This window comes from Jatropha curcas, chromosome 5 (assembly GCF_041381405.1).
Source record: "Jatropha curcas cultivar XTBG-Jc1 chromosome 5, XTBG_Jcur_1.0, whole genome shotgun sequence".
NCBI lineage: Eukaryota > Viridiplantae > Streptophyta > Magnoliopsida > Malpighiales > Euphorbiaceae > Jatropha > Jatropha curcas.
The window spans coordinates 19,789,864-19,902,871 of NC_143155.1; the positions used below are offsets into that span (position 1 = coordinate 19,789,864).

General features: G+C 30.3%; 8 protein-coding genes and 4 long non-coding RNA genes across 16 annotated transcripts; 6 read left to right on the top strand and 6 right to left on the bottom strand.

Moving 5' to 3' along the window:
* Nucleotides 1-2,522: 2,522 nt before the first annotated feature.
* Nucleotides 2,523-4,682, bottom strand: LOC149496345 (uncharacterized). Its single transcript, XR_016320783.1, has 3 exons — nucleotides 4,559-4,682; nucleotides 4,419-4,479; nucleotides 2,523-2,685 (listed from the first exon to the last, which is right to left on the bottom strand). It is a non-coding gene; the product is annotated as an uncharacterized LOC149496345 (long non-coding RNA).
* Nucleotides 4,683-26,584: 21,902 nt separating this feature from the next.
* On the top strand, nucleotides 26,585-28,743 carry LOC149496346 (uncharacterized). Its single transcript, XR_016320798.1, has 3 exons — nucleotides 26,585-26,901; nucleotides 27,683-27,767; nucleotides 28,572-28,743. It is a non-coding gene; the product is annotated as an uncharacterized LOC149496346 (long non-coding RNA).
* A 4,972-nt stretch (nucleotides 28,744-33,715) lies between these two features.
* Nucleotides 33,716-35,880, top strand: LOC149496347 (uncharacterized). Its single transcript, XR_016320793.1, has 3 exons — nucleotides 33,716-34,038; nucleotides 34,820-34,904; nucleotides 35,709-35,880. It is a non-coding gene; the product is annotated as an uncharacterized LOC149496347 (long non-coding RNA).
* A 6,178-nt stretch (nucleotides 35,881-42,058) lies between these two features.
* Nucleotides 42,059-48,508, top strand: LOC105635686 (Sec14p-like phosphatidylinositol transfer family protein). Of its 4 annotated transcripts, none has more exons than XM_012218759.4 (15): nucleotides 42,059-42,404; nucleotides 43,152-43,244; nucleotides 43,372-43,675; nucleotides 43,810-43,909; nucleotides 44,217-44,483; nucleotides 45,002-45,079; nucleotides 45,154-45,258; nucleotides 45,339-45,388; nucleotides 45,471-45,570; nucleotides 45,952-46,050; nucleotides 46,127-46,234; nucleotides 46,338-46,500; nucleotides 46,709-47,091; nucleotides 47,191-47,265; nucleotides 48,098-48,508. In XM_012218759.4, the coding sequence occupies exons 2-15, from the start codon at nucleotides 43,238-43,240 to the stop codon at nucleotides 48,116-48,118; spliced, it is 1,860 nt and encodes a 619-aa protein (XP_012074149.1). In that variant the 5' UTR covers nucleotides 42,059-42,404; nucleotides 43,152-43,237; the 3' UTR covers nucleotides 48,119-48,508. The 4 variants fall into 4 exon arrangements, with proteins under 4 accessions (XP_012074149.1, XP_012074150.1, XP_012074151.1 ...); XM_012218760.4 differs by having other exon boundaries at nucleotides 42,059-42,358; XM_012218761.4 differs by lacking the exon at nucleotides 42,059-42,404 and adding an exon at nucleotides 42,591-42,794.
* A 992-nt stretch (nucleotides 48,509-49,500) lies between these two features.
* LLG1 (LORELEI-LIKE-GPI-ANCHORED PROTEIN 1) lies at nucleotides 49,501-52,747 on the bottom strand. Its single transcript, NM_001308735.1, has 3 exons — nucleotides 52,657-52,747; nucleotides 52,471-52,527; nucleotides 49,501-49,862 (listed from the first exon to the last, which is right to left on the bottom strand). Exons 1-3 carry the CDS (start codon nucleotides 52,745-52,747, stop codon nucleotides 49,501-49,503), a joined length of 510 nt encoding a protein of 169 aa, NP_001295664.1.
* A 1,780-nt stretch (nucleotides 52,748-54,527) lies between these two features.
* ARP8 (actin-related protein 8) lies at nucleotides 54,528-61,883 on the bottom strand. Of its 2 annotated transcripts, XM_012218757.4 has the most exons (12): nucleotides 61,412-61,883; nucleotides 61,002-61,090; nucleotides 60,722-60,792; nucleotides 60,473-60,540; nucleotides 60,119-60,180; nucleotides 59,385-59,482; nucleotides 58,546-58,627; nucleotides 58,027-58,169; nucleotides 56,197-56,345; nucleotides 55,843-55,976; nucleotides 55,611-55,729; nucleotides 54,528-54,869 (listed from the first exon to the last, which is right to left on the bottom strand). In XM_012218757.4, exons 1-12 carry the CDS (start codon nucleotides 61,729-61,731, stop codon nucleotides 54,792-54,794), a joined length of 1,413 nt encoding a protein of 470 aa, XP_012074147.1. In that variant the 5' UTR covers nucleotides 61,732-61,883; the 3' UTR covers nucleotides 54,528-54,791. The 2 variants fall into 2 exon arrangements, with proteins under 2 accessions (XP_012074147.1, XP_089578039.1); XM_089721913.1 differs by lacking the exons at nucleotides 60,722-60,792; nucleotides 61,002-61,090; nucleotides 61,412-61,883 and adding an exon at nucleotides 60,690-60,713.
* A 13,410-nt stretch (nucleotides 61,884-75,293) lies between these two features.
* Nucleotides 75,294-76,032, top strand: PSAG (photosystem I subunit G). Its single transcript, XM_012218756.4, has one exon. The coding sequence runs from the start codon at nucleotides 75,399-75,401 to the stop codon at nucleotides 75,870-75,872; it is 474 nt and encodes a 157-aa protein (XP_012074146.1). The 5' UTR covers nucleotides 75,294-75,398; the 3' UTR covers nucleotides 75,873-76,032.
* Nucleotides 76,033-76,707: 675 nt separating this feature from the next.
* On the bottom strand, nucleotides 76,708-79,984 carry LOC105635682 (glutathione S-transferase T1). The gene is made up of 7 exons (XM_012218754.4): nucleotides 79,681-79,984; nucleotides 79,478-79,551; nucleotides 78,025-78,085; nucleotides 77,791-77,844; nucleotides 77,587-77,666; nucleotides 77,221-77,426; nucleotides 76,708-77,106 (listed from the first exon to the last, which is right to left on the bottom strand). Exons 1-7 carry the CDS (start codon nucleotides 79,743-79,745, stop codon nucleotides 76,894-76,896), a joined length of 753 nt encoding a protein of 250 aa, XP_012074144.1. The 5' UTR covers nucleotides 79,746-79,984; the 3' UTR covers nucleotides 76,708-76,893.
* Nucleotides 79,985-84,843: 4,859 nt separating this feature from the next.
* Nucleotides 84,844-89,151, top strand: LOC105635681 (high mobility group B protein 10). The gene is made up of 6 exons (XM_012218753.4): nucleotides 84,844-85,093; nucleotides 86,650-86,728; nucleotides 86,995-87,157; nucleotides 87,255-87,326; nucleotides 88,127-88,488; nucleotides 88,848-89,151. The coding sequence occupies exons 1-6, from the start codon at nucleotides 84,906-84,908 to the stop codon at nucleotides 88,932-88,934; spliced, it is 951 nt and encodes a 316-aa protein (XP_012074143.1). The 5' UTR covers nucleotides 84,844-84,905; the 3' UTR covers nucleotides 88,935-89,151.
* Nucleotides 89,152-91,212: 2,061 nt separating this feature from the next.
* Nucleotides 91,213-92,341, top strand: LOC105635680 (uncharacterized). The gene has a single exon (XM_012218752.4). The coding sequence runs from the start codon at nucleotides 91,301-91,303 to the stop codon at nucleotides 92,105-92,107; it is 807 nt and encodes a 268-aa protein (XP_012074142.1). The 5' UTR covers nucleotides 91,213-91,300; the 3' UTR covers nucleotides 92,108-92,341.
* Nucleotides 92,342-94,286: 1,945 nt separating this feature from the next.
* Nucleotides 94,287-98,778, bottom strand: WIP2 (WPP domain interacting protein 2). The gene is made up of 3 exons (XM_012218751.4): nucleotides 98,586-98,778; nucleotides 97,145-98,366; nucleotides 94,287-95,226 (listed from the first exon to the last, which is right to left on the bottom strand). The coding sequence occupies exons 2-3, from the start codon at nucleotides 98,289-98,291 to the stop codon at nucleotides 94,517-94,519; spliced, it is 1,857 nt and encodes a 618-aa protein (XP_012074141.1). The 5' UTR covers nucleotides 98,292-98,366; nucleotides 98,586-98,778; the 3' UTR covers nucleotides 94,287-94,516.
* A 10,325-nt stretch (nucleotides 98,779-109,103) lies between these two features.
* On the bottom strand, nucleotides 109,104-111,730 carry LOC149496348 (uncharacterized). Its single transcript, XR_016321041.1, has 2 exons — nucleotides 111,152-111,730; nucleotides 109,104-109,381 (listed from the first exon to the last, which is right to left on the bottom strand). It is a non-coding gene; the product is annotated as an uncharacterized LOC149496348 (long non-coding RNA).
* Between the last annotated feature and the right edge of the window lie 1,278 nt (nucleotides 111,731-113,008).

The window sequence follows — 113,008 nt, forward strand, 5'->3', positions numbered from 1 at the left end:
TCTTCTCAAAAAAAAAAAAAAAAAGAAAAAAAAACCTTTTTTGCACCTTTCCAATTTGATTTTCTAGTAAAAAGTTATAATTTATATAAAAAATTTTCAGCTTCCTTTTTCTCAGATAGTGCTCTTAAATACCTTTCTTTACTTATTTTTGTTTTCTCGCGAGACTCTTAACTATTTTTCTAAATTTGAAAATTAAGGGTGGAAAATTAGAAAACAGAGTTTTATATTTAAATAAATCAGTTTTTTATTTAGAGAACTATACAAAAGTTTTCAGTTTTCCAAATTTTAATTAAGGTTTAGAAAACAGCTTTAAATTGTTTTTCATAGTTTTTCTTTATAATAAAAGACATGTTTTCCAACTGTTTTCCATTTTTATAAAATGTCATTTTCATAATTGAAGTTATAGTATCTATAAATAAATTTTCTATAAAAATATTTAAATAACATAAAAAAAATTATATTATTCTTTAATATATAATTAATTTTATTATAACAAATATATTATATCTTTTATTTTTAAAAAATTTTGCAAAATGATAAAAATTGATGTTATTATTATAAATAATCCATAATAAAAATTAAAAAATTTTAAAAAATTGTAATTTTAATTATGAATAATGTTTATGAAGTTTTTAAATTAAAAAATATATTTTTTATTGTTACAAAGTGAATGCATTTTCCGTTTTCTACTTTCTAATTTTTATTTTCTAAGAAAACAGTTTTTATAGAAATAGAAAATTATTTTTTGTAAATAAACACACCCTGAGACCCTAAGGTCCTTAATGGAACTTATTAATATTTTCTTAAATTTCTATCAAATTTTCATTTGCATAAAAGAATACTTGTAACAACTTAATTATATAATCCAAACCGTAACTTGTCCAAAATGTAATTCAAGGGCGCATTAATATTCTTCCTTAGAAAGAAGGAGAATACTAATCGGATACATAGCTCTAACTCCATACCAAACTAATAAAAATAAAAAATTTTAAATATTATTTCTACTTTATTCTTTCAGAAATACCCCGTTCCAATAAAAATTTCAAGTTTGATCAACCAGAATCGTGATTCACTTAACCGAGCATCCCTATAAAAATATATTTCCTCTTTTCACATATTTAAGCCATTTTAAAATACTTTTTCCATTCCAAACTATAAGTCATTTTGAGTATTTTTAAGAATTAATAAATGATGTCTATTCAATATTCTTTATTTATATTGAATACAATAAGTATTTTTATAAGTTACCATTGATTTTGAAATAAAAGATAATTTAGTCAAATTACCTTTGGTTTTATTATAATTTGGAGAATTAATTATTTCTTTAATCTCCTTGTAGTATTTTGAGACAGAGAAAGTAATATTTTTGTCTACAAAATATAAGTCTTTTTGAGAAATTTAAGGAATAATTAAAGAATTTTTTCTACTTTTATCCTTATATATATATTATTAGTGATCAGAGATAAAGAGTAAATTAGTTAAATTAATGATCTTTTTATTACTCCTTTCGTCACAAAATATAAGTTTTTTTGCATGAGATTAAGAGAACAATTAATTCTCCTAAATTATAATAAAATCACCAAATTATCCTTCATTGCAAAACTAACGGTAATTTGACCAAAATACTCTATCTCAAAACCAATGGTAACTTATGAAAATAGTTATTATATCTAGACTTGATCATCCAAAAAAGCCTAAACATTTAAGTTTGTTTCAAATTTGGCAAACACTTTTAATTTTGTCAATCAATACCCTGTATTTATTTTTTATTGTCAATTCTAGTTGTCTCAATTGAGTGCAGTCGAGTGATGTAGCTATGGAAGCAAATAAAGCTACTTGGCGAACCTTGAGGTTGCTAAAGGTATGAGTTACTCGTTGATGGTCCATCAAGAGTCAGTTAGTTATAAAGTCATACCAAATTCTTTCAAGCTTTGTGGTGAGATGAGAATAAAATTGTCTTAACAACATAGTATTTCAACTTAGAAATTCTAAAAGTAAGGATGGTCAGCTAAAGAATATTCACATGGATGTAAATTCGCGTGTTGTGGGGCCAACTAACGGCCAAATAAGCAATAAATTAAAGGACTTTGGATGAAATCCATAATTGACAAGGAAAAATAGTCTAAGGTTGTAATTGATAAAATTAAAAGTATTGGCTAAATTTGTAATATCCCTTCTCGGTCCACCCGTTAACCCGAATGAACCGAGTCGAGACGCTACAATCTGGTTGAACCTATGTCCTGTCATGCTGATATCATCCTGTATGCTAAATATGAATACAAAACACTCCCGATTAAACTCCAAACTTCCAACATCTCCAAATAATCATCATAACACGATAGCACTTTATATATTTTTATAACTGTATAAATCCTCAAGAGCAGTTAATATCCAGCAATTAATTGCATTCATTACATATATTAAGTCTTCATGAACTAATCATACCAACTATTTTAAAATATTTCATATTCAATCATTTCATAAGTATTATTCTTATCTTCAAATACTTACGCCAAAACAATTACATGCATCAATTATATTTCCAATTACATAAGCTCCAACAATGTAATAATTATACATGCCATAAGTCTTAATTATATAACTCTCAATCTACTACTCCCAAATTAGTCACTTCTGCTTTGATAGTACTCTTCAAGTCTTCAAGTAGCAACCACGATCTTCAACCTACGCATGATAAAATCGACGCGCTAAGTATAAAACTCAGTGGTGCTCATAATTCATATACTTAACAAAGTGCGATGACAACTCACTTAAAATAAAATTTCATAAAAGCATTGATAATCATAGAATCAGTAAATTTCAACATAAATGTATCTTTATAGCAAAGAATAAACTTCTAATTCATAACATAAATAATTGAGTTCTAATTATCTCATAACTCCTTTACATGAATCTTTAATCACACATATCAAGATACTATCATGATCTTACCTGCTATTCATTATGCTGTATGAATTAAATAAATAAACATGTAAGAACACATAATATTATATTTTCATTGTCTTACTTGCTGTTCATTATGATGTATGACTTATGCACTTTTTAGTCATATCATATAAGTTATGATTAATAAAATCTCATAACTGTATGGCTCCTTAAGAATTAAATAAATAAACTTGTAAGCATACATAGCATTATACTTTCATGATTTTACCTGATGTTCTTTATGCTGTATGAATTCTGCAACTGTTATTAAAACTCAGTGAATATCGCAACGAATAAAGAACCATATAAGCACATACATACGTAGACATGAACATGTACTCACATATGGAATGTAAGCACACATATCATGATACTTTCATTATCATTCTTGCTGCTCATTATACTGTATGATAATGCAATTTGTAGTCAATATAACTGTATAGCTCCATAAGGTTATAGTGAAACCAAAGTGATAAGAAAAACTGTATGAAACTGGATGAATACTGTATGACTGGGCTGCTATAGCCATTATATAATCATATCCACTCAACGGCCTGTAGCCGGAGTACCAAACTATATGGGGCGCAGATCTGCTATCTTATGTCGCGACATAGCCTTATCTACGTGGTTTCTACCTAACCTTAATGGAGCATAATATGGGTATGTCAATATATAAAACAAAAGCATATTAACTGCTTCATAATTTCATAACCCATACTGCTTACCTGTATGCTGATAGCCTCGCCAAGCGGGCAACTTGTGTCATGTTAGTTTCACATCAATTGCATCATGTTAGTTTCACATCATTTGCATGCTTGCATTTTGTGTTTATACATGTGTTCATGTTGTCTTTTTGTTTTAAAATGATTGGAGGCATACAAGTTGAGCAAAGGAATACAATTGCATAGAAAAGGAGGTCCAAATGAGCATCAAAACACATGTCGTGAGCGCGCCATGAAAAGTCGCGAGCGCGAGAAGCACACATGAGGGTCAGTGAGTTTACAGGTGAGATTCGCGAGCGCGCAATGAAATTCGCGAGCGTGAGAAGCACAAAATGAGTCAGAGAGTTTACAGGCACAATTCGCGAGCTCGACATGAAATTCGCGAGCGCGCATCGTGTTTTCCAGCCTGCGCAGTCTGTACTATTTTGGTCATATCTCTCAATTTATAACTCCGATTTGGGTGATTCAAAAATGGAAAGCTAACACATAGAGGAACAAATAACTCTTCTATGCCACTTCCTAATTTCATCATTAAATAGGGTCAAAATCATGGTGAAGTTACTGGTTACTTTTCCAGCAAAACCTGTTTCAGCATGAGCTCAATATCTACTTCATTTATTCACTTCATCTCATGCTTTTTCACCATTTTCAGTCTTTTTACTCAACATTAAGCAACATATCTTCTCATTATCAACACACCACACAAGTGCTCATGCAAGGAAATTAGTTAAACTGAAAGAGAGAGCAAACCTTCAATTAACAAGCTTGGAATCTTCTTCTTAGCTTCCTTTTACCTTTGAGCTCACTTCACCTATAAATAAGAATTCTTATGAATACTCTAAAAATATCACCAAAGAATTCAATTATGAAATTCAAGAAGGTTTACTTACGTGGATAGAATAAAAGTTGAAGTTAAGGCTTAACTACCATTAAAATCTTCACTACCATTAAAATTGATGGAGAAAGGAAGGTGGAAGAGGAAAGTAGATGAAGGAGATGAAGATAAGGATGAAGAAAGGAAAATGAAATGGAACTCACGGGTACATCTCCAAAATATCATTGATTTTTATGTGAAAATTACCAAATGGTATCTCAAGTGTCAATATGTTACAACTTAATACCTAAGCTTGATCTTTTAGTGCAACTAAATCCTAATCCTTATACTTTGATCTTTTTGTTTTATTCAAGTAAGTCCACTTCTTTTCCTTATTTCAGTTACATCCCATTCTACCCCACTCTGGACTCTAATAGCTCAAACCGGATTTTGGGTCAGCCCGACTTGACTCTAAGCAACGACTCGATTTAGTAGGATGTCACAACTTACTATGTCAGACATAGAAAAATGGGACGTTACAAAATTTATCAAAAATGTAAAATTTCATGCTTTTTTTTTGTGATTTAGCCTTATATCTAATCTAAATAAGGTTGAAATTAAAAAAGAATCTTCTATTACCTCTTAAAATATTCAACGTGTTCTTATATATTGAGACAAAACAATGAAACTAAATTGATTTATCCTTTGAGATGGAAAGAGTATAATTTAACCCATTGTTTGAAACCAATGAATTCCACAAAATTTTTATTGTAAAATGTGAAATTTTGTAGAATTCATTTATAATTCAAAATTTTTATGTTTGGTATGAAAAAAAAATGAAAAGATAAATTTTACGAATAACAATTCTATTGATTAGAATATAACTAAACCAAATTCTATAAATAAAATGTGAAATTTTCAAATAAATTCTACAAACTTAAATATTTTAAAATTTTATGACAAAACTTTCCACCTCCTAATTTTTTAAAATTATTACGCCAATAATATTTTAGTAATGAAAATAAATAAATTTTCAATTCTTAAATTTATTTCAAATATAAAAAATTCATTTATATTGAATTCTATCAAAAATTTATATATAAAAACATTTTGAATTCATTGAACATTGAAAGAATTATTCAATCATGAAGTAAAAACCTTACACGATGATTATTGTAAAAGGAAGAGAAGCATTAATGGTGCTGCCTTACCTAACACAGAGGGAGTTTGTGCCGTAGAGAGTCAAATGATTTTCGTTCCTTTGTCCATTGTATTAATTGTGACCGCAAAACGACATTTCATAGTTATTTGGAGCCATACGTCCATTCTCATCCGGTACAGTACAAAATGAATTTAATGTAATCTTTTACTATCTCCGTCCGTAATACTTATTATCTATGTTTTATAATATTTATCACATTTAAAAAAATAATTTATTTTAAAATATTTATCACATTTGTAGTTTTAGGAGTAATAAATGTTTTTTTTCATCTTTACCTTTTGTATATGATCAATTATTATTACTTCAATTTAATGGTATTTTTAGAAAATTGATATTAAATTAAGGGTAATATAGTCAATTTACTAAAGTATTTATTATTACTTAAATAAATTTAATGATTTTCTTAATGAACGTGAAATTTCAAATATGATACTAACTCTATTCTATAATACTTGTCACGTCACTTAAGAAAAGGATGGATCAACAAATGGAGTAACAGTAACATGTTTTAATTTCCTCCATGATTTTGGCCATTTTGCTTGTGTAATGTATTCATCTCCTTCAAATGGCCAAACTTTGTGGGGTCCAACCTCTTTATGTATAATTCATAGCCAAGAGAAGAGAGAAAGAAGATGATAAGAGGAGCAGAAAGAACTTTCTTGACATGTCTCTATTTCACTTAGTTGTTTTTCAGTAAAATCCAAACAATAAATTTTGTGGCTCTTGTGTTCGTATCTTACCACTTCTTGTTTCTTATTCTTTTTATTAGAAGGATGGACTGAGTTTTTTTATTTACAATGGTAATTTTGTCTTTTCATTTACTCTCATCACAATATGCATTAATATATATATATCTTAGTTAATATTGACATACTTATATTTTATTTTTTATAGTTGTTTTGTCCATCTTTTTTAAGTAAAGTCAAATTTATAGATTATAAAACTTGAGATTCAAAACCTAATTCCAATTTAATTAATTTTTGTTTTTTAAATTTTATTTAGATTGAACTTAATAAAACAATCAAAACTTAATAAATGTAATCCATGCAAGCATGTTTCCTTTTTTCTGGTTGAGTTCTGACTAAGTACATTCCTATTTCAAAATAAAACAAAACACAATCACTAGTAACTCATTAAATTCATAGATATTTGTTGTGTACTTTAAGATTTTGGATTTTGGCTCCTTCCATCACAACAAATTTACAAGTCCTCTTATTCATTATTATCATATTGTGTCTGAACAAATCGGGTTAATGCATATATTTACTCGCGACTGGTCGTAAAGAAATTGTGATATTTTCGACTTTTATTTTTGCTAATAAATACTTCAATTTAAGAAATTGTGATGAGGTTATGATGGAATTAAGGTACTTATACCCTTCTAAAGATGAAAAAATAAGAACAAAATTTGATTTTGAAATCTCATTATACTAATTAGCATTAATTATACAAGCATAATATTTGAGTATTTCAGTGTTTGTAAAATATGTATTTGGTCGAAGCATTCTTGTAAAATTAATAATATTTATAGATATAACGGATCAATTTCGGAGGAGCATGTCTTTAAGCTACAAACCGAAAAGTAAATTTAATTTTGGTGCACAAAAACTGATTTAACAATATCACAAGCGCCATTTTGCGATGATCAGCTGAAGCACCCCATATAAATTTCCTGCATAAGTTTTCGATTTCCTGGCAAGCACCGATCGGAAGTTTAGTAATTTGCATGGCTACTACAACAGATTGGGCGAGAGTAATGTGGCCTGTTAAGGACAGCTGTGAAGCATTCCAACTAGCTAGCCGCGAAGTCACTGAATCAAGGATGTGCTGATACGTTGGTGGGGTAATCCTTCCATGGACCATGGGCATTCCCAAATGTTTACCAAAGTTATCCAGTCTCCTTAAAAACTAAGAGCGCATTTATCAATTGTCTCTAGGCTGGAAGGACATTTTTGGAGTAATAGATTGTTGTCTTCGCAACACTAATCTTTTGCTCTGAACAAGCACAAAAGTCAGATAAAATCCCTTTTATGACATCCGCTTGATTACCAGACGCCTCTGCAAAGAGAAATAGATCATCTGCAAAAAATAAATGGGTCAGAGGGAGACCATTCTTTCTCAAACAAATAGGCTTTCACAAAACTTGATCAACCGCTTTGCTAATAGCATGAGCTAATCGTTCCTTGCATATCACAAAAAAGTATGGGGGGAGAGGGTCTCCCTGGAGGACACTTAGGGGAGGGTCAAAGGTCTCAGTCTATTCTCAATTCCACAAAATTTGCATAGAGGCAGTGGACACGCAAGACATGATAATAGAGACAAGTAGCGTAAGCAACTGCAGGTCTAGAAGCGAATCAGCCAAGAACTCCCAACGAATTCTATCATAAGCTTTTTCAAGGTGTAGTTTTATAGCCATGAATCGTTTTTTTCCAGTTTTCTGGTGCATGGTGTGAATTACTTCCTGAGCAATTACTATGTTATCTGTGATTTTCCGTCTAGGGATGAAGCTAGTTTGGGTAGGTCCTTTAACAGAAGGAAGAATAGGCTTATTTCGATTCACTATTACTTGGTGGCCACTTTGTATACCATATAACACAAGCTTATGGGTCTAATTGGGAGATAGTAGTGGGATTGCTCAGTTTCGAGATAAGGACCAAGAAGGTAGCATTCAAGTTCGGATCTACTGGGTACCCATTAAAAATACGAACACAAACAGATGGGCATACAGTCGACTAATTTTTCTGAAAAAAGCCAGCGTGGAGACCGTCCCGCCTCGAAGCTTTCCACGGCTTCATATCAAAAAGTGCTTTGTGAATCTCCTCGTCCCAAACCAGTCTTGTTAGACTATGCAACACCTCTGGGTTAATCACAGGAAACATGTTAGTAACAGGAAAAATAGGAGGCGTCAGTGCCTCTTCAGCTAAATCTTGGAAAAGAAATCTCTTGCCATATGTACAAATAATTAAAAAAAAATTTATCATTTTATTTATAATTATTTCAATATAATAAATTTTTGTTAAATATTATTTTAAAAATAATTAGTGTGTTTTATTTTTATAATACATGAGAATAAAATAATATATTCACATTAAAAATTAAAAATATACATTTTACAATATAATATATAAAAACAATTATATTTTCAATGGTCATTTTACATTAAATGATTTGCTATCAACCACCGGTACAAACAACTAAATTAAGTTCATATCATATAATGCAAATTCAAACACATATCTTACTATAACTCTTTGACAATATATTTTGCGCTCATTTAAATTGATAAAATTGTGAAATTCATAAAATTTTGCATTTCTTTATTTGATGGAAAAATAAAATCTATAGATTTGAAAGATGTTTTTTTGAAATAAAATCAAATACTTTAAATTCTATGGATAATAAAAAAAATATGGAATTGAGAAAATTCCTTATACAAGGTAGGATTATTTTTCAAAATGGTGCAATTAGGTCAATCAGGTGTGATTTGATAGGTATTTCTATCTCCCATAGAAAATGTAGGGAGTGAGAGTCAAGTTCGAGTCCTCTCCATCACATAGGTTATCATTAATTTGGAGATTATTCTTCAAAAGGGAGGACTAACCTCCGCAGTGTAGTCCATAGAGTTATTTCGTTTCATTGAGCCTCATATGTATTAAAAAAAGGATAGAATTAGAATCATAACGGGGTTTATTAATTTTATAGATTTTAGCTTATTTTTATCGATCAAATAAATGAAACCTGATAAATACATAAAATTTTTAAATTCCATCAATCTAAATTGCTCATTTATTGTAAAGTTAATTCTTTAAAATCAAGTAATTATAAGGATAATTTTTTGAAAATTACGTTTATATACTACTCCATAACTTTCAAAATGAAAGCCAGTATTTAACTTTTCTTTCCATCATTGAAGATATTATTAAAAAAAAAAAAAAAAAAAAGACAATTTGGCTTAATGCTAAAGAGTTTGACTTGTTTTAAGGTAGCTTGTCCAATGTCAATTCTCATTATAATAAAACTTGTTCCTTGAATATGGTGTCGGCAGATGCAACATGTCGCTCATGCATACTTTGAGGCGGGGGCCTACTCTTCATTTAATTTTTAAAATTATTATTGCTTGCTAGTGGTCGGGTGCGAAATTATTATTCAAAGCAAAGTTCAGAAGGCCATCAATTTTGAAATTAAAAATAGTTCAAGTAGAGAGATAAATAAGTGAAGCCGAGCTCTAATTTGCCATGCTCAAATATAGATTCAAATATATTTTGAGAAAATTATTATTTTTAGAAAATATTTTTTCAAAAGTAAGTTATTTTCTAAAAATAAATAAAATTTAATAGATTTTTTTTATTAGAATGAGATGGCTAAAAATTGATAATAATGTTAAAAATAAAAATAAAATTAAAAGAATTAGCTAAAATTAATGATTTACACAAGGTTATGACTTTTTTTTTTGTCAGTGATTCAGTTTCTTTGTAAAACTTTTATCTGTACGAGAACTTAAATCCTTCACACTTTTGATATACTATTTTTGTTTTAGAATTCAAAATACATTCATCCATTTTAATTGAATTTGAATATTATTTTATCGTTTTAAATATATATTTTTCTTTGAATACGTAGAAAGATATTAACCCATTAAAAAATATATATATATAGTCAAATCATAAAATAATCAAAAGTCAATTATCCTGCTCGTCACTTTACATTTATCCTTCAAACAAAAAAGATACATCCTGAGAAGTTAATCTCTCGAGCCAACTTATAAAACCTTTTTTATGCATAATGTACATGTCGTTTTGCATGCAATAGAAAGAGAGGAGGTCATGGGGCTTTGATTTGAGTGACATAGGTAAATGAATTTCTATTTTATTTTAATTAAAAAAAAAAAAGTCATAGATAGAGTAGTAGTAATCGTTAATTAATGGTGAGATATTTTGTTTTGTCGTTTTGTCTAACGAAGGAATGTGAATGTTTACACGAAACGCCGACACTCGTTGAGACAAATATGTCGCTGGCGCTGGTGCTGGCAATAGAATACAAACCAATGGAGTACGGAGAGAGAATGGGCGAAAGGGACTACTAACTGAACCATTTTTCCATTGGGGATGGTGCGAGTATGTGTCTATGTCGTTTTGAAAATGACTTCTCTTCCCTCTTTTTGCTTCAGCTTCTTCTTCTTCTCTGCTTTTAATTTTTTTTGGTACCTCGAGGCTCGAGAGAAGGTATATGTGTGGTGATAGTGATATCTATTTCAGGTATTTCATTCCTCTTTTTGTAATTTTAACTATATTGCAAAATTTAACCAAGCAAATCACTAGTATAAAACCTGAGAGGTATATACTTACAATTATATATCTCTTTTTGTTTGGTATAAATGAATATAAACATAGATTTTTTTATTTATAAATATTTAATTTGATTATTTATATTAATTTTTTTAAAAAATTAGTTTACTGAATGAATAGTTTTATTTGTATTAAATATGAAATTCCAAATGCACTCCGGTAAAATTTATAAATTCATTCATGCTAAATGGAATTTAAAAGTTTGTTTGATATAAATGAATTGCATAAAATTTTACTATAAGCTCTGTGTATAAATCTAAATTTTCATATTTGGTATAAATAAAAGTTTATTGGGAGTTTTGCATTTTTAATTCTACTAGTCTTTTTTATGACGTGCGTTGCATGTTGACAATACTTGTTTTATTTTCATTTTTTATACAATTTTAATTTTTTTTATCTATATAATATTAAAGCATAAGTTTTTGTTTCAATTGAAATAAATACAATTGATTAATTTATAGTAGATTTTGCCGTATAAGCTATTTGCAATGCTATTTCTTATGCACTTGATTCTATTTTTATATAATGAGGTGGTATCAAAATAAAGTTCAATCCAATCCTTTTATCTAATTCTTTAGTCCCTTATTTATAAATACAGATTCTTAAAACATTGATATGTGCTCAAAAAGAAAATTAAATTATCACTCAATTCCTAACCCTTGCCTTCAATCTCAAATCAATATCTATATATAGCTATATGAAAAATAATAATAATTTTTTTTTTACTGGTAGGTAAGAGAAAAGAAATGAGAAGATGATCTGAATTAATAATAGTAATCATTTTGGCTATAGTGATAGTATTACTTATCCAGTGCTTAGAGAAAGGATATATAAACATATACACAAACTCTTGAAATCCCAAAAAATGATCCAAAACAGAAACATATAGTTCTAATTTTTTTTTTTTTTATGTTATAAACACTATTTTCTTTCAAGTCAAACATATTTAGGATATAAAAAAAAAATATTAAAAAAATTAAAATTGCTTAATTAGGAGATCATCTATTTATTGCAAGGGAGATATAAATTTCTTACTAAATTAAAGTAATAATGGTTACAAATTAATTCAATAACGAAAAAAAATGACAAATAATAAATTTTTATTAAGAATAAAACTCTTTTAAGAACTCAATATATAACAATAAATAAATTATATTAATAAAATACCAATTTGAATTTCAAAAGTAACCCTGAAAATGATATAATTTGATTAAATTTCATTTTGATGGACAAAAAAAAATTAAAGCTAAATCAATAAATAAAAATTACAAAGCAAATCATGCTAAGATCAAATATTGATCAGTTAATGAGTTTATTCAAGCATTTTGTTTCTCTATTGTTCTAAGTTGCAAATTTAAAATGAATAAATAAGTTAATTAAGTAATAAAAAAAAGATTACATAAAAGAAGAGTATTTTTTTTTCTTTTATATAGTATAGAATTTATTTATTTAAAAAATAATTTTTAGAATTATATCCAATCAAATAATAAAATGTAATTTTTTTTTTTTTTTGTCTCAACCATAGGTATCTTGAGCCACTAGGCTAGAACCAAATCCTGCTCGCACCAGGTTGCCCAAAAACGGATAAAGTATCCCCAGTGAATATTTGCTTCATCAATGAAGATCGAACCCTTGACCTCACATAAAGAAGAAGAGTGTTGAATCACTCATCCAAACACTTGTTGGTATAAAATGTAATTTCTGAATTGCTATGATTAAGGTTTTTTTAGGATATTTTAAATTTATTGAGGGCAATATCAAAAATCTCATTCCCACATTTATATATTGTAAGTATAAGTATTGATAGATAGAATTCATTATATTTCAATCAAATTCTACTAAATTCATAAAACTAGTCACATGCGATACACGAATTGTAATATTTTTATTATTTTTTTTATTATTCTCCAATACTCACCTAAGTAATTAATAAAAAAAAAAAAAAAAATAAAGTGTCTAAATTTCATTATGTTTTTTTATCTTGAATTTAGAAAAAAATTTCATATTTATTTGTAACTATAGGTCTAGCACACCCCATAATAAAGTAAAAGGAAAACTTGCTAATTTTTTTGTTCTATTATTTCCTCCAGCGTGTTGTTAAATGTTTTCGGTGGCCTCCTTTTCCAGAGAAGGAAAGAGAGAGACGAAATGGAGGAATTATTTATTTTTATCTTCAATCTTTATGTTACACTATTTTTGTCTGCAGTATTCATGAACTATATATTTACATTTGAGGTAAAGGCTACAGTGAATTGATTGCCGCCATTACAAAATATAAAATTCCCTACTTTGTATTGATAAATGATAATAATTAATAGTTATATAATAAAACAATAAATAAAAAATGCAAAAAGAAAAAAAAATTAGCATTTCAAAGCTTTAGTTTTGTGCCATATCAATTTTGAAGGTTCTGTATTTATAAATTTATATAGATAGATAGATATAGATTTGTCACTAAACTATAAAGTTAAAAGAGATATAAACCATGAAAGCTAATGAATAATAAGTATGAATCAGTAAAGTTATATATTTATAATGAAATTTATAGGTGATTCAAATATTAATGTTATAAAATAATATAAAATTAGAGAGAAGAAATAGAAGAAATAGAGAGCAAAATATGGGAGAATATTAGAGTGTTCTTATTATTGATAAGAAGCCACACACACACACACACATATATATATATATATATATATATAGTTACATAAGTGGAACCCTAATAGAATCCTACACAAATCAAAGAGATAGAGTTCGCAATAATTAAGAATACAGACTTATGGCCCGTATAGGACATCCACTTATTTCATAACACTCCGATTAGATGTCCATACTTCAAAATGCGTTACTAAAAAAAACCATGTGAGAAAAAAAATCTTAGTGAAGGAAAAAGAGTACATTATTCTTTTCTTCAAGACGCGTTGAAATATTGCCTCATTAAAAACCTTTACCAGAAAAATCCAGTGGGAAAAAACCTTGATTAAAGGGAAAAAGAGTACAGTGCGTATTTACTCTCCCTCATGAAGATAAATCTCAAGAACTTCGAGTTTATGCATTTCAATTTTGTACATCAGTCCTTCAAAAACTTGTGGTAGAAAGCTTATAATAAAAAATTGCAGTAGAAAGTGCTTTAATAAGAATATCAATAATATTGTCACTTGAGTAGTTGAACTTCAAATCATCATTCTTTTGTAGATCATGAGCAAAAAGCAATTTTTTGTAAAATATGATATTTTTGTTTTCTTTAATATATCATTCCTCCAAAAATAATTTCTTCATATTCAAAAAGAACTGCATCTTGCAAATAAAATTCATAAACATGCTTATATCAAGTCATATGACTAACAAGATACATTAGCGTCTTTATTACGCTAGGAAATGGTACTTCAGGACCAATAAGTTCTTCATAATTTTCTCAAAGTGGATAATGATCATCTTCTCATCAAGTGACCTCACAGCCATTGACATCTACATAACATTATTTTAATAACTTAGCCATATATATGGATTCAAAGATAAAATTTTATATATAAAATGCTCGATCTTCATGCCAAGATAAAACTTTATATTTCCAATGTCTTTCATATCAAACTCTTCCCTTGAAGAATCTATAATATTTGGAACCTTTTCAGGAGTTCCAATAATGTTTGTGATCAAATAATGATAAATTCACATTCAAATGGCTTTATAAAAATTTATGAACATAAAATACTATCATTGTAATATTCTTTCAACAAATATTCATTAATCAAGAGATTATCCTTCTCTTGATAGCATATAAAATACATATCAAAATATGAAAGTATGTGACTTTCAACAAAAGAATATTATAAATATAATATAATTATAACATAATATAATATTTTCTAAGTCATACATATCATTAAGGTAATTATATTGTATTTATTGTGATTTCTTTAATCCATGTAGAAATCTTGAATATATTTCGCGGGTGTCGATTTGCTTGCTTCAAGTATCTTTTAATATTTAATGGATATCATTATCCACCAATTCATATAGAGCTCTATACAATTTGATTGAATAAATTTCTCAAGAATTTAACTTCATTTTCCAAGCAACAAAAATCCTTCAGGGATTTTCATATAGATATCTACATCAAGTTAACATATAATAGACAGTCATTAACTTATTTCGAATTTTCATAAATTGCTAGACTAATAAAATATCAAATTATATTGCATCCACCATATAAAGTTATTTATCCCCATAATCAATGTTAGTTCTTCGTTGCTTTATATCTCATGCCACATTTTAATTTCGCACAATTACATATTTGTATTCTACTTGCTTGATATCTCTTGATGTCTACATTAAAATTTCAAATTTTACTTTTCAAGTAAATTAAATACCATATGCGTCACTCTATTTTGACCAATCAATTAAATGTCTATGTTCTCCAATAGACTATATGCTCAAAATCCTCATCATTTTTCACAATTTCAAGCTCTATATTATATAAATATTGTCGATTATTCTTTTTTATTGATTCCATCTTGTCCTGACATGATATATTTTATAAAGATCTTATGATTTTCATTCACTTCAGGTACCTGAGTTTCTTCGGAAAACTTATTAGTCATGTCTAGGATCTCTTCTAGATTTTACTTTTCTAGGACTTGACCATCTTAAATATTTGCTCCTTTTCTTTCACCTTTGAAACCAATCTATCATGCTTTAGGCATACCGTAGATTCATTAATAGAGGCAGTTTGTCCTTCAGAAATTTCAATTATAATAGGAGCAATTTGCAGTTAGTATGTGAGATTTAATTATCTTCTTTTGGATCAGTAAATATATCTAGCAACTAATTTGTAATATTTTGCAAATGAATTATCTTTTAAAATTTTAAATTCACATTGTTTTGTATGAGGATCAAAATATAATAACGATAATTTTTTTTAATCAATTATTTTTCTAGCTGTTTATTTTCTCTCCCTAATGTCTAGATCTATAACAATTAGCAAATTTGGCATATATTAATTTCTTATTTGAAAGTTCTATATATTTAATCATAGATTATACCCGACATATTATCAACCTCATTTTGAAAATCATCTTAGTATGTTGTGGTAGAGCAATTAGAACATACGCCGCACATTTCAAAAATTCCTGGATCGATAATATTTGGTTCCTGATCCAAAAATCAGTTATAAAAGGGAGAACTTATAATAACTTATTTGCTTGATGCGAGTAAGTGCTATTAAATTTAATAGCATATCCCTCTAAAAAATAGGAATGCTCATTCTCATAATAATCCTCGCAATTAATTAATTATTTAACGAATGATTATATTAAATCATTTTGAGCATAAATAAAAGCAACAACGAGTTGCCTATAATTATTTCAATTAACACATACTATAATCATTAAAGGTCGATGTGTAAATGTACCATCATTCTCCAAATAAATTATCTTAATAACATAATCTAAAAATTATATTCTTCATCAAATTATTTGCGCAAATAATCATGCAAACTTCTAGTTGCCTGTTGATAATAATCTTCGCAAACTTCAGGTTTCAAGTTAATAGGAATCATATAACTATGTATTTGATGCATCCATAAAATATATAAATAATCCACATCATGGATGAATTGAACAATAATTTTACTTTATATATCCAGAAAATGCAAGCAGTTTTTTTGAATTCTACTCGGTGATTACTCAATAATTAATTTGCTTTGAGAACAAATTAAACATGAAAAATTCATTACGGTTGAAGAAACTTCTAGTTCTTCAATAAATATACATATAAGGATTTAAATTTTCTTCTCGCATCATTATTGATCGAGATGGTTCAACCGATCATGCTAAATAATAAAGTACTTGGATTTGTAAACTTCTAGTTTACAACCATATTTATTTAAATGATTATCTACACAGATTTTAATGAATATATTTGGAATTTTGCATTGTGTATAAAATTTATTTCTTTAGGTAGTAATACTTGCTCTTTTGGAGCCTCTAAATATTCTTTAACTACCAAAACCAAATTTATTTTCCCATATTTTGGTGTATAACAAGTATATAACTAATATCCATATATGCCACATTATTTGTACCACTTATGGTGGTAAAATTTACACTTAATTATGTGTCACTATAATTATGAAGATCATTACTTGAACTGTGACCTTATTAATATTCTCAATGACAAGTATATATTTGTCATTATTCACGCCCATGTCCATTTATTGCATTCGGTTCAGGAAATGTTTCATGTCTAGTTAGGCAGATTTCACTATCCCCGCGCCCATTATTATATGTGGTTCCATTCACTTTAAGGAATGGAGCAGATCCAGTTGGATGGGCTTCATGATTAAGATCTCTTTATTTTGCTCAATGATAAAAGATATGAAATAAATCCAAAGTTTATCTTAAATTTTTCTCTCGATATTGCTACTTCATGAACATATTCGAGATATAAATATCATCGGCAATTCTCACAAGAGATAATATAGCTTCAAATATAATAACAACAATATCTTAATTATATTTAAGAAATAAATCAATTAATTCTCAAAATTTGTAGCACATGAATATGTATAAGATCATAACAAAGAATTTAAAAATAATTATAATAATAGATCATAACAAATAATTATAATTAAATAAATTTAAAAGCGAATAAAACTTAAAATCTAAGTATAACAAGAACAATATTGTTTTTGTAATTGACAAATAAATTATCACGATTTATTCCAATATAAATATACATATCAAATAATATAAACCAGTCAACATCAGTTATACATATATTCTTAAGAAAATTAGTGAATAATTGGTGGCCAATGATCATTGCGATTGGGCCTCAAAACAAGAAAACCAAAATTCGTAAGTTTGAGCAATGTTTCTACAGCTCATGAATCGCAGCAACTTGTCCTTCCTTTTCTTGTCCATAAACAAGTATGCATCAACAATTAGATTCTTAAATCACTCTACAAAATTATTTTAAACATAAATAATGGTGTCCATAGTTCATTAAAATATCGATATCTACGTGAAATTCTAAATGTGACAAGTATTATGGGGAACATAGTTAGTATAAGAGATGCCAAACAGAGGTAGTATAAAAGATGCCAGATGTCAAAATTTAAACCCTCTAACTTCTCATTTTATGAGATATGTACGTATTCTATTATTACGCTATTCCTAAGTTACTGGCCAATATTACACTCATCACTAAAGTTACATATATATAATATTTCCATAATTTGATTAGATAAAATACATGTAGATAATTAAGCATTTGAAAATTTAAAATTTTACTATTATTATCTCATTATATCTAATTATTTTTTATTTCATTATATTATTATATAAATATTAATAATAATTTAATAATTTATTGTTATTATTTATTATTTTTATTTTCTATTATCGTAATTTATCTTCAACATTATTATTTTAAATGAATATGTGAAAATATGAGACATTTGAAATTTTTTATTTTTTTGAATTTATTTTAAATAAATATATCTAGACAATTAAGATTTTGATTTAAAAAGTGTATGGTTAAATTTCTTTTACAAATTGCACCTAATTTAGTTAGCCAAAAAAAGATTAAAAAAAATTTATTTTTAAAATATTTTGAATTTAATTAATTAAATTGATATCTTATTTAATTCAAATCATATTCTCCATATTCTTTCTATCTATCGAGGAATATAATTTTATTAATAAATTTTTTAAATGATTAATTTTTTATTGTTAGTAATTAGTATAAATATTTATACTAAAAAAATAAAAATAAAATAATTATTATTTATAAATATTTAATTTGATTCATTCGATTAGTTTCTTATTTTATTGTTAAATTATATTTATTTACTAAAAGAGATTATAGTGAAAGTTATTAACAAAACATGTAAGTTAATTATAAAACGTAAAATAAAAGCTATATGACAATTTTTATAGATTAATTTGGTACTTAAACAAAAAACAAAGCAACTACCGTATATATGAACTAGGATGTTAAAGAGAATATAAATTACATATTTCATATTTAAATTGATATTTTAAAAAGAGAAACAAATATATCAATTTTTTTAAATGAGATATTACAGTGCAAGACATATAATTAAAAAAATATTTTACTGTATATATAAAAATCACTATTTATGTTTCAATCTAAATAAGAATTTATGCTTTAATTATATAAATAAAAAAATCTAAATGAGTATAAAATATAAGCACATAATCAATAAGTCAACGTGTATCGCACCTTATAAAAAGAACTAGTAAAATTTAAATATATCAATTAGGTGGTGATTTGCTTGTCCTTCTCACTTATGTGAGAAATGGAAGATCTCCATAGTTATTTTCACCAATTTGGTAAGTCAAAGAAAGGGCAACTCCCTATTGTGTAACCTGCTATGTTATTTTTTGCTCATTTTTATTATTTCATGTAATTATATTTTCCTACCAACTTTAAACTCAAAAGTTTACAAATGTGAAAATTAAAAAAAGAAATTGAACTGATGCCCAAAAAATTATATTTTATGAATTTATTTATTTTGTATTCTACAAATCCTTAATTTGATCCTTCAGTCTAATAAAAAAACAAGATTAAATTTTCTATATATTAAAGTTGACATCTCAAGTTTCAATTATTTGAAATTTTCAAATGTGGGAAATTGATGTTTGACGGAAAGTGCCCACTACGCAAAAACACACTACAATAATGGAGTTCACACTTGTGAAAAAAAAAATAATAATGTACACATGCCATAAAAAAAAAAGGAAAATTAGGTATAATCTCATTTCATATTTTGGTGGAAAGCTGCATCCAACCGCAATATTTTCTTTCTAAACAAAAATATATATGAATTTAATATTTTAATTTTCTATATCATTTCTTTTTATTTACCAATAAATCATTAAGAATTATATAAATAGCAAAAAAATTTTCTTTTGTAACATTTTTTTATAATTTTGAAATTTAGCAATAAAATTAACAATTAACTCGTTTGATAATTAAAACTTAAATACGTATTTTTTGTATTTTGATTTATTTTACGAGTGATTATATTATTAATATATTTTTATAATTTAAATTTCATCATTAAAATAAATAATTAACTCATTTGATAATTAAGTTAATGGCTCTATTAGGTAATATTAATTACTATAGTTGTTGCACTTCCCTAGTTAAATGCAATAAATTTACTAATTTATCCTATTACTAATTTATATTATGAATATCATTGTAATTTGTAGTTTGAGAACAATTTACTTCTCAGGAAGTTAATTTTCATACCAAACACTTATAAATTATACTTTTTAGAAAATAATTTCCTTGGAAGTATACTTTCTAAGATTTATACTTTACGGGAAGTTAGCCATTTTGAACCAAATGAGATTTAAGAAAAACATCATTTGTTACTCTTAAAATATTCAAAACGACTAATATTTTGGGATAAAAAAATAAATTAGAATTCAGATATTTAACCTTTCAAGATATTTACTTTATTTGGTTTGTTTATTTAAATATTTAAAATAATTTGTGTTATAGATGTTGAAAAGTAAAAACAGAAGTATAATAATTGGCTTATAGATGATGTAGATGGATCTTACAAAGAATCCATTATGATCCAGAGACATTAAATGCAAACATCACATATGGTGTCTTTAGCATTTGGAATTTTAGATAGGAAAGAAAAGGAAAAAAAATTGTATTTTATTTATTTATTTTCCCAAAAGTCTACATCTTAGAATATTTGGCTTTTTGACTGTAGTCAGTACTAGACTACTATAGTAGAGCCTAAAATCATATTGAATTGAAGGCAATTAAGAAGGCAGAGGCAATCATAGCACTATCATCCATGGAATCTTTTTTGTTTTTGTGTCATTATTTATTTTTACCATCTCTTTTCCCAACAGTCAAACAATTTCTTTTCTTTGGCCTTTGGACAAGTAAAACTATAATTAGGTAATCAACAAATCTACCACTCCTTTCATGGTTAGGTTAGCCAACTGTAAATAGTAATTCACAGAAATAGTAAAAAATAAATTCAGAAAATTCATATTGGCTTGGGATTCTCTTAAAATAGCAATTCACAGAAATAGTAAAAAGAAAATTCATATTGGGTTGGAATTCTCTCAAAATGCTAATGGCACGACAAAATTATCTGTTTTAGTAGTGTTTAATCGACTGAATAATTTTTTATAAAATACTAACAGTTAAACGTTATAAGAGTTAACCTTTGATAAATTGTTATTTTAACATCAATTATCTAGTTAAAACTTTAGGTTACAAAATACTATAATATAATATTTTGACTAATTGAAATACTAAAAATTACTTAAAAGCTATTGTCAAACATGACTTAAAATATTTTTTTTAATTTGAAATTTTAATTACTGATTCTCATATATGTACACGCATGTAACAATGTATTTTATGCCAATTAAATGTGGTCTATTGGTCTTTTCACGTTTATTTGATGGAATAGTTATATTTATGGTGTCTGAAATTTTAATTTTTATATAGTGGTATTCAAATGAAAATAAATTTATAATTAAGTGTCTGAACCATTAAAAAATTTATAATTAAGTACATTTGGCTAAATTAGTTTGTCGAAAAATTAAATAGACCATTTTACTCAATAAATGATACAAGCATAAATATTCTTCTAATTTATCTTTTTTTAAAATTTTTTTTTATTATCTTATATCTCTTCTCAATTCTCTCCAATAAAAAGTCTTAAAAGTTCCTTTTAATTTCAAAACAATACTAAAAAGAGAGAGACAAATGAAAAAGACAGGTAGTAATCCCAAAAAGAAAAGTTACAGCAATTGAGCATTGTTCATTTTGTTTATGTAAAATTCCAATAAATGCACTTAATGATATCAAATTATTAAATTCAGAGACTTAAATGCAAATTTTTACCATTGTTGTGATTTTGTCTAGTATCTTTTGTTATTTTAATAGTTAAGGGGTAGTTTGTTACCATTTTTTATTTTTTTGTTTTTCATTTGTTTTTGATTTTTGATTTTTAATTTTTGAAAACTGCTTTTTTTTTTTTTCTCTATGAGATTCTTTTTTTTGTATAAATATTTTGTATATGTAAAATGAAATATCTCTCAATATATAAGAGATAGAGAAGAGGATACAATAATAAAATATTTAAAAGCATATCATTTTTTATTTAAATACAAAAAATATGTCTAAAAGAAGAGACATGTAGGAGAGGGAGACTTGTAGGAGAAATAGACTCGTAGGAGAAACATGTAAGAGAGAGAAGAGGAAAGCGTATAAACCACCATTTGTAGTTTCATAAAACAAGTTTTTTGTTTTTTAAACGGTTTTGAAAAAAAGTTAAAAAGTAAACTTAAACACTTTTAAAACAAACAAGTTTCATTTTTTCTTTTTTACCAAAATTAAACAGAAAACTAAAAACCACAATAGTAACAAACGCTACCTAAAATGTTCAAACGACAAATTTATCCATATTTGAAAGTGGGATATTTCAGATTTGAGTAATTGTTGATACAATATGTTTTCTATATAGGTACATGTTTATTCATAATTGTAATTTTTATAAGTTGGATCCTCATATATGTAAATTGAAACAAATCAATATGAATATTAAATTAAACCATACAAATTTATAATTTTTTTTATTATATGAAATCCGTAATATTAGTAATGGATTGTGATCCACTTGGTAAAACCTATGGTTTCTGTTTGATTTTGATAACTATGCAAATTGATAAATACATAGAAATTGTAATATTTTTAATGATAAAATATTCATTTGATTTAAAATAATTTTAATGAAATTATAATAGTTCATTTTGAATTAAAAATTAAAACTACAATATAGAACGTGACTTATTATACTCTTTATATTTACTTGTATTTAATATTTTTTTAATAATAAATTTAAATTTAAATATTTATCCTTTGTAATATTTCTCTTTTTTATTTTGACATTGAGATGTACTTTTTCTTAATTTTTAATATTAGATATAAATAATTAAATATTAATCATAATTATGATAATTGATTTCAACCATTTGTTACTTAATATCATTATTTAATTTAACTTTAGGATAATAACTAAGTTCAAATATACTTATTTTAATATCATTATAAAATATTAATATTAATATTTTTAATTGAATTTATAAATTCAAATATTAATTTTTTTAATAACGTAATTAATTATGAGATATGTTTTTCCTAACTCAAAATAATCTTTAAATAGAAAAATAAAATCTTATGTTGAAATCATATCTTACATGTACCCAATATAAATATTTTTTTAAAAAGATCAAAATCCATTTAAAACCAATATAAACGAATCAAATTCAATTGGATAGCGTCGTCGTGTACTCGGACTATTGCTTCCTAGCTCTTTTACGAACTAGTCGAAGTGATGACTTAGACTTAACCGGAGCTAAGGTAATTTCTCCCTTTTGTTAGCTTATTTAATATAAATAAGAATCGAGAGAAAGACTGACTTCTTTCGCGGATCCGTGCCGCTCCCGTCCCCGATTCGACTTCAACTATATCCGAAATCAGAAAATCAGACCTTGAAAGGAGCATTGTTAGGCATTCTATTTTAGTGAATGCGGCCGAGTCAAGCCAATTTCTCACCTACAAGCGCATACGACTTACTGTATGTAGCAAAGACAAAGACATAGATCCCGCTATGGAAGTTCCAATAGTAATTGGTCTGTTCCGATTCTGATAGGTGACTCGAAGATGAGAATAAGTATTTAGCTTGGCTTTGGGTGACATTTGAGGATACTTCGGGCCAACAGTTGCTTTAATCAATTTTAAGTCTGACTACGAGCCTGCAGCTGACTACTTAACATAAATATATAAATATATATTAAACTAAGTGAAGGTCCGCGCACTGCGCGAATTGTTTTGTTGCTATACATTCTACTTTATAATAATTTATAATTTATAAATCATTTTTAAGGCATTTATATTATTTCATAATCTACAAAAATTTTAAAAATTAATGTTTTGAATTACAAAAATTTCAATTTATTTCCACGTTTAAAACGTTTATTAACTTTAAATATTAAAATATCAATAAATTAAAGAAGTAGTTATTTGAATTTCAACGATAATTCTAAAAATTAAATGTACAAATGTTATATTTTATTGGTCAGTTTTATATTATTGTTATCGCGAGAATTTATATTAGGATTTAACTACCCTATTAGGTATTGATATGGATAATATATCATACAATGGAAAAATTTTAAATTTTATTCTAAACTAAAACATAATCGTGTCTGAAAAATAAAATATACAATTAAATAATAATTCTACCAATTGTAGAAATAAATATCATAAGAGAAAAAATAAAAAATCGAGAATAGTGTCTAAAAAGTAAAATATACAATTCAACAACAATTCTACTTGTAGAAATAAATATTGTAAGAGATAAAAATAAATAAAAAACTAATGGTTATTAATCAATATGGAGTCCCTCTTTTATGAAATCCTGGTACAATGATTTTTAGAATCACCAGTTGAATTAAATATTCACTCAAAAGCCGAAATTTCCTTTTGCAGATTTAGTTGATTCATCAATGGCTTAAAAAAGCAAGAAAGAAGTAAAAGAGTACAAGCACATGAATACAAAGAATTAAACATACATAGTCTATAAATTTTCAATAAAATTCCACTCCTCTTATAGGAGAAACAAAAATGAAAAGGAGAATAGTTAATCGATAATAAGGGATAAGATTAGATTTCAAAATTGAATTTAACTTAGATTTCAAAATTGAGTGAATTTAGTTTTATCTGCTTAATAAATATTAGATTAGATTAAATTTGAAAAAGAAAAAAGAAAATATTGAAAAAGTTATTAAAAAAATTAGAAAATTTATTAAAAAAAGATAAAAAGGAAAGCTCAAAGGATAGAATGTCAAGTCAACTTTGTAGAGTTTTTTTTCTTCAAGATTATATATGTATATATAGATAGATAGATAGAAAAATTGTCATGTCCAGCTCCAACCATCAGAGAAATTGTCCGCTTTGGATCAAGTCAGTTCTCTCCTGCACTGTTTTGTCCCGTACGTGAAATGAGGAACTTCTCGGGAGGTCACCCATCCTAGGATTTCTGTTAAGCAAGCATGCTTAACCCTGGAGTTCTTCCAACTCTCCAAGAGAGTTCCACCAAAAGGCACCTCTGATGATTAGTTTTTCCATTTTCGATATATGATTCGATTCATTCATATGTCCCGCATTCCTCTATCCATTGTTAGCTACCAGCCTAAAAGCTAGTCAAGAGTTTTGCTCTACCCGTCCTCTTAGGATTGCTTTGTCGGATCGGGATGCTACAGGCCCACCGGCTTGGCATGGTTCATACTCGAACCATACATCTATTAGAAGGGTCTGGCTCTGATACTAATTTTCACGCCCGACTCCAACCACCAGAGGAATTGTCCGCTTTGGATCAAGCTAGTTCTATCCATACTGGATTGACAAAACTGATAAAGTTTTGTCCCGTAGGTGAAATGAGGAACTTCCTAGGAGGTCAGCCATCCTAAGATTTCCATTAAGCGAGCACGCTTGACCCTGGTGTTCTTCTAACTCTCCAAGTTGTTCTACCAAAAGGTGCCTCTGATGATTAGTTTCTCCCTTTTCGATATCTGATTTGATTCATTCATGTGTCCTGCATTCCTTTATCCATAGCTAGTCTGTCATCCTAGAAGCTAGCCAGGAGTTTTGCTCTACCCATCCTCTTAAGATCGATTTGCCGAGTCGGGATGTCACAAAAATAAATAACTAGTTAATACTAAGAAATCTTTAATATATCATTATAGTGTTCTTAAGAATTGATTATAGTCAAATTCAAATAAATTCTTAATAGCTAAAAAAAAATATTTTCTCTGTTCCACTTTGATAGCAACATTTAATCTTTTCACAAAGAAATTATTAGTGCACATTTATTTTTTAAAAATACATGATGCAGTGTCTAAATTGCCCTTCTTAAAATTAAAATTTCTCATTTAATTTTCTACAAAACACCTAATAAATATGGATAAAATTGAAAAAAAATAGTTAATATGCTCTCAAAATCCTAAATGAGACTTAAAGTGGAACAATGTAAAATACCTATTTGTTGCTATTAAAGTGAAACGGAGGGAGTAAAATTTATTTGACAAAGCAAACAAGTATTATGGTTATTTTTTCTCTATAAAAAGCAAACATATATGTAGTAGTATGGTAAGACAAAATTTCCATAATAGGATTTAAATCCTGAGTAGATTAGACACAACTTCCTAATTAGAATGACTAATTTTGAAATACCCCGAATTTTTATTTTCAAAACATTTTCCAATTTAATTTAACGAACCGACAGCCTGGAAATTGCTATTAATATTTTAGTGCGAATACTATGAGAAATCGAATCGAAAACCGATTGAAAAAGCCGAAACCGGTTGAAAATCGAAGATTTGGGCCGAATCGAACCGAATCGAACCGATTCGACCCAAACCATCTAGAAACATCCTTTTCCCTTTATCTTCAACGCCTATCTCCTTCACTCTCACCATTTCTATGCCACCTCCAGCCCACCACCGCACCACCACACCTCCCTCTCTTCTTCTTTTTCTTCTTCTTTTTTCTTCTTCTTTCTTTCTTTCCTTTTTCTTTCTTTCTTTCCCTTTTCTTCTTCCCTGCAACTGGGTCTGCGTCACTGCCAGCGACTGCAGCAGCTCCAGCAAGCCTCTGACCACCGGATTGCGCCTCTGCCGCCGCTCCAGCGTGCCTCCGACCACCGACAGCCACTGCTCTCCGATCCGGCACACGTGGCAATTTCCGATCTAGCAGAAATTCAACAAAAAAAATTATATTGGGGTATAAATTAATTTAAATATATTTTAGTTAATGAATTTAATTTTATTAATGATAGTTACTTAAATTTAGTTAGTTTACTTTTAATAATTTTAGTTGACTTAGTTAATGTTAGTAAAATTAGTTAATTAAATTAATTTTATTATTTGAAGTTAATTAATTTAGTAATATTAGTTAATGAAATTAATTTTATTACTTGTAGTCAATTAGTTTAGTTAAGTTCATGTTAGTAACGCTAGTTAATTAAATTAATTTTATTATTTGTAGTTAATTAATTTGGTTAATTTAATTTGATAATTGTGAGTAGTTAACAGTGTTATAATTTTAGTGTTGATTTAATTAAGGTAGTTTAAATATAATGTTATTGTAATGTATAATTTGGATTGTGTGGTGATGTTGAGATTAAAGGAGGATGGGAAAATGTTGTTTGATTAATTGCCCGATGGATGGGCCGTATGGATTGAATAATTGTGAAATTGTTGATATTTTAGCAGGTAGATAGTCTAAATTTTAGGGGAGATGCTGCCGAAATTTCGGTAGAAAATAAATTAATTATAGAAATTAAATTACTTAATAGAGATTAAATTATTTATAGAAATTAAAAATATAGAATAAGATTATTAGAGTGATAAATAAATAAGGAAACCCAATATCTGTATCTATAAATATATATATATAGTTTAAATTAATAAATGAATTAAATGACTGCCAAAACTAGAAAACGAATATAAAATAGAATCTTCAAATTTAAAATTCTTACTTAGAATTCTATTGTTTATTATAGAGGTTTATAAAATTTCGAAATGCGAGGACGAAAGCTGGAAGCATGGAGTGATAAAGACAGTCCTTTTAAAGGACAATAAAGAAATGTGAGTAGTGTTAGATAATTCGCTTCATCCGCCTGCATGCATGCATTCACGGCTAAATGTTATCATGCATTATTCTATTGAAGTGCCATATTATGATGCACTATTTGTTGATAGTAAAAATTGTTTGATTACTTGTGCTATGAATATACTGTGCCTTGTTTGTGTGGAATTGGGATGAAGTGGACCACCATGGGTTTGTGAGGACGGTCTGTGATATGGATCCTGAATATGATATGATATTGACCGTCGGCCGGGAAAATGGGAGATCGGCGCCCCCGTGTGCACCTGATGATATGGATTGTATGGAAAACCACAGGATGGCTTCTTGTTGTTGCGCACCTGATAATCTAGATTTGATTGTAGCCCGCAGGGTGGCCTCCTGTTGTGAGCACTTGATGATCTAGATTGGATGGAGACCACCGGGTTGCCTCCTGTGGGTATGGAAAAGAAAAGAGAGAATAGAAAAACAATGAGAGGACTGGTCAGTGAGGATTAGACCAGTTGGCCGTATGGGGGATCGGCTCCCCGGTGCACATGTATGAGAGGGCGAGCCATGTGTGAGGACGGCTCGTTGGGGTTTCAGGTGGTGCCACTGACTAATTTCCACGTGATGTGATTATATGAAGGTGATGATACTTGTGATTGCTGCTGTATTGCCATTTGTGTGACAAACTGCATGATCATATAATTAAACGGTAACTAGATAAAAATATTTAGCTTCTGTGTGATTGTGTGGGGTGAGAGGGTTATCTAACCCTACTCATTGAGTTTGGCGCTCACCCCTGCCTACTATTTTTTTTTCAGGTAATAGAAAGAAATAAAAGCCTTGTGGAGTTGAGACACTTATTGTAGAAGACTTTTAATGATAGAAATAACGATGTAAATATAAAGGTAGAGTTCCGCAATTGTATTCCAGTTGGGTTGTAAATAAATAGTAAAAGTCCATATTAAATATATGAACTGCATTTTGAGTTAATGGGCCTGAATCTATAATTATGAATAGAAGGTGAGATTTAAATAAGTTAGGCTTACTACGGGCTTCGGGGGCCTTAAGCCCACCCAGGTCCTAGGGCCGGTCCGGTCCATGGAAATGGGTCGTGACAAAGGTGGTATCAGAGCCCGGGATTGAATTGCGGAACATAGGAAATTAAATAGAGAACTCCTATGTTGGGATCGGCCGTAACCAACAAAGGAGCTGTAGTCGGGATTGAATTCCATTTTAGTGCCGGTGGACGCATCGTGCACGAGGATGGAAGGAAATCTGTATGAAACTTAGGACGAGAATTAAAAGTACAGAAATAATAGGGAATTATAAAAAGAGTCCGGGTAACTGACGTTTCTAAAATAAATACTTCGAGTTTTGCTAAATCCCCTCCATCTATTTTGAAGCAGAGGATCAGTTGGAAATTGGTGTAATGGTCTGATCACCCAGTACACCATGATTCGACAGGAGACACTGCTTCGAAAATTATTTGAAATTATTTAGAAAAGAAGTCGGAGTTTTAAAGATAATAAGAAAGTAAATTTATTTGAACTACGATTTGAGAAACATGTTTTATTATTTGCTTACTGGAAATGTTTTGAAGTTGCAATTAATTGTTTGGTTTTCTTATTTTGTCGGCATGTCAAAAATTTATCTGATTTTAGAATTTTAATTATTTACAATGATTGCATGTTTGATTAAATTTTTATCATATTGTCTATCCCGAGGACTAAATTAGGCCTATAGAAATTAATACTGATAAGTTAATAATAAATAGTATAGAATATGAATCTGACTGAAAATGTCAATTAAGATATAGATTAAATTCTAGAAATGTTACTGTTAGGGATTAAAAAGTGAAAATGGTAATTTAAATTAAATCAAGGGTTAGAAAAGGAGGATCTAAGACAAATAATCATAATAGACAAGAAATCCTCAATTATTCAAGGTGAAACTTAAGAATATAAAAGAAAATGTTAAATGAATTATGTGCTTGAATGTGAAGAACATAATGTTAACTGAATAGGTTAAATTAATTATAGCAATATAAAATAATGTAAACATGATAAAGAAGCAGGTAAAACTTCCTCTGAACAATTAGTATGAAGGGTAAAATTTTGGGTGTTTTAATATAGAATTAAAGTCGTTAGTGAATAATTGGGCAAAAGTTGTGAAGTTAAAATTTGATTAATATGGAAAAGATTGACTAATAGTTAATAGAAATAATTACAAGCCATGAAATAATTATGAATCTATTATAATAAAATGAGCAATTAGATTGAATCGATAATAGACTTATGGAACTAATGTGTAACTAAGGGATAGTTGGTATAATCTAAAAAAATTAGTAAGGTGAAAGTTTAGTTTGTAATAAATTTATTAGACATTATATAATTAAGATCCTAGCACATGTAGGATACTTAAAGGGCTAGACTAAGTTCATAAATCTATTATAATAAAATGAATGTAGAAGATGGTGAATAACTTTAAATCACAAATGGGGAATGAATGGGGAAAGGAACGTGGATGCTGTAGGAAAGCTTAATAAATTAAGGAAATTAGATCGAGGTGCTAAATAAAATAAAATAAAAGTTAATAAATTTGGAAGAGAATAAAGGTCAAAGATAACTCATAATAATGAAATAGAGATTGAAAAATTAGAATAAAGAAATCTGAGAAGCAATGACCTTAGGATGGAATTAAATTTTGTGTAAAATAATGGTTTTACGCCTTAGATTCATGTACCCATCCTTAAAACTCTTTTACGGATAAGACTTAAATGAGGTTGGGTACACTAAGGAGATATGAAGGATAAAAGAAAGATTAAAATGAATCAAAAGGCTAAAGAATTTGGATAAGACTAGGGGATGTTAAATCGTAGAAAAGCCGATGATGATAATATGGTCAATTAATTTATCTACTGTGGAATACTAGAATAAATAATTAGAAACAAATTGGGAAAGAAGAAAAATTCAGATGTAAGAAATACACATATAAAAAAAAAATAAAAAAAAATATAATGATGATGATAAAATAAATAACTAAATAAATAAAGATAAAATAATAATATAAATATAAATCACTACTGAAAATAACTTTTGGGAAAATTTAAGGTGTGGACCAATCTACTTGAGAGGCTAGTAATAGTGAAAGGAATAGTAATGATGGAGATTAGAATATTCTTGGTTTAAAAGGATCATTTAGGGATGAAATATGTAACATTAGACTGGAACTAGATGATTTCAGGATTGTCCTCGTGGAGATAGACAATTCATTTTTGTTAAATACCAAAAGGTTGTAGAAAATACAATGAGTATTGATTTTCAAACTTCATGAAAATATTTTTATACCACGATTGAGATTGGTTTAAAATAAAAGTAAATGCAAATTTCTATTAAAAGAATTTCAAGGTTTTGTGTGAGTGACATGCCGATGTTTTTAAAAGTGGAAAAGGAAAATTATTTTAAAAGTTTTTAAATAGTCAGTTACCCATAGGATGGTCCACCTAGGCTGTAGTTGTTAACTCATTCGTCGAATTTTTGAATAAACGATTAATCTACCAATTTATATCAGTGAATATTAGTAAATAAAGACTTAAATTGCTCAAAAATCCTTAGTAGACACATTTGATGAAAGGTTTGATATGAGATAACTAGTGTTGTAGACCATTATTATAAATGAACCCACTGAAATAAATTCTTTCTTAAGAAAAAGAGATATGACATCAATAAAAGAAATGAATTTATTAAGGTAGAAATTAACTTGGTATAAGAGATACAAATTAGTGAAACTTTGAAAGAGGTATATTAAGAATTGAAATTTTAATACTATGCCTTTTAGACTACAAGGAATTGTGACAAATCAGAACTAGAGGAAAATTACTATTTAAATCTGAACCTTCGGATAGTTTACTTGATCAAAAGAGAATTATTTAAATTTTAAGAAATCCTTTGGAGTTAATAATAAGGTAAGACTTAACTTGTGACTTGAATTGAAAAATTGGAACTAATGAATTCCTTGTATCTGGTATGACTAATTGGTATTGTGATTATGTATAACTGATGAAAGGAAAATTTCATGAAGAAATTTCCAAGGAAAACTGAACCTATGTGGCTATGGTGATGATTGTTTTGCATTGAATAATATAAATATAATTAGATTCGATTGTGGGATTGGAATATAATTGTGATTTGAGGGGGCTACTGGATTAAGATATGATCTTTGGTTGGAATTGGTTTTAATGATGTCATAATGTGTAATCGCATGAATTTGATAAAGAGAAGAATAAATCTAATGAAAAGAAACTAGTGAAATGAACCGTGAGGTGATTGATAAGAATTTTGACATGTCAGCGGAAGGAGGAAAGACCTGAACTAAGTCAAATCTAGACAATCACATCATGTGGCCTTGTGCTAACCTGAGAAACTAGAGTTGATAAGGTTAAAGGAATAAATTAAAGGAAGTTATAGATACCTTGCTAGACTTAAATAAGAGAGATTAACGAACTAAAGACAGGTGAGATAGATAAGTTGATATTATATTTTAAAACTTTGATGAAAAGCGAAATAATTTGTTTATGTATTATAGATACTAATTAGAGATTTGTTATTAATTCATAATTAAGGCATGAACTGAAGTCTCATATAGAAATGAATAAATTATTTAGTTGACATAGAATTTGACGCCTATTTATTTGATGTACCATTTGGATGGTAAGGTAACATAAAGTTGGAACATAAGAAATTTCATTTAAGACTTTTATATATTGATAGGTATTAGGTAAAATGTAAATAGTTGGGGTAAGTAATAAATGTTAGGATGAAATATTGTTAATGAGATAAATTACTATTAATGATTAATAGTAGATGGAATAATTAAAAAGTATGCTTCAATATTCTTGGGAAGAATTAGTAAGCAACATACGTGAAATAGAGGATTGAAAAGCAAAAGATGTAGTATAGAAGGCAACTTTTAATGATACATGTTAAGATAATTTAAGGAATAAGTGGTAGATGTAAGTAAGGCGATTAAATAGAAAATGTGGGAATCCATATAGAGTAAGAAAACTAATAGTGCAGGGATGTCCTTAGTAAATGAGCTATTTAAATAATTGCGCTAGTGTACCATAAAAATATTATAAGAATACAACTTGTATAAAAAGAACCGATAGAGTGAGTTCGAATAACCCTGCGATATTATAGACAACGAAAATTACAAGAGAATTTTTTTGAAAATTTTGGATTAAAATAACAGTTTTGCAACCTTGATTAGTAAACGATTTAGTCGTAACATATATAAATTAAATGAATCAATTCTTATTATACATAAATTGAATTTTACATTGTTTTGCTTTTGTAAATATTATTACTATTACGCATTTATTGCACAACTCAGTTAATTAAAAGATATTGAATTAAAGACCGATTTTCTAAAGATTTCAGTAACTGTTCGATGATAGTATTGGAGATTTCGGAAATAAAGTTTCTTATAAGCTTCAACTAGGTGGTACTATATAAATTGAATGAAATTTTATTCTAAATATAATAATTGGCGGTAGAAGTACAATCAGAATACCCCACTCGCTGCCTTTCTTCGATCTGTATTTTCGCTTTTGAGCTGTCTCCTTGGTATTGGAAGCCATTTCTTGTAACTTTAAACTTTCCCGTGCGTCCTTTCATATTCTTTCCCACTAGATTCAATTCGAGGACGAATTGTCTTAAGGGGGGGAGATTGAAATACCCCGAATTTTTATTTTCAAAACATTTTCCAATTTAATTTAACGAACCGACAGCCTGGAAATTGCTATTAATATTTTAGTGCGAATACTATGAGAAATCGAATCGAAAACCGATTGAAAAAGCCGAAACCGGTTGAAAATCGAAGATTTGGGCCGAATCGAACCGAATCGAACCGGTTCGACCCAAACCATCTAGAAACATCCTTTTCCCTTTATCTTCAACGCCTATCTCCTTCACTCTCACCATTTCTATGCCACCTCCAGCCCACCACCGCACCACCACACCTCCCTCTCTTCTTCTTTTTCTTCTTCTTTTTTCTTCTTCTTTCTTTCTTTCCTTTTTCTTTCTTTCTTTCCCTTTTCTTCTTCCCTGCAACTGGGTCTGCGTCACTGCCAGCGACTGCAGCAGCTCCAGCAAGCCTCTGACCACCGGATTGCGCCTCTGCCGCCGCTCCAGCGTGCCTCCGACCACCGACAGCCACTGCTCTCCGATCCGGCACACGTGGCAATTTCCGATCTAGCAGAAATTCAACAAAAAAAATTATATTGGGGTATAAATTAATTTAAATATATTTTAGTTAATGAATTTAATTTTATTAATGATAGTTACTTAAATTTAGTTAGTTTACTTTTAATAATTTTAGTTGACTTAGTTAATGTTAGTAAAATTAGTTAATTAAATTAATTTTATTATTTGAAGTTAATTAATTTAGTAATATTAGTTAATGAAATTAATTTTATTACTTGTAGTCAATTAGTTTAGTTAAGTTCATGTTAGTAACGCTAGTTAATTAAATTAATTTTATTATTTGTAGTTAATTAATTTGGTTAATTTAATTTGATAATTGTGAGTAGTTAACAGTGTTATAATTTTAGTGTTGATTTAATTAAGGTAGTTTAAATATAATGTTATTGTAATGTATAATTTGGATTGTGTGGTGATGTTGAGATTAAAGGAGGATGGGAAAATGTTGTTTGATTAATTGCCCGATGGATGGGCCGTATGGATTGAATAATTGTGAAATTGTTGATATTTTAGCAGGTAGATAGTCTAAATTTTAGGGGAGATGCTGCCGAAATTTCGGTAGAAAATAAATTAATTATAGAAATTAAATTACTTAATAGAGATTAAATTATTTATAGAAATTAAAAATATAGAATAAGATTATTAGAGTGATAAATAAATAAGGAAACCCAATATCTGTATCTATAAATATATATATATAGTTTAAATTAATAAATGAATTAAATGACTGCCAAAACTAGTAAACGAATATAAAATAGAATCTTCAAATTTAAAATTCTTACTTAGAATTCTATTGTTTATTATAGAGGTTTATAAAATTTCGAAATGCGAGGACGAAAGCTGGAAGCATGGAGTGATAAAGACAGTCCTTTTAAAGGACAATAAAGAAATGTGAGTAGTGTTAGATAATTCGCTTCATCCGCCTGCATGCATGCATTCACGGCTAAATGTTATCATGCATTATTCTATTGAAGTGCCATATTATGATGCACTATTTGTTGATAGTAAAAATTGTTTGATTACTTGTGCTATGAATATACTGTGCCTTGTTTGTGTGGAATTGGGATGAAGTGGACCACCATGGGTTTGTGAGGACGGTCTGTGATATGGATCCTGAATATGATATGATATTGACCGTCGGCCGGGAAAATGGGAGATCGGCGCCCCCGTGTGCACCTGATGATATGGATTGTATGGAAAACCACAGGATGGCTTCTTGTTGTTGCGCACCTGATAATCTAGATTTGATTGTAGCCCGCAGGGTGGCCTCCTGTTGTGAGCACTTGATGATCTAGATTGGATGGAGACCACCGGGTTGCCTCCTGTGGGTATGGAAAAGAAAAGAGAGAATAGAAAAACAATGAGAGGACTGGTCAGTGAGGATTAGACCAGTTGGCCGTATGGGGGATCGGCTCCCCGGTGCACATGTATGAGAGGGCGAGCCATGTGTGAGGACGGCTCGTTGGGGTTTCAGGTGGTGCCACTGACTAATTTCCACGTGATGTGATTATATGAAGGTGATGATACTTGTGATTGCTGCTGTATTGCCATTTGTGTGACAAACTGCATGATCATATAATTAAACGGTAACTAGATAAAAATATTTAGCTTCTGTGTGATTGTGTGGGGTGAGAGGGTTATCTAACCCTACTCATTGAGTTTGGCGCTCACCCCTGCCTACTATTTTTTTTTCAGGTAATAGAAAGAAATAAAAGCCTTGTGGAGTTGAGACACTTATTGTAGAAGACTTTTAATGATAGAAATAACGATGTAAATATAAAGGTAGAGTTCCGCAATTGTATTCCAGTTGGGTTGTAAATAAATAGTAAAAGTCCATATTAAATATATGAACTGCATTTTGAGTTAATGGGCCTGAATCTATAATTATGAATAGAAGGTGAGATTTAAATAAGTTAGGCTTACTACGGGCTTCGGGGGCCTTAAGCCCACCCAGGTCCTAGGGCCGGTCCGGTCCATGGAAATGGGTCGTGACAAATTTATACTTGATTTAATGTGGATGAAACGTAATTTAAAATTTTTTTAAACATAAAGAATATAAGTAAAATATATTTTTGTAATAATAAAATTAATTATATAATAAAAGATAATATATAATTAAAAAAATAAAAATATTTAATTAAGTTATTTAAATATTTTTATTTTTTCATAAAAATATTTTGTAGAAAAGTTATAGATATTATAACTTTAATTATGAAAACATCATTTTTTAAATGGAAAATAGTAAGGAAACATGATTTTGTTACACAAGAAAACTATGAAAAATAATTTAAAAATTATTGTTCAAATCTTAGTTAAGTTTTGAAAAATTGTAAAACTATTTTTCAATTTCATAACTAATTTGAATACAGAACTCTATTTTTCAAATTTTTAGAAAATTTTTTATAAACAAGTACTCCAACGAACTTTTACAAGTAAACAACTTTTAATATTTTCCTTCTCCTTCCCAATCATAAATATAATTATAGGTAAGTAATATTCATAGAACACTTTCTTAAAAGAAGAAAATAATTTAAATTACAACAAGATGTTCAAGATCTAGCATCTCTTTCTTTTTATGAAAAGTATAGATAATATAAATAAAGGATATTACACGTTGAAAACATTATATATAGACATGTAAAGAAATGTGTAGGAGCAGGAGGTTGATCTAGTATGAGTAATAGATAGATAGTTATATACGTGTGTACATGTGCGTGTATATAAGTAAATTTATTAATTATTATTATCATTATTATATACAAATTAATTAGTTCATGAAATTTCATTTTATTTGATAATTGTCATTTTTGACATTAAATAATATATTAATTATTAATTCAATAATAAATATGAGATAATAAACAGGAACACCATATTTAATGTGAATTACGTTAATCCTTAATAAATAGTTTTTAAACGAAAAGACTAAATAATTTAAAGAGACTATATCTTAAGGACAAATAATTATATTTATCAAATAGAAGGGGGGAAACTATAATTAAGACCAAGCATGAGGGACCAAATAATTAATTATCTTTATTATTATGATCTACTAAAAGAATTCTCTTATATCAAAGAATACGGGAGCACGATTCTTGATTTTCCCGAGGAATGGCACTATGGCAATAGGATTAGCCAATCACCCAGCCTCAGTCTCACTCTACTTTTGCTCCTAAATCCTAACGCAAAGCATCCTCTTCCGCCATCTTTATTTTCTTTTGTTTTCAGGTAAAACGTCCGGTGAGCGGCGGTCCATTATGAAAGCGATTTACCTAATATAGTTTTTTTTTTTTTTTTTTATTCACAGTGTTAGGATTCAAACCATGAAATTTGCTTAAAGGATCCAACTTTTCATCCCTTAAACTTACTGATAGTTGTTTTGCCTTCTTTTCTTTCTTTTTTTTTTAATATTTAATTAAAATTTCTATTTTTTAATTAGTTTTTCATATTATATAAGAATTTCCTCTTTGGTGAGACAATTTTTTATTCGACAAAAATAATCATTTACATATTACCAAAAAAAATCTGCAAATTGACTAATTAATTTTTATATTCTCTTTAATTAAAAGATACAGAATTATGTTATCTGTCACTCAAAAAATTAAGGAAATTTTATTTTTTTTATTTTTATATCTTGTATCCTGACTAAGTAAGCATTCATTAATTATTTTAGATTTTTTTTGAGAAATATTATTTAGATAATTGATAAATGGTAATTTTGATTTGTTTATTTTTTTAAAATTATGTTACCTTTAATAAAATGGAGGGATTATTGTAGATTTTAATTTAAGTGGAAGAGAAGGGACTTCATTTTTCAAAATAATAAAAAGTAGGCATTTCTATGTTGAAATTTATTAGGTTCTATGAGAAGAGCTCACCTCTGTTCCTAAGCTAAGGTCAGGATAGCTTTATTCAGCACAAGAATGCATAAATACGCAACATAGAATTTCATATTCCAATTAGATAATAATAAAATAAAAAAAGAAGCTAGCGCGAGATTCTAAACTAAAACAGCTAAAAAGGTGAAAAATGAACGCTGCCTGCACGCCGTTGCTTTCTCAAAAAATGTATCCTCCTCGCTCCAGTCGGTCCGCTTTTGCTTCCCATCCATTTTAAAATTACTTTTTTAATTTTGACCAAAGTTTAAAAAATAAACAAACATTCCAAAGATTTATGTTAATCAAATTTATTATCAACAATCCTAATTTCCTTTGTCAAACATTAGGAATGAAAGTCAGACAGATATTTTAGGATAACCGATCCATATTTTAGGATAATCATTCCGTTTCGATCATTTAATAAAGTTACGGATAATTATAAATGAGTTTGAGATGAATACGCATAATAAAATTACTATTCACAACAAATATAAATAGAATAAAGACTTTGGATACTCGTTATCCATTTTCTGCTATAATAAACGGTTTTCGCCATAGATATCCACGGATATCCTACCCATTTATTAGTAAAGAATGCATTTTAAATAAGTTCGAATTTAGATAATTGAAATTTGCGGATATCCTACCTCGTTTAAGGATATAAATATAGTTCAAAATTCAAGGGTATTCCCTGCTTCCATCCATAGTCAACATTTTCTGTATTTGATGTAATTGCATAAGGATCAAAACATCATTAAACTACTTCAATTCAAAAAATAAATTAAAATTGCTTAAATTACTGTTTATCAATTTTTAATAATTAATATTTTTTCAATGGTATTTTATTTAATTGTTTCAAACTGGATAACTGATTTTGTATCCACAATTACATTTTAAGTGTATAGTTGGTAAGAATATTAATTTTATTCTTTTTTTAAGACATGTTCGATAATATTAACTGTTTTAGTAAATAGTTATTAACTTTAAAGTTTTTATATTGTCATGAAAACTAAGTTGAATATAATAAGGTACCGTTCAAAAAAAAAAAAAAAAAAGAATAATAAGGTCAATAAAGAAAGATCAGACACACTTGACATAATTAGGAGCACTAGCTCCAATTTTTTCTTTTTATAGATTTATTTTCCAAATAATGTTTTTTTCTTTATTTAGCCTCTTAATCTTAGAGCCTTGTTTGGTAAATCTCTAAGGAGTTTGTTTAGTCCTTTATTTTAAAAAATTCATATATTTTATCAAGTTCATTATCCTATTTTTGTTATCTATTATGTCGTATATTTTAATTAGCTTAATATATTGTTTCACCCTTAATTTTAAGTTTTATTATAATTTCATTATAATTTGACCTTTATACAAATTTCACTTAGAACTTTAAATTTTTATTACAATTTCACTCCAATTTGTCTCTTATACTAATTTCACTGTGAACTTTGATATTTTGTTTTAAGACTTAAATTGTAAATAAAAAATAGATTAACTCTTGATCTTGGACTTAGATTAACTTAATACATTTGTGTAAATGGGAAAATTTAGGTTAACAGTAAGAGCAATCTCTATTATTATTTTTAATATTTTTAAATTCTTTCTTTTATTGATAATAAGTAATATTTAAAAATTAATTATTTGATGCATGAACTCTTTTTTTTTTTTTGAAAAAATAAAATATAAAAAATTATAAAAGCTACTATCAATTTATTTGACTCCAAAACTATTAGAAATTGTAACATTTTTTTATCATATAATTATATTCTTTTTTTTTTAAATTCATATATCAAAAAAATTGATTTTTAAATATTATTTATTATCAATTAAAGAAATAATTTAAAAATATTAAAAATAATAATAGAGATTGTTCATACTATTAACCCAAACTCCTTCACTAACACAAAATGTATATAACTAGCATTCCCTTTGACTAACTAAATTAGTGAAAATAACTGTGATCGAGAGGACTCGAAGTCGAGACTTCCCACTTCTCACTTACGTAAGAAAACCAATCAAATCACCGTCTAATTCGCATTTTTAATATTTCATTGATGGTAATAATAATAATATATTTATGATAGAATCATATAAATGAATATTAAATAATAATATAAAAAACTACAGAGATTATTTTATTTTAAAAGGAGAAATAAGACAATGATTTGGAGCAAGCCATAAAAAAAAAGTTATATTTATATAATTTCATATTCTATTATATTTTAAAAAAAAAATTTAGAAGGATGGAATATGAAAAACTTAATGAGTGAATTTGTAAAAATAAATAAAATGACAAAAATTATAATATAAATACATTAACTTTTATAAGTACGATGAGCTACTATAATTAAATGTGACTCAAAGCTCGAAAAAAAAATTTATGGTTAAATATTATCTAAAAAAAAAAAAAATCACTCGTTAGTAACTTGCAATTTTATTTTGTAATTAACAATGAAGGTTTATATAAATATATACAAAGCATTGACGATGACGAGACACCGTATTAGATTATGAAAGCGATGATGCATTGTTAATGGGATAATGTAACATTTTTTTTTTTTAAACAAATGCCCCTGTAAACTCTAGTCGTGTCTCTCTGGCTTTCTCTTTTTTATATTGAAGAATTTTACGTCGATTTTTTGTTTTTATGACGGTTCGAAATATAAGATGGATTATTGGTTACTTGTAGTTGAAAACTTCAGATCTTCAAGTTCGGATAAATTTCTTTTACCAATAAATCTGATAGTATGACATATTTCTCAATTAAAATTTAGTAAATTAAACGCTTCTGTGCGTGTCAATTGTAATAAATTTCTGAAAAAATAATATTCGAGACAATATTATGGAAAGTTTATTTTATCATCCTATTTAAAAATGAATCAATTTTTACCTGGAAGATTAATTTTTTATGCGAAGATCAAAAACATATCTAAACAGAAGATTTTAATTTTTTATATTTGTATTTATTATTCCTATAAAAATATTATGATGTACTCAAACTTTATTCATTATTAATGAATTGTTAATTTTTCTTTTAAATATTTCTTTTCGTTTTAATTAGTCTTTTTTTTTTCTTTGCATCTAATAAACATTAAGTTTTTTTTATTAAATAATGGAGTTACAAACAAATGAAATCTAATGGAGTTAACATTTCATAAATATTAAATTTTTTTTCTAAAATATTGTGATTACAAACTAATAGAATCTAATGGAGTTATAATTAATAAACATTAATTAAAGAACACAGTTGTAATAATACGGTTAATTCATGAAATTAAAATATAATTTCAATTCATTCGAATTTTTGGTATTAAAAATAAATTTTGCTATACCTTATTCAATTATAAAAATAATAAATCAACAAGCATTTCAATTGAGTATATAAAATTTTAATAAATAAATAATTATATCAGTTGAATTATAATTATTTTATTGTGGTGATAAATATTTCAATTTATTGTTTGGAAATTAAAAAAAATAATAATTTTATCTCTATTATTTGATCAAATTATTTAAATTAAATAAACACAAATATAAAATTATTCCATTTAAATAAATAAAATTATATAATCCTTGTATTCTGTCTGTGGATATATAACTAGTCCATTATAATTTAGAACAAGAATAAACTATTCTAGATATTACAATTTCGTACAGTTTTATTATAATTAACAACAAAAGAATTTCCTTTAACTTATATCTTTAGCCACCGTATTAAAAGCAAATATTATCAAATAATCTTTTAAACAACGATTTTTATATTATAATTTACAAGTAAAAATTTATTTATTTTTTGCTAAAAAAATTATTTTAATTCTATAGTTGATTTGATTTAATTTATTAACAATAATAATGATATATATTAAATAAAATTTTACAATAATATTGGTATATATGGCTCAAAATAACTATGCTACATTAAAAATATATAGTTTATTTTTAAAAATTAAAAATTTACTAATAACTTTCAAGTTAATTTATTTTTAATTTTAAAAGTTAACTCAGACAATTAATTAATCAACAAGACGACACGTAAAGCAGAGAACCACATGAGACCAGCGGTGAATAAATAGGCTGAAAAAGCAAAGCATATTATAAATTATTAATAAAAGAAACAGACAGTATTTAATACTCAAATAAATAAATAATTTTTTATTTAATTTTTTAGAGAGAAACCAAAAAAGCGAACAAACAAACTCCAAACCAAAGGAAAGTAACAGAGAAGAGAAAGAAGGAGAACAGAGGAGAAACATAACAAACACAAACACAATAATTTCAGATCCGTCCTTTTTTTGTTTTTGTTTTTCATTCCTTTTCTCGAGAAAATTAAATTTTCTCGAGAAAAGAAAAATTTTTTTTCTCTCCTCTCCTCTCCTCTCCGTGTTTCTCGAGAGAAATTCTACCTTTACCTGTTTTGCTTTACTTCTCTTCTTCTTCGTCTTCGTCTTCTTCGCGCGTGAATCCATGCGTGTAGGTTTACCTCTTCAGATTCATTTGGAGTTTTTTTTTTTATTCGGTGCGTTTCGGGTTATCATTGAATAAGCTATTAAAGTTGCTCTTATCTTTCTTTTGGTTTCATTAATGGTGAAGTTATGGGTGAGATCCGTACTGTGAGTGTCGGCATTGGTGAGATTTAATGCGGTCTCAGGTTTGAGAGCTTTACAGTGGTATAAATGTGACAAGTGATGGTTTTATGTACCTCTGATTGTAACGGTTTTTTACTTTTTTTTCTCTCAAATTTATGAGTTTTAGAGCTCATTATGGTTCTTTCTTTCGAGGTTTTGATGATGGGTTTATTACATGATCAATGAACTAGTGTAACCCTTTATTTCTTTAGACTTCACAGCATCACTGGTTAACTGAGTTTGGAATAAAGTCCTGAAATTTTTCTTGGTATGTTTAAATGGTGAGAAACGGATAAATTTTGAATTACTCTTTTCCATTTTTTTTCAAGATTTAGCTAGTACAGATCCTTTTATTTTTCAGATATTATCTTCAAGATATTAAGATTGTATTTGTTTAAGTTGATTTTAGAGATTGCTTATCGTGCGAGAGAGTTGTGAGAGATGATAGTCTAGAGAGCTTCGGTGTACATATATTTCTCAATTTAGATTGGTAATTGGTTTTATGTATTTTACGTTTTTCAGTAAAAATTCTGAGGACAGTCGTTTGGTGGATAGAATTTATCAGTCTTGCTGGCACTTTTTCTTCTTTGTAAGTCTTCAGCGTATTGATTATTACTTTCTGGTTTTCTTTGTGACAGTTAAGACCTGCACATATGTCTGCAAGGTTACTGTGAATCTACTTCCCTCCTCAGGAAATTAGGGTTTCCGTCCACATTTCACACAAATGTCAGGTAAGTTTAGCTTTCATAGGATTGATCCTTGAAGTGTTAGTTATGGAATGCATAACTTGGGTATGATGCTTAAGATAATCTTAGACTAATAATTATTGGTTTTTAACTACTCATTGTCTTATTGAAGGCCTAGAAGGAAATGGGTTCAATGATGAAATCAGAGAGAGGAGATCTGATTTTGAGAATTCTGAAGATGAGAGAAGGAGATCGAAAATTGGCACTCTCAAGAAGAAGGCATTAAATGCTTCAAATAAGTTCACTCATTCTCTTAAGAAAAGAGGAAAAAGGAAAATTGATTATAGAGTTTCTTCAGTTTCTATTGAGGATATAAGGGATGAAAAGGAGGAGAGTGCTGTATTAGAATTGCGACAAAAGCTTCTTGAAAGGGATTTGTTGCCTCCTAGGCACGATGAGTATCATACTTTGCTAAGGTCAGTCTGCCATTTTTTTTGACATGTAGTGTAAATCCATCATGAAGGAGGCCCACTGCTTTACCTGGCGGTTGGACAGTACAAATGGCCCATCGTGCATTCACTTATTGATAAAATTATTTTACTCTTTGTAGATTTTTGAAAGCTAGAGAGTTTAACATAGAAAGAACAATCCAGATGTGGGAAGAAATGCTTAATTGGAGGAAAGAGTATGGAACAGACACTATATTGGAGGTATTGAAGTTTATGCCTCTAACTTTGTTCTTCTTGCTTCACTTACGAGTTAGCATGTAGAAATTTACTCTTTATAAGGAGAAGGTTATTTCTAGAATATTTCCTCAATGTAGATGGAAATATTTCTCAATACAAACTTGGAGCTGCAGCAGTAGGTAAATTCTAATTGGGAGCACATTTGTAGCATTTGACCTGATGGTTACGCATAGTCCTATACAGTAGAAATTGTTCCTGTGAGAATTACAAATTTTTTAGTTCTTTTGTCATTCAACTCTAGCTGCATGCTGAAGCAAAACTTAATGCTTAGGATTTTGAGTTTGAAGAGCTGGAAGAGGTTTTGCAATATTACCCTCAGGGTTACCATGGAGTTGACAAGGAAGGCCGGCCAGTTTACATTGAAATGCTTGGAAAAGCTCATCCAAGTAAGCTGATGCGAATCACTACTGTAGATCGATATTTGAAGTACCATGTTCAAGAGTTTGAGAGGGCTCTGCTGGAGAAATTCCCTGCATGTTCTATTGCTGCAAGGAGACAGATATGTTCAACGACAACGATATTGGATGTACATGGCTTGGTATGTTGAATTGCATCCTAGATATGCCTTTTCAAATTGAATTTGGTAACTATAGAATCTTATAATAGAATTCTTGCTACTATTGTATGGAATTTGACACCCAGAAAATTATAGGTAAACTATTCCTGCTCCTTCATAAACTTTGAAGAGCTAAGTGAATTCTGAAATCTGGTATAATAAAATTCTGAATCTAGTTTATTTCTCTAGTAAAGTAGTCTCATTTTGCAAGTTTCTTGGATCACTATTTATGGAGTCAATGGAATTGGGAAAGGATAAGAGAATCAACTGTCTAAGTTCATTGAATTCTGAACTCTCATTTTCAAGTTCTGCAAGAGTCTCACTGTAGAGTTTTGTGATCATTCTTATAAGGTCAATAGCGTTGGTAAAGGATAAGGAAATCAAGTGAATTAGTAGAATGTTGATAAATTTTCTTCATTTATTGGTGACTGGTCATTTATGGTTCTTGCAATGGGTCCCATGCAGAATTTGAACTGGTCATTGATGTTATGTTAAAACAGGGCATCAAGAATTTCACACGGACTGCTGCAAATCTTTTGGCTGCAATGACAAAGATAGATAATAGTTATTACCCTGAGGTATTAAAGGTTTCTAGAAAATGTTTCCAAACTCTGTTTAATTGGTTTCCGAATGTTAACCACAACTTCCACAGACATTGCATAGGATGTATATTGTTAATGCTGGTCCTGCCTTTAAGAAGATGCTTTGGCCTGCAGCTCAGAAACTTCTAGATGCAAAGACTATTGCAAAGATACAGGTGGAGGATTTGATCACAAGCATATAGTTAATTGACCTTTCCCAGTCTTTATTAACTGCAAATGATTTCTTATATCACAGGTTCTGGATCCCAAGTCCCTGCCCAAGCTACTGGAAGTTATTGATGCAAGGTATGTCTATTTTCTGTTAACTCATTTTCACGTTTTTTTTTTCTGTAACATGCATAACTTCTTGCCTTTCTTTCCTTTTCAGTCAATTGCCAGACTTTTTGGGTGGTTCTTGCACTTGTTATGCTGAAGGAGGGTGTCTTAGATCAAATAAAGGTCCTTGGAATGATCCTGATGTGATGAAGGTTGGTAACCAATAATTAAAGTATTTGGCCATTTATTTTACATGGTAAATTTCTTGAGTATTAAAGGGAGATCTTGTATCTTTAAGTTGAACTTGTATTTGGAAATTAACCAATTTCTGTTGGAAAAAATGGTAGAGGAAAGAAAAGATTAGAATATTGACTGAAGAAAACGCAAACTAATTTTTGTTCAACAATAAGGGTATTATACAAAAGATGTAACTTACTTTCAACCTAATTCTTATAACTTACAACTTAAGTTAAGCTAATCCAAAATCTTTAGTTTGCTGCCATCATTTAGTTCAAGTCTACAAGAAAGCAGAATACCAGAAACACAAGGACAGCCTAAGTGTCACTTCTCTAACAATTTTTTACATTTTGTAGCTTGTACATAATGCGGGAGCAAAGTTTGTGAGGCAAATCACTAGAATGTCCAGTGACCAACATAAATTGGACTCACATATTCAGATACGCCCTCAGAAGGCACGTCCATAACTCACATATTTGGGTACTAGTATGTCTTATCTTTGGATATTTGATATTATTCTTTGTTCGTTAGGGAAGAAGTAGTGATACGTTGGCAGCAGAATCAGGGTCTGATATTGATGATCCATCTCCAGTCCATTGGAGTTCTACATTTCCACGTTTGGCCCCCGTTCATGAGGAAGTAAGTTGTCACTCGTGATTCAAATTCACTGTCAGGATTGTCTGCTCACACTTGTGTGTACAGATTTTGTTATAATTTTGTATGTATAATATGATCTTTGAAGGTCAGAGCAACAGATCCAAATGCCTACTACAGTTGTGATGATAGTTTTCCTTTGGTTGAGAAGACTACCCAAAGCAATCTGGGAGTGGAACATTCTGACAATCAATTACTTAACACCAGTGATCTGACGAGCTTTCCCGATCAGACGACATCAAATCTGGAAGGTACGTGTTAATGATATAGGTTTTTTCGTCTAGCATTCTCATATCCAATGAAGTTTGTTGCTAACTCAGTAAGATTGCGAAGATTGTTAGAAATTGACTTTTAGGCACAGTTCTTGCTTCTATGGATTCTGACCTATATTATTGCTGTGTCATATTGTCATCTTTGCAACTTGGATCACAAAATTCATGCCTTGCACTCCAATTTCAGGGGGTCTCATTATGCGTTGGTTGGACCTTATCAAGGAAAAGATTGGGAAGAGACATAATCTATGTGGGGCTAGACTGCTGATGTCATTTGTGGTCAAACTAATTGCTTTTTTCCATAGTTTACCATTTGAATTTTGGAAGAGGCAGAGCAACGTTCATCCCTCTAATCTTATGGAACATAATGCTGATAGTCATTCATCAGCTGTTGAAACTCTGAATGAAGAGTGTGTCCGTCCATGTATGGAGCGTCTACAGAGGCTGGAGAAAGTATTTGAACAACTTAGCAACAAGCCTGGTGCAATCCCATTGGAAAAAGAGCAAATGCTCATGGAATCTCTAGAGAGGATAAAGTCTGTGGAGTTTGATCTTGAGAAAACAAAGAGGGTATGCTTCATTCTACTTATTTTTAAAAGCTTTAGACTTCTGAAAGTGTGACATTTGATACAAATGGTCATGTTATCTATAATTATGCTGTTTGTGCAGTTAGTACAAGCTGCAGTTGTAAAGCAACTTGAGATTGCTGAATCGCTGGACAATTTACGAGAATCTAGATGTCGTGTAAGTATCTATTATTGAATCATATCCATAGTAAATTTCACACCTCAATAAGAGTAGGGGTAATTACCATGTAGTCCCTAGGTTTTGCTCAAATACACTAGTAAGAACCTCAGTTTCAAAATTACACTATGTAGTTCTTGCATTATAATTCCGTTAGACTATAAGGTCCAACTGTTAGTTTTTTTTTTGTTAAGTGATTGTGGAATGTCAAAAGTATCTCTAAAGATAATTAGCATATAGTTACGGTTTGGTTAAATACACTAGTAAGAAACTCAATTTTCATAATTTTACATTATTTAGTCCTTATATAATAATTATCCTTAAATGTATTTTTGATATTTCATAACCATCTAATGGAAAAAGTTAATAATTGGACGTTGTAGTATGACGGAATTATAATATAAAGACTAAATAGTGTAACTTTGAAATGGAGGTTCTTACCAGTGAATTTGACAAAAACTTGAGTGATGTGAGTTTTGAGACTTCCTTAGCCCATATTGAGGTTACTATATCCCAGGTCTTTAATTGATATGATCTAAACCCTCATTTTCAACATCTCTGTTTGCCTTCATTCTCAAAATGAATGAATAAATAAATCTGTGATTGCCTTATATCATATTAAGTGTAACTCATAGTTCAAATATTTTAAATCCCACTAAAGGAGTAAGTCATCATTATCAAAATATTCAATTTTCTTCAGAAATGAATTCATAACAGAATTGCTTCAGAAATTGAAGCCAACAGCCAAACCTGCAAAATGTTCACATCTGTAGTGTTCTTTCTAAATTATTTTCCTTGGTGAATGTAACACTGATATAGATTCTTCTTGCAGCAAAGAAGATTGTTCTGTTGAGTACCTGAAGTATAACAATGGTACTAGCTAGAAATTGGGGATAACAAGAGATGGATTTGCACAGATTGGAACGGCGAGAGCATCAATGTCACAATAATACTTTTCTGAAGAAGCAGGGGCAGATACAACCATTTTTTTTTTTTTTTTCCCTAACATGAGGTGGATGACTGCTGCTCTTCTCCCTCTCTTTCCCTTTCTGTCAATCCTTTTTCCTTCAAATCTTTTAGTCTCCTCTTACAGTTGGTACTTACAGAAGTTACAGTTAGCTGAGAAGTAACTAGTTCTGAACTTAGAGTTTCTTAACAGTGTAGAGAAAAGAACAACAAAAGAGAGTAAATGAAATGCGTTATAACCGAAGCATATTTAAATATATATATATATATTTATATACTTTTTTCTTCTTCCCTTTATTTTTTTGATCAAGTTAAATTTTGTCTCCAGTAATAAAGTCACTTCCTTGCTCATGATATTTACTTTAATGAACTCTGTCTTCCACAAAATAAACAGAACAAAAAACTATTGAACATCTATTTTATTTTTTTATGTAAAATTAAATATCATATCAATAGCCCATTTTTTTAAACAAAAAGTTATCAAAAGACAACTTTAATAGAAAAAATCTGCAGAAAGTTAAACTCTGGAAGATGAGTATACAACCAACCCTATGGTCCTATGGCGCCAGCAATCACCACTAGCTTCATCTCCTATTGAAACACAACAATATTAATATCTATAAGGAGCATCTAATGAATGCCTTTGGGTTTTCCAATAATTATAACTTTCCAAAAAAATACAAATTGCATACATATCAATGAGAGTACCATTCAAGTCGTTACTTACCATCGTAGCCCTAGTTCTGTATTCCCTCTGTCAATAAATATTAAATTAGACTCCCTTTATCAATAAATATATGAACAACGTCAGGTTTTGAATAATTAATGAACTTTTTTTCAATTTTATTCTTTCTTGACTTAGCGCGCCCAAATGTGCACAGGCAGATAGCAAACTCGCTAGTTTTGATTCATATCCAGACTTGAGAGGCAAAAAATGATAGAACGATGCTCTATCATTTATTTACAGCTAAACAGACCATACTCAAATATACAAGAATATAATAATGACATTACAAATGTAAGAAGTTCAACAAATAAAACCGGAGCCCTTAAATTTAAAATTTTAAGTACTTATAGGTCTATCAAATTCTAATCCCTACTACTTTGGGGTAGCAAATAACAAACCAATATACAAATAATTTTTTTGGTATGTACGAGTAATGAATAATTTTAACTGTAACACAATCAAATAGAAAGAAGGGTATTGTAGCTCTATCATGGTTAATAAACAATTACTGGTGAAAAATAATAGATTCATTTCTTGAGCCTTCAAAACAAGTGAACTAACAGTGCTAGGAAACCAGATGTGAGTATCAACAATAGGGATGGATCTCGAATAATCTGACTGCCACTATCATTAGCCGATTGTGATGGTGGGTTTGCAGGGCATTCAAGACCCAGTTTTCCTTCCCTGCATTCGCTAGCGAAAAGACCAGGCGGGTATTTCCCGTAGAGGTTAATGTAGCTAAACATGGTTGATGCACAATCACTGGTCAAGTCATTAATGACATCGGCATAAGGACACGCAAAATCCTTGAATGCAGCACAGCAGCTACTAGGAAGATAATCAGGTCCTTTACATCGGCTTGTGATGATTGTATAGTTCATAAACTCAAAGTTTACTGGGCAGGCTGCGCAAAGACAATAACTTCACATCAGAATGCTATTCCAAATAGAAGAACACAGCACATAAAAATCTGAAATGGAATTGCAAGTTACAACTAAAAATGGAAGACGGGAAATCAGCAGTCTTAAATATATTTCTAAGACCACTGAATTTTAAAAGTTCAATGGTTGTGAGTCTGAAACCTAATCAGAGCCAATTAATCAATATGTATATACATGGGTGTGTGTGTGTTTAGTTATATCACAAAAATGCACCAGCACTCCAGGGCTCAAGATCAAATATTTTATCAAAATGAATAGATGTAGATCAACCAGCCGTCATTTGCATATGTAGATAGGTAACCTACTACTATGAAACCCAGAGCAGAACTGCTGGCCTGAATGAAAAGAGAGGCATCTGATCAATGTGTGCAAAAGCACAGATCACGTTTTTAAAATTTTCAGCACAGATTGGAGACTGTAATCAACTTTCTTCTCTTTCATAATCGCACTAACTTTCGAATTTAACCAATGTAATGTAGATGATGTTGGAAAATCAGGGTGTACTTACCATACTTCTCCCTCTTGTATGTGGCTAGTAGGACACGACCAAGTAGAGAATAATAAGATCACAAAATGAGAAATAATTAAAGGGAAAACCATGAGACACTCTGAAAAATATCTTCACTAATTAGATAATGAAGATACAAAACTACCATAGCCAAGATACCCAGTAATACCACTAATTACAAGGCTGAAATACTATTTTATTTTATCCTCTTGCATACACATGGTGCAGTATCTCACAAACTCCTCTCCTCTTCCTCCCTCTTTCTCTCTACTAAGCCACTTGATTTGCTTAGTCCAATGCTCTCTACCTAGTGCATTTTGAGCACCATCCTATATAACTATTTATAGCCGCACATGGCATGATAAAATAAATGAAGGTGGCCACCAAAGTCCAAACAACAACACCAACCATGCCTCAGCCCAAACCAATTGGGGTCAGCTATATGAATCCTGTCAGAAAAAATTTTGAAGGGGAATTTTAAAATCATTGATATATTAATAAAAAATTTTGAAATACCAAAGTCCAAAATTTCCCAACTAATGGCACACAATAAGAGTAATCAGTCAACCTGAAACATTTAATGATCATTATCACCATAAATGAATATCAGAGAAAAAGTTGGGTATTCCAGTCTTATGGCCTGCAGTAACGATTTGTTATCTTATGATCATCTAACTTTCCTCAATTGGCCATTTTGAATCCCTCCTATTGTTGAAAGATCTCCTTCACAAATTTGCAAAAATCTCATAGATTACCACATGTTTTTATCTCCGCAAGTGGCCAAACGATGCATTAACACAGGCCCAAAGTATAATTTCAGTTATCAAACATCACATGAATCTCTTTGTGGTCACTTTACCTAGTCATGTAACCAATGAAGAGGTGTTCTCTCAATGAGCAAACATACATACTATATTTGAATTTTTACTAGATATATTATGAATATAAAAATCTTAAGAATTGACAATGTAACTTCATAATGAGGTCCACAAGTAAAGGGCTGACTTCCAATTGAAACTAATTGGTATGCAATTCAAACTAATGCAAGCATGTTAGGGTTCATTTGGATATATATGCATTTTAAATGAAAATGGAATTGAATTGTATTTCAAGCAAAAAATCATAAAACAACATAATTTCAAATTCATAACTCTCTGCATTTAAAATCCTCATAATTCAAATAAGCCCTAAATTTCAAACAATATAGCACGGAAATTTGGGAGCCAAACAATTTGCCCACAAACACATAATGCTGTTGTGTTGATGAACAATGCTGAAAATGAAGTCTCTTTAAAGCAAATCATATTTTTTTACAAGAGCTTTTAGTAAACCCAAATTGGCTTATAATATGCACAAAATCAAAAGGCAGTAACTCATTTTAACTAAAATTTTTCTGTGGCTCTAGCTTTTAGAGGAGAGAAAATAAAAACAAGGAACAGACACTGAACACCTCAATCTCAAGAGAGAAGACCTTATCTCTCTCTCCCCCCTTCCACCACCACCACCACCTCTATACAAAGTGGATGAAGATGTGAACTACCAAAAAACAAAAGTTACTTTTCTCTCGATAAATACCCAACCCACAAAAGTTTATCATGCTAACTGAACAACAAAGAAAAAACTGCCCGAGATCAGCAAGCAACTGATTAGATATCACTATTTGCATGATTGCTGCTTTAAGTCAAAATCAATTAATTTTACACTACAATAGAAGTGGATCAACAGAATAAAACGGGACAAGGAACTCTCATTGTTAATGCAAAATGGAAACCATGGAGGAGACTATATATATAAAAACTTCCAGCAACCTCATGACGAATTATCCAGAAACTCACAAAATTGAATCTGCTCTTAAGAAAATAATTTCGTAACAGAAAAAAAAAGCATAGAGTCAGTAAAAAAATGAAGCAATTAGACTGCAAAAGAATGCAATATGAACAAAACCCATAAAAGAAGCCAAAGATTAGGGTCTGAATTCCTTCCTTGCACACCCTCTTCCAAAATTATTAGAAAAATTGTAATAAGCAAAGAATGTGATAAGAAGAAAGGAAGAAGACGAAAACCTTTCTTAGCCTGAAGTAGATTCCTGGCAGTAGAAGCATGGGATTCAAAAACAGAATCTGGATCCAAGTCAATAACAGATAAACAATACCATTAAACCCTTTTCCAAAAAGATAAAAAAAATTCAACTAACAGGCACAATCAAAACCCATATACTAGAACACACACGTTTACTAAACTTAAAGTACCTGAAATGAAACTGGAAGCAGAAGAAGGAGGAGCAAAAAGAAACACAAACAGAAGAAACATGAAAATGGCAGAACACTTTGTCAAATCCATCTTGATATGTAAGGGGGAGAGATCTATCTATCCCTCCTTGTATAAAGATTTTTACTTTCTGGGTTCAAAATATAAGATCTTTCTTCTGAAAAAAACAGAAAGCTTGAAGCTTTAAAGATCTAGAAAGAAAGAAAGAGTCGGACAAAGAAAAACAAACAGAAAGAAACTAAATAAAATAGAATAGAATAATACAGATAATTACAGCAGTGTATGATGAGAAGTGGGCTACAGCAAATTACGCGAAAACTGGGCCATACCCTTAATGGGTAGGCATAGCTGCTTGCTTCTTTCTTTCATTTTCTACTTCCTAATACTGAAATTAATTAAAAAATTAATAACCTGACGTTAGACGACTTGATTCATTGTGGGTAAGTCAAGAACAGTAAGTATCATGCTCCGTTTCGGCGGCTAGATTTTGCGGTTTAAAGGATAATTATATCAAATAAATGATAATTCTTAATTAGATTAAAGACTCTTCTTTTTTATAACTTAAGTCATTCATCTTTTTGAAATATTTAAATCATTTAGTTGTTTATTTTAATCACAGTAAAAAATTGGAATAGAAGCCAATATGTCGGGTAAATTTTTTTTTTTTTTAATATTTGTCGGGTAAATTTTTTTTTTTTTTAAATATTTGTAAGGTAAATTATGCTGACATTTTAATTTGATCGTGAAATATTAGTTTATCATTTTAAAATTATTTATCTTTAATTTTTGTTTCAACGCAAGTCACCCTCTGAATTGAGCTAAACAAAGTGATAGAAAAAAGGAATATTCTCGTGACTCCTATTAACTCACAACTTATCTACTCACCAATCTCCTAAAACCATTAGAGAAAAATCTTTTTCCTTAATTAGAAAAAAAGAGTAAAATTTTTTACTTATTTTTCTCCTGAATCCATATATTTTAAATATCTTTTATTTATAGAAAAATGATGGATGAAAATAGAATTTCATTTATTTTTATTAAATTATTTAAATATCTCAAAATAACTAGAATCGTATTTTATTGTTTAAAAATAAATCAGGTTATAATTGTCAATTTTCAATAATCACATCTTTTTTTACTCTTAAAATTTTGCCGATGAAGGAAAATAAATTTAATTTCTTTCCTCCGTTGTATCCAAAATAGAAATAACTTGTGAAAAGAAAATTGACAACTCATCTGTTTATAATATTTTCCTTTAACAGTTACTTTACACAAATTTATTCAATTTATATAATACGTTCTTATGATGTTTAATGAGTTTATTATCAAATATACTTTACACAAATTTACTCAATTTATATAATATGTACTCGTGATGTTTAATGAATTCATTATGAAATATACTCGTGTTGTAGTTGAATTTTAAAATATATAATAACTAGATGGTCTCTCGAGCTTCAAGTGGATATAAAATAATACATTTTTTTTTTATTATTTAAAATATTAGACATATTTGTTGATTGAGTTTTGAAAAATAAAATAATACTTCTCTATTTCACCTATTTACCATTTTTTAATAGAGAAGTTTTTTTAGGATGGATATAGGGAAGATTTGTTCTGTTACTAACAAAGACGATGTACAGAATGAGAAATGGCGGTTCAATTTTTCTTCTTCTTTTTTGTTCAGTTCCAACCGGCAGGAGATTAGAAAAACGTGTCATTGATGTAGCAAACGATGAAAGTGGGATTTTAGATATATGTTTGGCTAATGAGAAAGGGTAGAAGAATGTAGAATTGCAGAAAAACGAGAAGCAGCAAAAGAATCTAGAGGGAGAGGATAAAACTGGAAAAGTTATGAATATTGCCAACTTTGTCCAGAAAATCGGCAAGTTCACAGCTTTTAACTATAATTGATTACAATATATTCAATTTAAGTTTATATCAGGGGAATTTATACACCAATATTACATGAACTTTGTTACAAATAATCTAATGAATGTAAGCCCAAACGTTCACAATACAGTTCAATAAAATAGGAAAAAAATTTTTTTTAAAACAAATAAATATATAATTTCATAAATTTTTACCATATGGAATTCTGGGCAAGAGCTTGTATTTACCATGCCAGATTGAATCTTGATTTCCGCTTAAATTGCTTCTTTGTCACACACCATGGTCCAGGGAAGGTGCTCAACTATACAAAATGAAAAGAAACATTGAAGTTGTTGACTATGTTGACAACAACTTTTTAAATATCTTTTAGTCAAAACTAAACGCTATATTTTATAATGTTTCGTAACATGATGTTTGTTAACATAACATTTGAATTGCTTTTTGAAGTTTAAGGTAGCATTTTATAAAAAAAACTAGCTTTTAGAAGTTTAAGGTAGCATTTTACTAAAAAAAAAAAAAACTAGCTTTTAGAAGTTAAGATAATATTTTATAAAAAGTTAACAAATGTAACGTTTATCTTTTGAACCTATTCAAACAGCTCACAGCTACAAAAACAGCTAATTTTGCCGAACATATTATAAAATGACCCAGATACTTGAGACTTCAAATCATCATTGCTAGAAATGATGATATTCATATATAAATCAGCCAAGGCCTGTATTTCCAAAAGTTGATTAACTAATCCCTTAATTTTGTCAACATCCTAGTATCCTACTACTGCATCCAGCTTTGAAATGTTAATTTTACCCTCAAATCCAACTGCAAATTTTCTTCTCTCTGCCACTATTCAATTCAAACCCTCCCCATTACTTAATTTTCTCTCCCCTCTATCCAGACTGAATCTCATGATAGACTGCCATGGTTGTTAGGAATTAAATTAAGTTCTATTCAGCAAACTTCAATATAGGATTATTGCTTCCATTTTGTGACACATAATGTACTGCATATATAGAAATTTGGTGGTTAAGTTCAGGTAGCTTACATTGCTGATAAGCTTTCCTCCAAACCATGTAGTGTCTGCACCATATGGAGGAGGAATGACTCTTATTCCATTGCTAATGGATGCAGGAAGAAGCTCACGCAGTTCCTTCTCTAGCCTCTCTGAAAGCAAATCAGGAAAAAGAAGTTCATATGCTTGTGGCTTGCACATGTATTGCTTTTTTTTTTTTTTTTCTTTTTCCTTGCAGAAACAGATTGATATCCTTTATAGTTACCTGCTAGTCCGGGTAAACATGCGGTCCCTCCGGACAATACCACAGTCTTAAACCAAGAATCATCACCAGTCAACTCTGCTGCATGACAGTGGTCCATGCAAAGTGCTACTGCCTGGTGCAAACCCATTGTACGACTGTGTCATGAGGTAAATGAAGCGTTTTAACCAACTGGATTAGGTTTATGATTCTCATGCCATATAATGTACAAAAAGTAAACTGGTGGTTGTTTTGTAAAAAAAAGAAAAAACTTATGCATTTATATAATATCACTACTAAAGCATCTTTTTTTGTAATTCAAATTTATAATTCCAATGTATTCTTAAAAGGTTAGTTTGTGAGGATATATGGACTTACACTCCCGCAATACGTGGCTGGAATAAGATCTCCCCTGTTTTAAAGCGTTCTTTTGAAAGGGTAAACCATCCTTCTCCTTGAACTTCTAATGATGCTTGTGTGTCTCTAGATAACTCAGCCTCATAATCAGCAGCAACATAACAAAGGTTCTGTATTTCCATTATGAAAGAACAAAATCAATCAGAACGAAATTATACTCCACAAGGTCAATGTTAGTATGCACAACAGAAGAGAATTTGTAATTTTGAACCCAATTCGTGCAAAGCAACAACCATCATGCCTTATCAATATGGAAGAACAACCTATACATTCATAAAAGTGAATAATTGGGACATCAGAAAGCATATTGAATGAAGAAATTATCCTTTTTCTGCATGAAAACTTTGTTAGCGACAATCTGAGCTACACAATGGTGGAGATATAAAATGGGAAGTAAGAATTGATCTGTCAAGAATGTGCAATCAAAAAGATCTATGAGATGCAATACCTTGGTAAATTCAGTCGGAGGCCTACAAGAAATCCAAAATTACTTATTCTACACGGTTTCTAAATAATATTGAATACTCAAGTAAGCCTTAATCTGACATTAGGAGGCTTGCTATACAGATCCATTTTCTTAACAATATTATATGGCCTAAAAATTTATGCAGGGACCAGGAAAATCTACAGACATTGTTGCTAGAAATGTAACCAGCAGAGAACATCTGAACAGCGGCTACCAATCTTTGTGCAACATAATACAGGCATGACTAAAAAGCAAACATGACGTGTCCAAAGTCAATGGAGAATATCTAATCCATGAATGCAGAATGCATTTACTAAAGTACATTGTAGGTACAGAAAGTGCACATCCTTCATTTCTGCACCAAGAGATGAAAAAATAAAATTTATAATTTTCTATTACGTTATGTTATCATCAACTGGTTTCTATCCTTGGTCAGCATTTATCTTAATCAACCTTTTCAATGTATAAATAGTTAAATATCCATGGGACCTCTGCCTGAAAAAACAAACATTTTCATGCCACATTTCTAGAAGCCAATTTAATGACATTTGCCATCATGGCTATGCATATCTAACGAGGAAAATAAGTATGCGTTGCGTAAAGCTGAAGGTAAAACAAAAGATTTTGTGGTTACAGCTGCATGTTCACAACTGTATCTTCCAAAATTTAATGTTTGAATATTATAAAATTTAAATCTCTAATGTAGGTTTTGTGCATAAATCATTTGTGTAATTGCACAAAGCTTATAGGTTAAACACTTACTTTCTTTCTTTCTCTCTCTTCCTCCCTCATACTTTATTTCTTCTGATGTTTTCCACTGAATGTTTCAATTTCTACGAGAAATATGAACTTTCTTTCATTTAGATGTGTGCTTGTGCTTTGTGCCTAGGCTCTAGGAGACTGACCTTAGAGCATAAATGTAATTTTGACCATATTGATTGAAAATCACAGTGCTAGTCCAATGCCTTGATAATTTTACAACCTCAACCTACACTTGAGGGATACCCACAGGGGCAGACTGTTCAAACAAGACGCTCAAAGTTTTTTTTTTGCAGTACAAAGTGATGTTTTCAATTTATTTATAGATTACAATCACTTAACTAATTGTGCTCTTGAGTTTGATTTTGGCGCAAAGGAAATAACTGGCATCAAATCTTACCATGTGACATGAAGAATTATTTAGAATTTCAAAGAATTTATGAAAAGATGAAGGATGAAGTGACAATTCTCGATTTGAATTAGGTTGAAAATTATGCAACCATAAGAATTTCACCAAGCTTAATAACAACATTGTGGATACAGGAAGAACCATTACAACTTTGTACCTCTTTCAGTGTACGAACAGTGTACAGTGATTCAAAATTGATATTATTCTGCTGCATCTGTTCTCTAAGAAATCCTGTAACCTTTAATGCTCCAAGACCAATAACTTCCACACCTATCTTGCGCATTACTTTACCATTTAAAACTGTAATGTGCAGAAATGATAGAGGATAAATGTTTAAGATGAAAGAGCAACTAAAACAATAAATAAGGGTTAATGGAAATACTCGAAGACTTATTGAGATGCAAGAGGTTAGATCTTTAAACATGAAGAGTAATACAACTTGCATATGCTAGATAAAAGAAGGATCAATAAATGAATGAAGATGAATAAATCAAAAAGAATATACAACAAGACACATATAAAAGTGCAGAGAAGGTCTTAGGATAAGAAATGCACAAGAAGGATAGTTAAGCATCTAGAAGAATAAAGCTAACTTTAAGTTCACCAGATGTAACATTTTATCTCAAATAAATTTCCAGAAGAAAGCATTTTAGAGGGAAATAACACAATCACTTACTTGGAACAATAGATGTGACTTGGAAACCAATATTAACAGCAATTCCTGAAGTTCGCCTAGCAGCATACAATGCTAATGTTGCCTGTAGAACATTTAATGCATTAACATACAAAATAAGACTGACAACAGCAGAATCTCTTGATTGCTCTGCTGTTGAAACAAGAAAGTAACTTAAAATTCGCCATGCAAAACTCAAAAAAAAAAACAAAAAAAAAGAGGAAAAAAAAAGGTTTTTCACAGAATTCAATATGGAATGAACTTTCAGAGCACAAAACTGCTCGAAAGAAGCTCCCAGATTGTAGAAATTTCTACATTGAAATACTATTTCGGGGAAAATGTTGGATTCCAAATGTATTTCCCTTTTTATTTTTTTACAGTGAATGCCAGATAATATACCTGAGTGTTAAACTTGTCATTCAGGCAACAAAAAGTTTACTTTATATTTAAACAAAGTGATTTCTTTAGCGATACAAAAATAAATTTGAAGTTTTGTCATATCTTTTTTTCTGGGTACTCCCACATTAATTTATCTGACATTTGCTAATCTTTCTTTAAGAACATTGTCATTTTGGGGGACTCCATAAGATCTGCTTTGCACCACAGGCAGCACCCATAATCTAAATCAAAGTTGTGCCCCTCTAAGTCCCGCTTTACTTATTAAAAGACAATAAAAAGAATGGCAGTACCATTGAGGAAGCCAAGAAAGTAATTAATTTGATCACCGGGTAATTAGACTTTGAAGTAGTTTACCATAGGTTCTTTTCACCCTTTTCCCCAGAATAAGAGCCATTGATGCCGTAAGAAACACAGGAATAAATTGATAAACAAACACAACACACCTGATTAATAGCACAAACAGCTGGAGCATTCATGTCAAACAGAGCTGTGTACATGGCTTCTTTTAGCTGCCGTCTTGATGCTTTGGCAGATTCAGTATCTGGAATTATAAAGATAGAAAGCCATCAGTAATGCATTATGACAATGTAATATAAAATCCGGCCATCATAACCATATAGTTTAAATTCTCTAATCATTTTCCAAACAAAGATTACGAAATTCTTTTCAACTTTATTGGATGCTAGAAATTTTGACATGAAGAAAACCTTGTCCTTTTAATTAAAAAAAAAAAAATTTAATGCATATTACATTTTATGCTACCAGAACGAAATATGGTATCAAGCAAAACTAAGCAAGTAAATGGCAGTGCATTTCGAAATTTCTGAGGATTAAATCTAATTATTGAATGAAATATCAAAAGCTTATGATTAACTATTTCCCTATCTAATTGAAACGATAAAAAGCCACCCATCACGCCTGAAGAAGTTTCAGGTTCAAAAGTTTGAAGTATTTGCAGTGCCACAGCCTTAACATTAAACTGAAAGCCCCATACTTGGATAAGAAACTAATAAAATTGCCAACATTCAGTAACACCTTATAATTCCTCCCAAAGCCATTTTTATATAATGGTTTTTTAGACTAAATTGAACTAGCCCGAACCATCATATTTATAACTTCTCTGAAGGGGCCATTTACATACATACATATAAGTAAAATTAGCTAAGAAGAGTCTAACCATCATAATGGCAAATTGGAAGGGACACAAGAATTGGCTGTGTTGATGCTTTTACCTGCATCCTGTTAGGAGATATTGTAAAAATCTTTAGCTTCAAGACAATATAAGAATAAAAATGAATATCAAAGGGCTAGCAAACTTGTATGCTTTAACAGATTGAGGGATTAGAAGTTAAAAATTAATTCAATTATATGGATTCAGCTAGAAGCATGCTTAAGAATACAAACCACTATTAAACCTTTGAATGTACTACATTGTAATTGTAGATTACTTAAATGCAGCAGACAACTTCTTGAAGAGAAAAAAGTCATTTGATTAAAAAAAATAAAAAAAAGGAAAAAGAAAAAGACATACCTGCCATAAATAGTAGCGAAAAAATGCCGGAGCCTGGAGTACATTGGAGATTCAATATTACCAAATTCCTGCACACAGATGATCACAGAATAGGTTTTAAATTTAAAAAAAAAAAAAGGTAAATTCTATTTAGTATAGTGAAACCAAAAACATTAATTAACTATAGAAGTAGGAACAGCAAAAATTTCCCAACTTTGGCGAAATTGCTTCCACAAACCTCTAAACTGCCAGTTAAAAGCAAAAGCTCACCAAAAATGTTGCTGCACGCCCAGAAGGACAAGCATATTTGCTCCAACCAAACTTGCAATAGCCCGAACCACCTATTCAACGGCATTTGAACAGAATGAAGCAGCATGAACAGATTTAATATACTAAACGTAAGACTGTCCACGACTTAAAACAAGAAAATATTTCCAAATTTGAACAACCTCAACTGGCATTATGAATCAGATTTTACATCCAGTAATTTCGCACTAATTATCCACCTTAAATATATTCAAAAGGGATCCTGCATATCTATAAAACTCACCATCAATAATGATACAACCTGGGACTTGTTCACGCTCGCCATATATACGCATAAATGACAACTCCGTAGTGATTTGACCACTATATGCCCTGCAAGTAAAATCACGAATTCCTTTTCATGAATTATGAAATTGGACTCTCAATCGTTCAATTCCAACAAAAAACGACAGCAATTCGCATCAGATTTAAATTAATTCCTCCAAAATTCTCCTCATGAAAGCGCAGATTTCTGTTTATAGACCCCTATTTGTTTACTAACAAACACTACTTCAACAGTAAAAAGTCGTTGCATGCACAACAGGATGGGCAATCAAACAGAGCTTAAACAACACCACTAGCTGTTTCATTTTTCTTGAACTTTCTGAGCAGTCAAACAGAGCTTAAACGTCAAAAAGAAGAGGGAAAACTCACTGGAAAGGATACCGGAGATTGGTTTCCGCGAAGAAAACAGAGTCCGAAGAATCACAGTAGTTCTGGAGAAAGTAAATCCAGAGACGATTATCAGATACGAGTGACCTCCAAGACTCACAAACTACGCTCAATCTAGCTGCGTCCTTTGGCCCAACCAATCTCAAAATATACATCACTACATCTAATGGTATTCGGTCAAAATCTCCAAGCGAAGATAACACGGAATAACTCCGTCGATCCGCCGAGTCAATGCTGGGACTCGAACAAGAACTGGCCCGGTTTGACACCGATTCCCACACCTTTCTCAATAGCGTCGCCATGATTTACAAAATTTTATTTCACTCTTTCTCTATTCATTACCTCATGATGGAAAATTAAATGAATTTTCCTGAGGAATTTGTTAAGTTAGTTTCCATGGAAACAAACAAAAACCAACAGATGTAAAAGTGAATTCTGGGGAAGTTAAGACAAGCGCGCATATGGTGGACTTTTAAGCAAATAGGGGGAGGGATGATGACGTGGAATCGAGTAATAATGACACGTGGGTAAAGAAGAGCCAGCGATTGCTGGTTAGTTGTTGGCTCGTGTTTATGGTGCGACGTCAGATGTGAACCGGGTGAAGCCACACGTTTTATTTCTGGGATATTGGTAATTTCAGGGCACGAATTGTTTAATTTTTTCTATTTGAGTGCCTCGTGGAAAAATATTTCAACTGGTGTTTAAAGGTTTTTAAAAATGCAATTAGGTATTTTTAGCTGATTTTGGATAGGAAAATATTTCAACTGGGTGTTTAAATATTTTTAAAAATGTAATCATGTGCTTGTAGCTGATTTCTATTTTTGAATTGCTGACTTCATAGATGTGAGTTCCACTTTTAATGAGGTGTCAAAAAACGTGTAATAAAAGATAAATACATGTCGGATCCACATGGATATGTCTACGAAATCTAAACAAATATCCTAACATAATTGAAACGACTTGAATATTTGATTTCATAGAATTTTCATTTAAAAACTAAATTTTTAAATCGACCAATGAGGATTTACAATAAATATTTAATTGTTGTTAAATCGGACCCGTTAACCAGCTTGAATTTTTCGAAAACCAGATGAAAAATCCATAAATCAATTGAAAAATCAAGCTAAAACCATGATTTAAATTAAACCAGACTCGAATCGACCCAAACCCCATCCACCAATTAGAAAATTCTAGAAAAAAAAAAGAAAAAGAAAAAGAGAAACGACTCGCCATTCTCTCTCAACAAGCCCCCTCCCCTTTTCTTCTCGTTCTCCGGCTGTCGGTCACCAAATGCGGCAAATAAATACTCTAAAAATATCTACTCGTCGCAAGGAGTTTGATTCAAGCTTTGGTTTGCGCGATTTGAGCCTGGATTGAGAGAAAACTCGACTGAAAGGGTGCGACGCCATAGTAGCAACTTTTTCAGCCATTCACATCGTTTCCAGCGACCTGAGGCTTCAAGGTTTGATTTTCTAGCCATCATGCACGGCGGCCGGCGGCGGCGGTCCGGCGAGGCTTCAAGAGGCAGAATGACCTCCTCTTCGCGTAGATTTCGGAATCATAGACTGATTTTCAATCGGTACACTCTAAAGCTTAATTCGCAATTTTTGAATAAATCCCTAATTAATTTATTAATGAATTTAATTAAGTATTTAAGTAAATTAAATTGAATATTGTTGAATATATTTCATGAACATTAATTATAACAATAAAGTTGATATTGAAATAAAAATTTCTAGTTAATAGTTATGTAAGTTAATTTTAGGAATTTTAATAAATATTGTTAGGAAGAATTATAATTTATGATATAGACAAGTAATTAGTTATAAGACAATTAATTATATCATGGGAATTTAGCTTAAATGAGAATGTGCCCGATGAATGGGCTATGTGAATTGAATGAACAAATGAATGATGGTTAGGGCGGACGGGATCAGTTAATGTGAATTGTCCGATAGATGGGCTGTGTGTTGAAATGTAGAATATGTAAAATTGGGTAGTACAGTTTATAAGGGAAATGCTGCCAAATTTTCGGCGAAACACCTAAATCAGTTATATCCTTAATAGGTAGTAACAACTAAAACTTTTAGTATTATTATTATTATTATTATTATTATTATCATTGTATTTATTATTATTATAAAAATATTACTTAGTAAATAATTAGAACCTTTATTACAAGTTATAAATAAAATAATATATATATATATATATATATATATAAAATTTAGTTCGATAAGTTAAGATAAATAGCTATAGAGCCTCAAAAATTAATAAATGAATGCAAAGTACATTTATGGAATTGGGAATCTTATGCATAATTTTCTTTCTAGATGCTTATGAGTTCCAGAATGGTGAGACAAATGCTGGAAGGATGCAGTAATAGAGATAGTCCTTTAAAGCACAATAAAGAACTGTGAGTAGTGTTAGATAATTCGCATCATCCACCTGCACATGCATCACGACTAAATGTTAGCATGCATTACTTGGTGAAATATTATATTGTGCTGCATTATTTGTTGCGATTAAAAAGAAATTGTTTGATTACCTGTGTTATGATATTACTGTGCTTTGTTTGTGTGGCATTGGGATGAAGTGGGTCACTATGGGATTGTGAGACCGTCGGCCATGTATGGGGAGATCGGCACCCCTGTGTGCACCTGATGATATGATATGGATGATATGGAAAACCACAGGGTGGCCTCCTGTTGGTATGGAAAAGAAAAGAGAGAATGAAAAAACAATGAGAGGGCTGGTCAAGTGAGGATTAGACTGGTCGGCCATGTATGGGGGATCGGCTCCCTGGTGCACACGTTGTGAGAGGATGGGCCATGTGGGAGGACGGCTCATCTAGGGTTTCGGTGACGCCACTGACTAATTTTCACGTGATGTGATTATATGAAGATGATAATAATTGTGATTGCTGTTGTATTGCCATTTGTGTGACAAACTGCATGATCATATAATTAGTCGGAGGACTAAATTGATTTATTATAACATATGAGTGATTGTGTGGGGTGAAAGGGTTATCTAACCCTACTCACTGAGTTTGGTGCTCACCCCTGCCTCCTTTTTTTTTCTGGTAATAGGAAGAAAAGAGAGTCCTATGGACCCGACTGAGTCGAAATATCGAAACTAAAAACTTGTTAATAGTTGTGTTAGCCATGTAATGTTAAGGACTGTAGATTATGGAGTTCTGCAATTGTATTCCAAATGGGTTGCAATTGAATAATAAGAGCACATATATTAATTGTATGAATTGTACTTTTGATATATTGATGAAATAAGTTATTGGGCCTGAAGCCACAATTATAAATAGAACATGGATTAACTAAGATATGTTTACCACGGACCTCAGAGGCCTTATGCCCGCCCAGGTCCTAGTGCCGGTCCGGCCCATGGAAACGGGTCGTGACAATAATTGAAAACCAAATTTTGAGACTCCCAGTCCCCATTTTCCAAATTTTCCTCAAGCTAAGCCTTTCAAAACAGAGACCTCTTTATCAAAATTAGGTTTTCTTGATATTTCTTAAGGATTCGATGCAAAGATATTGAAATCGACGTTGATTGTTGCATAAAAGGAGATCTATTGTTTTTGACCGAGCTATAATGGAGCTTTTGGATGATTTTGACAACAGGTATGTGTTCCATTTGCTTTGTAGAAGCGGTACATTATTGTTGTGTATTTGTTGTGCTTAGTTTATGATTTTTTTTCTTTTGTGTGTATTGTTTATTAAATAAGGTATCTTGCTTTTTTTTTTTTCTGGGTATTTTCGACATTGCTTTTGTTTTATTTTTCTGAGTATTTTTGGTTCAAATGTAGTGGGTTTGAATGTGGAATTGAAGTGAATCATTAGGGATATTTATTTGGTAGTGGTTGTGTATATGTTGGAGAGTATAAACTATTAATAGGAGCTAATTTTGACAAATTTTATCTTAAAGTTTTTTATGCATGCATGCAAGATGTAATGGGGAAGAGAGTGATAGAAAAAATACATTTTAGACAGCTTGGAAGACCTTTAGCGCATGGACTTACTTTTGTATATGATGGACTAGCCACTTGTTGAGCATGTAATAGTTAGGGACAAAAATGAAACTTTAAGTGAGGGTAATGTTGACACTGTGTGTGACCTAACTACAGTGTATAGGTACAATGAAAAGGGAAAAGCAGTAGCCGATTCTAGTAGTAGGGTATTAGATGAAACTTATGAGCATATTGACTATGGTGAGGTGGGTGGGGGCATTCATTTCTCATCTGGGCCTGTTGAGTTTGATATGAATGTCAATTATAATACTACTGAGGCAGGTGGTAGGAGTATTAATATCTTATGATGAAACAAATGGAGGTCTTTTATTGCTGAGGGCATTAAGTCAGTGAATGATATTATTGAGGCTTTGAAGGAAGCTGCAACAACAGCTCATGTTGGTGAAACAGAATAAAGTGAAGATGAAGAATATGATGAGGAGGAAAATGAAGATCTAGTGGAGTGTGAGTGAATATCATATGATGATGAAGAACTTTAAGATGCAAAAGATGAAGAATTTTTTGACAAACAAAAAGAAATCAAAAGAGCAAAGGCCAAAGGTCCAAAGTAATCAATACAAAAGGTAAAGATGGGAATCATAGGCTTCCCTGAAATCCTACACTGACCATCATCTATCCTAATGTCAACTACATTAGTTTACTGGCAAAAAATCATCAACTATACCAAAACTACACCTATCATCGCCTCCTATGATCATTACTACAAACTATTACAATTAAGGTCACTTGAAAATAATAATGAGCAATGAGATGATCACCTACAACCAAAACAACTTCTCCTGCCTCTAATTTCTCTGCATTTGCTTCTCTAATTCATTCTGGGTCCTTAATAGGCCTAGTATAATTCTCAATGCTCTATCTCCTATAACCGGTCTATCCACTCAAAATAATCATATCCACGACTACGATCCACCTTTAGGGAACATGAACTATATGAAATTAACTGAATTTTTTATCTTTCCACAACATGAAGGCCTTAAATTTAGAGAACAAGCTAACACACTTACCAATTGAGTCTCATAGGCCATGAAACGCCTTCTCGAATTCCATTCGATGCATGAAGTTCTCACAGGGCATCCAAATCCATATCTACATATGCAATAGTCCATAGATTTGTCTTCTGCATTCTCTATTTGCAAAGGTAGAAGCAATTTTGCCCTAAAATGGTTTTGAACATGATGAGTGATGGGAAAGTAAGGGTATTTTTGAGATTTCACAAACATATCCACGTGGATATGATGTGTATTTGACTTTTATTACACATCCTCTGACAACTCATGAAAAGTGCAGCCCACATCTGTGAAGTTAGCAATTCGATGCCAGAAGTCAGCTAAAAGCACATGATTGTATTTTTGAAAAAATTTATACACCCAATTGAAAATATTTTTCAGTCAGGCACTCAAATAGAAAAAAATTAAAGAGTTTAAAAACTGAAATTATCAATATCCCTTTATTTTATTGTTTGGTTTAAGCACAAAATTTTCAACTAGTTCTAAGTCTCTATTTGTCAAAAGATTTTCATATAGCTTTAAGCTAGATTGCAAAGACACGCATACAAGGTATGACACCACATGACCTGGCAACGAGACACAATAATTTAAAAAAAAGTAGGACACCAATACGCATAAGGCATGCTATACTAACTAAGTTACAATTTATTAATAATTCAAATAAATAAACAATTACTAATAGTAAACTAGTCTTGAACCCACGCGATGTGCAGATTGTATATTTTTTTATTTTATAATTTTAATTTATATTTAGGTTGCTTTAATTTAAATAATTTGTTTATGTACTTTTAATTAAATGATGAAAGGTAAAACTATAGGTTTTTTTTAAAAAAAATTCTCAAATATTAAACTGGAACATTAATTAGCACAATTGATTATTGTGACCAAATTATTGTTATTCAATTGATATATTTAGTTAATTATTTTTTTCTTTGAAATTCTCATATATTCAAATTAAATGAACTATAAGAATATTTAATCTTAATGAAATAAATTTTAGTGAATTGAAATTAATATTTTAATTCTACTGGTTAATCTAATTATATTATTTAATTAATTTTTATTAACTATGACTCTATTATAACTCCATCAGTTTTTTTTATAGAATAAAAACTATTTAATGAAAAACTTTATATTTATTATATATTAATTATAACGAAATCTTATTAGTTTAATTGTAACTCCATTATTTAATAAAGAACATTTAATTCTTATTTAAATATAAAAGATATTAATTATAATGAAAAAATAAATATCATGTCATCATTTTCATACTCTAACATGTTGCAACATAAGCATTTAGACCTTAAAAATTATATATTTATATAAATCATAAATAAAAAATAATAGTATTTAATTTCTTATTTCAACATTATTAGTTAAATTCTCAAAATTAATATCATTATTGAAAATCATAAATTGACAATTTCAAGAATTCTAATATCTCTAAAAGAGATCAAAGTAATCCTCGATGAAATTTTACATTTTAATTTTTAAATTGGTATGTGAAGTGTCCTCAATGTATTTCCAAAAGTGTCCATAAAATGTCTTCATATGTGTTCTTAAAGTGTCCAATAGTAATTAAATAAAATAAATAATAGAACATATCTTTTAAAGTGTCTGTCATGTGTTCAGGAGTTTTGTGAAGTGTTAACGATCGAAATGGATACGTTCAATCTTTTAAAGTGTCCGTTTAACTTAGGCTTCAAGCCAAAAAAAAAGCAAACTTTCACTATTTATAGTGTTTTAATGTTTGATGAAATGATACTTAGGTTTTTTTGCTTTCAAAGATACTTTTGAAATTTCAAATATTGTTTAGTTGTAATATTAAAAATTAGTTAGAACATATTAAAATTTTAGTGAACAGGGCAAAATTATATATATATATATATATATATATATAAATATATATGTAAAAGACTTATTTATCGTCCGGTATATTGTACCATCCATACCAATATATTGGTGAAGCTAAAGATGAGCTTGTGTATTTTCATACTTATACGAACGTCACACGTGAATTCATATACACATGCATACAATGTTACTTATATAATTTGAGGCACGATAACATGCCAAACCACTGAAATGTTTATTCAATGGGCTAAGTTTAATATTGATGTGTATTGAATATATTAATTATAAAGATTCACTCTTTTCTTTTTCGTTCAAAGTTATTTTTGAAAGTAAAATTAAATCACATTACTTTGGGAATAGGTTCTAGAAGTTACATTATTTAGTCCTAACCCCATTTTTGAATGACTGAGTGGTTGGTGTCACGTGTGCAATCGTAATTGTAGTTGCTTGTCTTTAACCATTATATGTCTCTATCAATTCAACATTAAACAAATGTTTGTCCACATCGATTTTGAGTTACGTGTCTTAATACATTACTATGATATTGATTTTCATTTTTTAGTAATATTTCAGACCAAATTATAAGAAAATCATCTTAATAAATATAAAAAAGGAAAACGTAATTCATTTATTATACTTTAATAGTACTAAATGGTCATTTTGTCTTGTTCTATTTTAAAACAAAAAAAATATTAAATTGAATTTCGTTTTGAAAACGAATTTTTTTAATTGGATCCATTTTCATGCGGGCTGGATCCGTCCGGCACGCGGGCCCACTTTCTTAATTTATGACGAAAGATTTCTCTGGCAGTAATTTTTGTTAACCTTTTTCTTTTTTTTTTTTTCTTATATATATATTTATTTGTATATAATCATTATTTATCTCATTTAACTATATATATATATATATATATATATATATATATATTTAAAAAAAAGTTCACCCAACAACATTTTATTTTTAAAGTAATGCAAAAAATATTTTTAAAAACGGACTTATCCGATCTGTCTGTAGCCCGTTGACGGCTGGGCCGAGCTTAGATATTAGAGGTTTGTTTTTTAACAAGCTTTTAAGCACGGCTAGTTTTGGGATGAGTCCGTGCAGGCCAAACCAGATAACCTGTTTCGACGGTGCTAATGTTAAGTTTCAACGTTTCTTTTATAACTAGTGTTAGCACATGCGCGATGCACGGAGTAGCAAGAGGCAATAATCTTTTATAACATCATTCAAAAATAATAAAATGATTATGAAATACATTATAAATATCTGAACCCGTTTAACAACTGAATTTATCCCACCTGATTATAATTACCTATTTAAATACCCAAACCCGTTTACATAAAAATATATATTTTTAAATTTTTAAAAATAAGTAAAAATCATAAAATTATTATTTTGATTTAATAAAAAAATATAATATAAATATTAAATATTAAATATAATTATAGCATTAATTATAATTAAAAAGGTCTATATATATATATATATATATATATATATATATATATATATATATATATATATATATATATATATAATTTTCTTTAGAAAATAATTATTTTAAATATTTTAGAATATTAATTAAATGAGTAGCAGATATCCGAGTCCTTGAACTTGACCCGAACCCGATATGAGTAGTAAAGATACTATCCGAATCCGTCCTAAACTCGTTTATTCACTATCCAAACTTGTCAAAATCAGATCAGGATCTGATTGGGTGTCCGCCGTGTCGAGTAAAATTGTTATTCCTAATTAAGATATGCTTTCTTAAGTATTCTGCGAAGCCTTTCACGAACAGTAGAAAAAGTCATGTATGGTATAACCTATATCAAAAAATGTATGTACAATATTAATGTATTTTCAACAGTGATAATGATTTTGAGAATTTAACTAATTATATTGAAATAAGAAATTATGCTCTTTTTATTTTTATGTTTATGATTTACTATAAATGATAGTTTATTTATTTGAAATATTAATGTATTACTTATTTAGTGTAGTGTGTCCTAAACATGTAAATGTCCTACTTTTTTAAAAATTGTCATATCTCGTACATTCTCGTATCTCATATTCGTGCAACCTAACTCCTGACTTATGAGACTACTCTATACACCAAACTAATCAATCAGAATTTTTTTTTAATTACTAATTAAAAAAGAAGTAACTTTTTAATTTGTTTTTGTGTCATTGAAAAAAGAAATTAAGTTTTTTTATTATTTTATATTTATGATTTATTATAAATGATTATATATTTATTTGAAATCTTAATGAATTATTTTATTTAGTGTAATAAGTTTTAAGCGTGTGAATGTCCTAGTTTTTAAAAATTATCGTATATGTACATTTCAATTTATATTTTTTAAATTATTTATAAATTATTTATTTAATAGTAACATATTATTTATTTACATGCAAGCGTATATATTACTTATTTACAATAATTTTTTCACTTTCCACGGATGACTCGACTTACTTAATACATTATACAATTGTTTTGCATATGTGAAATAATATTTTAACTGTCTTAAACTTTGAAACTTTATAATTAATTTATTTAGCTCACTGATCCAATAATTAAATTCCAATTGATCGAGTAATTCCAAATATTGAACTCAATAGTCCATTGGAAATATTACATAGCTAATTAAAAAATTCTAATTTCTCAAATACCCTCTGAAGATATTATTTTCTATTTATATAATATTTTCTGAAAATATTCACAAATTTTGTAATTTTAAATTCGATAATATAATCAACTGACTCAATTTCAAATATATTATATTATTCATGATAAAAATAGCAAAGGATTAAAAGAAGTTTCTAAAAGTAGATGTAAATGCTTTCCGTTTTTATTCTGTAAATTAGCAACGGAGTTCAGCATTTAGAAACGAGTTTCTAATATCCAATTCTTTTGTGGTAATTATATCATTTATTTGCTAAGGGATCAATCATTTTTATATTTACTATAACTTAATTAATATTAAACTAATTATATTAAAACTGAATACTTAATCTTTTAATTTTTTAAACTGATTTATTTCATGAAAGTTTATTTCTCATAATAAATATCCAAAATAAATACTAGAAAATAATATTATTATTAATAATAAATGATCCTAACAAATTTCATAGTTAATTTCATTTCCTTTGTCCAATATATCAAAGGAAATATTTTAACTAAATTTATAAAAAATTATTGATTAACAACTTAATTAATATAATTACCAAATAAATATTTTTCTATTTTCCATGTTCTGTATCTTTTATTTCTAATATATATATCATTGTAATTTCTAATATTAATTTTAATAGTACTTTAGTAATAATAATAGTAATGAAGGTAATAATAGTATTTTAATAATATAATAACAAACAATAATCCAATAATATTATTTTCAGTAATAATAAAATCTTAATAATTTCATCAATAATATCTTTCCTTAATCATTAATCTTTATATAATAAAAATAATATTATTATCAGCTATAATAATTTTAACAATTTCATTAATAATATATTTTCCTTCCCTTCTCTTAATATTGCTATTTGGTTTAAGGATGTCCCTCTTTCCATTTGGCCTTTTAATATATTGGATTCTTCTTTTTAATATAATCATTTGTTTCCTAAAAAAAAAAAAAAAAAAAAAAAAAACCTTTTACTGCATCACTTTACCTTCCTTACCAAAATAGTTTACTAACTAGTTTTGATGTTAACTTAAATTTATTATTCTTTGAAAATAAAAAATTTAAGAATATTATTGTTTTATTTCATTTTAGATTGTAGATTTATTTTATTATGATTAAAATTAATTGATTTATCTCTAATACTTATATGTAATTCAAATGCTATGAGCCATTAATAGACTTTTAAATTTTAAATTTTATCTTCTGCCTAATAGAAAGCTTAATTTCAAGATTAAATCACCTAATAAATTATAATAAAAAATTTTTTAATTTGATAAAATTTTCTTTTAACTCACGTAATTACTCTAAATTTAAGAATTTTCTCTCCATAAATTTACCACTAATTAAAATTAAGACTAAGAAAATTGGATATACGGTAATTTGAGGTGATAAATAGAAAATTATAGAATGTAGTTATTGCGTTTAATAGAGATAGAGATGAAATTAGGAAAAAATAAAAATTATTTTTTAATTTTTCAAAATGACAGACAAATAACTTCTAAAATGTGACTAATAAAAATTGTTGGAGAGATTACTTAAGTTTTTTGTGCAAAATAATGGTATCCGGACCGTCTAATCCGGCTCGAGCTTAGTTACAGTTAAAGTTTTTTGCCCCTTCCTGCAAGTGTATTTAGTGGGGATTGAGCCTAAGAGCTCTTTCCACATACCTAGCCTGCGTTGTCAATTGAGTTACAACGTTTAAATTATTTTAATTGATTTGTAAGAAAGAGAGATTTATTCGTGAAACATCTTAAATCAAAATTCTAAAAAGTATTAGGGAATTAATGAAAATCTACAAAAAAAGGCCAAAGGCAAATTACTATAACACTCATGCTTTTGACAAAAATAATGCTCTCTACAAAACTATTTCTCAATCTAATATCATTTCAAAACTATTTGCCAATCTAATGTTTGTCTTGACATGGAAAGAGAGTGTTGCACTAAAACCACCAATTGAGTTGATGGTTTCAGTGCAATAAAAAAAGTAATCAATACTGACAAGCAGTAAGTAAAAAGTAGTTATATGAATGAACAATAATTTTTATTTTGTATTGAAACCACCAATTGGATTGGTGGTCTCAATACAAAATAAAAATTTTAAGTTGTCAATTTGTCTTTTTACTAAAACACACAATTCGTTTGGTGGTTCAGTACAACTGTGAGATGTAACTACTAGTCAGCAAAAAATATGTAGGGAAATAGTGTTTGCTAAAAGTCCACCAAATTAATTAGTAGTTTCAATAAAAAAATATTTATTCACCGACACACATATAATCTAGTGATTTTAGTGCAATGCATTTGATATGTGCAACGAACTAGACGTTGGATTTCATTTTGAGGTGCAGAAGTTGGAGCTATGATAATTATTCGACATCTTTTTATCTATTCATTTAATTTCTTAATATAATTGAATAATAAATTTTGCTCTTATTTCCATAATTACTGACTTGGCCATGTTTTTATTTCCATATTTCAATTCCAACCATCTTTAATGTAAATTTTGGCTATTTTTCTGTTGAAAACCTTTCAAATCAAATTTATCAAGAATCAAGGAAACTTAATTAAAAACATAAATAAATCTAAATAAAAATTAATTAAAGTAATTAAAAACACTAAAAATCCTAATAAAAATTATATTAAAAATACTATAAAAATAAGACCTATCACACCACAATTTGAGTGGAGTGTACCATCTGCAACATCAGAAATGTCATTGAACATTCATTACACTCCATGATGGCAATCCATTAAATCCATACTTCTTGCTTCAAAATAGGCGAGGTAACGTTACTTCAATATACAGTACCTGCTTTCAATACTTCTGCGATGTTTTTTGGCATACGTGATGGATTTACATCTCATGCTAGGCACTCATTCAATGATTTCTTTGAGATGATGATGTACCTGAGCAACAAACTCATCTAACATTTTCTAGCCCATAATAACCATTTGTGAATGTAGTTTAAGCTCCTCGCATGAGTGTCGATATAAATACTGAGCATGGAGAAGAATATAAAGGTATTAGAGAAGATGCAGTACGCTGAAATCCACGTCGTAATAGGAGGCCTCCAAGGTGTAGTATAAGAGGATATGTGGGTAGATATTAATATGATTAATTTTTCATGTATTAGTTATTACGACATTTTTAACATCATACAAGTTCAACTCGAAGCACTTTATTACTCTCGGTAATTTTTAACTGTGTAAGGAAACTTATGTTGTTATTACTTAACTTGAAATAATTGTAAACCAAAACCACTAGATCATACATGTGTTTTAATGAAAAAATATTTTGAGTGAACAATTATTTTTTTATTGAAATCACTAATTAATCTGGTGGACTCTTAACAAAAATACTATTTTCTCATATACTTTTTGCCGACTTGTAGTCACATCTCATAGTTGACTAAAACCACTAAACGAATTGTGTTTTTAGTGAAAAAACAAATTGATAATTTAAAATTTTCATTTTGTATTGAGACCAATTGGATTGGTGGTCTCAATACAAAATAAAAATTATTATTTATTCATATAACTACTTTTTACTTAGTGTTTGTCAGTACGATGTACTTTTTCTATTGCTCTGAAACCACCAACTCAATTAATAGTTTTAGTACAACACTCTCTCCTCATGTCAGGATAAACATTAAATTTGTAAATAGTTTTGAAATTATATTAGATTAGAAATAGTTTTCTGAAGATCATTATTTTTGTCAAATGCCGATATATCATTTAACGTCAACAATTTAGTCTCAATTTTTAGAATTCTAAATTTTTTCAATACACTTTTAATCTTTATTTTTTATGTTATATATCATTTTAGTCCCTAATAATTTAAAATATTATAATTATTAAACTATTGTAAAATAATTTTTTTTAGAAAAAAAAGAAGGGAGCAAAACTCAACTAATTAATAGGTAACAGCATAAATATTGCACCCTTTTTGCTCAAATTGAAAAAATCTTTAATCACTCAAAATCTTGTACTTTTATTTAACTCAATTACTAAAAATGAAAATTGGAATGAAATTATTAAATGATATTTTCATAATTGTTATAATAATAATTTAACCAAAATGGTAAATCCATTATATTTTTTTTTGGTACAATAAATACATTATATATACTTTTGTTGCATATATGTGTAATTTTGGTTGTCCTTCGAAACCAAGAATCTCTAATCCACAAAGGACCAATAAAACAAAGCCACCTCATCTTCCAAAATCTTTCTCCTATCATTCCATCCTCACAAATCTTACTTCCCAAATATATGGTTTCTTTATCCTCCTCCTCCTCCTCCACCACCACCTCCACTATACAAATCTCATCCTAAATTTTCAAAACCTCCAACTCCAACATCACCAGCACCACCAATGGCAACGTCCACCTTATTTTTCACACCCACCATCCAAAACCACCACCAGACCAATATTTCCCCATCCAATGTCTCTTTCCAAGGCCTTAGACCTCTCCCCCTAACCAAAGCCACCAAGAAGCTCACAACCACCACCGCCACCAACCCAAGAAAGAACTTGGCCATCAAAGCAGAGCTTAGTGCACCACTTGTTATAAGCCTAAGCACAGGGCTCTCTCTTTTTCTTGGTAGGTTCGTTTTCTTTAACTTCCAAAGAGAAAACGTAGCAAAACAAGGCTTGCCGGAGCAAAATGGAGTTACCCATTTTGAGGCAGGAGATGTTAGGGCTAAAGAATATGTTAGCCTTCTAAAATCAAACGATCCTGTTGGTTTTAATATTGTTGATGTTCTTGCTTGGGGTTCTATTGGTCATATTGTTGCTTATTATATCTTGGCTACCACAAGCAATGGCTATGATCCCAAGTTTTTTTAATTTTGCTGCGTAACTTTCTTTGTATAGTAGCGATCCAATGTTTTTAAATTTCTTTTTCTTTTTTTCATGGAAAAGTTTAAGGTTTGGATTGGTTAAGTGTTATTCATGGTTGTAACCTTTTGTGATATTTGATCTATTGAAGCTTGGAATTTAAGATCAATTTTAATGCCTTCTTTGTTGTTTAGGAATTTATGTTGAATAATATATTAATTAAAATTATAAAAAAACATCAGTGGAGGTTTATTATTTGGTCTTGCATTATATTCCATAACTAAATATTAATCAATTAAAATTATTGAATTATTGCCTATTAAATGCAGTCTGATTGATCTTATCAATTTTATTTGTTGTGAGGAGGGAGACATCACATAAATTTTTATTAATTTAGCGCTAATCATTTAAAAAGGAAGATTATTCATATTGTATAATAAATATTATTTTGATTAGTTTCAATGATTAATAATTAGTTGAAAATATTAAAATTAAACCTTCAGTAGACTATTGATTATAATTAATTTGTTCATTTTTGCTTTTAGATTATTATTGACACAGTGGATGAATGAAACCAAGAACATCATATGAATTTTCTAAGGAAAATTATTGATTACAACTAATTTTCTTATTAGAAAAGATATAAGTCTATCTATGGGTATCGGTTCATCTACGTACCAAACTAATTAAGTGTCATTTAAAAAATGAAAATTATTTTTTTTTAGTATAATCAAGGGTTTAATTATCTCGAGCTCAGAGTGTAAAGGGTTTTTTCCCTCTTAGCAAAAGAATGTTCATGGCTTTAACGACAGATAACAACAGAAAAGTGTTTGGAACTCTATCAAAAACCAAAGCCATTGATTGCGATAAATGGCATTTCTTTATTTGAGAAAAGGGTATGTAAACAGAGAATACATTATTTTTCTGAAGTAGCTTCGAAATTTCAATGATCTTTGGCTCAATCTACACAGGATAAACCCAGAAATGCTTTATTCATTTTCTTGGGCAAACATAAACATCAAATAGATTGCTATATCTTAGAGAGATATACTGTTTTCGAGCTTGATTCCATCTCATTTATTGCCCCCATTGACAGTTGTTTTTGCAGATCTGCTTTAAATTCAAAGAGGACTTGATGCATTTCATCAAAGTGAGGCCTTGTTGCATTTCTTGTATTCTCAATCCATCGTTGAACTTTCCTATAAGGACCAAGTATTCGATTCCGATCCTTCTCATCCAAAAGCTAAATCCAAAAGTAAATTTTACAATCAGATCATAATAATACATATAACCATATTTAAGCCCTATTTAATACAAGTCATACACAAAAAGCCACACTGAATTTTTATCTGCATACCTCCAGTTGCATTATTTCACAGACAAGGCTTAGATCTGCTATGGATGGTTGGTTGCTGCCAACCAAAAATCGTCCACTCCCCTTGAGCCAAAAGGATTCTATCTTTGACAGCGATGAGAAGAGAATTTTTTCACCTTTGGCTGCCGCTCGTGGATTCAGGGGTAGACCAAGTGCAGGCGCCATTGCAGTATTCACAACATATGTAACTATTGAAGAAGCATGAAATCGAACATCAACCATCAGAAAGGGGTAAACCAGCCAAGAACATCAACTTATTTCTGGATTAGAAGCATGTTAAAAACCCAAATAAACATAATACTTATACGTATCCAATAGATGTTTAAGATCAAATTAACTATGACGTACGTGCTCCCAGTCGTAAATTTAAGTGATGCCAATCCAACACTGATTGAATCTTTGCTCTCTTGAAAAGATCAGCTGGATACCTTAAAGCATGGAATATGAAAATTGTTAAAAAAGCGATTTGCAGCTTACAACCATGTTAAGCTATTTATGTCACTTAAACACATAATCAGAGATTCAATTAAACAGATAAGCAACTGTACTTACCAATGGTCAGCAACTCCAGGAAATGCACAAGCCAGATAGCTAAGGATTGCATGACTGCAAAAAACAATTAAGAATTCAATTGCAAAAAGGGGAAAAAAAGGGAGTTCAAATTCTCAAAAACGTAACAATAAATCATAACTTATGAAGCACATACAACTAAATAATAGAACAAAAATTGCCAGTATTGCCATTCAAATAGATTTTCAGAACCTAGAAAGAAAGACTGCACAACACCTTTCAAACAGCTTGAATCTTCCATCAACTATAGCTGGTACTTTCCCAATAGGGTTTATCTCTGTAAATACAACATGGGACAAAAACGGCTCGGAAATGTTAATCATTTACAAAAAGATGGTATTTTGAATTTGACTCTCTATTTTACTTCAAAAATCATAAGATTAGCTTGCTTTTTCTTAAGCATTCCAAACCATTACATGTTCGCTTCAGAAAATAGCTAGACTGACTAGCTTATTCTTAAACATTTTAACATTTTAACATTTTAACATTTCATTTGCTCCAAAAACCGCAGCTTTTTTTTCAGCATTACAAGATTTCTCGAATCAAATAATTCTCAAATGCAAATTTACCCTCCTTTTGTAAATAATTTCACTGTAGCACCTTTTGGATAAAAAACTTATTTCTAACTCTGGTTATGAAAATTGCCAACAAACAAGAACATTGCCACCCTTGAATCTTCTGTTCAATTTTTTTTTCCCTCAGTTTGTTGGTTTTGGGTATGGGAAAGAGATGACTAATCAATATCGCATCTATCAAGTTTTTGTCCACATATACATGGGTCATGACTTGTTGCCTTGCCTATGTTGAAACATGTTGGAACAGTATTATAGTTATAGACACGTGTTATTAATAATTTATTAATAATAAATTAAATATATATATATTTTTAGAATGGAAAATACTTCATTAAGCAATAAAAGAGTTATCCAAAGCAATAAAAGGAAAAACAGTAACCAAATAGCTTCATCTAGAATACTAGAAACAGAAAGCTTTGCTAATATTTAGTTATTTATTAATTTCCAACTATGTATTTGTATTTCAATTATTTATGAAATAGAGTAAATGATATAAATTTTATTATCTTTTTCACTTTTAGCGTTTGGATGTTTTGTTTTCTATTTGGTTTTTTTATAAGATTTCGGTGTTTTCTTTCTATTTAATATTGAATATGATTAAATATGAATTGAATTTGATTTGTTGTTAATAACTTTAATAGTTTATAATGATTTATTTATTGTTGTTGTTAAAAATTTTATTTATGATTGCTTGTCCTTTGTAAATTATAATAAATATACTTTTTCAAAGTTGCTATATCTTTGTATTTTTTTTTACTTTTTTTTACGTGTTTCTCATATTTTTATTTTTGATAATTTTTAAGATTTTGTTGTCTGCATTTTTTAAATTTGGAGTTCGAGTCTTGAATATAGAAATTGTCAAATTAGAAAAGTCTTGCTTCTATATGAACCTGCAATATTTGAGCTGGATTTAGGTAGAGTATAGTGGACTTTTAATACCAGAATTATAGAGAAAAAAAAGAAAAAAAGAAAATTCCACGTTTTTTTCATTTCTGTTTACCATTACCGTTTCCGTTTCTATGCAACGGGCTTGGTAAGAACTCAACTGTTTTATAAAATCAGCTAAACCAAAAAAGAAGAACGAGGAAGAATACCTTTGAATTCAGGAGATAACTGTTGACGCTTGGTTAGGTCGATGTTGATCTCCTCAAAGTCTATCCCATTTACCCTGTATATAATTAAATTACCCTAATGAAATGTACTCAGGAAAAACAAAATCCCAGCTTTAAATTTGCAGCCAAAAACCATTGAAAATGGACTTAAGCAGAGTATAGAGAACAGAGGAAACTAAAATTACTTGCAGAAGATAAGAACTGCCCGTGCTGGCTGGGACCTTCTATCTGCATATATCTTCAGCTTCATTTTCTTGCTTCTCTTTTAATCTAATGTAGAGCAAGTTGATGTCTGATTCTTTTCCTTTTCCTTTTTAATCTACCAACTACAGAATCAATGGTAGGACCCCATTGCTATAATGCCGGAGCCATTGGGAAATATCATGCTAGAATGTGTGTTCACAGAGAAAAAGCTTATCTTAGATGCTTTGTCGTTTACCAGTTTTTGGCTTCGGGTTTTTAAAAATCTTATCTTAAATACTTTTTGTCTTTTTTTCTGTTTTTCGTAATTTACATTGAGCCTTCTGATATCAACTAAGAAGAAATTAAGAATTCTGTTTGCATAGGCTTGATGCCGATCCCAGAATTGAAGAAATTTGCTTGTAAAAGAGCACCGTACGTGCAGTTCATCAAATTAAATTGAGGATTCTTTGCATTTTTTGCATCCTTAATCCACTGCTAAACTTTCTTGTATTTGCTCAGTATCCGATGATGATCATTTTCATCCAATGGTTATACACCAAACAAATAAGTTTACATATACATGAACATTATGTCTTCCTCAAGTAACTACTGTGTTAGTAATTTTGAAGTTAAAACCAAAAAGAACGCAAAGAAGCGAAAGTATTAAATAAAGCTGCGTTATTTTGCAGACAAGGCTAAGATCTGCTTGTGATGGTTGATCTGCTTCAAGCAACAATTTCCCTCTGTCCTGAAGCCAAATGGACTCTATTGTTGACAGAGCACAGACAAAACTTTGTCACAAAATCTAGGCTTGCCCATTTGTTAGACAATTGCACACAAAATCTAGGCAAGCTCAAGTTAAACCCATGGTACAGGCTGTGTTAAAAATATCATACAGGCCATGAATTAATCTTCATGGCCACTATAACATTGTCTTTGGAAACACTCCACTTCTTATCAATCACAGCTCGCAAGATATATATATATATATATATATGAAGGAAGAATGATGCTCCAGGAAATAATGCACAGGCAAGATAGGTAACACATTAAGTTAGTTTAAAATATATTACATGACAATAACAGATTTTTATTCTTTAACCTGTCAAGTGTTTGCAAGTTGCAGTTTTCATAGCTCATTTGGGAAGATATTCTGCCAGGGCTACAAAGCAGGGATACCTCTTATTGTGGGGTCCTTCCAACTCGCTGGACACACACATTTGAAAAAAGAAAAAAAACAAATAAACACGTTTTTATTGTTGGTCAAAGAAAAAAAAAAAGAAGAGATTCAAACGTTTATGAGTACCACACGTTTGAATGAAGAAAAAAGAAAGGAAAAATGGACGAGTAAGAATTTTAAAAAAAGGTTCCTAAAATTGGGAAAGAGAGAAAACAGTAAGAATTATAATTTTTGGGGTGGTTTTTTTGGAAACACTTAGCCCATAAATCTCGGTGTCATATATTATTTAATTTTACCATTTTACCATGGTTATTATTTCTGGTGGATTCGATCGTCAATATCTAATACGTACTTATTAGAGCATTTTTTCGCGGGTTCCACTCGGGATTATATCTGATCCCTCTGACTGAGAGATTTTGAACTCGAGACCTCTTATTCTTAATATAAGTGAAAAGACTAACCAGACCACAACCTGATTAACAAATACTTATCCTTTATCACCATAATAATAAATTACTAAGGATATTAATATTTTTTTATCAAATTGAGTTAAAAATATTTGTCTACTTTTTAATATTAGCGAATTAAATTTAAATGTTCTTAATTAAGTTAAAATATTTCTTCCTTTCTTATTTTGTAGAAACACTAATATATTTATCATGTTTTTCTTAATTTTTGTCATTTATAATAATAAATTACTAAAAATATTTTTTTCCATCATTAATAAAATATATTGGATATTATATTACATTCTTATTCTATTTTATTAAAAAAAATATTAATATTCATAGTTAATTTAAAATATTTCTATTTCCTAATTGAGTTCAAATATTCCTGATAGTCAAAATCCTTTCTCCTTTGTTTGTTTTATAAAAACATTAAGATTCTTAATTAAGTTTAAATATTAATCAATGATATTATATATTGTTTTTTCTAATATCTTTTTTTTTTATTTTGATTATACCTAATGATTTTTTTTTTTTTTGAACTGAATATTCTACGACTATAAAATTATAACACAATAAATAGCTAATTAGTGACAACTTGATGAAGAAACGTAAACCACATTGAATTATATTCAATAAAATTCAAAATAGCCAAAAGAAAAAGAAATAGGAGAGATTACCTTTTGTACTGCAAACGCTATGCACAATAACGAACCATAAAACAAAAGCATTGAAAATAAAATTAACAAATGGGCTTACTCTCTTTGTATTTGGGCTTTAAAACAGGGAAAGTTAGAATACATGAATACTACCGGCTTTGGAACTTTATATTTGCCCAAATGCTAAAGCTGGCCGGCCCAAAAATAGAATCCTAACAATATATAATAATTATTTTTTCATATTGAAAAATGTATTATAAAATAATAAAAATAATAAAAAAGTAGGGATAGAAGTAGAGAGATAATAAGTACAGGGAAATAGACTTCTATACAAATTAGAAAAATAGACTTCTAACTAATTAGAAATATAGAATCCTAACCTACATAAAACATTCATTAATTTCATAACACTTGATATGATTTTTATCTCTCAAAGAATGTCGTATTACAAATCTTACTAAGCAAAAATCCCGTAGAAGAAAAAAATTTGTAAAAAAAACAACAATATAAACTTCACTAAAAAAAATTAGTGAAGGAAAAAAATAAATTAATCTTTTCTTAAGTATGCGATAAAATTTTGTCCCGTTACCAACTTTTATTAGAAAAAACCAATGAAATAATCATTTGGTTAAATGAAAAAATAGTACAATAAAACATTATTTAAAGAAAAAAAAACGATACAGTGCGTATTTACTCATCTTATGAAGATATTACTTGAAAATTTTGAGTGTATGCATTGCAATTTTGTACATAAATTCTATAAATTTGTAATATGAAGTGATTTGATGAGCAAATCAACAATATTGTGAATTTGTTAAACATCAATATCGCCGACACTACCATATATGTTCCTATCATTATTACCATCCATGTTAGCATTTCCTACCCCCAATCTCAACATCTACATTGCTCCCTCCAACTTGGCTGCCTTCTTCACTAATTTCCACATTAGGAATGTCATTTCTCCCACTGCACATGTTCTTAAACTACCCTCTATGTTTCTATCACTATTACCATCCGTATTAGCACTTCCAATCCCAATCTCAGTATTTACATTGCTTGCATTTTTGGTTCAGCGCAGCCAACCACTTTAATCACATTAGAACATAGACTTATACTATAGTGAGAAGTACATTATCGTGTAACGGTAGTAAATTATAAGATAAAGTAGTGTATTTTCTAAAATAGATTACGGCATAATATATATGGGGATAAAATTATAATTTTTTTTAAAATTCAATAAATGTAATTTTATGTTTAAAAAATATTTTTTTTTGTTCGTTTTTCTTCATTTTTCTCCTTATTTTACTTTTTTTTTAATCTTAGAGTTGAAAAATTAGCAGATTGTTAAAAGGATTATATATTTTGAAGATAATTAAATATTTTAAGGATTATCAAAACTATAACATGCTATAGAAATTAAATAGTAACTCATGTTAAAAGGCAAAATTGACATTTCAAAATTATTTAATGACAAACAGCTGTACAAAAGAATGTAATAATTGGATGGAATTAAAATAAAAAGTTGTTATTTTCTTTGTTCCAATTTTTTATTAACAAATATTAAAAAAGTAATTAAACTGAATTTATTTTATTTTTTTCCTTTTTTGTCCTTAACACATCAATAAATGAGTGAATTAGTATTAAGACTACATTTCTACTTACACATAGTTAATGCATTTCCAAAAAAATAAAAATAAAAATTGACAAAATGGATTTTGTACTTTAACCAAAATCTATTTGAAGTAAGTTCGTCTATGTAAATAAAATGTCCAAATTAGAAATTTTGTTCAAGTAATGAAAGGGAGAGAATAAAATAACTTTTGAATTCTAGGAGGAAAACACAGGGGCATGAATGTAAATATACTATACTATGTTGATAAAATAGATGAGGACTAACTTGTCCAAAAATTAATTCAAACAGAATTTTGTGCTCAAGCTTATACATGACTGAACTCCTTACCCTACCCGTACAAGTATATGATGCCCGATAAGTGTAAAAAATAAAAAATAAAAAAATAAAAAAAAAAGAAAGAAAACGAGGAAAATAAAATAAGAAAAATAAAAAACCTGGAAAATAACCGATGATACACTTTGTTTAAACAGTTTTTTTTTTTTTTTTTAATGCGCTTTACTTAAAAAAAAGTTAAAAATTTAAAAAAGAAAAGGGTTGAAGATGAAATATTTACTATACAATTATATTGTTTGATATAATGAGAGTTTAATATTTTTTTTACTTGTAAATTTTTTACATAATTCAAAATTACGTTGTTTCAAGCATTTTTTAAAATTTTTTAATAGTTTCCTTCATTAACAATATTTAGGCAAAATAAAATGATAATTTATTTTATTATTTTATAAAATTTATTAGTTTTAATCATTATATGAGTATAATCATTGTAAAAGTTATTTAAAATAAAATTTACCAATATTTTTTTAAAATTCACATTAATTTTTTTGAAATAAAGACGCTTAGAATCGAATTTTTATTTTTTACTTGAAAAAAAGAATACATGTATCGCTGAAAACCGTAATTCAAATCAGCTAGAATCAAAATTGGACCGTAATCAATAATTTAAAAGCCGATTCAAATTCAACATTTTAAAAATTTTAAATCGTCGATTTCATGAACCGAAACTCACTATTTAGTTAACTGGCCATATCTAGTCTTAATTAGGTAAGTTGTTATGAATAATAATATTATTATTCATGGAACCCGCATTTGGATTAACTGGTCATGCCTAATCTTAATTAGGGTAAGTTGTTATTAATAATAATATTATTGTTCTTCTTATTATTATTCCCTTAAAGGTTCAAACCCATAGAGAGGATAATTATTAATTATTAACTGGTCCATTATAAAAAGAAAACAAAAATTTGAAAAGGAAAAACAAAATCTATTAGGCTAAATCTTTCTTTACCTCCCTTGTCTTGACCAAAAAATGTCGACCCATAACCCAATTGCTACAGTTATTTCACCTCAACAACAGATACAGAGCGAGACAAGCAACGGTCAATCCTTCAGGTCGTACCCTCCAGCAACGGCCCAGTATCAGGATGTTGTTCAAAGTTCAGACCTTTTCTGGGAAAAGCTCAAAGCTTTTCACAAATCCTTTGGCACCAAATTCGTGTAATTGGATTTTTCATAAACCCTTTTATGTTACTTCATTTATTTGTAATATTCAGTTATTTTCTACATCTGGGTTTTTTTTTTTTTTTTTTTTTTTTTTTTTTATATATACTTTCTTGTGATTCTGCTTTGTAGTTTGAGTTCTGTTTCTTGAATAATTTTTTTTAGTGGGGTTGTCTTTGATTTTATGCTTATGTATTGATTTTTGCTCCCCAGCCACCTGTATTTTTCTCTTTTTTTTTTTCAAAAAAAAAAAAATATATTTTTATGATTTTTTATGCTAATATCTACTTGTTGAGAGTAACCGACGTCTTTCTATTCTCTCACTTAAGCTTATCTGATTAAGAGTCCCAAATAGTTGCCTTCTCCTAGAGTTGAGTCACTGGAATTTTTGAAAGATGGACACTCCTTTTTAAAGTCTAATGTGGTTTTTCTTCTCAAAATAAATAAACAAATACAGATTAAAAAAGGAAAAAAAAGGGCTAAAGTGGAGTTGATATACAAAAGAATTGAAGTTGTAATCAGTTGGAGATTTTGTATTTGGGAAAGATAAGCTAATTGGGTCTTACATGAAGCTTTCCTGTGTTATTATCTTGAGATGCTGTAGGGCTATATAATTTTACTACCTTGATTTTCTCTTGTTTCCTTATAGTTGTGCATGAAGCTATGATGTTTAAAATGAGGCTTGAAATGCGCTGTTAAGCTTTGACGTTTAGCTGTCAAAAGCACTTCCATTGTAAATTTTGTACTTGATTTTGGTTCTACATGAAGCAAAAGCACTGATGTTATTTGTTCTAGACGTGACGGACCTTCATATCTTGGTATGTACGGTTATTTCTGTGGAAGAAAAGTATATAGGTCAAAGATCATCTTATATAGCGTGGATTTAGCATGTGAATCAGTCATAGGTTAATGATTTATATGATGGAAATTCTGTGTAAGAAGATGATTTGCAAGTGAATGTCTTGGTCTGCTTATTTCTGTGAAAGAAAGATATATAGATAAAAGATCATCTCATAAGTCATGGATTTATTATGTGAATCAGTCATAGGGTTAATGATTAGGTTTAATGATTTATAAAATGCAAATTCTGTGCAAGAAGATGACTAGCGAGTGAATTTTTCAATCTTTTTATACAAGTACAAGGTACACTTGGATTGATCTTCGGAGGAAAGGTGGATTGAGATTCTTAAATACTTGAACCTACTGGAGGCATTTGTCAATTGCTGGACTCGATAATTTTTTAGAACTTAGATAGATAATTAACTCTATCTGGTCTAACTTTTTGCTGCACTGACATTTCTCCCTATCACGTTTCACTCTTATTTATTCTGCACAAAGAAACAAACTATATAACCTTTACCTTATGAACTTTATCATTTCTCCTTACGGATCTTTGCTTCTGTATCTTTTTCCCTCATCTGCATGCAAACATTGATTTTCTATTCTAATGCAAAACTTACTAGACAAAATGTACTTTTTTTTTTAAAAAAAAAGTGCTCTGGATTGGATGAGAATGTTGATTACAATTTTCGTTTCTATTTTTGCTTGAACAGGGTTCCTACTGTGGGAGGAAAGGGTCTTGATCTTCATCATCTTTTTGTGGAGGTGACATCTCGTGGTGGCCTTGAGAAGGTACGGATTGTTATTGTTCTTGTTGTATTTTTCATTTTTAATTCTTTGTCCAAATAAAAATTGTAACTTAGAGCTATTGCATTGCAGAACTCATGACATACACTCTAATAAATTGGTGTAACCTCATTTACATCGTAGTTAAATAAATATACTTTCAAGTTCTTAGTGCATTGCATCAACTTAAACTTTCCAATTTTAATTGCGATGTCTAACTTGGTTCATGTCTTATAGCTTCTCTTTTTTTCAACATTCTGGCTTGGTTGCAGGTAGTTAGAGATCGGAAATGGAAGGAAGTGATTGCAGCCTTCAAGTTTCCATCAACAATTACCAGTGCATCTTTTGTCTTGAGGAAGTATTACCTTTCATTGCTTTACCACTTTGAGCAGGCCTATTTCTTTCAAAAACAAGCCCCTTCAGTCTCAATGCCTGGTACTTAGAGAGAAGGTTTTCAGTTATTCAGTAACAGATAATGTGTATGTTTTTAACCTATGGATTGAAAATATATGCTTCTGTTTTCTTTTCACAGATTCTGTAAATGGGAATCTTATTGATGGATCTGCAGCTCTAGAAAAAGGTGTGGCTGTGAACCAGTTCTCAGGTGAGGATATATTCTTTTGATGTAATGGCTCTATCAGTCTGCGGTTTAGCCATATTTACTTTGTGTTTGTGTGGGTTTTGTTTCTCTCTTGTACTAGCTACACGTGATATTAGTCTTTGGTTAGGATCTTGTAGTCACCCCTACATGTTTTGAGATGGTACAGAAGATTTTGAAGAAAAACATATGATCAAAGAGAAATGGTCCTTGTATATTGGTTATCAATGGCTTCTTGTAATTAGAATTTGCAGGAAAAGTCTAGCTTTTGTGTCTACTGCTGCATTTAATGTGTACCAGCTGCCAAATTATAATAATTTCGATGCTTCATGTTTTGAGGCCCTTTACAATCAAATGCCAATTTAATTTCTTTCAGTGGGTACTTACAACTAACTATTAGTTTCCTATGCCAATTAATTTGAATATTTTTTTGAGTTACTGAACAAACTGATCATCAATGAATTGAGCATGTATGGAATCTCTTCTACTGCAAAATTCTCCAGTTACATTGTGAAACACTGTTGAAATTTTGCTAAATCAGACATTTATCAAGGATTTATGATATGAAATAGAAAGACCTAGATCGCCCAAAGCAGATTCATACACCTTAGCCACCGCCTCATCAGCGATGACCACGTCATCACTCTGTCAGTTTGCCTTGACAATTTTGACCTTTTCTTCTATTTTAGAATCAGTAGTACCTTTGCCTAGTTGTTTATATGGTGAATATCTTAAGACGACTGTTGGATATATCCAACAAAAATAGCATCTTGCATGAGGATATTTGCCCGCTCTTTTGGTTGCAGGAAGTCTGGAATTGCAGCTTGGCTCTTCAGTGAGTGGAACCATTGATGGAAAATTTGATAATGGATATCTGGTTACTGTGAGCTTGGGTTCTGATCAACTGAAAGGTGTTCTATATCACAGTCCTCATGCATTTCACACATCTCAGAGTTCTCATACTTCAGATTTACCTCCTCGTCGGCACCGGAAGAAATCGCGGTTGTTGTTACGTGATCCTTCTCAGACTAAGTCAAATAGGAGCAGCTATAATTTCTCCTTTGCTGAACAGTATACCCGGACAAAACCTCTACACTATTCGGACGAGACAACTATTAACAAGAAGATTGGGCATATATGGAACAACCTCACAGAGAATGAAAAACAGGTAAATAAGCTCTTTGATTTTCTTTGTTGATTTCTGTATTATGATCTCCAGCTGTGATGTTGCAATTAGTACATCCTTGATCCTTTCACAATTTCTGTCTTAAAATTATTATGAATTTCTTTATTACTATTATTATTTTTTTCAGCTAAAATTCTCGATTACAATTCATACATTGTTCATTGGAGAATGTGCCTGAATCCCAAAAAACACAAATAGATTATGTTATGTAAATATATATATCTACAATTGCTCAATTTGAAAGATGCGACTTGTAGAAACATCTCTGATAAATGCATGTCGTACTTCCGGTGATTTTATGTTCTATCACAACTTGTTCGATTTCTATTGCTGTGATGCAGATTTATCAGGAGAAAGGTTTGAAGGAGAAGGAGAAGGAGAGATACAAGAGTGAAATGTTGGAACATAGATCATCTTCTTATGTATAGTGGCTTACAATGTTCTAGTTAGGACACTAATTTTCTATCTTAGCTTCAAATTGTTGTTGTGTTGTTGTTGCTGGTCAATTTTGTTCTAATCAAAGATTTATCTGACAGATGTGATATCTTGACAAGTTTTGGACCTGAAAAGCTGTTCACTTATCTGCTGAATTTTATTTATTTAGACTTGTATGGGTAATGGCAGCTTCATATCCTGTTTCTTACAGTTGCAGACTACAATTATTTGGATTTAATTAGAAAAATTACCTAACTTGTTGAAGAAGAAAGATTTGGATTTAATTTTGAAAAATCACTTAACTTGTTGAAGAAGAAATCTAATCACGATAGTAAACAATTAAGTCTTGTATTTTTTACCAATTAGAAGTCCAAAGTGACCAAATAGAGTATTTGGTATTAAGCAATTATTTAAGTGGTATCTGACAAATCCCTAATAAATCTCTATAAAAACCTTCCAAAACAAATTCTCTTTACTAATATAATCTAAATATAAAATTTCACTCTTTGTTCTCTCTTCTTCTTATTCTTCTTGTCAGTCACTGGTGAGACTACTCTAGCAGTAATCATTGACTACATCGGTGGTGGCGCGGCCATTTCCACTGCGGCCATTGTCGAATTGATGCAATGTCTGGTGCCAAGTTGGTCCATGACTCACAAAAGAGCAGGTTCTTCTTCTCCAGATAGAATTCTCGAGACACTTGAAACTCTAATCTTAGAAGCTGAAAGAACCAACCGATCAAGAGAGTACTTAAAAGAAAGATTTGATATAATCAATAAAGATAAAGATGACATACATGAAAATAATCAAGAAGCCAATGAAAAAGAAAGCTAATAAGAAATTCTAAGAAGTTATTAGAATTTATAAAGAAAGAAGATAGAAGAAGAAGAAGAAGAATCGTTATTGTTTCTGACTGAAAAAGGTTCGTCAATAAAGATATGCAAATGTGATGAGTGCTTAAGGAGTTTTCCGACTGGACAGGCAATCGGCGGCTATAAATCCTATCACCGAAAGCCTGACAGAGGAGGCTAAATTGACTTATATCTGAAGAAGGGTTATCGACAGTATGGTAGTGCATGAATTAAATCAATATTTGCTTAGGAAATTAATTCTAGTTTGGGTATAATAAGAGAAATGAGACTTGTAGCAATAGAAAAGATGTTTTTGTATTCAAATTTGCATCAAACAAATTTCTAATGAATTGACTAATTTTTCGATTTCTCATTCAATAACTGATATATATTGTACTGCATTTGTATATCAAGTTATAGTTAGTGTACCACATGACAATAGATTCAGGGCTTGCTTAATTAATATTTTTCGATAATTTTAATTTTAATTTAATTTAATTTTTATTTTTTTAAAATATTTATTTTTTCTAGAAAAATGCAATAATCATTTGTGTACTTGCCAATTGCCAGAATTCATTAAGGATAATGATTACATTTTACAAATAATTAAAAAAAACAAACTGATAAAATAATATAACAAAGATAAAAATCAAGATGCTATATAATCAAAATTTGATGAGAAGAAAAGTCTTATATATTTGAATATAACTACCAACTAAATAGTAATTCAATTGCCTTTATTTTTGAAAAATAAATAAACTTGTTATTCAAAGAAAAAAAATTATAAAATCACCATTTGATCCAAATTACATGGATTTTCATGTGCAATTTACTCTAAAAAAAAAAAAAAAAAGCTAAAATTCTGGTAAGAATTTAGCCAAATAAATTTATATGACCGCATGAATTACAAGTTTAAAGGATAAATTGAATTAAAATCCTTTATTTTATAAAATTTTATGAGATTTATTTACAAATTTAAATTTTTATGTTTGATATGAAAAAAATAAATTCTATATATTTGAATATAATTAAATCAAATTCTACTAAAAAAAAAGATAAAATTCATAAATTTAAGTATCTCAAAGCTTAATGAATAAACTCTCCATATTTCTAGCTTTCTAAAATTATTAAGTCAAAAGTTTTTTTTTTTTTTTGAAAGGAAGTCAAAAATGTATTTATTCTAAAATTATTAAACTCTCCATATATTTATTCTAAATATAAAAAATTCATCTATAACAAATAGGAGTAAAAAGGTTAGATTTTATATTTCTTTACTTGAATGACAAGTTGAGGATATTTCGATTTTATATTATTATTTTAATAATAATGTTTGTACTTTCTCCAACTCCTTAGAGGAGTAGGATTTGTTTGGATATATGGAAACCGACTTTTTTGAAGAAAATAAAAAAACTAGGTCAGGTACTGATTCTTAGAAACTCCTCCGTCGCTTGCTATAAATACATATATATCCATCGTCACCTCCATTAATTCCAAACTCACTATCCGATATGTATATGAACGTAACCTCCTCTGTTTCTACTGACTCTTACTATGGCCGTCGTACGAAAGATTTCGACAGTACAGCCGATTCCAAAGACTGCTTTCGGTCGCTACCGTCCACCAATCTTACTCAATCTCTCCCTTCAGATTGGTCTGGAAAACGGAAGAGAAGTTCCTCTTCTTCATTGAATCAAGAGCTTCTACAAAAAGTTAGCTTTCTTCTTCTGCAATCTATGTCCGACGCTTTTAATGAAACTAACATATCAGAAGTTTTACAAGACATGATCAAGAGAAGCAAAGATCTAAACCGGAGGAACGATGTCGTTTTAAAGGAAGAAGGAGATATGTGCAGTGGCTTTTCAGATACTGATACTGCAAATAGTGAGGAGGATAAGAGGAAGAAGAGAAAGAAATTGTCAGAATTAGTTGGTTTGAAGAGTTCATCTTATGTGTGTAAAGAATGTAATAAAGTGTTTGATGACTTTAGAGCACTCGGTGGGCATATTGCAGCTCATAACAGGAACAAGAGAGCTGCGGCGGCAGGTGATGGGGTTGATTCGATTTTGGCGGCGGAGGCAGGAGTTTTTGGAGAAGTAAAGAAATATGCGTGTAATTTGTGTTCAAGAAGCTTTACCACAGGTCAAGCCCTTGGTGGACATAAAACATATCACCGGAAAATTGGGGATTGTGACGGAGAAGTTGAAGATGAGGCGGTGTCTGGTAGCCTTGCTACGTCTGAGGAAGAAAAAAATGCAGTTTTCCTTGCACTTGATTTGAATGCACCTCCTCCTTATGAGAGACCTTGCGGTTCTTAGTTCATATGAGGGTTTGATAGTTAGTTCAGTAAGTACAAGTTCAGTATTATCTTTTTTGAGAGATTTTTAGAATAAAATTAGTAACGTGCCCAGCATTGAATGGGCACATTTTGGGAGTATATTGTATTTATGGCAGCTACGAATGGTGAGCTCGCCAGTTTGCTGATTTTGTCCATACAAAATGCATTATTTCACAGATACACTTCGTGAGCAACTCTTGTACAGTTCGTCCCATTGCTATTTAAAATGCATCACAACCATTTTTAGAAAAGAAAAAATTTTAAAGATAGAAATCACATACTTGTGATTGGGACTCAATTAGAACTAAGTTTTGCTAATCGTATATCTCGACCTCACATAACAAAGAACAGTGAAACCACCGTCACCATTGGTATGAGTATCTATAGTAGATTGTAATCCGGGATGCTGCAAGGTATGATCTACTAGAGCCACCGATGGAAAATGAGTGCTGTAACTCCTATTGATACCACAACTTTAGTTCTTTCATTTGCTGCTCTAATGTCTCTTCAATTCAAGCATCGATGTTTTCATCGCTTATTCCCGAAGGCGAGATATAGCAGAAGAATTAGAAAAAAAAGACGCCTATGAACCGAGACCATACATCTCTCACTTCTTGACTGCCAACTTCCTGTAGATAAATCTGAGTAGCATAGATTGAGCGTGATTGACTAAACCTTTTCAAGTTGAGATTCAGCTTCAACTTTAGATAGACCAATCTCCCGAAAATAATAAAAATCTATATGTGATCTATACTTGCATTTACATTTTTGAAATATAAGCATAATAATGTTATTTTCCACAATTTGCTGATCCTTCTTTCTACTATGTTACCTCCAAAATCTCATATGAAGACGGGGTTGTTGTAGTTGAACCTCTTAAAATTGAGAAATTTGCATTAAAATTAATTCGAATTAAGAAAAATCAATATACCAAACATTTTGCATGTGCGTGTGAAGGATAGAGCTGTCTCTTATACCGTGTAGGATCAATTCTTGAGTCACCAATCTCATTAAGCAATCCTTGGAGAAACTCAAAAATTTGATCCAGCCAATCCAAAAATTAATTAAATTCCTGATCATAGAGTTAAGCAACTAAACTATATTTTAATGTTAGTGAGCCTGCTTTGCCATATATATGATAATATTTTCAATTAGGCAATATTTGTAACGTTGAAGCTTATTACAAGTGTTAGGATATAGGCTGACTTTGAAGGAAAATGTTAGGATTTAAGCTTATTTCATTAAAAAACAGAAAGAAAAACATTTTTCACTCCATGCATAAAAAAATATTTTTATCAAATATTACTATTTTTCCATTATTAAACAAAAATAAAATGTAATATATTTTAGCAACTTCATCAAATCCGTTTCCAACTTTGTTTTCGTATTCGTTTCCATTTTCTGTCAATAGTTCCCGCAGATTTTAGTAACCGTATTAGATTTCCATTTTTGAAGACCGTTTTTACTCCATGTATGCTTATTTAGCAATGGAGTAATCCATTTCCATGCAATTCGTTTCTAATTTGTTTCCAATCCGTTACTACATCCAGTAAAATTTCTTTACTTTTAATCTGTTTCTAATCTGTTGCTATTCCGGTGTTTTGTTATAGTGTAAAGAATGTAGTATGTTGATTTTTCCCCTTCTAAGTTTAATTTGATTTTGCTAAAAATCTCTTAAAGTTTAATTTGTTTTTTCTTTTCCTTTTCAAAAAAAAATTCTTTATTAAAAATAATAATGATAGATCATTAAAATGTCTTTATACCTTCTTAATTTTTATTCGCGGAGAGGAGAAAACGAACGGAGACAAATTGTAAATAAATATCATTTTTTTAATTAGAAAATTACTATTAGTATCATTTACTTTTTAAATGATAAGATATGAAGTAACAATTTAAAAAATTTCCACTCTATTTCCATTTCAATTTGGGGTGACGTGAGGTGAAAGATGGTGTGGAATCCAATTTTACATTTTGTCCCTATAATTTTGTCCCCTTTCTATTTGCCCATCTTCCAAACAAGCACAAAAGAAACTTGAGCTTTACATCAAAAACCTATATTTCCCAAATTAAGCTTTACATCAAACACACCATCACTACCAAAGAAATACAAAGTAAACCCAGCAAAGGTAACATACTGTCATTTAAGAAACATGTCAAAATGAAAAAACCTGTCATCTTCAGATGCTCTACTCAAAACAACCAATGAATTACAGAGGTGCGCAATGAAACCTGAAAACTTTCTTACAATTCCAACCCCATCATCCCAGAAGAAAGCAAAAAGAAAAAGAAAACGTTTCTAAGTGACAACATCAAAATTTAACATTCAGATCTTTGCCTACAGATGTGGAGAATACACAGAAAAGGGTCTACCAGTCTAAAAAGTATTGTTTTAAGTGGGTACAACATCCCCAGAATGGGGTGATAACTGCAACACTAATAACCAAAAGGCCAAGATAAGCAAAACCAGTTGGATGGAAAAACATGAAGTAAACTTAAATACTTTCGTCTGCATCTCCAATACCTCTTCTGTTCCCAAAATGTTTCCGCTATATTTTTCCACCTCCTCCGCTTGTTTCTTAAGTACTGCAGCTTTCTTCTCTGCTTCCGCAACCTTGTTCAAGATCTGTGCTTGTTCACCAGCCAAAGCTTCTTGTTGTTCAAAGAGAGTGACTTGATCACCTGCAGCAACTCTCAACTTCTGTATTGTCCTTGATAATGTCAAATACTCAACTTCAGCCTCGATCTTTTGCTTGAATAGGCCCTCAAGCTCATTTTCAATCTTGCTAGATATCTCTTGCTGCGACTCTATGGTCTTTCCTGATTTTTCCATTGATGGCTTGCAGCTAATCAAGATATTATCAAGTTCTGCAACCCTGGAATCCTTTACTTTAAGCAAAGCGTTTGCCTCCTCCAGTTTGTTTTCCAAATATTTTACATTCTCTCTCAGGCTAAATACTTGGGATTCCAAGGAACTTGATTGTTTGATATTTTCGGGATCAAACTGGTCACGTAAGCTCGACTCGTGGATTCCTCTGTCAGCAGAAGTGGAATCTACTGGAACACTGCTAACCTTCCCAATTTCACTTAATTTTTTAACCTCTGCAAAAATAAATAAATAAATAAATAACTAAGAGAAAAGAAAAAGAAAAAAAAAATGTAATTCTGTTGAATAAAATAAATCACCATAATAGTCAGATTTCGTTTCACAGAAAATGAATAAAAGAGTTTCATAAACAGTAAACAACCTTCTTTCAATCATACAAGAAAAATCAAAAAAATAAACAGTGCCAGGACCAAAGTTATCAATCGACAGCAAAACCCACACAAGTCAACAATTGGCAGTAAACAACACCAGCCATCTGAAACTTCAGCCAAATTACGAAACAGTAGCAAGATTGAGGGGTGTGGTCTACATAACTAGATATGTACACCAATAAAATACATGGAATGGGAAAAGATACATGTGAAGCACTTGAAGTATAAAAAGGGTAGAGCGGCAGTACACCTCTTTAAATCATCAAGACAACATAATAAGTAATGGAAAACATGAATACCATTTTAGAAAGATAACCTGAAAATTCAAGTTGTATAGCTAATTTCTAAATAACATTCTTAACTAAAACATAACAACTTATGCTACTAGGAACTTCAGGCATTAAAACTGGAATTACCCTGACCAAAAACTTCATTTATCTCACGTTAAAGATCATTTTCTTTGAAAAGGATCATATCAGATCACTAAAATTCCCATGCCATATTGACAGTGCTCAATGGTTTGCAATGAAATCCCAGATTGCAGATCACTAAGAGTAGAGAAAAGAAAAGCAAATAGATTGTCACGACTCAGTTATAGAGTGAAAGCATGTAATTTGCATTTTTTTTTTGCAAATGATGCAATTATATTCTTACTAGGACAAGAAATAAAGTTAAAACGCCTGCAACTCAACAGGGAAGGCACCTAATTCAGAAATAAGGTTTCTTGAAGATGCCAATCTCATAGTACTACTACTAGAGGGCAAGAGAAAGAGTCTTGCTGGATTCAATCCAAAGTAGCAAAGGGACATCATATACAGGGAAAAGTCCTTGGAATAAATTTTGGAAATATCATCACATAAGCATGTATATTTGCAGTTTCAACCAATTTCAGCCAAGTCTTGGCTCATCTCAGGCAAACCGCATTAAATTTTAACAATATATTATCATGAAAAACTGCATGATGAGTTGCGACATCCTCTATGACTTCTAAACAATCACTCTCCTAGCTTCAATATCAAAACTCAAAAGTTATAACAAGTCCATTAAAATAGGCCAGCATTCCTACAAAGAGACATCTGAAGAGCTGGGATTCATCAAACCTTTTACAGTTTAGCCCATTACACAGCATGCACCCAGATTAATCTATTATCTTCCCATTTCAGCCCTGAGGAGAGTTGCCTCTTTTACATTGGTTTCTAACTTCATAATGCTCTGACACCAATTTTTCTTTGCATGCCAAAAGAGTCTCATCCATATTTTCATATGGCAATAATTAACATACCCATGACATAGAAGCAATTATATCATTCTAATCCACCTTTATGAACCAGAACTTCCAGCTCCTTCTACTTCAAAGCTATTATTGCCAGTATTACCATCCAAAACTAATAGCTCTTAAAATGCTATAAGAATGAACTAAATCGCCAAAATTAGCCTTAGATGTAGATTTTTCTCCCTTCAACATGGATAATTTACTACAGGTATACCATCTGACAAACCATGAAAGCTATAGAATTTGATAATCTTGTTTATGGATAACAAATATTTCTATGCTTTTCCTCAATACATAAAAGGAGAAATGTAAAACCAAATATCCAGATATTTGCAATAAATATTTATTGATCCACTAATAACACTATCACACATGGATTAGCAGCATGCTAATTCATGAGGTCTTTCAAAATTGCAACTCAGTATAACAGAACATTAGCAACACATAAAAAAAACTATAAGAAAAATTCACAAATATAGGTGCACTGACCATTTTCAAGGGATTCCTGCACTGATTGGAGAGTAATGAGAGACTCAACCAAAGGATCTTGATCTATTGAGGGCCGATGATTCTTGCTTTTCCCTTCCTTGTCCTCCCAAGCAGAATCTGCAGCTAAATCATCTTCTTCTACTTCTAGATTCCCTTGGCGATAACCGGTCTGAACTTCTTCACTAAACTGTTGCTCACCTCCATGGGCATCATCACTGTTTTCTCCATCATAATTCATTGACCTTTCACTTTGATTTCCGTTACTGGTCACAGAACAAATACCCTGCGCAAAGACAAAGTTGGAGCTTCTTGAGTCAGATTCCATGCTGGAATGAGAGTTTTCCTTCTCAATTTTGACCCTTTCTCCTCTTGGCTTCTTACTACTTTCCACCCGTCCCTTCCCTTGTTGAACTCGTTGAGTTGAGCTACCAACAACATTCTTGCCACTCAAATTCTTAATCTTGTTCTTCTCCCGAACATACCCCGACACTGTAGGGAGATCATACCTCAACCTTGGAACACTCGCTGCTGTAGAAGACTTGCTGCTTCGATCCTCACTATTCTCAGAATCTGTCCCTAAAGGAAAAGCGGAGCTAACTGCAAATCTAGTTTCCAAACTAGACGCATGCGCCGCTAAGCCATCAAGGACACCTGCATTTCTTAACATGTTAGCAGATCCACTAGAACCGTCACTGTTTTGCTTGATCTCAGCTGGCATTAAGTTTGTCGGTTTATTGGGATTTCCAGAAATGGACAATCCCCTCTTCAAAACTTTACTGATATCTGCTGTGGTGCTACCATCCTTAATAACATCTCTCTTAATTCGCCTCCACTTTCTCAAACCATATCCTTTAGTAATTGAGGGTGACCCCACAACAGGAGAATTAGCCCTTGAAGGCTGAGAATTCACAGAATTCTCCATTTGCTCAATTCCCGTATCTTCTTTGAGTTGTCCATCATAAGGCGAAGTGCTAGTATCAACAATTCTGCTAGTTCCTAGGTTGTAAATCTCATTTGAACATGACCCATTTGCCTTGACCTTGTTCTTCACACGATCAAGGTTTGAAACACTATCATCTGGGTTGGTAGTGGTCAATTCATTATCTTCAACCGATTCAAGCGCAGAACTTTCACTTTCCAAATCCATTAAGTATCTTTTGGATCAAGATCAAGAAAAATAAACTATCATTCCAGCATTATCATGTTGAAATCAACTCAAAATCTGAGAAAGAATAAAAAAGATGAAATAAAGATTAAACCATACTCTAATTGAACCATTCTCTTGCATCAAATACAATTCAATTTTCTTCCAACAAGTTCATTATGATAAAGATGATATTTATACCAACTGAAATTGAGAGTTTGGAAATTAAAGTAATATATTTGAAATTGACCCCAAAAAGAAAAAGGAAAAAAAGTAAAATTTCAATAAAGGACGCACCTTTTATATGTATCCATTAACAAAAATGAAGCTTTGAATTGAAGATTGAAGCTTGTGATTAGATGATGATTGTTGCCACCCTGAATCATAAAATTCGAACGAAATGGAAACCCTAAACTATGCTTGGATTTGCAATTTTATAGCCGTGAAATTATTGAATTTTTTTTTTTTTTTATGATATATATGTATATATTATAATGTATATTAGTATATTGTAATAATAATATTGTGTGTTTATATATATATATATATATATATATAATTGCAGGTGGACAAGATGAGATGGGCCACATGGAGGCGGTGGCCCACAGCCTCAACACCCGTAGAAGTGGGCATTGTTGGCCATCTGATCTGTAGTACAACCACACATGGCAAAGTCGGTTGTCAATCACTGTTCTTCACTCAAAGGAAAGGAAAGGATGTGCTTTTCATTCACTTGATTCCAGGGCCATGATTAGTATATTGAATAGGAAGTTATATTCTCAAATCTCTTGTTTAATAGTAATTAAGATTTGAAATTGGTAATGGATTATAGAAAAAGTTGGCATTTAGTTCAACTAATTCGTATAGTTAATAGTTATTTGGCATGTGATAGCTATATTATAAGTGTCAAATTATATTTTAAGTGTTTCTTAAGCTTTTTATCAGGAGCAGATAGCTAATAGAAGTTTCAATCAATTATTAATTTAGTGTATTTTGAATTTTTTTTGTATCAGTTGGTAACTGATTCATATTTATATTATTTTTAATTTTATTAACCTCATGAGAAATTGCTAATAATTTTTTAAAATTAATATTTTTATTAACATTTTATTTATAGTTGTTTAAAAATAAAATTTTTTAAATATTATTTTAAAATTTTAATTATAGTTTTATTTATATAATATATTGAAATAAAAAAATAATATATCCATCTTAAATTATATATATATATATATAATTATGTCTTAATGGTCATTTGTCACGACCCGATTCCATGGGCCGGACCGGCACTAGGGCCCAGGTAAGCTTAAGGCCCCCGAGACCCGTAGTAAGCCTGAAACACTAAAAATTTATTATCTCAATATAATTTTAAACATTCAGCCCATATTATTATGAAAGATAAACCTCAATATTTTATTATTTCTCGGCCCAAGTTTATCTTCTACAGCATTCTATAGTTCGAGCCGAATTTACAATACATCACATTCTAATATGGGCTTACAGAATTATTTTGTCTATGTTAATTTACAGCTAAATATATGTAAATTCTACAACTGCGGAGTCACTACTTCTTTGGTATACATAGCTTTTTATACGCATAATTACATAGTGAAATAATTATAGAACCAGGAAAATTTTCCTATTGCCCTGCGCCGAAGAAACATAGCCTAAACTGGATTAAAGAAAAACTTACTTCCTGGAAAAATAAACAAGACATGTGAGTTTTCTAAGAAGTAATACTTATTGCACAACACATGCATTCACACAAATGTATAAATATATCAATCTAGTCATCCGACTAGTTATGTGCTCACGCGACCAATCACACAAATGGCATATCACCAGCACTCACAAGTAATGTCACCTTCAATTAAACAAGCAAGTGGAAATTAGTCAGTGGCGCCACCTGAAACCCCAACGAGCCGTCCTCACACATGGCTCGCCCTCTCATACATGTGCACCAGGGAGCCGATCCCCCATACGGCCAACTGGTCTAATCCTCACTGACCAGTCCTCTCATTATTTTTCCATTCTCTCTTCTCTTTTCCATATTAACAGGAGGCAACTCGGTGGTCTCCATCCAATCTAGATCATCAAGTGCTCACAACAGGAGGCCACCCTGCGGGCTACAATCAAATCTAGATTATCAGGTGCGCAACTACAAGAAGCCATCCTGTGAATTTCCATATAATGTATATCATCAGGTGCACAAGGGGGCGCCGATCTCCCATTTTCCCGGCCGACGGTCAAGTATCATATCATAACCGGATCCATATCACAGACCGTCCTCACAAACCCATGGTGGTCCACTTCATCCCAATTCCACACAAACAAAGCACAACATATCACAACGCAATTAATCAAGTATTGCAATTAAATGCAAACATATTAATCAATTAAACATCGTAACGCAATGCACAATTAGGCATCCAAAATCAAATGCAAATAAATAAGTAATAGTGTTAACAACAAACAATAATAAATCAACAAATAATAATAATGATAAACAATAACAATGAAAATGAATAAATAAATATTCGAATACTTAAATGAATAACAATGATAATAAATAATTAATCAGAGTACTTTATTTATAGAATTTATTTAAATAAACTTATTAATTATATTGTTAATTAAAACTAATCTAAGTTCTATCGAAATTTCGGCAGCATCTCCCCTAAAAGTGGGATTATCTACCTGCTTAAATATCAGCAATATTATATCCATCAACCATTACACACACAGCCCATCCATCGGGCAATCAAATAATTTAATTTCCCTTCCTCCTTCAGAAACAACAATGTCAACATTCAACTAATAATTCAAACATGTTCCATTCATATTTCAATCATTCCTGCTTCACATCAATATAATTAGCCACTTTAGCTAAATACCGAATAAATGAAATCGTTTATACATACATATACAAGCAAATCTTATACTGTTAAGTTAGTTAATTTCATATAATTCTTATTCCAAATACATATACCTTTAATAATCTTATGCAATTATAATTCATAAACTCTTTTATTTTCTTGATTATTAACAAGGATCTCATAATTGAATTTAATGATCTACGAATCATCTTCCTCACCATACATGATCATAGCTAACAAACCCATTTTAATCGTCTATCAAATAAAAATAAGCATTTATATATCAACCAATACAGAAACTTGGAAAATATACTCACTTATATATTTTTGTTGTTCTAAAACAATGCAAGAACTAAGGTCATTGCTGCCAAAATACAAAAATTCATAGCTCTTCTATACTAAAATCATAGATTACACAACAACTAACCCACCTTGCAAAAATTGAACTTACAACCTCATTCTTAGCTTTGATTAGTCAAAATTTATAAGGATCAATTTCATAACAGCTGTCAATTCGCAAAGGAATTAAGTTTTTCTATCTTAAAATCATGGATCACACCCACTAACTAAGTCCACGCAAGAATTAGATTTACAACCTTAATTGTACCATGTCAAACCAAAAAAAAAATCAATAGAAATAATTGAAGATAGCTGCTGCCAACCTAAGCAAATCAAGGTTTCTCGATCAAAATCCATATTATAAACACTAGTTAACTCATTTACCAACAAAACTTAACTTATCATGTCAAATGCCTCATATCAAGCAGAAATTTTTAAGCAAATAGCTAGGTTGGCTGCTACCCTATCACAATCATTCTAAGTTCTTTCATAGGACCTACCATACACACCCTAACTTACACATTTCCTTGAAAAATGCAGTTATAGTGTCAATTAATAGTCAAAAATCAGATTTTTCCCAACTTCCAGTCGTGTGACTAGTGTTTCAGGAACCTAGCATTTCTCATTCATGATTCTAACAACCCTTTCTTCAAATGAGCTATTGAATAAGCTAAATAATTGAAGGAAAAGGGATCATATAGAGCTCACCAAGGTTTTGAATGCGACTTTACCCACTACGCTGTGATCGCAGTTTCTTGGTTCGCTGCGCCAGCCGGAACGGGAAGGAGAGAGTGAAGAAGAGAGATCGAATCTTCTTCCTCGACAATACTGAATCGACGCCGCTGGAAAATCAGGCAGGAGGAGGCTCGACGCGAACTTCCGATCGAAGGATGTCGCGGTTCTCCTGCACCTCCTACGTACACCAGAGACGAAAGAGAGAAGGGAAGGGAAGCCGGGACCCGCTGCGACGTGGAGGCGATGGCGAGGAGGCGCGGCGTTGGTCTTCGATTGTCGGAAGAAGAGGAGGAGGAAGAGGAGGTCGCGCGCTGGTGCTGGCGCAAGGAAGAAGAAGGAAAAAAAAAGAAAAAAAAAAGAAAAGAAAAGAAAGAAGAAAAAGAAAAAAAAAAAGGAAAAGAAAGAAAAAAATCTTTGAGCTTCTAGACCCTTCCGGTTCGATTCGAACCGGTTTGGTCTAATTTCAATGATTCGGCTCGACTTGCTTGGTTTTCGAGTTTTCAAATTGGTTTATGGGTCCAGTTTAGCAATAATAAAATACTAGCTGGTATGATTTCATTGGTTGAAATAAAAAAAATTAGTTTTTAAATGAAAATTCTACGAAATTAAATTTTCGGGTCGTTTCAATCTTCCCCCCTTATAAAAATTCGTCCTCGAATTTTCGAGATGAGCAAGAAATAGGAATGCAACTAGAAAAGAAAGCATGTAAGGATATTTAACAAACAAATTATCATTTGATTGACATCCACGAATAAATGAATGAAAGGTTTCATTATAACTCAAAATGTATTCGTTCAACCATCTATTACATTTATTGTCACTTGATTAAAACTCACAGGAAACTTAAGTCTATTACTATAACCTCGAATTTCTATTGCCAACAATCCTATACTCCAAATTTAGTAGCAACTCAACTTCTGTACCCAAAATTGCCTACCTGACCATTCCAACATTCGTGTTTCTATCTTGACTGCGAACTACCTACTTACCTATAGCATTGTTATCATTATCATTACCACCCCTTTATCTTATCCCACCGGCCCTGTGATATAAATAGACAATTTTTCAAAAATAATTTTTCTATATAAATAATTAATTTTCAATTTATTTATCATAACACAATTTGAATTCAAAATAAAAATGGGGTTTTAAATTTAAATATCAATATCAAGTAAATAAAACAATAAAAAGAAATTCTAAAGAAATTCAGTAGCCGAACTGAATACTAAAATACCGATTTCTTCACCCCAAATTCATCAATCCACCATACAATTAGAAAACCTACTTATTCTCTACACTATCCTGTTCACTGATAGGAATAGAGTTCACATGAAAAGTAGTGTACTGGGTGATCAGGCCAATCCACTACCATCAGGTATTACTCTATTCCCTAGCTTAAGGGTTGATAATTGCTTTAGCCCCTACAGGTATTGTGATGGGTTCATCCTACTATCCATTACTTTCACTCTAATCCTCAATTAGTTCTTCTATAGTTTACGGATCTTCACAATAAGTGTGGGTTTTCCCACCTCATAGGGTCTGGTGCGTCCACCATCCCTAGAGAGGGAAATCACAAAGTTTCCTTCCTTATGTTGGTTACGGCCGATCCCAACATAAAGAAATTTCCTATACTCCGCAGTTGTGTCCTAAAACCCTAACCTAAGCTCTGATACCAACTTTGTCACGACCCGATTCCATGGGCCGGACCGGCACTAGGGCCCAGGTAAGCTTAAGGCCCCCGAGACCCGTAGTAAGCCTGAAACACTAAAAATTTATTATCTCAATATAATTTTAAACATTCAGCCCATATTATTATGAAAGATAAACCTCAATATTTTATTATTTCTCGGCCCAAGTTTATCTTCTACAGCATTCTATAGTTCGAGCCGAATTTACAATACATCACATTCTAATATGGGCTTACAGAATTATTTTGTCTATGTTAATTTACAGCTAAATATATGTAAATTCTACAACTGCGGAGTCACTACTTCTTTGGTATACATAGCTTTTTATACGCATAATTACATAGTGAAATAATTATAGAACCAGGAAAATTTTCCTATTGCCCTGCGCCGAAGAAACATAGCCTAAACTGGATTAAAGAAAAACTTACTTCCTGGAAAAATAAACAAGACATGTGAGTTTTCTAAGAAGTAATACTTATTGCACAACACATGCATTCACACAAATGTATAAATATATCAATCTAGTCATCCGACTAGTTATGTGCTCACGCGACCAATCACACAAATGGCATATCACCAGCACTCACAAGTAATGTCACCTTCAATTAAACAAGCAAGTGGAAATTAGTCAGTGGCGCCACCTGAAACCCCAACGAGCCGTCCTCACACATGGCTCGCCCTCTCATACATGTGCACCAGGGAGCCGATCCCCCATACGGCCAACTGGTCTAATCCTCACTGACCAGTCCTCTCATTATTTTTCCATTCTCTCTTCTCTTTTCCATATTAACAGGAGGCAACTCGGTGGTCTCCATCCAATCTAGATCATCAAGTGCTCACAACAGGAGGCCACCCTGCGGGCTACAATCAAATCTAGATTATCAGGTGCGCAACTACAAGAAGCCATCCTGTGAATTTCCATATAATGTATATCATCAGGTGCACAAGGGGGCGCCGATCTCCCATTTTCCCGGCCGACGGTCAAGTATCATATCATAACCGGATCCATATCACAGACCGTCCTCACAAACCCATGGTGGTCCACTTCATCCCAATTCCACACAAACAAAGCACAACATATCACAACGCAATTAATCAAGTATTGCAATTAAATGCAAACATATTAATCAATTAAACATCGTAACGCAATGCACAATTAGGCATCCAAAATCAAATGCAAATAAATAAGTAATAGTGTTAACAACAAACAATAATAAATCAACAAATAATAATAATGATAAACAATAACAATGAAAATGAATAAATAAATATTCGAATACTTAAATGAATAACAATGATAATAAATAATTAATCAGAGTACTTTATTTATAGAATTTATTTAAATAAACTTATTAATTATATTGTTAATTAAAACTAATCTAAGTTCTATCGAAATTTCGGCAGCATCTCCCCTAAAAGTGGGATTATCTACCTGCTTAAATATCAGCAATATTATATCCATCAACCATTACACACACAGCCCATCCATCGGGCAATCAAATAATTTAATTTCCCTTCCTCCTTCAGAAACAACAATGTCAACATTCAACTAATAATTCAAACATGTTCCATTCATATTTCAATCATTCCTGCTTCACATCAATATAATTAGCCACTTTAGCTAAATACCGAATAAATGAAATCGTTTATACATACATATACAAGCAAATCTTATACTGTTAAGTTAGTTAATTTCATATAATTCTTATTCCAAATACATATACCTTTAATAATCTTATGCAATTATAATTCATAAACTCTTTTATTTTCTTGATTATTAACAAGGATCTCATAATTGAATTTAATGATCTACGAATCATCTTCCTCACCATACATGATCATAGCTAACAAACCCATTTTAATCGTCTATCAAATAAAAATAAGCATTTATATATCAACCAATACAGAAACTTGGAAAATATACTCACTTATATATTTTTGTTGTTCTAAAACAATGCAAGAACTAAGGTCATTGCTGCCAAAATACAAAAATTCATAGCTCTTCTATACTAAAATCATAGATTACACAACAACTAACCCACCTTGCAAAAATTGAACTTACAACCTCATTCTTAGCTTTGATTAGTCAAAATTTATAAGGATCAATTTCATAACAGCTGTCAATTCGCAAAGGAATTAAGTTTTTCTATCTTAAAATCATGGATCACACCCACTAACTAAGTCCACGCAAGAATTAGATTTACAACCTTAATTGTACCATGTCAAACCAAAAAAAAAATCAATAGAAATAATTGAAGATAGCTGCTGCCAACCTAAGCAAATCAAGGTTTCTCGATCAAAATCCATATTATAAACACTAGTTAACTCATTTACCAACAAAACTTAACTTATCATGTCAAATGCCTCATATCAAGCAGAAATTTTTAAGCAAATAGCTAGGTTGGCTGCTACCCTATCACAATCATTCTAAGTTCTTTCATAGGACCTACCATACACACCCTAACTTACACATTTCCTTGAAAAATGCAGTTATAGTGTCAATTAATAGTCAAAAATCAGATTTTTCCCAACTTCCAGTCGTGTGACTAGTGTTTCAGGAACCTAGCATTTCTCATTCATGATTCTAACAACCCTTTCTTCAAATGAGCTATTGAATAAGCTAAATAATTGAAGGAAAAGGGATCATATAGAGCTCACCAAGGTTTTGAATGCGACTTTACCCACTACGCTGTGATCGCAGTTTCTTGGTTCGCTGCGCCAGCCGGAACGGGAAGGAGAGAGTGAAGAAGAGAGATCGAATCTTCTTCCTCGACAATACTGAATCGACGCCGCTGGAAAATCAGGCAGGAGGAGGCTCGACGCGAACTTCCGATCGAAGGATGTCGCGGTTCTCCTGCACCTCCTACGTACACCAGAGACGAAAGAGAGAAGGGAAGGGAAGCCGGGACCCGCTGCGACGTGGAGGCGATGGCGAGGAGGCGCGGCGTTGGTCTTCGATTGTCGGAAGAAGAGGAGGAGGAAGAGGAGGTCGCGCGCTGGTGCTGGCGCAAGGAAGAAGAAGGAAAAAAAAAAGAAAAAAAAAAGAAAAGAAAAGAAAGAAGAAAAAGAAAAAAAAAAAGGAAAAGAAAGAAAAAAATCTTTGAGCTTCTAGACCCTTCCGGTTCGATTCGAACCGGTTTGGTCTAATTTCAATGATTCGGCTCGACTTGCTTGGTTTTCGAGTTTTCAAATTGGTTTATGGGTCCAGTTTAGCAATAATAAAATACTAGCTGGTATGATTTCATTGGTTGAAATAAAAAAAATTAGTTTTTAAATGAAAATTCTACGAAATTAAATTTTCGGGTCGTTTCATCATTTTATATTTTAATAATAACGGTTACTAAAATTTTACTAAAGACGAATAATAATCAGCTAACCGCTAGTAGTATAGACCGATGAACCAAACGAACCTTGAGTTAAAAGAATTGGAATTCTTAGCCACCCCTCTAAATTTCAATTACATATGAATATATTTTCAAATAATATGTATATATATATATATATATATATATATATATATATATATACCCCTTTTATCTTTTATCATTTGGGCATTTCATTTCTCCTTTTTTTTTTAATAAAAATGAGTATTTTATTCTTTTACTAATTTCCTATTTCATATATGAATAAGAATTCTATTCCATCACATTCTATATTTCATTCCCCATTCCATTCTTTATTTTGTACTAAACATAATTCTTAGGGACTATATTTTGAAATAAATAAATAAGGGTTAATTGCTAATGTGGTGTACACAATTGAGAAAAAAAAATCAAAAACAAATTATAAATGTTGAATTAGGTTTAAAATGCTCGTAATGTTAATTCAAAAAGAAATTGCCAACTCTGTTATTCTCCACCACATTTGGTGGTCGGCTTCGGCCTGTGGAGCGTGTTTGTGGGTCACAACCTTTGGGCCTTCTTTTGGAAATGACAGCCTTTGTTTCTAGCTATAGGGAAGTGTTAGACAAGGAATTTGTAAGTTTCTGGGTTTTTTTTTTTAATATGATGGATTCAACGAGCTACACAACAGGGTAGCACTTTCTAAACTCACTAAATTGGTGAAAACATTTATTGCTAGAAGGATTCGAATTCAAGATATTTTGTTATTCACATAAGTGAAAAAACCAACCAGACCATATATGATTAACAAATTTCTAAGTCCATTGTTGGTTACAGCAGTCCTCTCTTAGCTGAAGCCATGGCAGTTGGGGAGGCCCTTTCTTCGTTAAAGAATGAAAGCCATCACAACATTATTGCAGAGACAGACTCTAGGCATGTTTGGACAAGTTTATGCTTTAATAGGGTTTACCATGTCATTTTGGATTGCAAAACTTTGTTAAACAAAATCAATGATTTTTTTGATTTCTTGGGTAAGACGTCAGACAAATATAGCAGCTCATGGGATGGCTAAAGCTACTATTATTAATACCTTCATGTTGTTATAGTTGTTTGTCTTTAATTTTTTATTATTTATTAGAAACACGAAATAGTTTTTGGGTTTTGGTTTTTATTTTTAAAACTTTTTTTCCTAAAATTATTTTTTCTTTTCTTTTGGTTCATGCTGTGAAAAATTCTTTCAATTATTAAATCTCTCTTTTATTAAACTACTAAAGATTTAGTTAATAATAAAAATTCAAAATTTAAGATAAAATAATTAAAAATATTTCACACTTTAATTTTTAAATTCCAAAGTTACAGTAACTATTGATTATTATGTATATATTCAATTGAATAAATATAATATCCAAGTAGTATAATAAATAAATAATTAGTCGTCTTCCCGCACATCGTGTGCGGATATATAATATTTAAAAACAAAAATGCTATTGTTATTATAATTAATAATTATTTTTGAAAATCTAAATATTCAATGTTATACTTACTAATGTACAAAAAAATAAAATAAAAAATAATTTTTTTTATAGATTCTTTCAAAAGGATCAACATATTGACATATGTATACATAAAATCAAGTTTATAATTAAGTTTAAAATTTCTAATTTTTATAAGTATTCTAATTGTCACGACCCGAATCCATGGGCCGGACCGGCACTAGGGCCCAGGTAAGCTTAAGGCCCCCGAGGCCCGTAGTAAGCCTGAAACACTAAAAATTTACTATTTCAATATAATTTTTTTAACATTCAGCCCATACTGATTGGAAAATAAACCGCAAGATTCTATTAAACCTCGGCCCAAATTTAAAACATCTTAAACATTTACAAATTACCCTGCTTACAATACAATATTTATAATATATGCTCACAGAATGATTTCATCTATAATAATATACGACTAAAAATATACAAATCCTATAACTGCGGAGTTCACTAACAAATGAATACAGATAAGTCTTCGGACATTTATCTATTTAATAGATCGATACTAAAATTAGAGAACTCTTTTCTAACAGTGAAAGAGTAGAGTTATAGCTGGGACTTAGAAAGAGCTACTTCCTGAAAGATTTAAATAAAAGAGATGTGAGTTTGTTAAAGAATAATAATTATTGCACAACACACGCATTCACACAAATGTATAAATATATCAATCTAGTCATCCGACTAGTTATATGTTCACACAGCCAGTCACACAATTGGCATATCACCAGCACTCACAATTATTAACATCTTCATATAATCACATCACGTGGAAATTGGTCAGTGGAGTCACCGAAACCCCCGATGAGCCGTCCTCCCACATGGCTCATCCTCTCACGTGTGCACCAGGGAGCCGATCCCCCATACTGGCCGACCGGTCTAATCCTCACTTGACCAGCCCTCTCATTGTTTTTCTATCCTCTCTTTTCTTTTTCATACCAACAGGAGGCAACCCGGTGGTCTCCATCCAATCTAGATCATCAAGCGCTCACAACAGGAGGCCACCCTGCGGGCAGCGATCAAATCTAGACTGTCCGGTGCGCAACGACGAGAAGCCAACCTGTGGTTAACGGTAACGGTAACGGTAGGTGCACACGGGGGCGCCGATCTCCCATTTACCCGGCTAACTGTAATGGATCCATGTAACGGTAACGGTATATATAACGGTAACGGTAATCAGGATCCACATAACGGTAACGGTCTCACAAACCCATGGTGACCCACTTCATCCCAATTCCACACAAACAAAGCATAGCATTATCACAACACAATTAATCAAACATCCAAAATCAATGCAAATAAATAAATAAATAAATAGTATTAACAACAAACAACAATAATAAAATAAATAGCAATATTAACAATAATAATGAAAATAAATAAATAAATATGTAAATAATTAAATGAATAATAAAGATAATAAATAATCAAAGCACTATATTTATTATGTACCAATTTATAGAACTGATCTAAATAAACTTATTAATTATGTTGTTAATTAAAATTTAGTCTAATTTCTATCAAAATTTCGGCAGCACCTTCCCTAAAAATTGGACTATCTACCTGCTCAAATATCACAATATCATTATCTCTTTCTCAATCAATGCACACAGCCCATCCGTCGGGCAATCAATCAATTTAAAATCCCATCCTCCTTCCATAACAACAATATCAACACTCAACTAACAATTTACAAACTAATTCTAATAATATCCATATAAGATCATTTATTAATTAAATTATTAGCTTTACGGTAACTAATTTGTTAAACAGCTAAAACATATTTTAGCCATAACTAATTATAACTACTACCTATTAAAATTTGATTTTTATATCGATATCGAAAATGACTAGGCCTCCCAAGTCTTAATTTATCAAATTTTGATTCTAGCCGTTAACCAACTAAAATTCGCCTTACTTCTCTTATGCACAATCGGCTAGTTTTGATCTAATGGTTATCTAATTAACTAATTAACTAATTCTAATTTATTCTTTCTCCTCAAATCACCTAGTCATAATAATAATCATGTAATTTATTTGACAATGTTCTAAACTAATTTACAATTAGTTTATTCTAAAGTCCTAAACCAGTTAACAAATCATGTTCGCTATCCAAATACGCACACTAATCAATTTAATTTATTTACAAAGGACTATAAATGTTCATATATATATATATTTTTTTTTATTATTTTTATTTTATTTTATTTTATTTTATTTTTTATTATTTTTTTTATTTAGTTAATTCAATAAGTTAATTTCTTGTTATTCAATTTAGTCTATTAAATTCATTAGTCAATTAATTCTTTTTATATATATAAAAATTAAGAATTGAGTCTTAGAACATACCCATTGGGAATCGGGCGACGATTCCATGATCAGCGTGAAGAGAAGAGGATTCTGTCTCTCGGGGCCTCGCCGGAGTGCCGCCGGCCGGTCACCGGACCGCCGCCGCCGACCGCCGTGCACGGTGGCCGGAAATTCAAATCATCACCAAAATTAATAAACAATATATCATTTTATTCGTTTCGATGAGAAGATCATTAATATGTATTCAAATCAAGGTGGGTACGAACTATTTGGCCGGAAATTGATCGGAAAGGTTCGGTGATACCCATTTTGGGTTTTCCGATTCCGGCCATTACAGTCGACGAGGAGGCCATCAAATGAAAGAGGAAGAAGAGAGGAGTCATTTGGTACTCACCTTGAGCCCTAGGCTTGCCTGAAACGGCGTGAATCGCCGGAAAAAGGGTGTCCAAAACTTCAGGTTCTTCCCCTTCAAAATAGACACAATTTCAATTCAAATCTACGCTATAATCTTCTTCCTCGCGTTGAGCAGATGTTTTTAGAGTATTCATTTGCCGAATTTGGTGGCCGGAGGAAGGAGATCGAAGAAGAGGGAGGAGGAGGAGGAGGAGGTGGTCACGCTACTGCAGAAGGAGAAGGAAGAAAAGAAAAGAAAAAGAAAAGAAAGGAAATGGGCCGGTCCGGTTCGATTCAAACCGGTTCGGTCCGATTCAGTGATTTGGTCTCATTTCGTTTGGTTTTTGAGTTTTTCGCTCGATTTTTCGATTATTCGTGTGGTTTCGACATAGTTAATTGATTTTTAGGTCCGTTTTAATTTATCTAATTATTTAGTTGGATCATAAAACATCGCTTCAATTTACTTTCTAATAGTACAACAAATAATGATAATAATAAATTAATTTAGGATAATTAGTTTATATCGTAGAGTTCCCTTTTATTTCATCAAAATTTCCGGACAGTCTGTTATTGGGCTTGGGCCCAATTCAAATTCAGGCTCAAGTTAAACTTGCTCGGTCTTAACAACCCATACTATCCAAAAATTCGGGTTTTTGATTTAATAAAAATTCCAAAGTTTTGAAAATAAAAATTCAGAGTGTTTCACTAATAGATTTTAAAATAATCTTTTTAAATATTAGTTATTGAATTCATTTTGAATAAATAATCTAAAATCAGGGTGTAAACGCAATAATTATTAAAATAAAAAAAAATCATCAAAATTTGCCCTGATTTGGAATAGATTGAGAAGTATTATCATCTCCTTCACAAAAATAAAACATAAACATTAATTTTGTCATTAAAAATATTTATCTATTTCACATATTAATGACATTAGAAAATGAATTTTAATTTTAATTTCATTAAGAAAAGCATTATGAAAATAAATTTTATGATCTAGATGATATTATGTTGAGTAACAATAAACACTTAATTATAAAATGTCATGAAAATAGTGTTATATTGTGTAAAGAATTCATTTCTTTTTGTTGAAAGTATGATTTGATTTTCTTTAAAATTTCATTTATATTGAAATAGATATCTATACAAATTCTAGAACAGTTAAAAAGGGAAAATAAAGAGAATAAATATTAAAGATATTATTAATTATTTTAGAAAAAAAATGAAATATTTTTAAAATATTAATGACATTATTAATTTAATTAATTATTTAAAAATTAAAAATATTATTAATGGTATTAATTAAGTTTTCCATTAATTATATTAAAAATAGTTTTTAAAAATATAAAAATTATTTACAACTCAATATATAGGCCAACATTTTGCAACATAAACATCTTAATATTCTAGAATTGTGCCACGTAAGCTTTTGTCTCTTTAACTTTTATATATTTATATAGATAGATAGATATAAATAGATAAATACTAAGTGACATTAGATTT

What these genes read in the sequence shown, in the direction of transcription:
- LOC105635686 (XM_012218759.4), top strand. An exon ending in ATCTTGAGAAAACAAAGAGG is followed by an intron (nt 47,092 to 47,190) that starts GTATGCTTCATT and finishes CTGTTTGTGCAG; the next exon opens with TTAGTACAAGCTGCAGTTGT. An exon ending in TACGAGAATCTAGATGTCGT is followed by an intron (nt 47,266 to 48,097) that starts GTAAGTATCTAT and finishes TTCTTCTTGCAG; the next exon opens with CAAAGAAGATTGTTCTGTTG.
- LLG1 (NM_001308735.1), bottom strand. Translation starts at nt 52,747, where the DNA reads ATGGATTTGACAAAGTGTTCTGCCATTTTCATGTTTCTTCTGTTTGTG. An exon ending in TGCTTCCAGTTTCATTTCAG is followed by an intron (nt 52,528 to 52,656) that starts GTACTTTAAGTT and finishes ACTTGGATCCAG; the next exon opens with ATTCTGTTTTTGAATCCCAT. An exon ending in TCTACTTCAGGCTAAGAAAG is followed by an intron (nt 49,863 to 52,470) that starts GTTTTCGTCTTC and finishes GTCTTTGCGCAG; the next exon opens with CCTGCCCAGTAAACTTTGAG.
- ARP8 (XM_012218757.4), bottom strand. Translation starts at nt 61,731, where the DNA reads ATGGCGACGCTATTGAGAAAGGTGTGGGAATCGGTGTCAAACCGGGCC. An exon ending in AGTCACATCTATTGTTCCAA is followed by an intron (nt 58,170 to 58,545) that starts GTAAGTGATTGT and finishes TGCACATTACAG; the next exon opens with TTTTAAATGGTAAAGTAATG. An exon ending in GAGGAAAGCTTATCAGCAAT is followed by an intron (nt 54,870 to 55,610) that starts GTAAGCTACCTG and finishes CATTTTGTATAG; the next exon opens with TTGAGCACCTTCCCTGGACC.
- PSAG (XM_012218756.4), top strand. Translation starts at nt 75,399, where the DNA reads ATGGCAACGTCCACCTTATTTTTCACACCCACCATCCAAAACCACCAC.
- LOC105635682 (XM_012218754.4), bottom strand. Translation starts at nt 79,745, where the DNA reads ATGAAGCTGAAGATATATGCAGATAGAAGGTCCCAGCCAGCACGGGCA. An exon ending in GTTATCTCCTGAATTCAAAG is followed by an intron (nt 78,086 to 79,477) that starts GTATTCTTCCTC and finishes TTGTATTTACAG; the next exon opens with AGATAAACCCTATTGGGAAA. An exon ending in GTGAAATAATGCAACTGGAG is followed by an intron (nt 77,107 to 77,220) that starts GTATGCAGATAA and finishes TTTTGGATTTAG; the next exon opens with CTTTTGGATGAGAAGGATCG.
- LOC105635681 (XM_012218753.4), top strand. Translation starts at nt 84,906, where the DNA reads ATGTCGACCCATAACCCAATTGCTACAGTTATTTCACCTCAACAACAG. An exon ending in CTCGTGGTGGCCTTGAGAAG is followed by an intron (nt 86,729 to 86,994) that starts GTACGGATTGTT and finishes GCTTGGTTGCAG; the next exon opens with GTAGTTAGAGATCGGAAATG. An exon ending in TCACAGAGAATGAAAAACAG is followed by an intron (nt 88,489 to 88,847) that starts GTAAATAAGCTC and finishes GCTGTGATGCAG; the next exon opens with ATTTATCAGGAGAAAGGTTT.
- LOC105635680 (XM_012218752.4), top strand. Translation starts at nt 91,301, where the DNA reads ATGTATATGAACGTAACCTCCTCTGTTTCTACTGACTCTTACTATGGC.
- WIP2 (XM_012218751.4), bottom strand. Translation starts at nt 98,291, where the DNA reads ATGGATTTGGAAAGTGAAAGTTCTGCGCTTGAATCGGTTGAAGATAAT. An exon ending in GCAGGAATCCCTTGAAAATG is followed by an intron (nt 95,227 to 97,144) that starts GTCAGTGCACCT and finishes TTATTTTTGCAG; the next exon opens with AGGTTAAAAAATTAAGTGAA.